Consider the following 121,896-nt stretch of genomic DNA (forward strand, 5'->3'; position numbering starts at 1 on the left):
GAATATCTCTCTGTGCCTCAGCACCCCATCTGCAAAATAATGGTGTAGTCTTTTCCATGCTTAATAGGATTGAATGGGTCGATGCACATATAGATAGAATGTTCTGCATGATAGTCAGCCTAAGTAAGGAGTAGTCTCCCAAGAACAGTGGTGAAAATCCAATCATCTCAAACTGGACTGGACACAGTAGTGGAGAACACACTACAGGGAACAATCCTTCAGTGCCAAGAGGATGGACTAGGTAATTGATCTCTAATTTCCATGGGGCAAATCCTGAGAGGTGCTTGAATACCCACTGACTTCTCAAAATGTGGCCCAGGAAATCCTTACTACAAGCTGCTAGTAGGCTGTCCATAAGATGAAAAAAGGAACATAAACCAGAGTTACCTAATCCAAGAGACATGCACATAATTCCAGAACACCATATGATCCCCTTAAATCATACTGTATTTTAGGAATCCTACCACTCCAGGGATCCAGTATTGCTTAGTTGCCTCACATGCCATAGACAAAACCCCTAGAGGATAACAACTTAATAATTGTTCTGACCAGGTACCATGGGCTGTAGCCTTTTACCACAGTAGCCTGTGTACATGTGGCATAAGGGGGGATTTGCACTCACTTGAGAAGGAAATAGCTTGTCACTCCATCAATTAGAAGGTCATAAGAAAGACCAATTTTGCCATCATCCTCGCCTGGAAGGTGTAGGAGGGAGAAGGAAATTACTGCAGCTCTTGAAAGGGCACAGTTCATTTCTCTGCTCAGACCTGGCCAGGTAGGAAGCACCTGATAGATTGGGATGTGTCTGTGTCAGATTATGAACTCCATTTTGTTTTGTGAATCCCGTTTTGTTTCAGGGGGCTCTACCTTGTACTGTAAACTTCATTTGAGAGTGTGATTTCCACAGTGTATTGCAACCTCATTTGTGGATTAGAGTATCCATTTTGTAGCAGGGGCTTGATACCTAGGCTATGTCTACAGTGGCACAGCTGTACTGCTGCAGCTGCATCGCTGTAAGGTTTCCCGTGTAGCCGCTTTATGACAACGGGAGAGAGCACTCCCGCCGGCATAATTAAACCACCCCTAACGAGCAGCAGTAGCCATGTCAGTATGAGAAACTTTCCTGCCAACATAGTGCTGTCCACACTGGTGCTTAGGTCGGTATAATTTACATCACTCAGGGCAGTGGCTTATTCACAACCCTGAACGACCTAAGTTATACTGCAGTAAGTGGTAGTGTGTACATAGCTTATGGCTGAGAAACTATGACAGAGTCATCATGGACCATCAAAGCTGAATGACTCTTTCCTTCTGTAACAATGACTTTTCTATGGGTAGGGTCATTGATTTAAAATGACTCTGCACAGAAGCTAATGGGGGCAGTGGTCTGACTATGGAGCCCAGAACTCCCCCAACCATAGCACATGGGCAAAAAGATGAGACAGACTGTTTTAAAAGGTGGCTGTGTCTCTTAGCAAGAGGCCAGACCACTGGCACATGCAAGAAGACCAGGCTAAGGAAGGCAGAAAGGGTTGCCTTACCTAAGGACGCTAACTAAAACCAAGACTTAATTGGGGACTGGGAGGTTGATATCAGACTTGGGGAGATGTTCAGGACTGTTCATTATTTTTCAAAGAGCTGTCACTGTAGTGTGCTTTGTTAAGAATAAAGTGTCTGTGGTTAAGAAATTCCTAGCAAGGTCTTGTTCTTTGCTTTATGTCACTTTGTCCCTAAAGGCTATACCTAGAAACCAGAGCTTTCATAATCAGGTGGATTCTGGGGAAACATGTCTAAGGAACTGGAGGCTTGGTAGGGCTGGGGCACTGGTTCCAGGATCTAAGTCAGCTGGACTATGGCATCCCACTGCCCAAGAAGGGTGTCAGATATGGGGTCTGCACCTGGGAGTGGGCCCAAGAGACCCAAAGATAGAAACAGTGACCAGCCTCGGCCCAGACCTAGAGGGCTTAGAAGCCCATGGGTCCACTCACAACAGACTGATGTCCATCCAGAGAGTGGGACTGGGCCAGGTGTGACAAGGGTGCAGAGCTAATGTTCTGCCCACTGCCTGTACCTCTTTGCCCCCTTACTCATAGCTCTTTTGGCACAGATGAGAATATCTGGGGAGCAAGGGCTATACCCCCCATCAGAGCCAAGAACCACTTAGGTCCCACTCACCCATGCAATAGGAAAAGATCCTTACTCCCTGGTTAAACAAATAAGACAAGGGCACAATCTAGTCCCATGGGACTATTTGCTGAGTAAGTCACTACTCATAACAAGTTGCCATTCTTAGGTGCATTTGCATGAATCCTTTAGATTAGAACAACCTATTCAACCCCTGCCTTAGGGATTTCTTTCTGCCAATTGTTCCTCCCAAACTAGATTCTCCTCCTGAGGTCTACAGGCAAAGTTTAAAAAAAATAAATAAAGAAGCAACCTGAAATAAGGTCTTGTATTAATCTTCAAATAAAGAGAAACAACCTCCTCCCAAAGGGTTTCCTGGTCCCCAGTGTTCCTGCTAGGAGCCCAGGTTGTTAGGGAGTTAGAGTTCCAATTAGGGAGATAGCATTTCCCTGTCTCGGGCAGATTCAGAGTCCAGCTCCCTCCACAGTCTCTCCCTATTATGAGGAAAGGAGACACTCCTGCCACTCCCAGTTGACTCACTGGGGAGACCTACAAATACCTAACAGCCCTAGGACTATGTATCCCAGGTTGGCTGAAAGAGAGGGGAGCCTTGCCCCACCCACATGTCAATGCTCTGGTTCTGGGCTCTAAACAGTTAGCAGCTTGGGTTCTCCTCTCTCTCAGTGGTTATTTCCTTTGTTTAATGGGTCTGCATATGGAGAAAAAGACCTAGACCAGGATAGCGTGACCATGGAGGCCTTTCTCCTTAATCTTAAAGGGCCAGCACATCAACATGGGGATGATAGAATCCAGCCCTATATTAACTCTCTCTCTTTGAACATGCATTTCCTGGATAACTCATTTGTGAAATTACGGAGAGGAATTCACCGGGCCACAGCCTGAGTTCTGTGTTTCTGTCCTTTTATCAAATACATATCCACAACAAACGAGGAAATGCCTTTCTTTACCAACCCAACCCAAGGAGGAGACAGAATAAGACAGAGACAAATAGGGAAAGAAAAAGATGCATACAATTTTGGATACATATTTTTTAGGTTTCCTAGATTGGTGGTATCAAAAGTGCATGGAATCCCAGCAATAAACACGGGATAGATAGAACTGTTATGTAATCCACAATCATACGTCACAGCTAATATTCTCTTCTTTCAGATAGAACAAACTATTAACTTCATATGTATTTCAGTAAAACAACTTTTTATTCTATTTTAGCTGACAGTTCCCGTTATATTGTTTAGTCTTGTATAGCTTTGAATTTAAGACTCTGTAATTTTAAGTTGTGCCTTCTCTTACGCCAGGGGAGAAGAATTGGGCCCTATTTTTCTAAAATAAGAGAAATCTATTCAAGTCTAAGTAATTTGAGGACTCCATTGGTTATGCTCCCATTCCAAGGCATATTATACCTGAACTTACCCTGAAGAGGGCAGAAAAGAGTAAGAAAGGCATGGTCCACCACTTCTTGTAGTCAGGACAGTTATTTAAACTATAAGGAGAGGAAGGGCAGGGTCAGCTAGGATTAAATTTAAGGGAATACAGAGAAAGTCCCTTGGAGCAAACCAGGTATTGTGAGCAAAAAGACCACAAGCACAGTGTGTGTAAATACAGTGATGAGTTTGCAGCCATTCACACAAAGCAACTTTTTCCCAGTTTTGATTCCCAGATTTGATTATAAAGTTTTTATTCCCCAGGTTCTGCTTTGCTTCATGTCACACATGAACAAAACCAAAAGTCTCACACCGGAAATTATCTGAAGTCACCAAGTTTCTCCTAGTTTCAGGTCAAAATTACATGAAACCACTAACTGTGCCATGGTTTTCAAAGAAGAACAAAATAGATGTAGCCTGCATGCATTCAATATTAGTGGCCTACGTTTGACATTAACATATGAGATTCATTCATATAGGAACTAACATGAAAGGTTCAGATGACAGTCCATACACATATGTAACACATATAAAAATGACTAAATGCTCTCTGTGTCTATGAAATAAAGGCTCTTTCCAAATAGGTTACCTCAAAACTTATCTAGGAGCTAGTCTAGGCTCCAAAAAGATTGTGAACCCAAGGAAACAGTTTATAACAAAATCACCAACCAGATAAATGTCTCCTGGATTGAGGTTTCACAACAAAAATTTTGCCCAGCTCTAGTAACAGTGGCTGTATAAAATACACTAGCCTGTAACAGTCCAAACTAGTACACTTGTTAACTCAAACTATTACAATCTAGTAAGGATATAACATACCCATCGGTGCTAGAACTAGGGGCGTGAGGGGGGAGGTGCTGCACCCCTTGGCTTTAAGTGGTTTCCATAACATACAGGGTTTACAAGTTGGTTCAAGGGCTCTTAGCCCCCTCACTATAAAAACTGTTCCAGCACCACTGAACATACCTGCTAAAATAGTTACTTAATAATAAGGCATATTATGGATACTATAAGGCCAGATTATGACTGCCCCTGTGAGTATGTGCTAGAGACGAAGGACAGAAGTCCTTTCTTTTCTTAGGACTTTCACTCAAGGCAGTGAGCATGCAGGGCTGGAGCCAACACCCACTGAATTCAGTTAAAAGGCTCCCATTGGCTTCAATGGGTATAGGATCAGGTAATCTGAGCGCAAAGAGAGACATCTAGCACAGGCAGCAGAACTACATACCCCAAATTGGGCATGGTTAGACAGGTAGGGGATGAGAACCCAACCACCCAGGGTTCTTTTACAGCCTGGAGGCCACCCCTGAGAGTGGGAGGATATATTGCTCCTTTTTTAAAATGTGTATTAAATGCTGCTCCTGATCCTGGTCCTCCAGTGCCCCTGGAGCCATTATGCAAGCTGAAAGACTTGTGATGGCGCCACTAGAATGCTACACCTCCACTCCACCCCATCTGCCCAGCTGACACTGGTTATGATCATCATAATGTAGCCTATGGTAAAGTACACATTTGACCATGCATTTGTTTATTTAAAAAACTACATTACAAAAGTAAGTTAAAAATATGGAGCTATGTTTAAATAATTCCAAAGAACAAAAAGCCAGGAAATTAATTTAAACTCTACTTCTTTTTCTCCTGCTATTTGTAGTAAGGATGAACTTTAAATTTCCTGTCTTTTCTTGTTTTTAAAAACCCAAATGCTTGGTGTTACTTAAAATAGGTCTGTTTTGGGGGGAGTTTTTTTTTTCATTCAGTTACTTTACAAAGAAAAAAAGTTATGAATATATGTTCATACAGGATGCGTTTTAAAGACAGCAAGTACCAGATCTTCAACTGGTGTAAATCAGCATCGTCCCATTGACATCAGTGGAGCTATGCTGATCAATGCCAGCAGAGGAACAGGTCCTAAATGCATTAGAAAATATATCTCAACTAAATGGGCTCTCAATGAACAGGTAAACATTACAGTTTATTTAGATGATCGTTTTAAAATACATCTTTATCACATGGTACAAAATTAGCTTTGTAACTCAGCACCACATGCCATACTTATGGAACGGTTATGAATACCACGTTTGCTTTATATTTCCCCAGCCATCATTGAAATGTAAAAGAGCAATTGACATAACAACATATCAGATGTGGATTATTGGTTTAGAACCTAATCCAGATCCCAGGAAACCTGTCAAGCAGATAGTGAGAACGCCTGACAAGGAAGCCTGACATCTGCAGCAAGGGGTGATGTGCCAATTAAGAGTGCTTGTTTATAGCAACTTCACATGGCAATGTGAACACTGAATGTAAATGATCAAAAGAGACTGGGATGCTCTCCCATCATTCACAAAAGGTGCTTAGGCGCTCGTTCCTTTGAATGCTGTTTTAGTAGTGGTCTACTACAATACATCTTAAGGAACATTTATACTGTGTTCACTGTGCATTCAACTGTGGCCACTTCAAAGGTTTAGCCAAGTATTTTATGGCCATGGTAAAGGATTCTTATTGATTTAAATTACAAGCCTGGCTCCCGTCAGCTTCACTTGAGGGCAAAAATGCAATAAAATATCCCATAGCACAGAGACAGACATATTGCATTGACAATCTTAAGAGATTCTTTTCATTATAATCACCTCTGTGATATTTATTTTTTTAAGGACAAGTTAAGCATAGAGATACGTCCATTCTCTTTAGGGTTTAGGGGTCTGCCCCTGATATCTAGCAGCAGGCCCATCCAAACGAAGGTGCACATCAAATCCTGTGGGTTTTCGTTTTTCCCTATTTGTCAAAGACATACAGAATGTTTCCAGAATGACATTGATATATTGGCGAAAGTTACCATGGAGTTACAGGGTTTGGTCATAAAATCATTTGCATACACAGCAAGCAAAATACAAATGTAACTGAAAGGAGTGACTGACTAGTCTTTCACAGTGTCTGGAATCCATTCCGTTCCATTGGGGGATTAGTTGTCATCCAGAAAAACTTCACTCGGGATTGGGGGGAAATGTTTTATATTGGTGTTCCTACAACTGGAAAGTTGAGAGAGAGAGAAGCTGTCAATATGAAACATTGTTTACTGTTTTCTTGGCACAGTTGTATTATAATGTAGTCACAAAGGAGGTTCCTTTACCAAAGCAGTATACAAAAATAAAACTAAACCAGGCAATATTTGTGTATACTTTATATGCAGGTTCTTTATAATAATTTACCTGAAATGCACCTTAGGTGGAGATAACCTCTGGACATACATGGAAAATAGCAAATGACTATTATGTATCTGACATTTGAAATAACATGTTTCTGGAGGGTTGGCATTACAAGAGTCATTTCACTTCAAAATGTTATTCCTAATGTAATTTTTTTAAATTCATAAGAGGCACTTGCTTGAATTCAGCGTAGCACTAAAGTCACTCACAAGACAGAGGTCAAATTCATTTCATTTCTTTTATGTTTTCTTCTCTCTGCTGGATGAAATAAATGATTAAGCCTAGAACACTTGGCAGCTCAGTGAATGTGCTCGGTAGTACCATTACAAGATCGATTTTCTCAATACAGGAGTCTTTCTAGGGTGCACATTGCTTAGCTGACATCTGTCGCGGTTGTCATGGCAGCACCCTCTCCAGCATAGTGAGAGGTCAGGCCTGACAGGGAAGGCCTCGCCAGTTTTACCCTAGTCACTTCAAGGTTAACAGCCAATGGACCAAAGAAATAGGCAATTATAGTACAGTCAATTCTGGTTAAGGAAATATCTGAGAAGTAAATATATCTCATAAGTGAATGAAAATGAAACAGCCAGTGTTATTTAGTCAGGTCTGCATTATCATCACTATCCTTTGGTTTGGGCTTAATTGTTTTCAGATGTAATTTCACTATTAAAACTTTAGCAAAGAAAAAGATACGTTAAACATACTCTGCCATCAAACCCTCAGACCTATCTTGTGTACCTGGAATTCCGGCTGGATGGCTAAGCCTCCTGCAGTTGAAAGTGTAAAGGAAACTTGATTTATGCACATAAATGGGGCAACAACACCACAACCAAATGGGCACGCAGTTACCCAATCCATGCACACAAATGCAGGTTGACCTGATACAGTTATATTTTAAAATGTGGCCCAGACTATCCTAACAACCATTCTGAATTGTAGCAAAGCCATTTTTTTAAATCAAAAGGACTAGATTTGTTTTGGGGCTCAAATGTAATTGTCATATATAGAGACTATTATTTTAATTGATACTCTAAGAATGGGACTAGAAAAATGACAGGTGGAACTAAAATGTAAAGATTTCCAATTACAACCAGCATATATCAGGAATTCAGCTCCTGACAATGTCTACTCACAATGTCTTGAAGTTCATTATGGTAGATATATTTCTATTACCCACTCTTGATTAAATTCACTTTCAGGGCACAAGACAATCACTAACTGCCAGGGCTTAGGAAGGTACTCTCCTCATGGCAGTTTATTTCATAATTGTCCATTATGGGAGAGTTTCAAGCTTAATGTGAAGCATTTCCAACAGGCTTCTGATGCAGCCAGGAGACAGAACTAGAGCGACCATTGTTCTGATAGATTCCTGGTATGGCAATCCAAATGTTTAGCAGTAGTAGGTAGGTCATGGAATAAGGAAATCTTTAGATGTTACTGCAATTCATAGGAATGATAATACTTTTGCTTTATTTGGCCTGTTACTTAGGGATACCGACAATGGCTAAAGTAAAATGCTATTTGAGTAAAAAGGCTGTTTCCATTAAAGTTTCACTACATTAGTGCTCAGGGTTCATCATGCTTTTAGCCTTCATGGGAAGTTACTGTCAGGTTTTCACTGACCTAGTAATTTCCCACCAGGGGTGTAATAATAAAAATGGGCAGAGTGAGTTGGGGTCCCTCGTAGCCTTTCACTGAAGGAGCAAGCTCTGGCCCTGCTGTGACAGTTGAGTGGGAGGCCCTGATGGTGTCCTCATGGTGGAAACAATGGGTGGGTGTAGAAGCGGTGCAGAAAAGGAAGCCACTCCATCGCCCCCAGAAACTGGCCAGGGGTAGGAGGGACAAGATTATGCAACCCTACCCCCAAAATCCTTCATCCCCACCTCATTTAGGGGATTCTTTCCCCACTCCCCTGAAAGGAGATGGCAGTTGGGCAGACAATTCAAAAAGCTTCTCTGTCTGCAGAGGAAGGGAGCAGGAGACGAGAGCTGGATAAGCCCCCACTTCTCCCATGCTTCCTCTGAGCCTCCAAGGCAGCTGTAGCATTCAGGGGACAGACGTTTCTTCTCAGTGCCCTCCAAACAGACAGAAATGCTTCAGCGGCTCCCTACCCCATGCACCTGTGTCTAGGGATGCCTGATCCTTTCCCATTATTGCCCTGGGATGAGGTGTCACTGTAGCATGTCTCACCCCTCTCCACCTAAGTATGATTCTGAGGGTGAGGTAGGGTTGCCACCCAGCCGGGTTTTACCTGGACAGTCCGGTTTTTGGCTTCTGTGTCCAGGTGCCATTGAGGGTTGCCAGGTGTCTGGTTTTTGAGTGAAAAGTCTGGTAAAAAAGGGGACCTGGCAGTGTCTGGTCAGATGTATTGACTGGACACCAAAAGTCCAGTTACTGTGGGGCAGGAGGAGGCATCACATCATTAACCTGCACCAGCCCCTGCTCAGCTGGATCCACCTCCTACCTGCAGGCAGTCTCCTTGTCAGGCTGCAACAGCTCCCGTTCCAGCCCCAGATCAGAGAGAGCCCAGTTGGGGTGAGGGAGGGAGGTGGAGGTGATTCAATGAGTGACGGGAAAAGGGGAGAGGAGCATGCGATGAGGGTAGGTCTTTAGGGGAACAGGAAGGGCATGGGCAGGGCCTCAAGGGAGGAGGTGGAGCAGAGGTGTGGCCTTGAGGGAAGAGGTGGAGGAACAGGGCTTTGGGGGAAGAGGCGGGGCAGGTGGTGAGGCTTTGGGGGTCCAGTAATCAGCTATTAGAAAGGAGGCAACCCTAAGGTGAGGACGCTTTACCCTGTCCACACACGTATGCTAACTGATCCTGGAGTGGTTCACTCTTCCTGACAGTTTCAGCAAACATGCTACCTATGCCCACCTGCCTTTTGCTGCTGCCATGGGAGAGCCCTACGGGCAACTGGGACTGCTCAAGCATCATAGCAGATGGGCGGCACTTATTCCATATCTGAAGAAGAGGGCTCCTGGGGGAAACTGTCTGAGAAATATACAGTAATTGCCCTTACATCCCTGCTGCTGTCGTTGCTGTTGCAGCGGGTTGCACCAATCCAGATTGGAATATGCCAGAGCCTGTGCTTCCTGTCAATCACCCGCCTTCCCCCAGATCAGCAGAACAGAGACTTGTTCATGCTGGTAGCTGCAGCTACTCCAGAAACAGGCTATTTAAAACAGTACAAACGTTCAACTAAAATAAGCAAAGCAAACAAAGAAAAAAGATATGGACAGAAGGGAATGGAAATTGAAGGGATGAGGGAGAAGAAAAGAGCATAAGGAAACCTTGGGGAGTGGGAAGAAGAATTAAAGCGGGGGTAGGAACACAAGGGGAAAAGGAAAGAGCATATGAGGAAAGATGGGGCACAAAGGGGAAAGCGTGATGTTGGCTGGAAATAGAGGAAAGAAAGAGGATAAGAGGTGAGAATGCAAATGGAGAAATAGGGAGATGTGGCTAGCAAGGAATACAGAGGAATGGAAACAAAGAAAAAGAGAAGGGGGAAAATAGGGAGAGGGAAGGGGAAAGATGAGAGGAAATGAGCTACGAAGAGCATGGTTTTGTCTACGCTCAGTTTACCATCAAATAATGGGTCAGAAGTTATGTAGCCAGTTTACCGATGCTGGAAACTTCACAACACTGAGGCATGGTTATGGAGAAAAAAAGACAATTTTCCTCCCTAAGTCCCTGATTTGAATCCAGCATCTAAATCAGAAGATGATACTTTCTACTTCTCAAAAAAATCCTATGCAGTCAAATTTTCAGAATTAGGCACTGATTTTGGATGCCTTCGGCTTTGGAGTGCGCAGTCCTCAATACTTTGGGCCTGACAATACTTCAGGTTGACTCCAACTGGAATTGGAAGTCCTCAGCATTTTCGTATTCACTCTCTGCCCCTCGCCATCCACATGTACATAGCTATGAAGCCCCTGTTGTCCTCCCTGTGCTCATGAAGGGTCTGACATGTCAAGCAGGGAAATAGGATGGGAGTCTGATTTCCCCTTGATCTCCAGCACAGCCCACAGACACCCAGCCACAACATAGCTTTTGAGAAGTAATGGCTCTACTCGTGACAGCAACCACTGTTCTGAGTAGTGTGCACAAGTTCAGGCCTCTAAATTGCATTTCTCTTCAAATGTATCTCAATGCAGAATAGACACTTTTGCTCCTAGATGTCGTGGCTCTCTCAGGACACTGAGATCAGAAGGTCCTAGGCCAAATTCTGCTCTTTAGCAGAATTTACTTCATATTTACACTAGTGTAACCAAGAGCAGATTTTGGCCAAAGAAAGCCTAAACAGAAAGAAACTTAGGCCACCACATTTGTTATTGAAGACAATAGAACTGCAAGTGCTCATCATCACTGAAAATTGGGCCAAGATGTTAAATTTTACACCAAGTTTTCAACACCACCTTGGCCGGATGATTTTTAAAACTTATTTAGAATTGCAACAGGTGTATTGATTTGAATAAATGACATGGCATATTGTGATGCTCTCCTGTGCCTGGCTCATCTTCCGATCCATCCTGTCCAGGAACTGAGTGGTTTGACAGTGCCCTTCTGATGTCCTATAGACTCATGATGTGCCTATTGAGGTCTGAGTGTTACCCTCTCCGACTGCTAAGAAATTACTTTAAAGTACACCGTGTGCATACTCTCCATTTATTCACTTGTTGCACATATAGTGAAAATCCTTGGTTGCGAGCTCTCTGGGGCAGGCCCTGTCTTTGTGAAACATATTTGTACATACAACGCATATTAAAAAGGGAATGTGATCCCTGATGATCCCTTATGTGCTATGGCAATAGAAATAACAAACGTTGCAGCATTTTAACCTTTTAGTATCCTGTATTTCCGCTGGCTTAAATTTAGGTGCTCAAACTTAAATCAAACAGACTGAAATCAGTCAGGTTCCAGGCTGTGTAGTCAAGGAGGATTAAACGAGGTAATGGTTTAAATGTATGCTATTCATGAGTTAGACCTCAATCATATAACATGGTCATCAGGGGCTTGATTGAGGCATTTAACCACATGCCTGAGTAGATGGCACAATCCTTCCTGGAGCTCCGAGGGAGGTTGGGTCTGTGTGGAGTGTGGGTAGGGTGTACCATTATGCAGACCCTGGGGTTCTCCAAGTGCAGGAGCAGTGATTGTCCCTGGTCCTTGTACTCTATGGGGTGGTTGAAGGTTCCGTCTGCTGTCCTCCTGCACAGAGACTTTAGACTAGGAACAAGCTGCTGCTAGACCTGAAACAATAGCACATGCAGGACAAAACATTCTCAGGGGTGGTTATTATTATAGCTATTTTACACAACAAATGCGAATAGCATTTAACAGACAAGTCACAGAGAGCTTAGAAGCTAAGATATAGCCAAATGTTGATTAGCAGAGGGAGGGAGAGTTACAACAATAAAATGTGGTTTCTTCAGCCATTAATGAGCACATCATAAGGGTTATATGTAAGTAGGATGCTGCTAAGTCGTGACAGTATATCACAAGGCAATGCAGAACCATAAAGAGTAGAATAATTTCAGAGACAAAACTATCTCCAAATGTATCCATTAGAAATAAAAAATAAATGGGAGACTAGATGTTCAAACCTTTAAGTTGACAGTTCCCAGATATACTAATAACCAGTAGAGCTGCAGAAAAATCAGAAATATGTCACTAAAATTTTACAAAAAAAAAAAAAAAATTCTGCTTTGTCTAAATTCCATTTTCATCACAACTTCCCACCAAGCTCTAACTGACCCAGATCCTGCATTGTGCAGTTCTCAGACAGACTTCTGGACACGTGCAGAGCCATGGCATGTAATAAACAGTAAACCACACATACCATATATTTCTCATTAATCCCAATTAACTTACTTCATAAGTTAAAAGTTCTCCACAAAACCTGGAGTGAAACTTTCCCAGTTAGTCAGACGGTCGATAAAAGATGTTGTGCTCAACTTCTACAAAATGTCAGCTTTCACAGAAAATTCCACATGAGGCTCTGTGAACTCTAAAGGACAAATTTCAAATGCTTTCATTTTTGCAGAAAATATTTGGCACACCTACTGCATAAAACCAACTTGTACTGACATCTTGCTAGGTCACCAATGGAAGTGAACTTCTGGTCTCCTCCTAGGGCCTAGTGGACATTTCATTACAATCAAAAAACCTACTACACTGGCACCTTTGTTGGCATGCTCAGCAGAGACACAAGGAATATGAGTGGACACAGAGACTGAACTAATGCACTTTAGTTTGCAGGGCAGCTGATGTGATGAATCTAGCAAGCACCAAATTCAATTTAAAAAACCAGAGATGTAGAACTCGAAAAACCAGAGAGTGCTGCAGGTCAGAACCAGAAAGCATTAGAAAAGGAAAGTGTGGAAGTCTACACAATGCCTTCATTATGCCTAGATCTAGCCAGTATTAATCATCCCCCATTTTCATAAGCATCATATTTAGCCACTTAAAAGAAAAACCCCAACTCCAAATAGCAAAATGAACTGAATGAACATAGTAATATAAATTAAATTACTATGTTCATTCAATTCATTCTTTATAACCCAAGGCAGCAGAAAGTAAAGTACCCACAGGTACCTACATATGCTGAAACATCCAATTTGATCAGCTGAAAACACCATAAAAAAGACACCGTGACTGAAATTCTGACTCCACTGAAGTCAATGGGAACTTTGAGCCAGGATTTTCACTCCTCCTCGTGTCCTGTTTCATTTCCTCCTGTTTTCCCCTTCTATCTTTCTTGACATTTCTCCTATGGTTCCTCCTATCTCCTTCCTCTGAGCTCTTTTTTAACCTTCCCTGTTGCTCTGCTCATCCTCTTTCCCATTCATTCTTTCTCTTCCCTGTGTCTTACAATCTACTTTCCTTTCTTAGCTTGTCTACATTACACTATTTCGCCACATTCAAACGTAACTGTCAAGTTAGCTGACACGATGCTGGTTGTGACTTAGTCATCAGCACCTTGTCAGCTAGCCAGAATTTAACCCTGCTGGGATAAAAATTCCACCTGCAGGGAATCCCCTGTGCAAGAACTAGATATGCAAACATCATCAGTGTCTTAGTATGGCACCAGTCTGTGTAGCATTGCCCTCAGTTCTGAGCTCAAACCAATTATCACATGTTGTGCCAAGCTCTGCAATCCAAACATTTCATTGACTTCAGTGGGAGTTTTGGGTGCAAAGGGCCCTGTGGGGAGGAGAAAAAATGTGGAGCAAACTTCTATGCTAATCAAGATAAATCAAGCCACGACGGTTCCATTCAATTCAACTAGGGAGCTCAACTTGTTCAGCGGTGTAGGTTATTTTCCATTTATAATTAGAGCAACAAAGAAACAGCCTTTTCCTGTTCTGCCCAGCTCCAGCAAACATCCTCATTTTCAATAACTCTTCCCCTTTATCTCACTCTGCCGGATGCCTAATAAGCTGATTGCTATTTACTTTGGACCAACAGCTAATCTGTTAATGATTGATTTTAAATTTTTACAGCCATTTGTCTCTGGCAGAACTTGAGACTGTGAGCAGCAGTCTTTTCCTACCTGATGAATGGCCTTTTCTTTAAAAAAAAAAAAAAAAAAAAAAAAAGATTTAAGTCAAAAGTCTTCACTGTTATGTTTTGCTGACAAACAGCTGATACATAGTGAGCAAGGCTTAGAAATAAATGGTAAATTTTCATATAAAATTCACCAATCTTTGAAACCATCAGCAAATAATATAAGTGGATATTTTGTTAATAGTGGTAGAGGGCTAAATACCTTCTACGTGTGAAGTAAAACATAATTGTACTATAAATGTACAGAGTTTAAATTCTTAATTAACAAAATTGATGCTCATCACCAGGACTTGATAGGGGAAATATAAACTAATACAGTTACTGTCCTCGAAAATTATCTAAATTGTATACCATATGATATATGTATTGGCATGATACATGCCTAAATGGGAATTTCATTTCCCACTTAAGTACTGCCAAACAGACAGTAGTTATTTTAATTGGTAAAACACAGCAGTGCTGTGCAATTTAATCATTGATTTTAAAAATGGAAAAGGGAATAACAGCTGGTCCTGTATATTTGGAAAAGAATAGGCAAAATAGGGCTATGCATATTATAAATACTGATTCTTCAATAATCATTTAGGGATAGGCCCTTTCAGGAAAATACTCCTATAGTGTTATTCATCTGTAGATCTCAAAGCATGTTACAAAGGTGAGTAAGCACCATTGTTGGGGAAACTGAGGCAAAAAAGGTCTGAGTTCAGATTCCAAATCCCCTAAAATCCAGAAGTGTTCAAATCCAGAATTTTGATTCAAGCCCACCCCTAGATAATCATCTAGATCCTTAGATGAAATGCAGCCACTTTGTGCTGAACCATCAATATACTTTAGCTTTAAATTCTGTCTTAACCAGCCCATTTGTACATAGTGCTGGGACTGTGGTACATAGTGCAAGACTGATCCTGCAGTATCAACGAAGCAATGTAAAAGGATTTTATGCCACACTCCCTTCCTGAGGAGGGTAGGGGGAAAGGGTGTGATCAGGACATTTCTATGCCACGTCAATCCTGCACTTCATTCTGGCACCCTGTGGCAACTACAGGCAGGGTGTAAATTAGAGCAGCCTAATGGTCAGTGAACTGGGGAGCTTTAAGCCATCTTTGCACTCACACTGTGTGTTTTGACCAGACCTGAAGATCTGGACCAAAACACTTATTTAAATTGCATCCATAACCACTCAACTTCAGATAGAATTACACTAAGCTTAGTATCTTCAACATAAATTTAACTCTTTCTAAGGATGACTTAAAATGTGGAGCATTATTTTAATTAGGTAAACAGGAAATATATTAAAGGGTACAGTATAGCATTTTGGTATTACCAGTCAGAGATACCAAATATTGTTAGAGCCCTTGCTTTACATTGACAGGCTATTTTAGATGCTGCAAAACACGGAGGCTTCATCTGCTTTCAGCAATATCATGGAAAGAATCAAGCCATCTTGGGAGCAGAAATCATGGGCCTCCACAATGGTCTATTGACCTTCTTGTGAAGCAGATATCATGTGACAGAGATTGCCTATCTCAGCAGACACAATGGAAACAGGAGAAAATGTTAAATATAACCAGGTAGACAGTGATGAATTGACACGCTGAAAAATCGAACGCTTCAGTAATCAGCCTAAGGATCTGATACCAACAACATTTTTCAGTTTTGTCCAAATTCATTGAAAGGTGTAGTTTAGCAAGTTCACTTCTCATTGGGAAGACCTTTAATCTTTATGCCAGTTTTCTGATTGGATTCTGTGCCATCAACACTGGATTCTGTGTCATTGTTGTTCTTTGCATAGAAAACAGACAAAACATTTGCATATGAACAAAATGTCCAGTGGATCAACACAAGCCAAAGTTGTTTGACTTGTAACATTCATTAAAAATATTTATAGCTATGGCCATGGGAGCTCAGGGTCAGATTGTGTCCCCCACATTTGCATGGTTGCACCAGACCTCAACAACAGTGAAACTATGGTTCAACTACTATGTGCTGCACAGGAAGACAGAACACAGAACAGAACATGGAGAAGTAATTCATGGAGGGTCTATGCCCCTTTAAATGCTATGAAGTAGTGTTCCACTGTGGCATGCTCTGAAGTGTGGACAAGTCAGGTGTGGCCTGGGAGAATGGCTGGGGTATGACACTAGGTAAGTAGCTACACTGGTTATAACCCACCCTAGGGTGTACACTGGTGCTCTGTGCCCTATCACCAGTTTGGGAGGGCAATTACATTTCCTCAGCTCCTGTGTAGGTTTCTTGCACTAAGCCTATTTACTCAAAACTTGAAGCAATGAAATATTACCAGTGTATTTAGCACTCTGAAGCTTTTGTAACCATAATTCTAATTACAGAAGTCTTACTAATGTCTTTATGGCTTCATTAAATCTTTAGGATATTTATATTAGCCAACGAAATAATCTCTATCCATTAAGAGTACATAAATCCTTAAGCACAACTTTAAAAAATGCTATAGATACGCTTATTTCATTGCAAAATACATAGGAAATTTAAAGAAATCCATTAACAGGATTATTATACCTTTCCTCCAAAATATATTTTGACCATAATATTTTACTACAAAGATCTGACTGCTTGTGAAGAAATGCAGGGGAGGACGTAATTAAAGTAATTAGCTGAATGGCCAAATGGACAAAAATTATTCAACCAATGTTTCAAAGATCCTTCACCTGGGAAAAGTTTAGCATACCTTTCCTCTGTGTAAAAAGCCAGGTTCTTTTTAGGGATGCAAATGTCAAAAACTGGAAGTTTGAAAAAGACAAAAAGGGAATTTTACTGCGTATATTCATCTCAGTTATGCATGTTGAAATAAAAGGGGCTCTTCATCACAGTTATAACCTACATGTTATAAAGCCCTGAAGTAACAAAGTGATGTACACAAGCAAATGCCTGTGCCCACACAGACTCCTATTGCCCAGATTCTATGCAGGAGTGCGGAGGGGCGGCTATATGCATCGCATTATAAGATTGGAGCCTCACACATTAATAGTCTGACTCAATGCCCATTCGAGTCAATGAAAAGACTTCTGGACTTTAGTGGGCTCTGGATCAGGCTCTGTGCGAGTATTAGTTCTGTTGAATAGTTTCTCCAGAATTTTGGAGAAAATGCATCACTATAAAGGAAAGCAAACACCACTTAGCTTCCCTGGAAAATGTTTTGAACATAAAACTGTGCTCAAACACACAGACCGTTTGGGTTGCTAAGATCACATGCACATGCACTTGCACACACGCTGTTTCGTTTGTTAAGATTTAAAACCATGTTTTCATAAACGATAAACTGTTAGTCTTTTTTAAAAGTATTAAATGGCATCTTTCAATAGAGTTATCCCCAACCCTTGGTTTCTGGGATGACCTGCATTGTTGTTGGGCCATTCCCACATAGGATCACAAGTCAATAAGCTAATTTCAGGATCTGAAAAGCATCACGCTGGAAAAATATAATTCTGAAGATATTTCAATTCAGCCTTATCATGGTGTGTTGTGACACGCTACAGTAATGTCAAGATGTTATACTTGTAAAAGAAAAGATTAGCAGGATCTTATTCAAGCGGACAAGGCAATACGCTGTGTTTATTGTAAGTGTAAGAATATTAAAAAGCAGTCACATTCATACACACATTCAACCCAAGAAGTTCTGCAAGCTGGTGTGATATAATTACCAGTCTTTTTATGCGTTGCTCGAGCCACCCTAGTGGCCAACTAGACTGGGCATGAGGAGGGAGCCAGGCCTCTGTCTGTCACGAATCTAATGCTCCAGATGACAATTGCAGAACGAGACCAAAAGTTTCCATGTTTTTACCCCATCTTTTATACTTGCTGGCTCTCATGGAAATCTATGCGTCTTGTTGTATCATGCTGCCTCTAGGTTCAGTATAGTTGTTAATCACTAGCTAATTGCAAGCATGACTATTCTCTTATTTCTGTACTGTGTTTGTTCCCAGGGTGGATCCTTCTGTACTTTATGGTTGTTTATAGGTATTCTTTGGCCTTCAGGGTTAGGATGGCAGTTGGTGTCTTTACTCCCCTTTCTGTTGTTAGAGCAGTTTAGGTTGGTGTCTTTTTATGCCCTGCACATACATTCCTCACTCACACACACAAAGAGAATTTATCAAGATATTTTTAGGTTCAATAGTACAAGTTTCAGGAAAAAGCTTACTTTAAGAAACTAACAAGATAGAGTCCATATATGCCACACTAAACAGTACTATACCATTACCATAACAGTAAAGGAGAAGTCTCTCTCTACCTCTATCTCACTTATACAGATAAAACAAGGAGTCTACATTTGAGTTGTTTGCACAGCTCCTGGGGATGGCTCACAAAGACTTTGTAATGAATGAGTTTGTCCTAGATAGTATATGGACAAAATTGTCAGCCATATCCACCAGAGATTTCACATGGGATTTATCTTCGTTTAAGATCACTTTTGGAGATCAAAAATGTGATGATGATTATTATTATTATTTATTTGCATTACCATATCACTTAGTCATAGTCCAGAACCTCATTTGTACGAGGCACTGTACAAACAGAGAACGAAAAAACAGTGCCTGTCCCAAAGAGCTTACATGTTATCCCTGTTATAGACATTCTATTTGTAACAGTCAAATACTATGAGCAGCATGTTTTTCTTAATCCTTAACCTTTTTAAACAAATTCACAGTTGTTAGTAATAGCTGGAAGAACCTTGAAAATGCAATATATTTCCTTCACTATACTGTCTTCTGTTGTATGAACTCACTGATTTGTTATTGTAGGCTTTAGTCAGGCACACTAGACTGCTGGTATTTGCTTATTTTAGAAATATAAAAACTAAAGCATTTTTTTAAATGTCTACATGGATTTTGCGAGCAGGTATAATAAAGAAGAATAGGGCAAAGTTTGGGGCCTACTAAAATTGGCTGAAGTGTCCTTTCGACCTACAAGGACTATTAGCATGACAACATTGACCCATTGCTAACAATGGTTGTCATCAAGGTGTCATCTAGAACCAAAGATATTAATAGTTTTGGCCCTTCCACATTTTCAGCACCATTACAAAATACCTATCAAACACACTTCAAGGAGGACTCACTGCAGAAAGCCTTTGTCTTCAACAGGTAATTTCTTAGCTTAGATGGTAGTTCACTGTAAAAAAATATGGGAGTAAATTCAATGGGTATAAATGGGGTTGAGGGAACTGGTTACATCAAAGAGTAAAGAGATCTCCCTCCACAAAGTCATATTGATGCACCATACATCTTCACTTGAAATACCAGTGCTCAGCTCATCCTGGAATTCTTTTGAGCCAAGACTGAGAACTGGGCTAAGAGATGCACAAATATTTTTGTACTGCTATGAAAATATATGTATATAAAACCATCTGCAGGCTGAACATTTGTCTCGGTGATTTCTCCCAAAATACCATAAAAAATTTGTAGTTCTCTCCAGAGCCTCCCAACGTTTGTAGTCCATATAGTCCACAGTCTCCTCAATCTAACTCTCATTAGTTGACTGACTTCTTGCAGGCATCAAGATAAAGGTGGGTCTTGAACAATTTTTAAGGAGGAGAGGATAGTGGTCCTACAGATTATTACAAAAACGGTTTTCCATTCACAAAGATCAGCACGAAAAAAGGTCTACAGAAGTGGACAAGTTAGCACGCAGGAATGGCTGCAGTGGTAGCAGAAGTGATATTGCAATGAGCGAGATAGAAGCAGTTATACAGGGCTCTGAAGCAATGACAAAGCAGTTTGAACTTAATAGAAAATGGGAAGTCAAAGTAAGGATTTAAAGTGGTAAGGGGGGATGATGAAGCTAGACCAAAAGTCTATTTTTTCCATGCTCCCTATACCAGGTTCCCTTACCCTTCTGAAATCAGGTCACCTGTTCATGACTTGGTTTCTCCATTCATGGAGTAGTTTGGCCTTTTCCAGGTGAAGCAGGTTCTTTTTGTCCCTTCCCAGGCCTCAGCTTCCCCTAGTTGGTATAAGACAAGTGGAACTTCCTCACATCCTCTCCAGAAGCCTCAGCTGTGGGCCCAAAACTGGAAGCCAATGTTCAGTTGCTATCCTGACCCATCTACACTCCTTTGCCCACAGACCTTTCTTTTATTCATTTCATTCCTCCCAAGAGTCCTATATCTGCCTGTCTCTAGGCATCTTCTCACAGTTCCCTTCCCAGGCTGCTTTCTCAGCTCTAAAAAACTTTCTTCACCCCTGATCGTTTAATCATGGCTGTCAAACATGTGGCTCGTGGGCTGCATGTGGCCCACTTGGTTAATTTTCGTGGCCCGCGCACTCTTTTCTAATATTGTATTTATGTCTCATACGGTCTTGGAATTCTCTTTTAAAACAAGCGGTCTTTTTAACAAATAACATACATTCATCGTATTCGTGCAATTTGCTATGAATGAATGCCATCAAAGCCAATTATAGCCCACAGCTCACTGTATCGTATCCAGTCAAATGGCACGTAGGATGGCGTTTGTAGAATGGCGTGACAAAAAGGCACACAATTTTATTTTAGTGTGGTAAATCTCATCTATAAAAATGCAGGCTTACGGCATTTATTTTACTTTCTGTAAAATTTAATATCTTTGCTGAAAATACGTTGAGCTGCCCCTGAAACGCAAGGTGCAGGAAGAGCTTAGAAAATTCCAAAATCCCAGGACAGATGAGTATTTTTTTACTGAATATGACGGTAAGGCGATACGTCTTATTTGCAGAACTTTGTTGCTGTAATGAAATAATATAACATACAATGACACTATGAGACACTGCGCAAAGCAAAATATTCTGAATTTACTGGTAAAGTTCATGCTGACAAAGTTGCAAAGATGAAAGGAGCTATGGAGACTCAATGAAATGTTTTTCTTAAGTTGAGGGGAAAAAATGAAAGCACTGTGGAGGCCAGCTATATTATTTGCAAAGAGATTGTGTGTTCTGCCAAGCCATTTTCAGCTGGTGAATTTGTTAAAAAATGCATGCGTAAAGCAGCAAACGTAGTATGCCCTGAAAAAAAAAAAGAGAGTTTTTTTCTAACATCAGTTTGTCTCGAAACACGGTTGCTGAGCAAATAACAGAAATGGCAGATGATATTAAACTGCAGTTTAGGCAAAAAGCCAAGGAGTTTTGTGCATTTTCTGTTGCTTTAGATGAGAGCACAGATATTGTGGACACGGTGCATCTTGCAATTTAATGACTTAAATATTGTTGAAGAGCTTTTAAGTTTGTCAAGCATGGACAACACAACCACAGGACAGGACTTCTTTTTAAACTTGAGGAAGTCTTAAAAAGTGCAGAATTACCTTGGGAGAAACTAGCAGGCATTACAACAGATGGGGCACCATCTATGACTGGGAAAATCAATGGATTGACTGGCAGAGTGATGGCAAAAATTAAATAAATAAATGCAGAATCACTGATTTTCTTACATTGCATTCTGCATCAGCAGTCATTGTGTGGAAAAGTTGCAGAGTTAGAACAGGTAATGAGCATTGTTGTTAAGTGTGTGAATTTCATCCGTAGTCGGTCTTTGCAACACCAACAGTTTTGTGCCTTATTGAATTAGTTGGAATCACAGTATGATGATTTGCAGTATTTTACCCATGTATGATGGCTAAGTCACGGGACAGTGCTGAAGCAATTTTTTTATTTACATCAAATAATGCAGGACTTTATGGCAGAAAGGGGGAAACATCTTGCAGAGCTCAGTAATCCGCAATGGCTACTGGATCTTGCATTTCTTGTTGACCTCACGGAGCAAATGGATATTTTAAACAAGAAGCTCCAAGAGCCCAAGCAGATCGTGATGCGAATGGATGAAGAGGGGAGAGCTTTCAAAGCCAAGCTCAATTTGTGGCAGCAACAGGTTTTAAATGGAAATTTCGTTCACTTCAGTGCATGCAGAGAGATTCAAGACTGACACAAAGATACTTTTGGGGATGAAGATTACTAGCGATACAGCGAAAAATTATTGAACCGGATGAAAGAATTTGTTTGCCGATTTCAAGACTTTCATTCTCATCCAGACAGGTTTCAGTTGTTTGCAAACCCCTTTGCCTTTGATGTAACAACAGCTCTGCCAGATCTTCAAATGGAGATCATTGAGTTTCAGTGCAAACAACATCTCAAGAATAAATTCAGTGAAGTACCACAGCAAGATTTCTACCAATATGTTTCATTCTAAGACTTCCCCAAATTGGCATATCTTTTTGGAAAAATCATGAGTTTATGTGGAGGTACTTATATATGTGAACAGCTCTTTTCTACAATGAACCTAAGCAAATCAAAACACAGATCAACGATTACAGATGAACATCTGGCTGCTGTGTTGCGAGTGGCCACCCCTAGAGACTTGGAACCAGATACAAAAACATTGGTGTGAGAGAAGAAGTGTCAGGTTTACGGGTAGAAGTCATAAAAGGTAAATTTAATTTGCATTTTCACGCAGTAAAACTTAATTTTATTGAAATGTGGTAATGCATTATGTACTCCGAAATCTGTTTTATATTAGTAGATATTTCAATTGAAAGTAAAATACTTAATTTTTTTCATTTTATTATCAATAATAAAATACAGTATTAAGCAGGTATGGAAAGTGAGTAAGTGAGTGAGCAATTGTGATGTACTTCTTTGTTCTAAAACAGCTTCTAGATATGCATATTCATCGAGTAATATTTCCACTGAAATTATTGATTGAAACAGTTTTTGTATACGTTTTAAGTTTATTTGAATAATGTAGTGCAGAGTAATATATTATTTGAACTAGTATATTGACCTAATTTTTATTATCCACTCATTCTCCATACCCGCTTATTCCTTATTCAGGGTTACGGGGCACTGGCGCCTATCTTGTCTGTTAATGGGCGAAAGCCGTGGTACACCCTAGACAGGTAACCCCACACACACTCTGAGAGGCACACATATAATCACACAAGGGACAATTTACAGGAACCAATTAACCAATTAACCATGAAGGTGGGAAGAAAACCAGAGTGCTCAGAAAAACTCACGTAAACATGGGGAGAACATCATGCAAACGCCACACAGAGAGCTGGGATCAGGGTTTAAATCCCAGACGCTGGAGCGGTGAGGTGAGAGTGCTACCCACTGCGCCATTGTGCTGCCCCTTTTATATTATATATATATATTTTTACAGTGCGGCCCGCCAGGTGAACAATTTTGTTTTAAATGGCCCTTGTGGCCAGGTAACTTTGACACCGCTGCTCTAAATTAAGATAGAAGCTTGACATATACAGTCCCAGCCCACTGTCGCATGATTCCTGGACTACACTTCCCATCCAGACTACATTCCCCAGAATGCCTTTTTTCAGAGCTGAACTGGGAACCGGCCATATTTGAGCTACAGTTTCCCTTAAAAGGCTAATGAATACCCATTACACCCCCATTTTTCTCTTTTTACCCCCTTTTTACTTCCCTGCATTCCCTCCTTTCTTTTTCCTTGCATCTCTAAAATCCACTGCCTCTCCCTGCTCCCCCACACCATTTCTGTTTCTCTTCTCTCCCCAATCTCATCTCTTTCCCTCCATAGTCAGACTCTTGTTCTCTCCTTCTGTGCTTCTTCCTCTTCTCATCTCTATGGGGTTTTTACTCTATCCGACTCCCAAATACGCCTCCCTTGATAAAGGGGTGTTTTACTACTGTTGAGATTCAGGGAAAAAGGCCCCTTCATTCTCACCATGTTACTTCTCTGTGTCGGAAGAGCTGTTGCTGCTAGCAAGGGTGTTTGTGGGGAGATTCCCCTGTTCTTCTGTTCTCCCCAATTTGTGTTGGCTGCCTGCAGCTGAGCCAGGTCCTTCACTATATATATATTTCCTCCCCTTGTGGCTGGTGGCCTCACTGGCAGGTCAGCAACTGTTGGGATCAACTGAAGTTTGGATAAGAGCCGAATGCCAGCCAGTATCTGAGTAACTGGAATAGCTGGAAGTAGAGCTGGTTGGAAAAAACTGCTAACACTTTGAGATTTTTTTTCCCCAAAAAAACTTTTACCGGTGTTCCTCAACTGTTAAATTTCAAACTTTTGTCAAAATGTTTTATCAAAATTCCAACGTTTTTCATCCAAAAATATGAGGGTTTTTTGTTTCCCACCCAAAATTAAATGATGAACTCTTAAGAATGAACACTGTGTAATAAACTGTTATTTGTTGCATTAAGAAATATCGTAACTGACAAGCCAGTCTGAACCCTTGATGGGAGTAGGATCATGCCTGCTACAAATACAGTGACATTTTCCAACAAAGTTGCATGTATCATAGCTTTGCCATGTCAAGATTATAAATTGAAACATTGATTAGTATTTAGGCATATGAACATTATTAATGAAATCTGGACCTTATTTAGTTTTCTTTAGGTCTCACTAGTGTGCATTTTCCCCTCCAAAGAGAGCTAGGTAGGGTTTAGGTTTCCATTACTGTAAAATTAAAAATAAAATTGAAAATAAGCCTAAAAACACATTTAATATGCACACGGCACCTTTTTTCTTGAACTGTTGGGAGTCAAGGAATTTAAGCATTACAAAGAAGAGTGTATTATAATGGGAACATTTATGATGAACTTCACTGCACCTGAAAAGCCAATATATTGCGGCTAAGCAGCCTTTCACCAAAGTGTCTGGTAGTCAATGTATAATGTATTCGTTTAAATCATAATCACAGTCAAAGAGGTCCTCTCCTTTTCAATTAAATGTATTCAAATTATAATGAGCTCTGCGGAGGTTGGTAAGCCTTGGATTTTATTTCTATATTTAAAATGTTATATTTCCTTTCCTGTTGACCTTCTGAAACCTTCAACAGAGTTTTTTATTCAAAATAACAGAGCACTTTAGCACATTTTTGGACTCAGAAGAAAACCTCTGGCACTTGAGTGACTACAAAATTCAAAACATCCTGTGGTTCACTAAATGTGTCTTAGTATGACAGAGTTGTGCACATGCTCACGCCACTTATTCTTAATGTGTCTGACTCCTCCTCCTCGTTTTGCTGTCACCAGTATGCACAAACTTTCCAAAGCCCCTCCTACTCTCACAAAAACAGAGTAGTCTGGCACAGTGAGCCTATACATAGTGTCTGAACGTTTGGAGTCCAAAATAAAATGGGTGACTCACGCTTTTGACCTACCTGCTTTGACAGCAGTCATTTAGGGCCCAATTTTAGAGGTGCGTAGCACTAGCAGCTCCCACTGACTTCAGATGGAGTTGTGGCCAGGACTTCTGACATGTGAATGGCTTAATCTAAAAACTGCATTCAGAAATAGATGGGAATCCAATGAGTGTTTGTTTGAAGATCTTCCTGAGTTTTCACTACTCAGGAGAAACAAGATCTATTTGTCATAACAGTTGTTTTACACTCATTATTCTATAAAGCACCTAGATATCCCCATTCTTTCTCAACAAATCATCACCCAGCCCAATCACTCATCTGATTCTATTCCTTCAAACATTGATACCTACAATTCTACCCTGTGCCAACTTAATCCCATGCAATTTTGTACTGTAGCTCCTCCCACATTACTCTGTTGTATAAATCAGCTCAGGTTTCACCTGCTGGAGCCTAGAGTGAGACAGACAGATGATGGTATAAACCAGGGCACTAGAGCTACAGAAACTGCTTTCATAGTGTGAAAACCCAGGTCCTCTCACCAATGAAGATAAAGGTGACTACAGTGCCTGTTCCAGCTACTGATTTCCAACCTTTGCATCCTGCCCATTCCTACTCATTCCCCAATCACATACACTTTTTCTTCTATCCCTTATTTCAGTGAACAATGTGAGCCATTTGCTATCTTCCTTTTGAAGAAGAAAAATGCATACAACTGAAAGTCTGCTTGCAACCCAGGAATCTCATTTACCTTCAAACCTTCTAATTCAGCAGCATCAAAAGAGAAACTTCAAACACAGAGGCTGGTTTAAAAATTGGGTCTTTTTCATCAAAATCTTCAGGAGTCCTGGCACTTGGATGAGACCTTATGGTGCTGGACACCAGCCCCATTAGGCTAACAGATAATCTGACCCTAAACTTCCTTATTTCTACCTTCTCAACATTGTTAGAAATCATCCTCACTTTGACTCTGCCTCTGCTGAAATCCTATTTATACCTTTATCTGTTCTGATCCTGACTGTAAAATTTCTCTTTTTTGTGGGCTTTTAAATCCTGATTGACTAAACTTGGAGGGGGGAGGGAGAGGAGTCTAGAATCTTGACATCAGTAGACTACTTCCTTCCTGGAGGAAGAACACCGTTGACCACTGACGTCTCTTCTGTCTCCAAATACATTTTCGTGTTGTCCTCCTAGTTTTCAAAACTCTTTATGCATGTGTCAACCTGGTCCTATATAATCTACTTCCCAGCCTGCTCAAGTTTGGCCTAGAGGTGGAGAAGAGGATTAAGGGCCAGTAATTTCTGCATTCTAGCTCCAGCTGTGCCACTGGCCTTGGCTACCCATTTAACCTCTTTACATTTTAGTTTCCCCATCAGTAAAATGGGGATAAGAATGTTTACTTAGCAACTTCTTAGGGTGTCAGAAAGATTTATTAGTTATTGTTGAGGAAGCAGTTTGAAGATGAAAAGCAATGTATAACTACAAAGTATTATTGTTCTCTCTTCTTGTTGCCTTTCCTCATTATACTCTGCATTGGGGTTAGAGGGGAGGTTTGCTCTTTCTCTTGTGCTATCCATCTGTCCAAGATCCATCTTCTTCAATTTGAATTGTTTCCTCACTAAATCTTCCCTTAAAACCCTGCTCTCCTCTTTAGATTATGACAGACACTCTGTTTAAAAACATTGATACCCTGTGGTACTTTAGATGAAGAAAGCTATATGCGTCTCAGTAGCATTACTCTAAACATATATACAAACTCAGAACACAGACAGTGCAGTTACAGCATTGTATACACACCTTGGATGGGTTGTGAAGCATGAGAGTGTAGGCCAACCTCCTAGGGCACCCAACAAGGACAATATGACTTATGTGGAACAATTTTGTTTCTTCCATAACAGCTCCAGTCTCAATGGACATGTGCAAGACACTGTCAATATCCGTGAATAATTGACACAATAGACCGGAGCGGTTTTGGTCTAGCATGTCAGTGTGTACTTAGGGAGTCCTTAATCCATGGATCATTGGCTTGCTCTTTAGTAAAATTTCTGTAGGAGCTGCTACGGTCAGTGTATTGAGTCAATGCATACCGAGGGACTGCTCCATTTGTGGATCATTTACGGTGCATCATGTCAACGTATACTTGGGGAGCCTTAAATCTGCTGGTCCTTGTATGCAGAGTAACTCTGTATACCAAAAATACATATGAAACCATTATTTTAATGTATATACAGTATTCACATTTCTAAATGAAATTCAAGTTATTAAAAAAAGAAAATCCTAAAGGCATTAAAAAACCCCTAGTTACACTACTACGTATCATGCACTGTAAATCCATGGACCTCCCAAATTTCTAGGGATCTGAAAAATCTCATTTTAAAACGAAAGTGAGAACAAAACAGCAACTGATTTTTTTTAGCCTTCTGCACCTCTTAAAATGCTTGAACCAATGTTTTTAAAATACTGCTTACAAAATAAATTACTCCTTACTCCCATGAGTCTGCTGGGCTAAAGGATCATTGATAATTTTCATAAGAGCTCAGAAAGTATTCTTTTCCTGAAAAAAAATGAATAAATTGGTGATCCAAAAATGAGAATATCGTGGCAAATATGTATCAGTGGGATCAATTTTTATTAGCCCCTAATTTTGCACCCTCTGTCAATTACAGGTCCACATGAAAGAATGTATTGTAGACTAACTACCTGACTAAAATTGCAAATCAGATAATAATCTAAACATATCATTTGCACCTGCAACTTTGTAATCACAACACACTCCAAGTACAAAAATGGAAGAGAAAGTGAGCTCTCTTTAAAATGTGTCCCTCCCTCGGTGGTCCCAACCTCAAGCACCAGATCCTCATCTGGTGTAAATCAATGTCATTCTAGGGACTTGGGGAGCTACTCTGCCACTGACCCCAGTTGAAGATTTGGTTCCAGGTTTGGAATAACTAGTTTCCAACACTAGTAGGGCTAAGTCACCCCCTTCACGCCGGCCTGAATATACAGAATTCCAAGCCAATCTTATCAGGAGGGAGTTTTTCAGATACGATCTTGAAAAATAAAATCAGTGCCCAAGCTGCCTTTATGGTATTTATGATCCCAGGGCACTTTTTTTGAGTGTAGAGAGCGGCTCTGACACCGTCAAGGAAAAAAAAAAAAACCAAAAAACCAGCACGGTGCAGCTCGCCGGGCACCACTCGGTTGCGGCCTTCCCACAGCAGCTGGTTTGTGTGGCTGCTTGGGGATCCTTCAGAAGCACGTGTGCAATCGGAATGCAAAAGACCCCCACACGAGTGCCACAGGCTCAACACCTCAAGCAGCCTGCATTGCTCCCCCTCTCCCAGGGCTCTTAATAAAAATGCCCCGGCACCTCAGCAGGTGCTGCCAGTCTGGGAACTAATCTGTTGCCCATTGAGGCCAACAACCCCCGCCTCGCTCCCACCAGGCCCCCGGCCCATTCAATGCAACGAAAAGAAGGCGCGCGACAGCAGCGGGGCGGCCTCTAGCGTTGCAGTAACTCCCCCGTCACGCGTGGTCGGCTCGGCAGCGGGCGGACCTGCTCCGCTGCGTCTCAGCGCAGGTGCTCGTAGACAAGCAGAGCGCCCGGGCCTCGCGCAAGCCTCCGGGCCCCCTCCGCGCCGAGACAAAGCCTGGGCGGGGAGGGACAGGCGCGAGAGTGCGCGCGCGCAGCAGGAGCTAGCGCAGCAGCGCTGCGGGGAGGAGAGCGGCAGCTCTATTTGAATAGCAGGGCTCCGCTGACAACTTCACTACCTGCGCACATGGTGCAATGACTGGCGTTTGCGTCGCGCCCTCTCCTGCCTGGGGGTGCGCGCGGGCGGGAGGGACCCCGAGCCAGCCGAGCGTTTGTGTCCAGTGTAAGGACATCGCTCTTTTGCAAGGTATCTCCTCCCTGCTGGATGGGAGTCCGGGGACCGGGCTCTTCAGGCTGGGGGACTGGCTCTGGCCTGACCCCGTTTGTCAATCAAAGCCGAAAGAAAGGGGAAGCCTGGAGGGGAGGTTGCCGGCCTGTAAGAAATTCCCAATGAACGTTAAGCAAATTGCCTCCAGCCTGACAAGGTGGATCTAATTAATATCATAGAAATGTCAGCTGACTATTATTCTGCAGAGAGGATGTATCACCACCTTGAACTGCTGCATAAGGGATGGTGAAGGAATGGGCACCCCCATCAATATGTTACTTATTGCACACAGAAATTTCAGGCTATGAGTCACTGCTTAATCAGAGACCTTGCTCTCAGGCTCCCACTGCTGCCTGCCTGTCTGTCTGATATAACCCAGTGAAGGGTTTGAGTACAGGACAGTCACTATGTGGGTAAAAAAATCCAGCCCAAAAGAGCAGACAGGGAGCCCAAAATGACCTTGGGAAGGCTTAGCTGGTCCTACAACTCTTGCTGAAAGCTTAAAACAACCAAGGAGAACTTAAATAGCTTTGCCAATCAATTATGCAAGGGATTAGGGTAACTGTCATTACATTTTGGAATGGTGAAACTACCAAGGAAGAAGAGGAATGTAGGGTTGTCCAAGAAAGTGTAACTAGGAGTGATGGGATGAAAGAGCACAGGAAAATGTGGGCAGAATAACAGGAAAGATTTCCTACTGGTGAGAGTTTAGGACTGTGTAATAATTCCCCAAGGGAAGTGATAGAAGTCCTTGCACTTGAATAATTTAAAACTAGAGTGGGTAAAGCACTTGGGAATAGTCTGTTGGGAGCAATCCTACATCAATAGTGGAGTAGACAGGTTAACCTAATTGGTCTTTTCAGGCAGAACAGGGAGTCTGATATGAGTGATCTGCCCCTCAGGTGTTAGATCTTAGCATGACTATTTTGTATCACTAAATGTCTGTTCCTGATTTTATGGGTGGACAACTCAATGAACTTCTAAGTTTGGTTAGCAGAGATTAATATTGTAGTATCTGATCTGGGGCAAAGAAATGTTAGTCCTAGAACCCTGATTGTAGATAACAGGATTTGTGATTCTGACGCATAATGTGATTCTGATGCATAAAACTAACTTTTTGCTGCAGAGTTGAACGGGTGGCTACCTGTTTTCCTTTGGTGGCCTTAATATTTTGATGCCTTGAAGAAAAAGCATATGCACTTAGCTAGGGTCATCTGGATAGGCTGAAATAGTTCTAATTATGTTATGGCCATCCCGAGGTGCTTTTCATTCTGGATCCCAAAATATGACTTGGGTCAACAAAGAGGTTCATATAATATATTGTGTATTTAAAATACAACTGAATGCCGTTGATAGGTTAGCATCTCTTTTGTAGATAACTGTCTTATTATTTGGATGTGCTAATTATATACTTCAAACATCATACTGAAAGACTTTTAAAATGTAAATGTAGTAATTAAATCCATTCATGTTCCCAAAAATATCATTTTGGGATTGACAAATGTTCATTCTTTGTCCCACAATGACAGGTGTTTGTCTCAAAGGGGTATTTCTTCTCTCTTCTTTTTGCTTGTACCCCAAAAGACATGTACTCATAGCTTTTTTGTTTTTATTAAATAGAACCATTTTTTATCTTCCTCCACCAAAGGTAGAGCAGCTAGACATCACATTGAAGACATGCTAATAAGCTGATATATTATGTTCTTTGATTATGTAGACACAACTCTACCCAATGGCCTAATATCTACATTCAGATGCTACAGTCTTGATTCAACTAAACATATCTTATGGAGTCAGGTTATAACTGGCTACAGACTCATACTGTCAGCTAAAGGAGCATTTTCATTAGCTCCACAAATAAGAGGTGTTTTACATGAACTACACACATATCACAGACACACACTCCCATGTATGACGTATTCTGTCCAGTGCACAGAACACAACACAAGCAAATACATAACATGGCAAGGATCACAGCATATCACCTGAGTCTGTGTGCAGTATTGTTCTTGTTTTTGAAATGTGAGCATTTATGCCACATTTCTGATCCTAAAATTCTAACAGCCAAATATGGTGAACTTTTTAATTTTAATGTTATTTGGAACTCCAGCTTCATAATAGTAAAACATGCAGTAATCTATTGACTTTTAAGTGCTGGGTGGATGCAAAAAATCTCTACCTATACATTGCTGTAGTCAGTTAGCTGTACATTTATTTACAAGGTGAAGGTAAAATATGCATTCTCAACACCCCCTTAGAGGATGCTCCTGTTTCATGTTCAAAGCAAGGAAGAGCAAAACGGCAGTAGTTTACCCACATTTTTAAATGATGAACTGCAGCTAAGAGGCCGAATGGTCACTTTCTTTTTCAGCAACTTCTCTAACCTATGCTAATGAGTAGACTTAGGGATTTTCTTCATTTAGCATTTCTCATTATTAATAAATTTTGCACTGACAACTACAAAGTGAACACTTTGGATTTATGCACCTAACCTAATTACATATGCTGCATGTATGCATTTCATTATTTACTTGACAGATTCATTCCTTGACATCATAAATAATTAAAGAAGGATCAAATATTAACAATCAGACGCATGTTAATTCTCCTCAGATCTGTGGAAACAAACATTTTATTTTCTGTTCAGCAAGGGCTGAATAAAATGTTTTCATCAGAAGGGTTGATGTTTTTTGTTAATAAGTAAAGTTCTTGATCTTCATTTTTATTTTACTTACAATGAAAATTAAAATGTACAACTGCTCTATGGTTCCTTTACTGGAAAACATGTAGCTATTTATAATAAGCATAAAAGGTTAGCAATTCCTTCTTGACAGTTAATAAATGGAACATTTTGGTTTGGTATTTGTCACACAATTTCAAAGTTAGGGAATTTCAAACGTAAGGTCTGACCCGACTCCCATTAAAGTCAATTGCAAACTCCTCAGCTGGCACAGGCTTGGTCTCATAGTTTTTATTATCCAATAGTAATAATTTGTGCGTTCCTTTCAAAAATGAATAAATAAATGGGTAGGCAAACTAATTGGTGTTTGTTTCATCAGAACAAAGATCTGATTCAGTGTAGTGCTGAATGTCCACAGCTCCCAGTGAAGTCAAAAGGAGTCGCAGGTACTGAGCACCTCTCAGTTTCAGACCCCAGTATTAATCAAGGGCCAGATTCTACCCCATCCTTTTATTCACTTTGACTGGTACTTTACTCTGCAAGGAGTTCCACTGAAATCAGTGGGGCTTTCCATTGAGTAAGGTACTACATACGCAACAGGAGTCAAAGTAGCACAGTCTGTCCCAATAGCCTGTAAGGTACAGCATGCCTTCCATGAATCACCAGTGCCCTTAACTCCCAGCCACAGAAGGCACTCAGCATCGTACAGGATTTGATTTGTTACCTTTTGCTGCTTAAGCTTTAAGTTTTAGTTAAATCATCAAGTGAATTATTTGTGACCAGAACCTCTTCACAAGTAACAAACCTGTATGAACTCTCTTGTTTGCTCTGTGAACTAAATTGATATTTAAATATTTTTATATACATTATTCAATCTCTCCATTTGATCAGAAGTATTTCCAGATTTGATCAAATTTACTTTTGGATATCACCTCCCACAATTTCATCATTTTAAAGGTGTTAAAAATTCATAAATTGCCACATTATTCATCATGCAAGATTAATGCCAGCCTGACAGGTTTTGAAAAGATACAATTTTTTTCTAAGTGCACATACCATATCTGTGTAAGATGTACCTCGGTTGTTGAATATTGATTATTCCTATCTCCTTTCTTATTTCTGATGCTAAAGAGAGAAAATTAGGGTGTGATTGTCAGGGTTAGTGTCTCTCTGACCTACACTTGTATGATTAATAATTTATGAGTTGATTTGAAATAGATCTCTGTGAAATGAGCTGGCAATAAGCAGAGCTGTCTGAGATGACAAAGATTCAGAACAGGCCAACTCATGTACATCAGCTTCTCAGGTTCAATTTAAAAGCAAAATGAAACAAAAACTCAATATGCCTGATGTAGTAGTTAGTGATTTGTTATTTGAATGCACAAAGAATATCACTGTTCCCTATTAAAAGTTAAATCTGGAAGGCATTTGATTTATCTGCTTTTGGTCTAACTTTCTAAAGCATTCTGTTTGTTTATAGATAGATATACACACACATTTAACTAGAGAATGAATGAACATGGCAGTGAGAGAGAAGCGAATTTGTTGGTTAACCCTACAGCTGCTCATTATGAGTGAGGTGTGAAGGAATATCAGTTCAGGAACACAAACCACCCTGCAAACCCTTTATTCATGAGAGCAGTCTCCTTGACTTCAAAAGATAACTCTGATGCAAATAAAGATCAGGCCCCAAAATGAGACCCTTCTCTGTTGTGCACCTTTGGTCCAAGTCTAAGGTGCTGACGCACACCTGCTGAATATCTACACTACCACTTATGTCGCTCGGGGGTGTGAATAAGCCACCTGCCTAAGCAACAAGTTACACTGACCGAAGCGCTGATGTGGACAGTGCTATGGCAGCGGGAGAGCTACCACTCATCAGCTTAGAGCAGCTACACTAGAGAGCTTACAGCAGCACCACTGCACCCCTGTAAGCATTTTAGTGTAGCCATAGTCTCAGCTGCTGTTGAAGTTACAGGGAGTTAAGGGTACTTTGTGTCTCAAGGAAGCCACTCGTTGCAGCATTTGGCCCATTAATTTTAAAAGCCCACTGTATTTGTTTTGCAGACTTGGTTCATCACTTAGTGTAGGATCCTGCATACATGTACTCACATCAACAGTGTCACTGAACTAAACAGAGCCAAATCCTGATGCATTTATTCACGTTCAACACTTTACTTCACAAGTAGTCCCACTGAAGTCAATAGGAATATTTGTGAAGTCATGTTCTATTGAGCAAGTAAAGGTATCAGAGTACGGCCATAAAAACCACCCACATTAATATTTATAGGAGAGGCCTTAATGGGACTGCTCCTCTGAGTAAGGGTTGCAGGTCCAGGTTATTGATTACCAGCTTTCAGAATGATCCACTTTTCCTGTAACAGTGTTATCTCAAAAAAAAAAAAAAAAAAACATTTAGAATGATACAAACATGATGTAGTCACCACATACACAAGGAAAAATAAGAGTAACAATTGGTTCAGCTGCCCCATTGCTTTTCAAAGGATAGTCTCTGTAATCTTGCACTAAGAAATGATCTAGCTGGTGATTTACCAATGACAGAGAATCATCTTACTGTAGTAAACTGATGGCCTAAATGTATAGTATCTGGAATCACTGCATGGACAATGTTCTTTTCTCAGTTATTTGTAACTCATCGAAACAGTGTTATCTAGTTTTCTTGTCAAACTCATGTATGTGATCCTAAAATGCTTAACCTGGATGGAGACATGTCACAGATATTTTTCTTCTGTGATGGGCTACAAAAAATGTGGATCAAGTAAACGTGTGGTTTACCTTTATGTGAAGGAGAAAGTAGAATGTTATTCAAAGCAACATATAGCCAACATGTGGAAGCCTAGAAACTAGTTAATGCTTTGTAACAAGTCTGAAATAAAGATGTTCAACCAAGAAAATGACATTAAGCAGCACTAGCTAAGGCAGAAAAGAACAGCTTGTCAGAATCATGAGAGGGTTGTAGTGACAGATAGACAATAAAATGGGACGACACAGGCTCTTCTCAGTGGGAGTGTTTTCTCCTGCTGTCTCTTGGGATCTTCAGTGCACTTTCTTTGTGGAAACCTTTCCACTAAAAATGGCAGCAAGCCCCTCAGAGGTCTTATTAAAATTCTTCCTCAGTGCTGTAAAATATGTTGTATATGGCAGATGACAGTATCCCAACAGTTAATGCTGCATAGTGTAAAAGAAAGTAGCAGAGGCAGTTATACCAGCTACTGACATATTCCAGGAAAACTGCACAGTTGGCATCTTGGAACAGGAAATTAATCAGGAGGGAGAATCAGTTCATAATCCCATGTCCAGCAGGTGTCTAAAGTTATTATTTATTATTTACCATACATAGCATCGAATGTGTGCTCCACAGACAAATACGAGGGCAAGGTCCTTGCCCTGAAGAACTTACAATTTATGCATCTGATCCTGAAAGATGCTGAGGGCCTCCTGGGAGGAACTGCGTAAGGTAATTTTGGCACATCTCAGGAGGTCCTGCTTGCCTTTCTCACATGAACAGTCATACTGACCCGAAGAGGTCTTTTTAAGCCTTGTAAGAAGGGGAGGATTTGTCTCCTGCCATGCCCCCTTAGGTAAGTTAAATCCTTGAACTCTATGTACTTCAAGTTTCTACATCCATATACTAATAGTACCTTCCTACATGACAGGAGACCCCGGAGGACTGGCTGAAACAATAACATCCTCCACAACTGAGGGTGTCTCTCCTCCAGTCATTAAGAGTGTGACCAGAAACCAGAACCATCTTCCTCCTGCTAGCCAGGAGGGTAAACCTCATCTAAACAGACATGGACTAAGCCACAATGATCCGCACATTTGTGACCCCTGCCTGTTACTGCAATGCACTGTAGCTGGGAATGAATGCAATGTCTTTGAAGAAACTACAGCTGGTGCACAATGACAGCTACCCTATTAAGTAACACAGGTCAATGCAAACAAATCCCCTCAATACTCTCTGCATACTGCACTGACTTCCCAAAGAATTTTGGACTGAATTCCAAATTCTAGTCTTGATCTTTAGGGTTTCAATCTGGCAAATGCTGAGCACTCTGACCCTGATTCAGCAAAGCACTTAAGCACATGAATCTTGCCATCTTCAGAAGGAGATGTAAGACCCAGATCTTTCCCACAAGAACCAACACCACCCAGGGAGATGGGAAACAAGGAGGGGGACGACTAATATGAAAATCATACTAAGCAAACGGATGTTACTCATGGGAAAGAAGAGAAAGAGTCTTTTACTAAATACAGGCTCATGGAAAAGAGAGAGAGAACACGAGTTCAGTTATTTACAGATACTGGTCTTTATTACATTTACTGTAATGCATTCAGATGCCACTGTGATTAAATAAGGAGACAGACAGGCATATGGTAAAGTATCTGAGGTCCTCAGAGTCAGCCCCTGACACCACTGACAGCAGCGGGTGGGCGGAAGTTAAGGAATCAGTTGTGGTTCCTTTAGTCTCAGGCTGTCTTTATGACAGTCCTGGCATAGTTTTGTGTTAATGTAAAACAATACAGTTTTTTTTTTCATGAAGAATACAAAATCAGGGCTATCCTGTAAAAATCCTACTCAAGTATGCCTTAGTCGTAGGTGTAAGGACTCTTCCTGTCAGCCAAGGTTGCAGAAATGACTCTTAAATATTGAACAAGAAAATATGTGTTTTGCTGTAATTGCTTGATGGGCACTGCGTTAGTAATGGAAGACAAAAATCTTATTAAGTGCATGTGATTTCTGATAACATGCAAACGTACATGTGAAGTACAAAACTTGTTTTGTTTTTAAACAAGCTGTTTGCATAATTCTTACTAGTCAGAAATCTTTACAAAAGGCAGTAAGGGGAAAAGACCTGTTTAGAAAATAAAATCTAGATCTCAACAAATTTGCAACGTATTTGGTTAAATTGATTGTCATGCACTACCATTTTTTATCTCTCTAAAATGATAAGTTGTAAAATAAGGTCAATTTTCAAGAACTAGTTTTATTATAATATGGGGAAATAATAATGGAGGGCCATATCATAGCATAATTTGAATAACAGAACTCCCACTTTTGGGGAGTTCTGCTTGAAATTAACAGCCGAATATGACCCAGATTTATTATAAGGTATATTTAAGGGCTGATTCTGCAACACTTACTCAATGAATAGTCCTTACTTATGCTAGTAGTCCCAATAATTTAAATAGGGGCTACTAGCGACTACAGGGTCAGGCCAAAATCAATATCTTTCCTATATTTTCTAATCCACACCAATCCTGCTTTCTCAGGCACCAATTCCAGTGATAACACCTATTGATATTAACAAGACTACAGCATTGCTATTAGCTTCCTTAAAAGGAAATTCTGTCAGTGCTTCCCCTTTTAACCAATGTGTACAAGCATACTCTAATTACCTCCCTCTTCTCTCAGCTGACTCTGTAATCAACAAAATGAGTGTGTTGCTGCTCCCTTCCCCCAAAATAAACACAGATCTCTATTAAGGGTGCTGTAGCCTGAAAATTACTTTGGCCAATGTTTTCAAATGTGACTAATGATTTTGGATGTCCTGGTGTTTGAGTGCCCAACTTGAGATGCACCAAAAGGGACCTGATTTTGAGAGGGTGGGTGTTCATTGTTCTCTGAAAATTAGGCATCTTTGAAATGTTTCGAATTGGGCACCAAAATTGAGGCCCCAGAAATCATATTTTAAAAAGTACTCTGCAGCCACAATTGGGGCCAGATTTTCAAAAGAGCTCATCACCTAGCCTCTCCCATCAGGCAGTTCTTTAGAACACAAGAACAGAAAACAGACAATTGCTCTTCCTTTCCAGGATCTGCAACAGCTTCTGTGCAACCACGGACAAGTCACTTAACCGCTCTATGGCTCAGTTTTCCCATCTGTAAAACAATAGTACGTACCTCCTGGTATTAGAAGAAATATAAAGTATTATTATTAATTCCCCTGTATCTATCCTTCTGCATCACATGCCAGTGGGGTTGCGGAAATTCTCAACCCATAGGGTGTTTTAGTTCTGCCTTCAAAACTCAATCACCAAGATCAACTAATAATGGCCAAGGTTTCTTTAACACCAGTTCCATATTTTATGGACCAAGGATGATTTTCCTGATCTGGATAGATGAAGAGCCATATTCTGCTTCTTTCCCCATTTCTTTAGCCTTTAGGAAGCAGCAATAGCAAAAAGACACTTCTTTTATATCACCAAGAAATAGCCATAATCGGGAAAAATAACATGAACAGTGTGTATAATGCATTTTCCTGTACTATTCTATGAAACTAGGCAACCAATTGCTATACATAAGGTACAGTTCTGATGGAGCTGTTTCTTGATGCTTGGTGAAATCGATGTGGCAAAATTCCCATTGTCTTCAGTGGAGTCAGGATTTCACTCTGAGAGTGCTGGGGAAAGTACTAAATGCTGTCCTATTTTACAACCCATCTAGACTTATACTAAATCACCCAGGGACAAGAAATGGGCCCTAAATATTGCAAAATACAACAACAATCAAAATATAGTCCAGTGTCTACAGCAAACACTGAAGGCTTTTCTACATGGGGAATTCACGGGGCAGTTAGTGTGAAACAGCTGGCGTATGCATTAAAACGGCAATAGCTATTCCATACTTGCTCCCTGTGGGGACAGGACTCTCGGATTCCACACTAAGGCTCCATCTACGGCATGGGTGTCACATTCTGGGGTGCAATGCAGACCAGTGAGGGGTCACGTCATCAATTGCCCTGTAACACTTGATGCATGAAATGTCTTGCTACCGTGGCTCACAACCTGGACCCCAGCAGCCAGCAGACAAACTTGCAGGTCACACCCTAAGTGTCTGTGTGCTATACGTCTCTGGATCAGCAATGCTGGCTCCAGGAGCCTACTTACAGTACAACAGTCCCACCCTGGCTTCCACCAGCCTTGGTAGTTACTTACAGAGTGACCCCAACACACACTCAGTCTTAAATTTTCCATGTGCTCTGCAAGTGTCCAGCGCTCTCCTGGACAGTTCAGAGAAAGAATAAAGGTCATTGGTTTCTTTAAGGAGATCAACGCACATTATAGCTATTTAACTTAACTGAGGTAAATACACCATTCCCTTCAAACAGCACTGTTTGGTTTATAGTAAAAATAAAACAAATTTGTTAACAATCGGTCATAGGATAAGTGATGCCAAGTGAAAAATATAAAAGTAGAAAGAGTTACAAGCAAATAAAAGTGAAAATGCATTTAAAAGTCTAAAACTTAATCTAGCAAGATACAGGCTTTGTTCAAGATGGTTTCTCTCACCAGTCATTCTTCTTCCCAGCCCTGTCTGACTTTACTTCAATCAGGACCTTCCACAGAAGTACAAGGTACTGGGTTCCCTTGTCTTCCGAGGTGAAAGATCTTTTGCCCCATGCAGGTTTCTCATCTATATTCAGTTCCTAGAGACTACAATCCCTCTTTGTTGAAGGACCCATCTTTCTCAGCTTGCATGAGCTCTGGTTCCTTGTATCTGTCCAGTGATGGGTACCAAAACGACTTTCTGTCTCTGCTTAAATCTCTCAAAGTTCAATGATCTTGTTTCAAGAGGCAGGGTGACCTCATGCTGTTCTTCCTTTTCTGTGGGCTTCCCATTCCTTTGCTCATTTGGATGTAAATCAGGTTTCCATTGTTTTTGTCACACCTTACTTAATTTCATTGGAGACAGGTATATAGCTGTGACGTTCCCTCCTGTCTGAGAAAGACGTGTCTCTCCCTTTTATTTGGTCACAGATTGTAAAGCATAATATTAAAGAATATCCATAATTCTTTATGTAATGTTAATACATACAATTCACAATGATATTGATAACTAGTGGATCATAGACTTTCATAAAACACATCACTTGTTATACTTTTATCATACAGTAATTTTCAATATAGTCAGCTAAGTCAGCTGCTTATCTATCACTTGAGGTGCAGAACTCCTGTTCTTACAGCCCAGATAAAGTTTCTTTCTCCTGCTAGTGTGTAGACACCTCATCAAGCTGTCTCCTTTCCCGCTTATTAGCTTTGTTTACCTTATATGTAAATGGAACTTCATTGTATCTGCCTGAAAACCAGGCTGGTCAAAGAAGCAAACACATTCCTTTGTCTAGGGCAAACCTGTTTAACAATTCCCCCGGACATGCCTGGTTTAAATACACTTTAGTCATAATTCTAGCATATATCCATAACAGTTAATATACACCACTACCTACATCACACAAGAATATTAATGACTAGTGAGTTATCAGATTTCCAATGACATGTTACATGATACCTTTTAGACACAAATTATAACCATAGTGAGTTGGGGTACACTGAATTGATCAGGCTAGCTGAAACTGATACCAGTGAGTTCCTTGTCCTCTGGCACTGGGATAATCTTAGGATAACAATGGGTAGTTACACACCCCAGTGAAGATATATATATATATATATATATACACACACATAACTTGAGAGAAGAAATAGGAGAAACAGAAATGAGAATTGTATTTACAGCCTGACTCATCATCATTACTATTTATTATCTGGCATTCAAGAACCAGGACCTAGAGAAAAAATAGACATCTTAAAATGTTCTACTGCATGAAATCAATTGCATTATAATACAAATTAGAAAACAGATTAATCAAAAGTTCATCTGCCATGTTTTGCATAAATAAAGATACATTCTGACAGTATTTGAAAATGTTCCTAAACTCAAATCAGATTTTCATCTGTTTACAAGCAAAAATTAGCTACATTCAAAAAGCCCACCTATTGGTTTAAAGGGGACATAATTTTTAACTTAAGTTGCATTTAAGAAAGGGTGCTTTTTCAACTTGAGTGTAAGCAGCAAACAAGATGATACTAAAGTAATGATAACAATCCACCATTTGAATGAAATCCTAGCCCAATAGAAATCAATGGAAGTTTGGCCATTGACTTCCATGAAGTCACCATTTCATCCTATACTCCTTAATAGGCTCTATGCAGAAATTTGTATTTACCCCCTATAAATAAACTAAACTATTAATGAGCCATATATGTCTGTGTTCTCCAGGTACAAAATATCTGGAGCAAAAAATGAATTAGTATGGAATGTTTAACTATATGGAATTATAATATACATATTTTTGCCTTGTATTGTATGTTAACCATCTCAAAACAAAATAAGAATCTGATCTTAAAGTTTCTATGACACTTAGTTTGCTTTTTTTACCCTACATATATCTTGCAAAAAAATTCACTATTATAATAATAACCACTAACTTTCATTTTGCAACTATCCAAAATAACAGATAATATTTTTTTAAAATGTAAATTATTCATATTTTGAATTTGTTCACCTGAAAGAATCAGAGGATGAAAATACTTAAAAATACAGGACCTACAAATAAACAAAACCTTTAAAATGCTTTGTTTTGTTGTTTTTAAATAATGTTAAGCTTCACCATATGTCAGCACATTTTTTCACTAGGAAATTAGTTATGCTTGATCAACATTTAATGAAAGTAAAAATTTGGTTAAATGTATAGTTACAGTGCAAACCTGAGCAGTTTGCTGCTCTAAATCACTAAGAAAAGCAAGTACAGAATCAGTGAAGCAACTGCTAGGACAGATTCATATAAATCTGTAAAAGATAAATATAGTTTTACCAGTGGATAAATAAGATCTCCATGGCATATGTTAAGATTAATTCATCAGGAAATAAGAAGAAGATGTATTTTAAAGGACTATGATCAACTTGAAGTCTGGCCTTTTTTTTTAATTAAATGAGTTAAAACTATTATCAGTGTTATTATGACATTTATATGGGCAGTCTAAAGGCCACCATTGTGCTAGCCACTATCCAAATACATAATAAATTATTAGTCTGCTTAAACAGCATACAGTCTAAATGTGTTTTTGGTACCCTATCTGCTCCCTGCCAAATGTTTTGGCTTTGCAGTCATATCTGCCCATTTTTAATGCTGTTCTCTCTCTTTTGCTATTGTGCAGAAGACCCACACAAATAAAAAGGAAACCTAGATGACTGACTATACAGGGGAAACACTGAAAGTGACTAGATACAACTTGATGTCAAATGCACAAAGTAGAGAAACCAGAAAAAAAGGGAGAAATATTTTTTTCTCTAATTTCTTTCATTAGATTGTATTAGTAGCAATAGTAGATAAAAACCTGATAGATAGAAATGTGATTTTTAAGTTGATGGAGTCTAGTTAAATACATTTAGGTCTACACTGACACCGGCTGTCGACAGGAGACACGCAAGCTACATAGTGTAGCTTGCATGTCTCCCGTCGACTTACTTACATTGCCGTACCACAGCATCTCCACTGCACTGCATCAACAAGGGACGCCCTTTGGTCGATGCAGCCTTGCTCCTTTCAGGAGGGTGGATTTCCAGCGTCTACCGAAGAACACTTCTGGGATCGATTGAGCAGGTCTCCACAGCCTGCTCAATCGATCCTGCTGCATCAATCCGTGCAACCCCAGCAGTGTAGACGTACCCTGAGCGTTACTTATAAGAACTTTATCCATTTTATGCTCAGTAATTTATGACTTGCCAAGAAAAGATAAAACGCCTCAGACTATTTCCTTCCAGTTATAAACTGGACACATTATTATTACATTATTGCCAAGAGACCACAGTGGAGATTTGGGCTCCCTTATGCTAGACACTGTACAAACACATAGTAAGAGACAGTCCTTAAATACAGAAGGCAACGAAAGGGTGGAAAAGGCAGTATTATTATCTTCCATTTTACAAATGGGAAACTGAGGCACAAAAGAATTAGGAGCTTTGCTAAGGTCACACCAGCAATCTGTGGACAAGCCAGAAATTTAACCTAGATCTCTTGATCCAGTGCCTTAACCATAAACCCACCTTTCCTTCCTGCTGCAGAGTTGACTCAAAAGTCTTATACAGTGTGACCAGGGCACATATTAAAGTACAAGCACCTCGACAGATTCATTATTTTTGCACAAGACTGTGTGTAGCCCACTATCTAAGAGACAGTAAGTGTGCTCCAGAGAAGGCCAGCCTCCATTATGAGTTGCCCTGGTGTGCTCACTTACAATTAAAGAATTGTACCAACTCCTTTTTGGCCTAAAACTAGAATCTCCTTCTGCAGCCTTTGGCTCTCAGGCTCTGTGGTACAGACAGAGAATGTTCTGCAGACACTCTCTCCCCCCTCACATTTTAAACCTTAAACTTCCCTCAGAACATCTTTGGCCTGTGGCCTGTCCTCTCCCTTTAGCTCCAGGTAGCTGCACTTCCCTTATGATTGCTCTTAAGGTTTTCATTCACCTGCAAATGCTTGAGCCCCATATAAATAATAGTAGAGTGAGCAAAAAGGCCCCACTTCCCTACATCACCAGGGTAATATCTTCTACCTCTCCCCTCCACCCCCCCACACTTTTTTTTGTCTCCCCTCTTGCCCATTATCCCTTTAATACAGAGCAGGGCTGCTGATTACAAAAGAGGCAGTTTGACTCCAGCAATAGGTCTTCTTCACTAATCCTCACTGTCATGGAAATTCCAGCTGCTGCAAGAATAAGAGGTTCAATCCATATTTGCCAGCTCTAATATGAAATCTGTCAGGGCCCAAATTAATGAGTTCCAAATTCCTTACATCACGATAACAGGTTAAGACTGGTCAATTAATTACATAAATCCTTCCCGATTCATTGTGCATTTGCAGGCGAGATTGTGTCTTACATTACTCCATGACACAGGGCCTTTTGGCTCTTGTTGTTCCGCAGAAAGGCCCCCATTTAAACACAGTCTGCCTGCCACAGAGAAGTGGTAAATGTCATGCATTGGATTTGCACTTTTCTGTAATTGCTTTTGTTTAAAAAAAATAATTAATTCAGTGGCTTAGAGCTGCTGTATAAGGTGGGTGGGGAAGAGAGAATTAAGGAGTGGGCCCCTCAGAAAGCCATCGCCTCTCCTCATACACAATCTAACACTCAACAATAACTGCCACTGCACATGGGGTAGGCGGATCTATATGTATTTTGTAGCAATCAATCATTTTCCCTGGCTAAAGAGATGCCCAGGTTTGGGAGCTGGTTAGGCTTTGCAACGAACCCATTAAGCTCTCTGCATCTGAAACATATTTTGTCATCTCTGCTTCTTGGGAGAGTCGCATACAAACCAGAAGGGCCCTGTCACCCACCACAGAGATTTAGTGTATTGTTAAGAGGGGCTGGGGAACAGATTGCTGGAGTCCAATGTCCCAGGGAGGGGCAGGTGGTGGGGGCTCAGCTCTCACCTCCTTCAATCCACTCTTGCATGCTCTCTGCCCAGCTGCACCTCCTTCTGGCTGCTAGGGGCATTACATGGAGATGCCAAGAGTCCCTAGGCCCAATAGGATCAGGGAAACAGAGTTAGGGCATAGTGAATGCCCTTGCCAAGGCAGGATATAGTCTCCCCATCTTGCACAGAAGTGATGGTCTCTTCCCAGCAGAGTCTCAGACTCTGCACTCCCATTGCAGGCACTAGGTTTTCTAAGCTAATGTAAAGGAAGGACTGACAATATTGCATTGCCTTGTAATATTTTGAGCAATACACATCGGTTTACTTTAAAAAAAAAAAAAAAAACCACCTCACAAAGCATCAGTTCCTTCCAGTCCTGAGGAAAAGAATTCATGGGGGCACAAGTGTCGCTGCAACAAGATAAAGCCATAAAGATTTGATGGAAGGTAGGGATATTGAGGGCAGTAAACAGGAAAGTGTTGGCCATGCTCTGGTAATTGCATTGATTGGGATTTGAAATGTAACTGCAGAGAGGAGCAGGCTATGGCAAATTGAAGGGACAGGAACACTCCCCTACAATCACACACTCCTCGCTGACACTCCTGGGCTCCCCCCTTTTACTGTGTGCCCCCCCCAAAAAAAAGACATGTTTCCTCTGGCTCTGAGCCTCCTCGAGCCTGCCCAGATGAGCCCAGCAGCCAGGATTTTGCATAACAAAGAATTGCATCAGCCCAGTGACTGGTAATAGATTGCAGCCTCCCTCCTGCTCCGCAGCATCCCATTATCACAGCCGCTCTCACAGGCACATACACCCCTCCGAGCCTTTTGTTTTACATATACGTGAAGGGGTGGGGGTGCATTTAAAAATAAACCAGCAGTGCCCTGCAAATGTCTGATCCCTGCAGAGCTCCAGGCAGCCCCCCCCAAACTCCCTCCTCCCTGGGTGTTGAGGGGGATGCTGCTGCATTTCCCCCAGCATTTCCTGGTACTTTTGAATGTTTAAGGGTTGGGGGGGGGGGGGGGGTTGTCTAGACTCAGATCTCATGCATGAGCACAGGTGCTGAAACTAGGGCTGTTCCCGCACCCCCTGGCTTGAAGTGATTTCCATCATATACAGGGTTTACAGTTTGGTTCAATGGCTCACACTCACACACTCACATACACACACACACTCTGTACAACCTGTTCCAGCGCCCCTGTGCCATGAGAGTTAAGGGGTTCTGGCTTTTAGGGCTGAGAAGCTGCAAATTGCTGGGCCTCCTCCTCCCCCCCTTTTCCACCCCCTCCCCCGCCGTTGCCATGGGTTGCGGTTGCTACGAGTTACCAGATCAAGGCCGGCTAGCTTCTTTACCTGACAAACAGCCCCCGGCAGAGCCTGGGCGCATGGAGGCGCCTGGAACGAACACACACACACACACACACACAGGCGGGGTGGGAGGGAGCGAGCTGCCGCGAGAGCCCCCTGCACACACAGTCAGTCTGTGCTTGCAGCTGCAGGAAAAACTACTGCAAGTGGGGTGGGGGGGAAGAGAGGATGAAGGCCCTGAGGTAAGAAACTAGCAAAACTCAAGTGGAAGTGGTGCCAATGCTGCCTCCAGGAGTAAAGGCAGGAGGGGGCGGGGGGGCTGCTGATGACTAGGCACTTGTTGGAGTAACTGTTTGCCTCTTCGCATGGAGCCAGATGGCTAGTGAGGGAGGATGTATAAAGTTAGAAATTCAGGGCAGGAAAAGGTAGTTTGAGAAAGCTTCGCTGGGGCCTTTGGAGAGAGCACAGGCACTGGGAAGAAAGAAACAGGCACTGGAAGAGTTTGTGCTGCTAGAGTAATTGATGGCAAATGTCAAAAAAAAAAACAAAAAAAACTGGGGGAACTGTGTTCCTAACAATCAGGAAAAGTTTTACAATTACAGTAGCAGTTAGTGAGAGATTTGCAATGTAGCAGTCTACAGGCAAGGGGAACTTGGTACTAATGAGATACAGCTACAAAGAGATGGAAAGGTTTTGGAAAGTATACTTGGGGTTGGTAAAGTTTCTTATTTGCAGCTTTTTAAATACGATCACCAGTAAATGCGCTCAAGCTTTGCCTTAGTACTTGCAGTGGTTTCCTCATAGAACTGGAACCGTTTTGTATTTGATGCCAAACTGCAGATGATGATTTTAAGTAGTTTATATTGTAATTGCAAACTTAGATTATAGAGGTATCATATCAACAAGGTACTGTTATTTAACTTTCCATGAGCAATTATAGAATAAAATAGCACAACTGCAAACCATTATAATATATATGGTTTACAATTTTTCTTATTTTATTGTGTTAATTGTTCATGGAAAGTTAATAGGATAGGAATTACATATGTATGCTTAGAAATAGATATATGTATGTTATGGGTATCTCACAATTCAATAACTCTAAATGTTCCAAACCAAAAGTAGTAGTTTTGGTTCCTGTTATAAAAGATAATTGAATTATCTTCTAAATATGGTTTATTCAAGTAAGCAAAGAAGCAATTTAACCTGCAAGGGAATATTTTTAATTTTAAGAGGGAAAATCTATTTTACTTCAAGTATTTAAGGCCTTTCATGAGAAGAATCAGTCTTGACACTGGAAGTACTGAACTACATTTTTGTGCTTAAAAGAAAGAGCAGTATTGTAAAAGTAGTAAAACAAACCCCAAACCCAGACCTTTTGGGGGTAAACTCTGATCATCATCACTGATTCTACTACTATTGTTATAACTACTGAGACATATAATGGTTTTATTTTACCCATTCCTTGAAAGGGCTGCTAACTTTACATGCTTCTTGTATTTTACAACAGATTATGTCACAAATATAACTGGATACTTTTTAATATAGTTCTGAAAAAAATATTTTCAAGAAATCACAAAAAACTGCAAAAAACAAATGCAGAATTTGGAAATGTTGGGCACAGAATTTAGAAATGTTGTGTGATGGGTGTCAAGTTTCTTACTCTGAATGTTTATAAAAACTGAGCTGTCTGTTATTAAATTAATCATTTTCTTTTAAAAGGATTTTTGTTACTTTGTTTATAGGAATGTTTCAGTTGCATTACAAGTAACAAGTTGTTGGAATACTGATTTAGATTATCCTGAAGTTAAATATGCATTAGAATTCAAAAGTATAAATAACTGGGGTTATTTATGTTTGTTTACAACATATAGCACACACAAAATATTTGAGAAACAGTAAACCGTGTAGAGTACTAAAAGTCATGAAAAAATTAGGAAAAGGATTTTAAAAATAAGATAAATCTCATTTACAAGTTAAAACCTAAGACAAAAATAACTTGCTGTATTTAGTTACTTAAGAATATTCTGTTTCTAGTAACCTTTCTTATAAAATAAAGAGAGGTAAGAATATAAGCGTAGATCTGAGCAAAACAGGAACAATTCAAGTGATGTAGGTTTTTTATGCAGGAGTGGGGAATTAGAAATCCTGACTGTTTGAAAAACTAGACAGAAATATCACTTGTAGTCAAACACAAAAAAAAACAAAAAAAAAAAAAAAAAAAACCCAAGAACCAAAATACCAATGAGATGAGTTTCTTGTAGAAATCAAAAAAATATTTCACGTAGTGCTAAAATCAGAACAAAGACTAATAAAAATTTTAAGAAGTTTTATATTTAAATTTCACAAAATAAGAAACATTTCCTAAAACATTTACAATTGTTTTCTTGGTACACAACAAACAAACACTAGAACAGAATATTCTTCATTAATCACTTAACATGAACGTTTCCACGAATACTAAGAAAACAGATCTTGCAAGAGTAACATTTTAAATAAATTTCTATGCATAATAGGAAGAATAACGTAGCAGATTTTATAGCACAGATATAACTTGTGAAAAGTGTGATAGAGCTAAAAACAATACAATTATTATGAATCTCCAATATTTATCACTGAAAGAGTTTGCTTCGCAGAGCTTCTTTAATACACAAAAGACAAAGATCCCTGAATTACAAAAAGTGGTCACAAAGGTACTCCAACTCTTACCTTTGTTTTAATTTTTGACAGACAATCAGGATGTGTGTTAGCAGGCCACAAAGTGTAAAGTGCATTAAATGATCTATCTCAACATTAAAAAAAACAAATAAAACCATCAAAAACCTAATAGTACAGTAAACAAAATGATAATTAATTTCCTACTCTAAAAAGTTATTCCAGTTCTCCATTTTTGTTTGTTTCAAGATTTTTCACTGATGTTATGTGCAGCTTTGCTAAATAATTAGTCTTTGGAGGCAACATCCTCCAAAGAAAAAGTTAAGTAAAATGAAAATCTGCACTTTGCAATAGCAGCTCTCTTCAAGTTAGTTTGTCATCGTAACTTGTTGCTTTAATTAAGGTTATTGCTGTTATATGAAAATATATTATTGTCCATTCTGCACACCACAGACATGATGACAAAATATATTTGTGCAATTCAACAAACTTGAGCAAAAGAAACAGAAATTGCTATCTACCTTCAAGAGAAAACTGTGGTTCAGAGTAGTTACCTAAGGGGTATTATCCTCAAGCTGTTAAGACACACCTTTCTAAAACCACTCAGATTCCCAGCTGGATGCTAACTTTTATTAGCTGGCCTATATATTGTTTCTGTAATTCAACGGTTAAAAGATACTAGCCTCAGTATCTTTGTGAGACAAAATCCATACTGGGACTGAATTTACAGCACTGAAATCTATAGTTTTTGCCATTATTTCAATGGAAACAGGATCAGACCCATTGCCTTGTCTTTAATAGCAGTTAAACATCAAATATAAATAAACATTGAAACATTTTCTGTTGACAGGCTCTAGGACAAGACAACCCTTAGTTGCTGCCAACAAAGAGCAAAGCAGATTATAACAAATGTTGGGTTAAAAAGTTGTGTTCAATCCTGTCATATGTGAAAAAGTCAATATTTCAATGTATTTACTACAGTAAAGGTGAAATTAAAAAAAAAAACAATTATTCCAGTTTGTATCCAAAGGCTTAGAGTTCTGTGACTATCATCCTATTAGAAAGACAGCTTCACTTCATTTAAAATGTTTTAGTTTAACACTTGGCTGATATTTTCAAACATAGGTCCCTAAAGATAGATACCTAAAGTGAAATGTTGACTCTGTCTAAATCTGTGCAAAACTCCCATTAACTTCAGTGGGGCCAGATTTTACGCATGATTTTCACAGCATCCATAACTTCCACTAGCTTCCATGGGATCTGAAGGTTTTCAGCATCCCTGGATATCATGTCACATTTATCTATTTGAAAGTGTTGAGCTCTGGCTCTTGTACATGATAACAGCAAGGTTTCCATAAAATTGGAGAAAGGGGAAGATATAGACTATCTCCAATTGTCAGCAACAAATGGTACAGATTCTGTTTTCCTTAAGTTGCTATGCTATTTTAAAAAGTTAATACCCTGTAGTCTATATAATTTCATCACCAATGTCACACAACTGTTTAGAATGAAACTTCTCTGGTGTAAAGTACATGAAGTTGCTTTGAGTATATTTTAATTTGATACACTTAACTTTTAAATTAATGTAAAATACCTTAATTTTTTAAGTTCTAAAATATACCATCACCCAGGGAAATATTTTATCAGCTATACTTGGCAATAGAGCGCCACTGGCCCAATATTTGTCAAGATTTTAATGGCTGCATAACCTAAATGTAATAGGCAACATGTACAAATAAATCAGTGCATTTAATAAAAGCAACAAACAAACAAACAGTTTCAAAGCTATGGTTTGAAAACAGAGAGGATGTTATTTCGCTGGTCTCAGGATGGCAATATACAAATTATTTTTCAGGATTCTTCAGGAACTGTGCTTGCTTTACATCCATAAGAAAGGCTGTCATCACTACTGTGTCCAAGCCTGGAGGATGAACTACAGAGAAGAGGAGAAAAAAAATAAAAAATAAAGAAAGGAAATTGGTTTTCACAACACACTCAAAGCCTGAGTAACAGAGGAGAACTTTAATTATCTCCAGTCACAAAGAGAGACAGGAAATTTGGACTTTTAATTAGCCATTTGGAGTGCAGTTGGATATTTTTTTAGCAAGATAATTTAAACGCGAATAATTCAAGTCTGACTAAATGAAATTCACATAATCAGAATGCAGATAATTGAATTTCTACTGCATTCATTAATTCAGTGTGGAGGTGTGTGTGAAGACTTCTATGATGAGCTGTCACAGCTCAATAAAATCTCAGTCAATTAATTTTTTCATTATCTTAGTATTACATCAACAAAAAAGTAAAGTCTGTGTATGTATATATGTATGTATATTGGAATGTAAGGAAGAAAGAAAGTAACCTCTCTGAATCAGAATCTGCATCATTTTTCTCTCTTTTTTTCTCTTCTTGTTCGATAGGAAAACGTCGTTTCAAAGAGGCAAATGTATTAATCGCATCTGCAACAGAATATTTTGTCTGTCCAGATACACAAGCCTCCATATCTTCTGTACTTAGCTGAGTCTGTAAGAAGAGGTGAAGTCTACTGTCCGAAAGTAATAATGCATTTTGTAGAATCCTTTAAAAAAAGAAAAATACACAGAATTACTAGAACACTTTCTCAATGGTGTCCTGCTTTTAAATGAATCCCAAATTAGTTTCAGAATGCACTGCACATAATAGAATGATTAGGTATGTGTTACCTTTTTATTACATTATCTGGAATTTTAGGTGAGTAAAAACATGAAGCTAATAGTTAAGAACATCTGTTATAAGAATAACTTCAAGGGCGTTTCTTCCATTTAACCATCTGTTATTACCATGTGGATCAATTAAATGATTGTAAGGGGGGCAAAGGCACATGCACTTATGGAAATTTGGTCTCTATTCAAGAATTGTCTATATATTTTTAAAAATACTAATCTACTCTAAAATTTTAATTGCCTGATTTCTGTTGGGAGTGGGAAAAGATAAAGGAGTTTAAAAGCATAAAAAGTCAGGAGTCTGAAATACCTGTGAAATAGAATGTATGTGCACCAACAAAAACTAGAAGTACATATTTACACTTTTACAAATTTGTATATATTTAAAGGATAGTAAAAATGCCATTGATTTAAATCTGTTTGTAAAATGTTTTCATTAAGTTCAGACAATACTCTTCATTTTAGCTGTTTTTTTAAAAAGTCTATCTTCAATTGCAGTTTGTATTTGTGAAAATTAGCCTTCAAATGCATTTAGCATGCCCTGTTTAATCACATGAACTGTGTAATCCAAGCACAATGCATTCAAAAAAACTGGAAAGTTAGAATTACTCTACAAGGACTGAAATCTGAGCATTCGCATTGCTACTTTGAAAATGCAACGCTCCTGCAATATTTGTATAAAGAACAAATTGCACAATATGCCTATTCTAACATGATTAGCAGCAGACAATAAGGGCCCATTCCTACAAAATGCTAATGTACATGTGTAACTTTACTCATGGGAGTAGTCTTTTTGAGCTCAGTGGGAATATTCAGCATTTGCAAAATAAGGCCTTATGACACTAATACTCATACTACATGCAATTTACTGAAATATATTTAAGCTAGCCAGAACAGTTCAGAATTTCCTACTTAAAAATATTTAGGATAGGTTTTAGTTACCAATATCTTTTCCATTTAATGATCATATTTGGCAACATTATCTGTATACAATCGGATACAAGATTTGACAATAACGTAAGAACTGGTGAAAGCAAAATAAATAAATAAATACAAATCAGTTGTATTATACAAGTACCCTGATTAACATGAAATGTACAACAGACTGGTTCTTTCAAGATTACCACGTGTTGGTAATATTTTTAACATAAATGAACTCTGAAAACTGTTCTCTATTATGACCAACATACTGGTAATAATTAATGCAATATACTTAAGGATTTCTGTCTTTAGGCTAAAGCAAAGCAAAATGAGAAGACACCTATATGTAACTGTAATTTTGAGGGTATTGTGTGTGTCTGCATACACACACATGCACTTGAAATTGATAAGTTTTCAGTGATGAAAAATATTTGCAGTGGGCCATAATGATCTACCACACTACATGTGAAATTATACCAGAGAAAGTGGGGCTGCAACAGGGGCCAGTTTTTGGTACTGTCAAGATAAGCACATTTTTAAACATGGTAACATCCAGCTTTTATTCTGATAAACTTACCCATAATTTTCTTAAAACTAGACATCACAAATATAGTCTCTTGAAATCCATGCTTACAAAATATTAATTCTCAGTACATTTAAAAACAACTTCTCAGTAACCCAAAATAAACCTACCTAATAGTCTACAAAAATGAACCAAGCCACAGAATTTACAAATCCACACCCCTCCCTCCTCGACAGCAATAGCTTCATGAATACAGTTTGAAAAGCCATCATTCATTGGCCACTCCTGGTCAATGTGAAATCCCAAACAAGAAATGACACAAACATCACGAAACAAAAAGAAAAAAAAATCATGCCACACAATAAATATAGATTGATAGTGTAAGAACTGGAAGTGTAAACTCATTCCTTTTGTTTGGGTTTGTTTCCTTAAAATAAATCTTACTAGTGTTTCCTTTCCAAAGTTAAAAACAGATAACATTGAGGAGATTCACATTTTTGCAATATTAACATCTGCATTTCTAATTCAGAGTAATATAGTACAAGCAAGCCCATTTAATTCAACATGCATAAGCTTTAGTTTCCCTGAAGATTTTCATGTATTGTACCTTTAGTAGTTTCCTGCCATCTAGGCTAAAACACAAGTAACTAACTGTTCATGAGATTACACTATACTTGCAGCTTTGTTGCTGTTTGAAATGTATTTTATTTTCTTTATAAAATAATGGGTAATCTTTAAAATTGATTTTAGATGGTTTGAGGCTTTACACCACAGAAGTAATGAGCACTAATGTCAATGATATCGGACACAAATTCATTTTAGCTTTATTTCATGTCCAGTGCAATTCTACTAAGCCTTGAACTGCTGAAGCACTGTTATTAACTTGCTGGTAACCTAACACATGGGAACAGCAAACAAAAGTGATAAGAGTACAGGTTGATCAAGACCTCAAGGCTACTGTCCTTTTTCTGCACCAATTTTACTTTACATTGGACTCATCATTTCAGAGTTATTTTCTTTTCTGCTTAATAGTGCCATCTGGAGGTTAAATTAGTGAAGAAACACAGAAAGGAAGAATTCGAGAAAGATGTTCATTAAACCAATCACACAGTATATAAGGAAAACATTAGAGCTCCTTACTAACCACTATAAGCCAACTTGTGAGCAGTCATATATGCACTCTTCACCTAGATGTGTCCTTGGAATGCCTTATCTACCCTTTGTTTGAGAAAGGACAACTTTTGCTTTTTTCCTTCTGAACTAGCCGCTTACTTTGCTTGAAGGATGTAATTAAAAAGCAATCAAAATGAAAAATCAAGTGTCTGCACTATCCATTTCTAGTTCTGTTTTTATGTTCAAAATATTCATACCTCCAAAACAAGAACATTCATGCTTTGTCACCAGTTGTTATTAGTATTATTGAATATTATTGTTACAGTAGCACTCAGGGGCCTCAACTAGGTCAGGACCCCATTGTGCTATGCCGTACAAGCACACAGAAAGTGACAGTCCCTGCCCCAAAGAGCTCGCAGTCTAAAAGACACGATATAACGTGTAGATGACACAGCAGGGGTTGGGTTCAGGTCAGGATGGGGATGAAAATGAGTCAACATGCTTAGGTTGAGTTCGGGTCAGGCTTTAAAATTAGGCCTGAGAGACTGGGGGCAGGCACAGGGTCACAGGAAGCCCTGGGGATGGCACGACAGGGTGGTGGTAAACAGTCCTTTCTTGTTTACATGGGCCACTGACTGGTGGAGGTGCTGCCACCAGGAGAGGGGGCACTGTATTCTCACGAGCTGTTTCCCTCCTTAAGACACACACACAAATGGTGCGGCTCAGGTGTGAGCAGAGAGGCACAACATGGCCAACTGGGTCCTGCCCTACACCTCACCCCTCCTGCCCACCATGGAGGCTTTCATGGGGCTCTGCAGATGGGTACCCACCTTACACCGCCCCCTTGGCCCGTGCCTGCACCCAGTAGGGCCGGGTGGGAGGTGGTAGCAGAGGAGAGAAGGAGGCTGCCCCATGCCTGCATGCTATGGGGCTGTCCTGCTGCATGGCTGCCCCAGCTGGGGGTTTGGAGGATTGAGGCCCCTCTGGGATATAGACAGCCCTGGGCTTCTTGGGGCAGCTGCATGGTAGGGAAGAGGCGTGGGCCAGGTTTGTGAATGGCAGAAGCACATGAGTCTGTTTGCAGCACTCTGGCCATGCTAGCTCCTACTCCTGCTGCTCCATGCCTGACCTTGCAACCCGACAAGGACTGACTATAAGGGTCAGCTCAGCTGTGAAAATGACTTGCCATTCTCAGGTTCAGGTTAGATTCAGGTCAGCTGTGGTGTGGTTGGGTTTGGGTCGACCTTTAAAATTAGGCCCGAGCAGACCTCTTAATAAAATTCCAACTGAGATGCAAAAGAAAGGATGTAGATTTTGAGGTAGTGATGTATATACTGCATGAGGAATGTTCCCTCTTCCCAGCTAAAGCGAGAACATTTACAAAAGGCAAAACATGTGTTGTGTCTTATTTGGACAAAGGCCAAAATCTGGCTTTCTTCAGTGTGATTTTATTAGGTATATTATACACTGTTCTGCTGGAGGAGAACAGCATATGGCTGAACAGTACAGCTTAATCCTAACTAAAGATTTCCTGTATCTACTGTAACCTAATATAATGACAGATGCACACTTGAATGTGTGTGGAAGGTTAACACTCTGATTTCGTTTTCAGCAAATTTACTCTGCCCATTTACATCAGATCATGAAGGGGAGGGGGGAATAAAACCTACCAAAAACTCCTGATCACAGCCTGTGTTCTGGTGCCCTCTATTGAACACACACACACAGATTCAGACAGAGAAAATGGGGAAATACACAGGCCACAGTCAATAAAGCTCTATCTTCCTCTGTTGCAAAATGTCCTAGATTTCCTCATATGTTTCATAAAAGAGGAAATGGTATTGATAACAGGCCAGTGTGAAAGGCAGCAGGTACTAGCTGGGAATATGAAGAAGAGAATTTAACTAACCAGAGAAGCTAGGAGTAGCTGCCAGATCCCAAACTAAATGTTACTCACTTCAGCACAACACACCAAATTTGAAATAGTTGAAGCATTCTACTCAGAATAATGCTAATAGAAAGATGGGGCCCGATTCTGCATCCCTTACTAGTATGAGTAAACCTTACATGAAGTCAACAGCCCTGGTTCACTATTGTCCTATACCCTGTGTAGTCATTTATACCAGTGCAAAGTGAGAGTAAACAACAAGCAGATCAGAATGGTAATGTTTAATACCCACTTTTCACTGATGCAAATGACTACACAAGGTACAAGGCAAAAGTGAACCAAGCACAATGGGACTCCACACATTATATTTATGCATGCGAGGTAGGGAGGCAAGATTAGGAACTGGTTTGGTGAATCATCAGAGGACTTTTCAAAACATTATTTATATCTGTTTCCATATTATGACAAGAGATTAAGCTGTAATATTAAGCACGTTTCCCAGTTGTAATTACCAGGAATAGCTACTCTCAAGAGATTACTAATTGATATTTCCCTTTTTTTCTATACCACGTATTGGTGTGAGAAAATAACTCCAGTTTCAATCAATAAAAGCAAAATAATGGAATGCAACTTAAATAAAATAAATTACTTTTGGTAAATACATACTGGAGTTATAATAAACAGGAATGTAAATTATCATTCAGGTAATTTTAGGCCCCAAAATTAAGTTTTGTGCAGAACAAACGGGTGAAAAGAAACACGGTCTTACAAAACTTAGTATTAATAAAAATAATTTCTTGATTTTTTTGGCCCCCTCTAATTCAGTAATAAGGTTTTTTTGTTTCAGTTTAAAGGAGCATAACAATACAGCGTCTTCAGTAATATTTCCAAGGGGAAATGTGTAGTTTTCCTCATTCCTAAAAAGTAATTTATGACTGAAAAAGCAGCAAACTGACATCTGGCTAATGCAGGCAGAGTTCTCAAACATTGAACTTGACAGTAACAAGGGCTGAGTTCTACAGTTCTTTTGTCAGTCAGAATGATAATCACCTATCAGACAAGCAGGATCAATGCTGGAATATATGATAAAACCAGATTCATCCAACTCCAGTTTCCAGCATGAATTATAATGCTTTATTTTTTGTTTCAAACTATGGGCCAAATCCTTGCCCTGATTTATGCTGCAGGAAGAGCTACAGAAACCCCATGTGTCTAAATAAGAGCTAACTGATCCAGGAGATGATGTGTGGAGGTGGGGACAACAGAGCTCCACATTCACTCTCCAGCTGGGTGGTACAGAGTGCTTCAAGGGTGGGGAGAAGAAACCTCATGCAAATGAGTCTCCTCTTCCCAGCAGCCCTTCACAAATCCTCACCCCTCTGTCTGTGGGTGTCCTGGGAATTGTCCCAGTAACCTTCCCACACAGAGGTGGACGAAGGAGAGGAAAAACAGAAAAAAGCTAGGGATGGAGGGCTACATTTTCAAAAGTGACTAAGTGATTTAGGAACCTAAGTCCCATTTTCAAAAGCAATTTAGGAGCCTAAGACTCAGTGAGGTGTTCTTGAAAATTTTACCCATGGCCCCATCTTCCTGAAGCTGATTGGCACATAGGGCTTGGGATCCCTATTCTGCTCATTCCCATAAGCAAATGGCAGTGGGTGGTTGTGTGTTGTTCTGCCGGACAGGCACCTGTCTCCTGGCCCTGGATAAACAGCTGACTTTTCCTGTTTTGGCGTGGAGGGTCCCATTCAGTTTCTCTGTGACAGATTTCCCTTACTGCTCCCCCTGGAATAATGGAGGCACCAAACTGCTGCGTGGGAGGTGGATAAGGGCTGGGGGTCTGCATAAGTACTACTTGCTGCCTCAAAGGATATTCTGTCTGCCTCAGGAAGCGGTTGTTTACAGATGCACAGCCTGGTGGTTCTGAGGAGATGCTGAGGGCTCTGTGCTATAGACACTGTGAGGCCCATAATTTAGACTTAAAGCATTAAGCAGAGTCAAAAAAAGGTCCATAAATGTACATAAAATCAACGCAGAGGGAACTGTCAGGCCCCAGACTAACCATACACCAGTGCCACTAGTTTAAATTGTTGGAGCATGTGTCATATAAAAAAAATCTGCAGTAATCCAGTGCTGAAATTATGCAGATCTCACACTTGTCAATGAATCACATAAATGCAGCTTCAGGAAAAGAACTCACGACATTTGGTTCCAAAAAAAGAATAAACCAACACTCTCAAAAATAGAGGCCTAAGAAGCTGCATGCTAGTTCAGCCAGTGGAGAGAATCTTTCTACAAACAGGGACATGTCTGACATTCCATGCAGCAGAGGGCAGCACTACAGGATGTAGATGCCAAGCCAATTCAGCCTAACAACTATATTTTCTAAAACTCCTTTCAAGTCTAGCTTTCCCCTGTGGCTGAGAGTGTCTGGGAGAATGGTGCCACCTTTCACGCAGCATTGAAGCACAAACATTTAAATCATTACTATAAGAGGAAAAACCCAGTTTAAAAACTGTAATGCCCCAAACACTAATAATTTTGATGTTCTTGGAGTAACGGACTTGAGTTGAAATACTCAACATTCTCCTCTCACAATACTCAGTTAAACTATAGATGTCCAAAAAGCTGAAAGAAAGTAAATCTCTGTTTTAATGTCACTTCTGGAAACACAGCCATTGGATGGAAACACATTGGGTCCCGTAATAGAAGTCACTGTTAAGCAGTCTGGGGTGATCACTATTCCTACAAGTTTTATTTTAAAATTAGAGTATCTTTAAAAATAACAATTATCCACACAGTGGCACAAAGACGGCTGAGAGCTCAGACATGGATATGTGAACTACCGCAGGCTTTGTCCAGCCCATCAATAGTCGCAACTCTTGAATTGTTTTTTAATCAATGAGGTGGAGGGGAAATCCCTAGATCCGCCACCACTCTCTGCATTAGTATCATGTACCCTCAAGCAGTGTCATGACAAAAGTCCTGGACGACAGAGATTGGATATGACTCTATGCAAGAACAGACAAGACTGTTTCTGAAATGGCTAATGGGGTCACTATAGACAGGCATCCTCTTCCCAGTTATTGAGCACATTGCTAACACAGATTTCCTCTTGCTCTTCCCAAACTGGGAGCAAAGGATTCAGCTTAAAGCTACATGACAATGGCCAGGAAGAGCATGTGCCAAAAAGCATAGTAACTTGCTTAAAAATTCCTGCCTTTGCTATTATTGGTACAGCTCCACACTGGTAAGTGCTAGTGTTGACAGGAGACTGGCGATCTAACCCTCATGTCATCTAACCATGCTCAAAGTAGCTGGTGGCTAGTAGCAGCCTGATTTCACTAGTCGTCCCACCACTGCACTCACAAATGGAGCGGCACCAGTGATAGCAATGGTAGGACATTTTACAGATGGTAGAAAAAGCCACAAGATGGTACAAACACGGTTGCTAGCAAAACAGGTTTTAACATGGTTGGTCTCATGGCTAGAATGCTAGACTGGGATTCAGGTACCTTGGGTTCAAGTCCCAGTTTTGCAGTTAGCTGCTGGACAACTTTGGGCAAGAATCTGTGCCTCATTTTCCGCATCTGTAAAATAGAGATAATGATACTGACTTCTTTTGTAAAGTGCTTTGAGATCTACAGATGAAAAGCACTATATAACAATAGCTGTTAAACAGCCAGAGTGGTTGAGCTAAAACCATGTTAAAGTAGTTTTGAAAACCTTTTGCTAGCTCAGGTTGGAGCCTAGCCTAGGAGACTTTTTAAATTTTTTTTGGTCTATCCACAGTAGCCCTTTAAACAATGTTTTCACACGACATGTCCCTTGCAAGAACAGACAGGACTGGTTCTACTGTCCAAGTCTATACTATTGAAAATTACCCAAAAAATTTCTACCAGTGTTATGAGCAGTTCAGGTGAAGCAATCTTGGTGCTGGTGGGAGATCTAGTATAGACAACGATGCAGCAGCCTGTCCTGTTTTTGACCACTCTTTTAGTTATGCCTGCTGAAATCAAGCTTATTTGGCTTAGTGGTAAAAATGGCGCCAGCTGTAAGATCGCCTTATCTACACTAGGGGACACAAACATAGGTGTTAACCGCAGCTCAGCAGCATCAGTCATAGTACTAGAGGGATTTTTTTTTTCATCTAACCCACTGCAGAGAGTTTCCCCCAGACCACTGTGTTTAAGAAGAGTTTGCTAGAAAGGTGTTAACACTGGTTTCCTCACCACCATAAAGCTGTTTTTTTGCTTAAACATGTCTAGCTCATTCTTGAAAGCTAACAGATTTCACCAGAAGAGCATTTTCAACCAAAATAAGGCCATGAAATAATTTAAACATTGTGATGTTTTAAAAAATGCCCATTTATAATCAATACACTGAAATGTGCAGAACTTCAGCTGAAATTCCGTTGCAACAATTCAGCTAAAGGGGTTTATGTGTGAAAATGTGTCAATGAGAGACAGAGGAAATCTAAAAGTGCAATATATAATGCTGACCACAAGATGGCTCTCATGTACAGGAGATGAGCTGTGCAATACAGCAAATCAGTAACTTCATTAAACAATAAAAAACACACGAAGCCTAAAATGCAGTACTTACTTCTCAAGAAATTCTTGTAGGCCCTGTCGACGATGGTCCACATGATGGGGATTATTCATATTAAAAAAGGGAGTTTTAGGTGGAAGTTCAGGCAATTGGCTTTAAAAAATAAAATACATAGTTAAAACCAAAAATGAAGTGGCTGAGAAAAAAAGTTTATGTTAACAGTATTGCCAACCCTAAGGATCCAAAAAGCATGAGTCAGGCCCCAAAAAATCATGAGCTTGACTTAAAATCATGAAATTTTGAAAATAATGAATTTTGGGTTCTTTTTATTTGCTTTCTGGTTTTTTTTACCCTTTAGGGGTCACATTTTCAGCTTTTTCCAGAAGAGACAAGAGCTAGAAACTTACTATTTATTAAAATAAAAACGGAAGTAATCACATTACTCCAGGAGCTGGGATTTTGAGAGGATGGGGGAAAACCCAAATATAGCTAGATTTTCAATAAAATCATGTGAGCTGGCAACACCTAATTTTAGGAGGATAAATTATATCAGCAGGCAAAAGCAAAAAAAAAAAATCTTGGACAAATAGAAAGCAAAGCCAATATCTGCTAAATGGAAGGAAGAGAGAGAGAGAGAGAGAGAGATAAATGTATCTTTCTGTACACATTTTATCATTTTGGGAGGTGGTCAGCTACCACAGTGATAAGGACCATATGAAAACCTAGTATATAGACACCTAGACTCCGCAGTTGGATCAGGAAAATCTAGAGCGGTGTAATTTACATTTTTTTATCTTTAGTGATTTATTAAAAGCACTAGCTATTCAAACTTGTATGCAATAAAATATAAGATTAAATGTGTTAGACATGACTAGTTCTGGGGAATAGCTACCAAAAGGCAATGGTGGAGGCATAGGTGCAGGAACTAGGGGTGCTGTCTTGAAGTGGTTTCAATCATATACAAGGTTTACAGTTTGGTTCAATGGCTCTCAGCACCCCCACTATATAAATTGTTCCAGCACCTCTTGGTGGAAGCCCCATTGCTTGAAAGATTTAATTCCAGGCCAGGCAGAGTACGTCTACACAGTGATAAAAAACTTGTGGGGCTCAGGTTCTGGGCTGAAAAATTGCTGTGCAGACATTCAGGTTCAGGCTGGAACTCAAGCTCTCGGAGGCCAGGCCACTATGTAGATATACCCGCAAAGCACTAGCAAATATATTGTGGAGAACAACCTTACACTGGTAGAGTATGGAGTATATGGGCTAATATCTCTCTCAACTCTAATTTATATGATTCTCTAGTAACAGTTCAAAACAGACAAAAACCCTACCGCTATGTGTGCCATCTGCAGAGTATTAAACTTGTATTTAATGGAAGAAGGTAGTTTTAAAAATCACTCACATTAGCACAGCATTCTTCTGAAGTCTCTGCCGTAGCCATACAAATTCTCGAAAGCGTCGCCTAACGCAAGATGTTTTCCTTGTAAAACACATGCTATTTGTCTGTTGGAAAAATCAGACTGATTACTTGTAAATCCTTTAGATTTCAGAAAACAGCATAGCTATTTGATACCAAAAACGTATTGAGAATTCTGTTTCTGAAAACTGAAGGATTGACTTCAATTCAGTTCACTATAAGAGCTATGTAAACAGTTGTATCTTGAACCGGACCAGGATCAGTTTCTAACTTCCTAGGGAATATATTTTTCTTCATTTTGTTTTGAAAGCAAAGAATGACCAGGATGAAGATGTCAATTACAGCAGGTCAAAAAGTTTGTCAGAAAATTATTTCCAACAGAAAACTCCAATTTTTCATTAAAAAAAAAAAATAGAGCTTTTTTTGTTTTGTTTTTTTAAAATAGCTCTGGTCATGATCCTGCAACCTCTTACTCATGCACATATGCTTCTTCCAATGCATAGTCCCAGTTAAATCAATAGGACTAGCATGAATGCTCGCTACACAGGGGAAAGCAATTGTAAGGACTGGATCCTTAGTCACCAGTCATTTGACTGTTTGCCCTTACTAAGATTAATGCTTTCCTCCCATACACATGTAAAAAGCACTGACAGGCTTGTGTCCTTATTTAGCAATCACATGACTTCATTCTCTCAAACTCTCACTTCAATATTTGATTAAATATGCAAGATTTTAGATGGGAACGGAGCAGGGAAGGGAAGGGAAGGGAAGGGAAAGGAAAGCATTATCTCAGTTTCCATCCACTGGGAGTTAATCAAAGATTTCTAAAAAGTCAGACCAAATCTGTTCAAGGTCCCTCTTCTCAGAAATGTTACCAGCTCTTTAGCTGCCAGTTCAGCCTAGTTGTTGAGTCAACCTTCTATCCCTGGTCCGCTCTTTCCCCTAAGCCATATGAGTCATTTGGCTACAAGCACTGCTCTAGAGAACCAACTTTTCTGTGAGTTGGAGAGTTTCCAAGATGATGGGATATATCCCAAAACACAGTTCGAGGAAGTAATTTTTAAGGAAGTATCCATTATCAGATTAATCCTCCTGGCTACTTGTAGCCAAAAGAATTGTATCCTGGGACAGTCCCAAAACATCTGAGCTCTGGGAGACCCCCCCCCCCCCACCCCAATCTCCAACAGCAGTTTGTTTTGGCAAGGTTCGTGCACTAACCTGTGTGAATGAAATATAATTTTCTGTTGAATCAGCCTTAATTGTAGATAAATAATAAAGCTTTTAATGTTTTGCAAGGCATTTCTCCATTGGCTAGGGTTCAAGAATACATACACATTTTTGTTCAATGCTTGTCGCAAGCAATCTAAATTAAGGAGGGGTTTTGGGCCAGGAAGTCATAACAAGCTACAGCTGGTCTGGTGAACCTAGGGAGCATTCTCCATACCTATAATAATTCTGGAATCCCTGGTGCTTCCAGCATAACAGGATCAAATATGTCCTTCAAGAGATGCATAAGCTGCAGGTAACTGCACGCAGCTCAACGAGGCCTGGTGTACTGCTGTTGGAGTGCTTGGAATGGCAGAAACTGAACCTCTGAGATCAACTGAGAGACCCTAATTATCCTCTTATGCATCCACTCGGTCCACATTACCAGTTTCTTGTCAGTTTTCCAAAGTGGGTTGCCCCAAAGTACAGCATCAATGTGTGACAAAGGATGGAATTTAACTTTTCTACCAAAGTGATCTGTGTGTGTCTGGTAGCCAATATTTTAGGAGATATTTTACGATCAAAACAGCAATAGGATGAACCCAGTAATCCTGCCATCATGAGGGGATGGAAGATATTTTTCATACCGCGAGTAGCAATCTCAGGATCTAGATTGAGGAAATTATTATAATCCCTTCAACATTTCATCCAACAAACTATGGTAATGGAAGAACTATCAACAAAATTTAATTAAATAAAATGTATGGCAGATTTAGGATATGATAGAATCACAATTTCAAATGTATCCATATTAGAATGTGGTAGAGTAAAATTATAAGCATTAAGAAAAACACTTAAAGTACTCAAGTACCACAAAGCAGGGCACAATGTAAATGTCTAGACACATTGAACATTTACATAATTATGACAATCAAGTAGCTTGGTAGATAAAACAGCTTCAGGAATTTTGCTTTTGAAGCAAGTAACTGGATTATTAATTGAAAAGAGATTTGTATAAACATGGATGCTTGAAGTCCAACGTTTTTTCTTACTATAATAAGACCAGTGACCATGCAAAGTCTGCCACATCAGTTTTTTTTGTTAAGAATTAGAACCATGAACAGTATCTGTCAGAGGATAGAGCATCCTAGAGCACACAAATGTGAGCCAGGGTGTATCATGATTGAATTCCCAGCTCTGCCACTGATTTGCTGCATGACTTTGGCAAAACTCTCCAACTTTGTTTCTTTAGCTGTAAAAGGAGCATCCCCCCCTGCCAGTGTTCCAGTGGCGCTCTAAAGCTTAACTCATTAATATTTCCAAAATGATCACAGCTTTGAATAGAATGCACTACATAAGTGCAAAATATTTTTATCCCGTTGTTTTTATACTTACATGAATGAATATCTCATAGTCTATATATGAATGCCAAGAGTCTTCCTTCTGTATCTTAGGGTCTCGTACCAAGACAGTTACAAATTCCTGTAAGTGCATAATAAATCAAGGAATTAGTTTGAGAATAAGAACGGAGCTTGATAGATTCTTTGATTGTTTCGCTTTTCCACAAATGACCGTGTTCAGACTAAAAGCTGAACTGCTGCTTTATAAAACGTTGCAATCCTTTAAAAGGAGAAGCAAAAAGCAATGAGTCATCTGAAATACAGAACATATCCAGGAAATTCTTTGCCAAACAGCTAGCTAAAAAGGGATTTTTTCAAATTAAATAACATTGTAGATTTTTGAACTGTCAAACACACTATATTCCTGGGGAACTCAGTAATCTGAGTGGCAACAAACTGATTATATAACTTGTAAATCACCGATTAAAAATAGTTGTGCAGCTATTTTTTCCAATGCCAATCACTCCATTAAATAAAAAGAGACTTTACAAAAACACTGTGTAGAATACATGACTATTACATATTATTAGCGTGCTGCTGAATTTACTTTTCCTCACCACTCTTTGTACAATTTTTATTTTAAAAAATGAATATTTTAATAATCAAGATCTCTGAAATTAAGATATATAAATGCTTAACTACCAGCCCAAAGAGGCAGGGATTGAAACAAATCATTCCCCCAGAGAACTGCCTTAGTAGAAAATAAAAACTGGACAGGATGCTCAAAGACATATGAATAGATTAATCTATTATTAACCTGCAGCTGGGGAGGAGGGAGGGGAAGAGACATAGATGGGGTAGAGGAGGGGGGTCTGATGTAAAACATTGGGGGACCACTGGATTAAGGACTAAAATATTGTAGATTACGTCAAGCCCCCCTCCTTTACCCCATCCATGTCCCCCCCTCCCAGCTGCGGCTGGGAGCAGGGCTGCAGTCGGGGCTGGGCCAAGAACCAAGGCCACAGCCATGTGCCAGGGGCCAAGGCCATAGCTGGAGGGATGGGAGGGTCAGAACAGAGTTTGGGGCTGGATGGCGCTCCCTCCCTGCCCCCCATGGGGTCTTGCCCAGGCCCTGCCACGTCCCCCCAAATGTTCCTCCGTGCCCCCGTATGGAGGCACACCCCACAGTTTGGGGACCTCTGCCCTAGTCTCTAGTGTGAACAGTTATACTGGTATAAAGGTGTTTATATATTAATGTTTGTACAAAACAAGCTATACTGATATAAATACCTCTGTAAATACCACTATAAATTTCTTCCACACTAGAGGGTTGCACTGATTTAACTATATCATTTTTCTATCAGTTTAGTAAAATCTGAGAAAAACTGTGTGAGACAAGCCTCAAAGAGCAAGACAGAGAATGGACTATGTCTCATGCTTGCGTGAGTGGCGATAACACTTTAGAAATGCTCTAAATTACATATAGAAACAAAGAAAAGAAAATCCCTTTAAGCTGTATTTTGGCAGGGGGAGGGGAAGAAGAAGAAGAGGAGAACTGCATCAGTTCTGTAGGTAAGTGAAACAATTCTGAGAAGAGGGGCAGAGTTACTGACAAACGAACTTATTTTAGAAGGAGGCTGTGGTTTTAAAAATGCAATGATCTGTTTTGAAAAAATGCATTTTTCAAAGAGAAGGCCAATTCTTCACGTGATATAATTTTTACTTCATTAAAGAACCACACTGATTGACATCTGCTGGGGGTCTCAGGGTTACTTATAGAATAATTTACACTTTTCTTTTCATAAATCAAAAAGTACCCGCACAGAGAGCTCCCAAGAATACTTCTACCCCCAACCCACAGATACCGGAAAAGACTGCTTCGTTCAACTGAATTCCTCTCTGCCTCCAACCCACACACACCCATATACCCTCAGCAGCAAACTGCTAAATAGACAAAGTGGATGTGTAAGAATTATGACACCCATTAGAGGAAAGGGTGTATTCAGGCTGAAAAAGCATTTGTGCATCAATCATATGGGAGCATTTGTGGTCTGGATTAAATAATTCATCACATGGAACAATTGTTTTCATGGTGATTCCATTTCCTCTTTCAGCACCAGAGAAATATTCAGGACCTGATTCTCCACTGTCCTGCATTTTGTGCAGCTTTTAACACCAGTGCAAATTGGATGTAAGACACCACTCTTCTGATCTGGTGGCATTTTATACAGGTGTCAATGACATGATGCAGAGCATCACAGACTATCATGTTTAGGGCCTGATAATCAGCAGTGTAAACTGGCATAGCTTCACTGAAGCCAACAAAGTTATCATGATGATTTCAACCAGCTGAAGATGTGGCTCTTAGTTTGCAGACCTATCACCTCTGGGATAACCACAGTTTTAAACTGAAAAAACAACACACAGCTGGAAAATGCAATGGGAGGAGGAAGGGGAGGGGTATTCCCTCTCCAAAACAGAAGAACTCGACATACCCAGTAAAGACCAGGGCAGGAGAAAAGTTCATCTCCCAATCCCAATGTCTAAACTGCATTTTCAATCCCATTCTAATCCTATTTTATGATCTGCATATCTTGCTCCCCATGCCTACATTTTGTTCTTCTCCTGCTAGATTTTCTGTTCCTTAATCTTGTTTTGTCTTCTTGTGTTTCAGTTTTTTCTCTGCTCCTCACCCTTCTATCTTCCTGCTCCATCTTAGGGCTATTCTTCTTCTAAATGCTGTTCTCTTTCTTTCCTCACCCCCCAAATACATCGCTTCAGCTACCTGAAAGAAGGGGATTCCACCAGGAACATCTAACTGGGCCACTGTTCTCTCCTTCCACTAAAGGCTTCTTCCCTGTAGGCAAAGTGGATTGAAGTCGTCTTGCAATCTGACCTTTGACTCCTTTCCTTTACCATTTTTCATATCATCTGCCCATCGGACCTCCTGTACATAGGTTTATTAAATTATATTATTTCCCAATAACCTTTAACTCCCACACCCTTTGCAACAGATCAAAAGAAACGTGTAAGTAAAATGTTGCTTTCAAAATCTGTTATTCCAAAGTTATATACCTTTTACACACACACACACACACACACACACACACACTCCTTTTTTATATACCTTTTAGGATAAATAATAAATATCTATTAACAGGTGCTTTGGTGTGATAGCTACAAGTTTTTTCTTAAATGATTCTATTACACAGTCTCCAAATACCCCCAAATCAACACCCCAATCATTTTATGGCCAAGTTTTGATTCAGCCCGAACCTCTATTTCTAGGGCAGTAATATACCAGTTAGACATCTTTCACATTCTATTTGTATAGCTAACAAAACAAGAAATGGGTTCTGTGGTGATTATGTACCTTAGTAACTGCTGGGTTCATCATAAGCTATACTGTTTTCCTATGAAGCATGTAGCAAAGAGCTAACTCAATGCTCAACTAATTACAGCAGGTTAATGAACCCAGGGTGAACTTCACTTATGAAATCACAATCTCAAGCTGACAAAATATAACAGTTGTTTTTTAAACCCACAAAAAATACCAAGGCTAAGGTGGGAGGGAAGCAGGATAAACATTAACTAGTGGGGGAAGTAAAGAAAATGTACAGCATTTCCTAATATCTGTGAGATTTTCCATATTAGTGACGTGGCTCCAAGAAGTGCTGAGCAACCACAACTATTATTACAGTCAGCACAGAACCAGGAACTGAATGCTTGAAATGCCTCCACCCCTTTCAACTTACACCAGAAAGTTGTTCTGCTTTACGTATACCAGTCTAGCTAAAGGAATACAAATCCTGTAGTGTGGATGCAGTTATATGGAATAAAAGGTGTTTAAATGGGAAGCTATACCAGCATGAGGCAGCTTCATACTTACTAACTGGGTCCAGATCAGGGCTAGTATAACTATTTCAGTTAAAAAGTCACCCTAACCACTACAGCAATACTGGTACAAAATCTGCATGTAGACCAGGCCTTATTCTAATTTAACGTGATCTGGCAGAGTGTTCGTCTGGGGTATTGGTGCTGTAAGGTGAGGCCGCTTTGTGATCAAGTCACAAATGTTACACAGAATATATGCTTAAAGTGCTGTTGTACTCTGAAAAGCATAGTTATTTCTAATGCAGTAGTACCTGGAAGCCATACTCAGGGATGAGAAGTCCCACTGTGCTAGGAACTGTACAAAGAACAAAGTGGAGAAAATGGCATCATGAGGTTTTCATTTATTCTCTCTGAGTAACTTTATAACAAAAAGCTAAGTTAATGAGTAAAACGTTTCCCCCCCAACTGCCAGTCCTTTAACCTTTACCTGGGATCCAACAGTCATGCTTGTTTTCTGGCTCAGACACCAGGGCCAGCTGTACAAATTCTGCAGTTAGAACTTAGGACTCATCTACACAGGGAAATTAAGTGGCAAAACTATACCGGTACAAATAAACTGATATAATTACACTGGCATTAACTCCCTGGGTAGACTCGCTAATTCCAGCATAAGAGTGGCTTTTTCTGGTATTGCTTAAACCACTTCCAAAGTGACATAAGCTGACCCAGAATAAGAGTGCCCAAATAGGGAATTGCCAGTATAACCACAGTGGTATAAATTCACACCTTACTTATAACAGTATAACTTTCCTGTGTAGACAAGGCCTACACGAGGAATTTTGTTGATTATGAGTGAGGCAGAATACAACTTCAGCTTACTTTCCTGTATCTGAAATAGCTATGTAGAGCTAACGTATCTGTCAGAACATCAAGCAGACAGAACCTGGAATACCAAAAGAAGTCCTAGCTATTTAATACGCAGGTACCAGCAATGCCTCTTTTCTGACCATAACTGCACTTTAATGCCTCTCTGCCTTTGTCTATACTAGCCTTTTCATCAAAATATTTCTCTCTGTTGCAAAGACTGGAGCTGCTCCACTGATAAGTGTACACAAGGCACCAGTGACATTATTACTACCATGTTGTCTGGAATCATAGAATCGTAGGATTGGAAGGGACATCAAAAGGTCACCTAGTTCAGTCCCCTGCACTTATGGCAGGATTAAGTATTATCTAATTCTAAACCATCCTGGATAGTTGTTGGGGCATTCCAGTCACATAGTGACACATGTACATGACACAATGGTAAAAACAATGCAGGTGGCTTTTCTACACTACCACATCCCCTGGTGGAGATGCATTGGTGTTGGCAAGTGTGGGAAATTTGTAGAGGAAAACGCTAGTGTAGACACAACCACTGAAAGTTGAAGGTATCAACAATCTTCTTGCTTCAATTAGCCCCAAGAGAAAGAATATGCTGCAAAAGGAACTGAAGCAAATGCAAGAAATGTTCTTCGGTTTGCTTCTGCTGCCAATTTCATTTGTTAATAACAAAGCATATTGCCCTGCAGTAGTTGGTGAGCCAGGTGCTCTGCACAAAGTTTGACAGCAAAAACACTAGGTCTCTGAAAAAGCATAAATAGCATGAAGAATGTTTTGCGGTGGGAGTTACATTTATAATCATAAAGTAGGAAATCTACCATGGAAATAGCTATCTTTAAAATGGTAAAAATTACTATGAAGGGGGAAAAAAAAAATCTCATTACTTAGCTATTTGCTTCATCTACTCGGTTGTGATTTCAGTCAAACCATTATAGTGAGGGAAGTATCAGGTGATAAACTCATGTTCTAGAGTGCCTGAAACCACAGTGGCACTCATCTGATTATTCACTAACACCAGGCCAGTCATTTTCCATGAAGCTCCCTAAAAAAAAAAAAAATTCTTCCAAAAAGTTTCCCTATTACTAGCAAAACAATGACATAAACTTCAAGGATGAAAATGGCCATGTAGCCATCACATTTCTCCAAAGCCATCCCAGCATTTCTGTTATACTACACTTTGAATTCACTGTCTGGAATCTCTCACCTAACAGATTTAATTCATACATTTAAAATTCAAATGTCCAATGTTGCCCTTCAAACTAGCCACTGGAGCTACTTTGACATACACAGTGGAATCTGCTATTTCGCTACCTCAAACACAACAAAACGGTAAGTGAAAAGGGAGGATTTGCTGTAGACAGGACCTAACCGTGTTTTAACTGTTTTCCAAATTGTGCCAAAATCCTGGACATAGAATCGTAGAAATGTAGGGCTAGAAGAGACCTTGAGAGGCCACCTCATCAACACCCCCATGCTGAGGTAGACCACTTAGACCATCCAGAACAGATGTCTATCCTCTTCCCCAGTGATGGGGATTCCACAACTTCCCTCAGTAACCTATTCCATCTCTCCTCTGGACTCTCTCCAGTTTGTCCATACCTTTCTTAAAGCATGGCATGCAAAACTTGACACAATACTCCAGCTGAGACTTCACCAGTGCTGAGTAAAGCAGAACAATTACCCCCAGTGTCTTACATACAACACTCCTGTAATAGACCCCAGCAGAATATTTGCCTTTTTTGCAACTGCATCACATTGTAGACCCATATTCCGTTTCTGATCCACTATTAACCCCAGATCCTTTATGCAATACTACTGCCTAGCCACTTATTCCCCATTTTTTGTAGCTGTGCATTTGATTTTTCTTTCCTGACTGTAGTACTTTGCACATCTTGATTTTCATCTTGATTTTCAGACCATTTCTCCAATTTATCAAGATCATTTTGAATTCCAATCCTGTCCTCTAAAGTGCTTGCAACCCCTCCCAGTTTGGTATCATCCACAAATTTTATAAGTATGCTTTCCACTCCATTATCCAAATCATTAATGAAAATATTGAATAGTACCAGACCAAAAAAAGACCTCTGCAGGATCCCTCTACATACATCCTCCCAGTCTAATAGTTAACCATTGATAACTACTCTTTGAGTCTTCCAAACAAGTGTGGACTCACCTTATAGTAATTACACCTAGACCAGGGGTGTCAAACATACAGCCCGCGGGCCGCATTTGGCCCGCGAACTTTTTTTATGTGGCCTGCGACCCATTTTTATCCTGGCTGCCGAAAGTAAGTAGTGGTGCCGCCGAATGTCTGCATTACCACTTTAAGAGATTTGTGGGGCCACAGCCTTAAAGCAGCAATACGTTCCTCCGCAGAACCCTACCGCCGAAAAACTAAAGTCGTCCTCACTTTTTCGGCAGCGGATATTGTCTTAAAGCAGCAATGTCAGTGGAGCCCACAGCGCAACGGCACCACTGAAAATTGCTGATGCCGCGCCGCCGAAAATGGGTAGATTGCATGAAATTTTTGGCGGAGAGCATTGCATGGCCCTTTCGAAGTACAGGTTCTGTGATTTTGGCCCATCACCTTGAGCGAGTTTGACACCCCTGACCTAGACCATATTTCCCTAGTTTGATTATGAGACTTATGTGGGACAGTATCAAAAGCCTTACTAAAATGAAAATATATCATATTTACTGCTCCCCCCCTCTTGTCCACAGCAAGAAGCCTGCACTGGCCTTTTAGCCCTACAGAAACGCGCTCCACCCGGGTCCTTAGGCAGTGGCTCCCTTCTACAGCCAGCAGGAGGGGAGCCACAGGCCACTTTGAAAGCCCCCGTGGGCCATTTTTGGCCCCCAGGCCACAGGTTGGGAACCACTGTGCTAAAGCATATGATGAGAAAACCTGGCTTTGAACTTAACATAGTTTACTACATTAGGCACCAGTTGCATTTTATCTTTATTTTACTTGTAACATTTCTGACTCTTATGCCTCATTTCTTGATTCACTTAAAATCTCTCTCTCTCTGTAGTTAATAAACTTGTTTATTGTTTTATTTAATCCAGTGTGTTTGAATTGAAGTGTCTGGGAAACTTCATTTGGGGTAACAGGACATGTGCATATAATTTCTATTAATTAAATGATGGACTTCTTATAAGTTTGGGCAATTATAGGACATGCATTTCTGGTGAAAAATCTAAGACTGGGAGTGCATTGGGATCACTCTGCAGTATAAACAAAGCTGGTAAGAGCCAATGTGTGGCTGGCTGGCTGCAGCGCGCATACACTCACACAGACATAGCTGGGAGTGACTTACATGTAGGAGGCTGTTTATGAGCAGTCCAGGACCAAAGACTACAGCAGCAAAACTGTGTAAAGGGCACCCCAGGTCAGAGGGCTGGGGGACACAGCTACTCATTAGTCTGGATTGTACCCTGGGTATGTCACAACTATGTTTGTTCTTCTCCAGTCCTTGGAACCTTAACCATCCTCCATGAGTTCTCAAAGATAATCGTTAATGGTTCAAAGATTGCTTCAGCTAGGTCTTTAAGTACCTTAGGGTGAATTTCATAGATTCCAAGGCCAGAAGAGATCATTGTGATCATCTAAACTAAACTATATAACACAGGCCTAGTACATTATATTTTAGAAAAATTTCCAATCTTGATTTTTAAACTTCCAGTAATGGAGAATCCACCACAACCCTTAGTAAATTGTTCCACTGATTATTTACACTCACTGTTAAAAATGTATGCCTTATTCCCAATCTGAATTTGTCTAGCCTCAACTTCCAGCCACTGGATCATGTTATACCATCTCTGATAGATTGATTAGCTCTTTTGGCCCTAAGTTCACACTGGAAGCGCATGTTCAGTTGATTATCCACCATTACCCCCCCAACTCATCAGGTCCTAACTACCTGAATACATCTAAATTATCTAAATAGTCTTTAACCTGTTCTCTCCCTATTCTGGCTCCTGTTCCTTCTCCTTTGTTGTTAATATTAATTGGTCATCATTAGCCTTTTTAGTGAAGACTGAAGCAAAATAGGCATTAAACACCTCAGCCTGCTTGATCTGCTCTTATTAGTTCTACTAAGCAGAAGACCTACACTTTTCTACATCTTTCTCTTACTCTTAATTATAAAACCTTTTCTTATTGCCTTTTATATCCTTTGCTAGGTGCAACTCATTTTGTCTATTAGCCTTTCTGATTTTGTCCCTACGTGTTTGTGCTATTCTTTTGTACTCCTCCTTAGTAATTTATTCATGTTTTCACTTTTTGTAGGATTCCTTTTGATTTTCAGGTCATTAAAGATCTCCTGAGGCAGCCATATTAACCTCTTACTACTCTTCTTATCTTTCTTTTGCATCAGGATAGTTTGTTGTTGTGCCTGTAATATTGTCCCTTTGAAGAAATAAATACCAGCTCTTCTGAACTACTTTTTTCCTTAGTTTTTCTTGCCAGGGGACCTTACTTATCAGTTCTTTGAGTTTGTTAGTCTGCTTTTTTGAAGTCCGTTGTCCTTATGCTCTCATTTCTTCGTGCCTTAGACTCTTGAACTCTCTATAATTACATGATCACTTTCATCCAAGTTGCCTTCCACCTTCAGATTTGCAAACAATTCCTCTCTGTTGGTCAGAGTCAAATCTAAAATGACTGCCTCACTTGTTACTTCCTCCACCTTCTGAAACAAAAAGTTGTCCCTAATTGTGATGGCATGCTCCCTAAACTCACACTGAAGGGATTAACACAGGCCAGAGGGGCCAGTTAACCTAATAGGCTGCAAAGCAGGGGGACATTTAGGCTGAGAGCAGAGCCCTAAATAAGGAAAGCTCATCCGTGCAGGAACAGATGGGCTTCTATAAAACCAGGGAGCTGGTAGCAGAAAGGGGCCTGCAGGGAGAAGGACTGCAGTCATTCTCTCTGGGACAAGGGAGAAAAATGCATTTGGACCCAATAGGAAGGGCTTCTCTAGCAGACCCAGAGACAGGGGTTTAACTAGAAGGGCAGAGAATGCAAGCTTGGGATAGGCAAGGTAGAACTAGTCCAGAGGAGTGGCAGGAAGGTTTATGGTAGTACAAACCTTAGCTGCTGGAGACAGGGCCCCGATGCTGGACTCCAGTGCAGGGCATAGGCTTGAGTTCCCCTACCAGCCACTGAGTGGATGGCACAATGTGGGCAGTGAACCTGAAGACTGTCTAGAACCATTTGTTCTAGTCACTAAGGGAGTGCCTCAGATAGGGCAGTGGATTTAAGGACTGCCTGGGGTGGTGTGGAAGACTTTTTTCCTTAGTACCCTGCATTGAGAGGACTATTGTGACTTGGCCAGAGGGCTAAACCATGAAGATGAGGCACGGCAATTCCTGAGGCGCAAGAAAGAGGCCACAGAATGAGAGCATGAGATGATGGGCTGAACAACTGCAAGAAGAGGGTGTCAGGCTGGCAGAGCTAATCCCCAGACATAGCCAGATGGAGGCGCTCCGGTGGTGAGTAAAGGTCCCCATAACACCAACACATTCCAAAAACTTACTGGACATTTTGTGTTTTGCTGTGTTACTTTTCCAGGGTAGGTAAAGCCCCCCATTACCACCAGCTTTTGTTTGGACCTTTATTTGTTCTAGAAATGCCTCATCCGCCTCAGTGGTCCATAGTAGAGTCCTACCATTACATCACTCCTGTTTTTTCCCTTTTTATATCTTCACCAAGAGACTTTTAATTGGTCTGCCTCTCACCTCCTTCTGAACCTCAGAACAAGTGTATATATTCTTGATGTGCAAAGCAACACGTTCTCCCTTATATCCCAGTAGTCAGATATGGATGGTAGACGCTCCACATCATCGAAGTTGGATCTTGCGTATGTGGCTCAGCCATATTCATATTCATGCAAACTGTGTTTATGAAATCTAAATCAGGGATTACGAACTGACTAGTAATAAGGGAATTAACATGGGTTTCCTGAAAGCAGATGGCATTGACATTGCATTGGGAGGCAATGTTTTCAACAACAGTTTTGTGACTGATATGCCCTGCAGCCACTTGACGGAAGGGCCAACATTTACAGCATTTCCTTTTCCTTGTCTAGGTCTAGGTCCACAGTAACAGATCTTATAGATTCAGTGGGGATTAATAATATCACAAATGACTAGTACAAAGACTTCCATCCTGTGTCTCCCCAATTCCCCAGCCAAAGTTCCCCTACTGTGGGATGATGATAAAGAGGAACATGTGCTTGCCTGGAACCCTGGCTAAAGTATGCTACTGCAGCTACATTCTTGGGCAACTGCTCTTCCTGCTCCAAGAATCCTCTCTAGACCTCGTCACTCTTCATGATCACCAGGATTTCTCCAAGCCCCAAACTGACTAAAGCCAGCATCCTGGCAGCAATTTTTGGAAATGGGGATCTTCAAGCCCAACACTGCAATGAAGTGCTCCGGACTAAGTACGTCTGGCCCTCCTCTCCCAACTCCCATCTGCCTTGCCAGATAGAGTAAGATTCCTGTTGTAGTTGATTCAACCAACCATAAGTCATTCCTTACACACCTACCTCTCTCTGGTGTATGAGGGCCTGATTTGGTCTGCAAAACCTGCATAATTGATGATAATACATAAGAAGAAATAACCCAGCTTGATTCAAATCCCAGGCTGAGATAACCAGCTTGGTAGTTAAGAGAAAAAAATCATTTAGTTGTAAATTGAGCATATTTTATCTGGAAGTCACTGAGGAAAACTTCATGCTGCCACTTTTAGAGAGTCACTTCTGAGTAAAACCACACTGTGTTTAAATGTTTGTTTATATTGCTTAATTTTCTTCCTGTTGTTAGTGAGCCTAGTTGATACAAGCTGAAAGAATTTTTAAAATCTGAATTTACATTTTGCCTCTCATGATGTTGGTTTACTTTTTTGGCATCTATCTAGGCAATGAGTTGGTTTCACTTTAAGATTCTCAGCCACTTGGAGAATTCAATATTTGGGTTGCAAACACTGCAGAGGAATGTTTAAATTATGTTTTTATTGGTTGAATAATCATGGAAATGTCTTTATTTCTTAGTAAAACCTTGTGGGTTTATTAGTTTTGTTTTTCTTTAAACAAAATCTGAACAAGACTGGGCAGTGTCTTTTTAATTATGAATACAAGATGTCTACGTTCATGACATTGTTATCCTGTGCCAAAAATTTCCCCCCACTAAGGAGAGAGGTCAAATCAATGAACTGCAGGATTTTTTTCAGGATGTTTATACTTGTTATCAAAGACTAAACTAGATCAATCAGGCATCTTTCGCATATGATCACTTAAAATTGAAAAAAGCACCCAGTGCTCTCAGATATAATTCATTTCAAGGCAGTTTAGTGCCCATGAACAGAAAATATAATAATAATAATTAAAATACCCATAAGTAGAGGCCTACCAAATAAATGGCTGTGAAAATCACGTCATAGACTGTGAAATCTGGTCTCTTGTGTATTTTTACCCTATAGTATAGGGTAAAAGTACACAGTGTTTCTCAAACTGGAGGTCCTGATCCAAAAGGGGCCTATTACAGGGGACACAATATTGCTCTCCTTATTTCTGCACAGCCTTCAGAGCTGGGCAGCCAGAAAGCAGCGGTTACTGGCCGGGTGCCCAGCTCTGACGGCACTGCTGCCAGGAGCAGCAGAGAAGTAAGAGTGCCAATACCATACCATGCCACTCTTACTACTGTGCTGTTGCTGGCGGTGGTGCTGCCTTCAGAGCTGGGTGGCTGGAGAGCGGTGGTTGCTGGCTGGGTGCTGGGGTGTGTGGGGAAAACAGTGCCTTATAACAGTTTCTCTGCTATAGGAGGGATCCAGAGCTGCTAAACAGCCTCCAACCCAGAGACTGTCCCACAAGATCTGGATGCCCTTCGGTTCAAACCCCTTCCATTTCAAAAGGGTTTGCATGGTTTTTTTTTTTCCTTCCATTACTACACATATTCAAAGTGGGGAAAACTCCATCCTATCTTAGGCTAAGTCTACACTACAGCCTATGTCAGCAAAACTGATGTCACTAAGGGGTGTGAATATTTCACTCCCCCAAATGGCATAAGTGCTCATGTGCACAGCGCTATGCTGGCAGGAGAGCTGCTCCTGTTGTCATAGCTTCTGCCGCTCGTGGAGGTGGGGATTTTTTTATGCTGACAAGAGAGCTCTCTCCCGTCGGTATAGAGTGTCTTCAGCAGACGTGCCGCAGCGGCGCTGCTGCATCAGTACAGCAGCGCCGCTGCAGCACCGTGTGTATAGACGTTTTTGAAGATGTGGGTTTTCTTTTCAGTTTTAAGCTGTTCCCATTTGCTTTGATGGTTCCTCATTATTGTATCCTGGGCTGGACACTGGCTATGTGCTTGAAGTCAGTCTTGTCTGGTTGGGGAAGCTGTCCCTCCCTGCCTGATTACTTCACTGCCCTGTTGGGAGGTGATGCTGAAGATGCACCACAGTTACATTCATCACTATATTATAAAGAAAATTAGAACTGTATGTGTGTATATAACCTGTATAGACATCTCATCATGACTATTAAGTACAGTGCATTACAAGCTTTCATAGATCTTACTCCACATACTCTGACAGTTACATATATCAGTACCCAAACAGTTGGCCTAACTGCTTATTTTGGGAGGTTTTAAACTGTTTTTTCCCCGTGAGATGCCTGGACTTTGTCACAAATGTATCCCCCTCTTCCTCCAGTACCATATACTCCTTTTCTGTGTCAGTTTTCCATAGCTCACCCAGCTCTAATACAGTGGTCCCCAAAATGTGAGGCACCCCCCCAATGGGGTGTAGAGGCACATTTGGGGGGACACACAGTGGGGCCTGGGCCAGCCCTCATAGGCGGCAGGGAGGGAGCACCACGCTTCCAGCCTCACTCTCCCCCCAACCCTATTCAGTCCCCAGTCCTGCTCTGCCTCCAGGCCCAGACCAACCCCCATGGGGAATGGGGAGGGAGTGCCACTCCCACCCCAGCCCACGCTGTGCCCCCAGGCCCAAGCTCCACTGCTGAGGAAGCCTTGGCTGTGCAATAATGTCGGGGCCGGGGGGTGTAAGATGGATTCTGTTAATGGTGAGGGGTGGCATGACTGGAAAAGTTTGTGCACCCGTGCTTAATGGTTACCAACAAGTTAGCTTGCCCTATGATCTTCCAAGCTCCCTGTCTCCAGGGCTTTGTACAGTAAAGTTCTATCAATACTCCCCATCAAACTTGGCAGTTGTTTATTACAGTTAAAGTCACGTACCTGTTTTTCGTGTTTTGGTGTCATTCTCAAAATAGCAGATAAAAACCAACCTGTAAAACAAAATGGGCAAACCAGTTAGCCTTGTCTTAATTTACTGTAAGAGATACGTAATCCTTCTGCCACCAGACAAAGGACCAGGCCAGGTTCAATATAACATGGTGCCTAGGGTTATAGCTAGGCAGTCTATGGGTGAATAAGTGGCTTGAACCCCCACCTAAAACCTTACACTTCAGATGGAAAAAAGTCAGTTCATTTGTAATTTAATCATATCCTATAGATTCATATGGGGGAACATCCTCTGCCTTGCTCAGCTCCCTTTGCACCACACAGGAGGCACAAAGAGACAAGAGGCACAATGCAAGTCCCCTCTTGGGGTTTTTCCTGGTGTGCAGGCATCCTTTGTGGGCATACAGCTGGCCTATGCCTTCCTCCCTACAGATTCTAAACAGGCCTGTGTGACTGTGTTGGGGAATTGCAGGACATGATGCACCCCAGCTATCTCCAGTTACAAATGGTTCTTTGGGGACTATATAAAAAACTGGACCCTTAGAGCTTGGACCAAGCAGAGACTCAAGCTTCAAATGGCTTCCTGACAGACTCTCCTCTGCTGTGCCCAGCAGAGTACCTGGCCCATTAAACTTTCTTTGCACAATAAATAATCAGTATTCATCTGCTCTGAAACAGGAACTGAAAGCATTTTGCAAAATGTATTGTGATAGCTTATTTCATAACTACCTGCAGCCTTATTTGGTGAATCACGTAATATGCCCAGTCCTATTATACCAGAAGGTTACCAAGATCCTGTCCACACTACCGTTGGGACCATGCTAGCAAGAACCATGGTCAAAGTAGCTTCCCTGAAAAGTGTGGAAAGGGGTCCTTTCCTCCCCATCTGCCCCCCAGCCACAGTATAAAAATCACTGGAATAACTCATCTTGGGACTGATACAAATATTAATACATTCTGTGCAAAACACATAGTATGAATTGTAATGTGGGATTTCCCCTGCTTCTCACGAGGCTAAAACTATGCTAAAGTTACGTAGTCCACAGGCATGCCTCATGATTCATAAGGTCATACCTATAGGCATAATATGGATCATAAAGAAGCACACCTATATGAACTGGAATGCAAGACTTTTTTTAAATCATATTTTACGTTAGGCAATCTATAATACTTCCTTAACACATCAATATAAGACAAAGACCATCTGCATTATGAGAAAAGAAATCCCTATATGGATCCTAAACAAGTCTTAAAATGTACTATAGATAACCTACCCTAGAACACAGTTAGAAAGAAAAATCTTCAATGTTATGACTGATCTACCAGCATACATTGGCTTTAGCTCTGGGTAAATTTTAATGAAATCTCTGACTTCATTAATTACCATGGAGGGCTGCAAAATTAGTTCAAATTCAAATATTCTTCCCTGGTGATATAAAGATTTAAACCCATTATTTCACCTAAGATTATTTCAAGGATTTGGGATTGGGTTGTGTTTGTTGTTGTTTGGGTTGGGTTTTTTTAAAGTTCTTTTCTTTTCTAAAATCAGTGAAGATGTTCAGGATATATGGATACCCTTGAAAAACTAGACAGGCTTATATACAGTTATTTATATACACAACCTATGTGGAAATGATACCCATGTGAAAAATTAAGTTCTCATGCATGTGGCTTTCCAACGTAGCTTGCACCTTGGATCACTTCACCTACACTCTACCCACTAACCTAGTCTCTTCCAGGAATGTATTCCAAATCCCTGAGCAGCTTCAAAACAACAAACAGCTTTTTGTTTCCGAATAAGCCTGACAGACAGAATGCTATTTCTCCCTCGGAATTACACTGGCCCAAGGCCCAGAATATTTATCTGTGCACCAGTAAAGGTTTAAGGTTCAATCTCAGACCCTTAAAGAGTAAAAACAGGTACACTTCTAGCTACCCAATGATTTGGAGAGCACTTGCATCTCACCCTGGAATCTCTTGAGCTATCTGACTGTAAAGTCATTGCACATTAGAGATGTGTAGAGAATATGCTATTGGTAATTTTGAGAGTCTTACATGTAACTTTTTATCCATATGGAAACTGGAACCAAAATAACTAAATTGTACCTAAGGCTTTGTCTACACTAGAAAGCATTGTCAACACAAGTTTCAGTGATGATCAAAAAGTGCTATCATTACAAAGCTTTGCCTGTCCACACAGCACTCATTATGGACAGGCACTAGCCTCATTGTGTCACCAAAGCACGTCCACAGTTGGTGCTCTAGCATCAACAGAGAGAACAGTGCACTGTGGAAAGCCATCCCACTGTGCAACTCCCCACCTTGTAACACTAGGCATTGTGGGAAGGCGGAGAGGCTCACAGGGTATCATGGATGCAGGCTCCAGGTCCCATGATGCAGTAATTTCCCTCTCATCCTTCCATGGGTTTCCAACTGCTTTGTGGCATCTTTCAACGGCCCCAGGTTCCTGTGTACCCACCATCTCTATCTTAAAGGATGGATCCCACACTGCTCTCCATTGTTATTAGTGTTCGAACACATCACGGCTGGTCATGCAGTATATCATGAGCTTCCAATTGGAATAGGAGCCTGAGGCACCTGACCTGCTGTGTGCCATGCAAACAAACAACGCCGGATTACTGTTTGCATTCATGGAGCATCTGCACACGGTGCACTGCCGCTTTGGGGTGTGTGAAACAAGCACTGAGTGATGGAATCTCATTGTTATGCAGGTCTGGGATGACAAGCAGTGGCTGCAGAACTTTTGAATGTGGAAAGCCAACTTAATGGAGCTGTATGTGGAGCTCACCCCCTCCCTGCGTAAGGACATGAGAATGGGAGCTGCCCTCTCGGTGGAGAAGTGTGTGCTGCTCGCCCTGTGGAAGGTGGCAACTCCAGACTGCTAATCAGTTTGGAGACAGGAAGTCCACCATTGGAGCTGTGTTATTGCAAGGGTGCAGGGCTATTAATTGTATTCTGTTGTGAAGGACAGAGTCTGGGGAATGTGTATGAAACTGGAGGGCTTCACAGCAATGGGATTCCCTAACTGTGGCAGGGCAATATCTGGTATGCATATCCCAATTTTGGCCCCAGACTATCTTGTGACAGGGTACATCAATAAAAAGGGGTACTTCTCTATGGTACTGCAGGTACTTGTGGATCACCGTGGGCGTTTCACTAAAAATCACCACAGGTTGGTCAGCGAAGGTGCATGATGCATGCATCTACAGGAACACAGGCCTGTACAGAAAGTTGTAAGCAGGGACCAAAAGATTCCAGTTAGGAATGTTGAAATGCCCACAGTGATCCTGGGAGACCCAGCATACCCCTTTCTGTCATGGCTCATGAAGCCTTATAGGAGCAGCCTAGATAGCAGCAAGGAGTGCTTCAGTAACAAGTTAAGCAGAGGCCAACTGACCCCTGGATGTGCAATTGGCAAATTAAAAGCTCTCTAACCGTGCCTTTATGGCAGGTTAGATCTAAATGAGGAAAATATTCCCATGGTTGTAGGTGCTTGCTGGGCGCTCCTTAATATTTGTGAAGCTAAGGATGAAAAGTTTTCCCCTGTGGTGGAGTGCAGAGGCAGATCACCTTGTGACTGACTCTGAACAATCAGATATCAGGGCTCTTGGGGCACAACAGGGGACAGTTCAAATCAGGGAAGCCTTGAGAAGCCATTTTGACAATGAGTAACAATAAGGTGTCTTCATAAACAGCACTGTGCTATGCTATGACTGCTAGCCAGCTTGCACCATGTATCAACGTGAGCTGCAACCAGTGGGTCCCAGAGACAAAGATTGCTTATTCTTCAGAGTATATCTTTATTAAATAATATTTATTCTCTCACACCCACCCCTGTGCTGGATTGAAGAAAGTAGTGAGGGGCAGTGTGAGCTCTGACACCTGGGTGTAGGTCCAGCTACTGTTCTTGAAGGTGCTGGAAGGAGTGGACAGCACAGAGTATTGAGAGGCTGGGGCCAGGAGTTTGGTAGGAAATGGGGGGAGGGGGAATGGAGTTTGGGGAGGACCTGGAAAGCAGTTCTGTCTTGGCTGCAATGGGCAGGAGGGGGGTGAGCACACATGAATTCAGTCTGCAGCATTATTAGTGATTTTAGCAGCTCCATTTGCTCCTCCATGACTTTCGTCAGGTGTTGGTGACCTGCTATCACTCACTTCTGGCTTTCCCTCCTCTCCTGCCTATCAATTTTTTGATTTTCGGATATAGTGCGTCTCCATACCTTCTTTTTTTCCCACCACCCCAGGACTGGGAGAGTTCTTGGAACATCTCCTTTTTGCTTCTTTGTGGTAGCTTTCTGAGCAGCTGCAGGCACACAGCAGGCGTGGAGGGGTTTCCCCTCAAGGGCACATCTGAAGAAGCACAACACAAACAGGAGCATGATTGTCAGTGTAATGAAAGCATTGATTCATTACTGTAAAATACACCTCTCACTGTCCCCTGACAAGCAGACAGTTCGACGATAAGCCAGGGCACAGTGAGTGGGCCCAGGTGGGGGAAGGTACTCAAGCTGGGGAAAAGGTTCTGGATGATTGTTTAGGGAGGTATGGATTCAGATTGAAATTTTGTCCCCCATTTAATTGTGCTAGCATTGTCCACAGGCAGAGAAGCAGATATCTCACTTCTGCGAGTAAGCAGGGATGCTAGAGTGCATCTCCTCCGTGCAGGCAGCTTCAAACCAGGTCCCTACGCTGCTCACCTGTGTGTTGCTTCAGTCCCTACACAAGTGGTTGCTGATTGTAGGAAATTGTCCCACACAAATGGGGGAACAAACAAAGCAGCTCTACTGCGGAATGTCTAGCAGAGGATTGGGGAGTACCTCCAGGGAAGTTTCCTAGATATCTCCAGGAGGATTCCTGTGAAATCTCGGTGTGCACTAACACACTTTTCCACCCCGCTGCCTAGCTGAACAGGGGAATGGGAAGCACATTCAAGTACAGCTACTGTTGTGCATTTCCTATCCCTTTGACCAGCTCTATAATTCCACAAAACAGAAGGACAGCTGTCTCTCATGTAACTGAAAAGCATCAGCTTTTTTAAAAAAAAAAAAAAACAAACAAAAAAAAAAAACCCACTTACTGAAGCTTCCCTCTCCTGCATGCCAGAGTTGGAGGGCATGGACTGGCTCAAACCCACCAGGATCAAGAAAAGGTCCTGGCTCCCCACATCACCAAATGACATAGTCCCCTGTTCCGCATCATCCTCCAACTCAACCTCATCCACGACTTCGTTGGTATTGAGTCCGGTGTCTGCTGCCTCTCAGCCTGTGAAGATATTCACAGGTCTCTTGGGGTGGAGCTGGGGTCATGAGGATGGCTTCCAGCTCTTTATAGAAGTAGCAGGTCTTTGGCTCTGCACCAGGGCGACAGTTTGACGCCCTAGCCGCAGCTCCTCAACTTTCACTTGGCACTGCAGCATGTCCCGTTTATAGCCCTTCACCATTAAAATGAGAAATTTGACCATAGGTATCGAAGTTCCTTCAACTGGAGTGGAGATGGGACTGCACAGCTGCCTCTCCTCAAATGCTGATCAGATCCAGAAGCTCCAGTGTGCTCAAAGCAGGAGAGCATTTGGTGTGTGGTGCCACCATGGACAGCTGGGAAGGTGAGATGTGAGCTCTCCATGCCAACCATGCAGGAAGTGGAATTTCAAAAATTTCTGGGACTTTGAAGAGGGAGGGGCAGATGGCTCCAGGCCCAAACTGATGGCCAGAGTGGTCAGGATGGGGCCTGGAAGCCATTTACTGTGACATAACCAAGCATGGTGTCCACACTGCCTCCTTGTCGCTAAAAGTTTGGCACAAAAAGCTCTACGCCTCTCTTTGAGGCGGTTTTATTTTGTCACAAAAAAATCAGGGGAATTGAATCGGCAGGGGGAGGATTTTAGTGTGTACACTACCACTGTTTTGGTGCAAAAAGCAGACTTTGGTTGACAAGTCTGTAGTATAGACTAAATCTTATTCATGCCTTTAATTATTTAGGTACAAGTTGTGTGTGGACACTCTTAGGTTCTGATCCTTCTTATACACATACTTCACTTTATTATCAGGAGTAGTTCCAGTGATTTCAGTGCAACAACTCCTGGTAGCAAGTTTAAGCATATGCACCAGTTATTTTGAGATCAGGGCCTTATTTTGGAATAAGAGTGTCCACATACAGGCGTTCACCAAAATAACTCAAGTGAATTACAACAAATATTATTTCAGTTCTAATTTCCATGTAAATAAGACCTTAGTTTTATTTTCCCTGCCCCCTCTGAGTGCCGTACAGTTGAATTCACAGCAGATGAATACAAATATGTTCCCCATACATTTTAAAAACCTCTACAGTTCAAAGATAAGTTTGGCAATATGCGGCATATACATAGTATATAACTGTGTGGTTTGGCATAAAAGGTTTTAACAACATTCCTGTGGGAAGACCTGATATTCTTCTGTGTTTTGCCACTCTGAAGGAGAAAGCTGTCCTTAAAGCAGACATAACAGGTTTCACCAAGTACTGACATGTTCAAACCAGTTTGTAGGAAAATGTGTATTATATCATAGATGAGGTGACCCAGTTATTCATAAAGAACTAGGGCTGGGAGAAAATGTTCCAAAAATAAGCGTGGCAAGGGGGAATTTTGTGAAAATTCTATATTTTCCCCTGGCTTTCAAGCTGCTCTATTTGTGAAGTCAGTAAGTTCTATTCTATATGGCCTTATACCACCCTCATCACCACCGCATCTGAGCAACTTCCAATAGTGCATAAAGCAACATGACCAATATCTGGTTCATTTTCTCTCTCATCCTCTCCTAGTGAGGGTAGTTGTGAGCACAATGTAGTGTTTTGGTAACTTGGGTTAGGTTTTTATATGTACAGGCTGTTGTGTTAGTGAAGGCAAGGATGAGGAATGAAGCAGAAGGCAGTGAGACTTACATTAGTCCTTATGCTCGGAGAGAGTCAGTCTGTTCCACAGTCTGAGACAGACCCTCATGCAAGTTGGGTCACATGCAATTCCTACAAACCTGAATCTTTAAAGAACTCCTCTCTTCAGCCTCTCTTTTTAAACTCAGGTTTCAATAAACAGAGTGAGGAGTGGAAAAATATTTGTTTCTAAGATCAGGAAGCTGCAATGCCATCTCCATCCCCATATTTTAACAGTGACTCTGACTAGTACCTTTCAAATCAGATGGCTCTGCACATGCTCATTAGTAACTTGCACCAGCCCTATTACAGCAGTAGAAGGGGGAGAAAAGCTGCAGCCTTTCTGCCTCCCAAGGACTTGTACCCACACAATTCTATCTTTTCATTATCTTCTTCAGGAGGCCATAAACTCTTCACTCTGAGTGTGCCAGATGGCTATCCCCAGCTAAATAGCTCAGACCAAACTTCAGTTTTCACAACTGCCATTAAAACATTTTGTTGAAGAGACTGATACAATTTTACAATGTTGCCATTTGAAGTATCAATTTGCAGTTAGCACCCATTGAGATGAATGGATCAGTGTTTCAGGCATTCTTCAAACTCAGGCAGACATGGCTGCATCAGTTATGCTAGTCACATTTGAAAAGTTCTCTCCTTAACCACGTCAGCTACAACTTTTTTTTTTTTTTTTTTTTTTTTTTTTTTTTAAAAGGAAAGCTGAGCCTCTGGAGAACAATTCAGATGTCTGTCTGCACTCTCCATAGCCATGGCCCTCCACTTTGGGAAATGCTAACTGATCAGTTGACAATGCTGAACGCTTTTGTTCTGGTCTTGCTGAGCAATAAGTTGGAATTTACTTTTATTGTTGACAACCATGTTTCAACTGTAAAATCCCATAATGGAGACCAGCCTCTAGATCAGAACACTTGCATTCAGCACAGCACAGAGAACAGGGGATCAAAGATGGTTGTTCACTATCTTTATGGTCCCCTGGATTCTGTGGTGGTGAAAGAATCTCATTTATGCCTAGCTGCCCAGAGACCTAAGGGGTCACACTGATATTTGGCAACTGGAACACAAGGGAATGCTGGGCACACACCCAATGCCTACAGGGGAATAGAAAAGCAAGTGTAGCACCTCTATACACCACCCAGAAAAATCCCTCTATTCAAGGGGTAGTCCCAGGTACACTCTTAAGATGGCTTTCCAACTGCTTTGTGCAGCAGTAGTGGCACAGAGCAGCCAGAGAACAGGTCAAGAACATGGCTCATTCATTATATTTTTTTTTTAAACACAGTTTTGTTGCCCTTTCGTTTCTTCATGAGTGTTTCTTATGTTGGTGTAAGCATGTTCAAGTGTAAAGTTCTAGACTGTCAATTATGCCTGTCTGATCTAAAAGACACCTCCACACTTTCAGGTGTGACAAATTAATAATGTTTCTCTGTGCAATAGTAACCTAGAGCAGCAGTTCCTAAGGCACGCAGGCCATCTCCCAGTGGTACGCGTCCACCTGCTGCTGGGGGGAGGGGGAGCGCAGGGGGGCTGGCCGTCCATGGAGCCCTCCAGTGGCGTTTTTTGTTGGTGGTACACAACATGGTACAGTTTGGGAACCACAACCTAGAGGGAAAAAAATGCTATCCACTGCTAAATCAGCTGTTCTTTTTGCAATGCTTTTGAAACAGTAATTTCATTAGCTGGATTTAATTAGATTCTACTTTTTCAATTCTATATTTCTTCTCTTTATTTGGCACTTCATACCTTTCCTCCTTTTGCTTCTTAATGCTAACTCAAATTTCCTGCTCTTGATAGTATTTATTAGCATCTAATTTGTCAGGGTTTGGGAAACATTTTATTTAGTTCTCAATTTTCCTTTGACCAAAGGAGTTTTGCGCCGATGCCTTTTAGAGAAGATTTTAAATTCCAAACAGCAACTGCACAAAACTATTTCAATGTATGCTAAAAGTGCCATCATTTAATATTCTTGCATCTACAAACAATCCTTCTAAAATGTTGAGCAATTTTTTTATATTTTTTTTAAGATCATGTAATTCTAGTGTTAACTGAAGTGCAAGTATGTTTTATGCTTGGTACTTCACTATATCTACTGAGCATAGACCAAAAAGGTAATCCTAAACAAGGAAAAGATCAGAGTTGTCAAGTCAGCCAAAGCTCTTGGCATTGCAAGAGAAGCCTTCCAAGCTTTTGTAATACTATTATTACTGGTCAACTTAACAGTAAGGCAGAGGTCCCCCAATTGTGGAGTGTACCCCACAAAGGGGTGTGGAGGAATGTTCAGGAGGGGTGTGGCAGGGCCCAGGTCAGCGCTGCTGGGGGGAGGGTGGGCAGGGGAGGGCTCAGCCCCAGCCCTGCCCCCAACCACTACCCCCAGGCCCAGTTCTACCCCCAGCCAAGTCTGATCTTCCAGTCCTGGCCAGACCCACACCCAGCTACGGCCCTGGCCTTGACCCCTAGCTCCCCGTCTAGCTGCAACGCGAGAGCCAAGAGCAGGGTTGGGGCTGAACTCTGGCTGGGGTGGTGGAGGGAAGACAGAAAGGGGGAGGCTTGAGGTAAAAAGTTTGGGGACCCCTGCAGTAGGGGATCTTTTGCATTAGAAACTTCAAACATTAAAACTTGTATCAATTTTTTAAAATTCTTCCATTCAAATAGTAAATTGCATTTCCCATTTCACAAAATTCTATAGTCAGGCTAGCAAGACTGAATTGTCTTCAACAAGGCCAAGATTTCATCCATAAAAATTTTAAACATTTTTGGAAAAGACTGTCATTGTTTCTTCTTCTTTATAATTAGATATAGGGATCTGATATCTGCAAACTGCAGTTTTCTATCAGGAGTCACTGAAGCAGATCAACTGTTTGCTTAAGCAAAGACCCTCTTTCTAAAAAAGAAGGGAGTGAGAGAAATGGCCTGCAGAAGCAAAGCAGAAAGCTGCTAATTCTCTTGCCCTTTATAGAGTTTCTATTGACACAGTAGGGGAAGGAAGATGGGTGCACATGATGGGGAAGAAGAATCAAGAGAGATAGTGGCAGATTTATAGCCTTGATAAAATGTTTTTTGCCCTGCAGGGGAAAAACCCACTGATATAAACAGAAGGAACAAACATTTCTATTTAACAGACTGAATACCTTTTATTATTTACTTAAATTTATATATCTATTATATAGAAGCACTTATCTCTTGTTCTAGGTGCTCCTTGACCATTCTTAAATACATACCATAAAACAGACCACTCCTGTAAACCTTTTGAACCATTAATCAACAGTTTCACAATAGACCAAAACAATCAATGACCCAGCAACAGAAACTATTTAAGATCACCTACCAGAGCCTTACCATTCCCTTTACAGTGGGCCATGTAGTATGCCCTGAATATCAAACTAGGGGTATTACAGCTCAAGAGTGGGGCAGAGTGAAATTTCTAGAGCTCAGGGGCCTTCTCAGAGAATGCTTAGTCCAGACACTTATTCCAGATTTATACTGATTCAATAGGACACCAGTATAAATCTGGAATATCACCATATCTTGAAAACTAAGAGTTTTGATGGCTAGCTGACACTGGCAAACCAAGTGCCAGCTTATGCCAATGTCCCCATGCCTCATCTGAATACTGACAAACACAGCTGGAATCAGTCTGGTTCACCTGTGTGTTAGTATTGTTAAAATAATATAAGAATTATAAAAACATGTTTAGTGTCCGGCCTTTATTGAATGCTAGTAAATTGCTGCATGCACTAATCACACTTATAAACACCTGTATCCCATGTTGTAAGATAATATTTGAGCATTTTAATTGTAAGCCTCTGAAATTCTAAGTCAGACAGAAAAGACACACTAATTACTGCAAAATGCTGACTTCCAACAGAAGGTGTTAGGTCCTACGCCCAGCAGAAATGGCCCATCAGCGCCAAATGAACTATTGTGGAACAGGGGACAAAGTTTGTTGATTGCTCTCCCCTTTCTGTCCCCACCCTCATGAAGGAGGTATGCAAGTGAATTCCTCCCATAAGCCATGGTTGCAACTCAAAGAAGAAAGATGGGGGAGGGGATAAAAAGCCCTAACAAAGAGGAACTGCGTATGCCAGGGGTATGCCAGGGATGTGGCCCGCGCGAGCCGTGCTGCCGCCAAAAGTTTGTGTTAAAGTGGCAATTTATGTTAAAGCAGCAATTCCATCGTTTGCAGAAATCCCTTAAAGCGGCAACAGGGCCCCCTGCAAAATGCCACCAAAAATGGAAGATAGCTCAAATTTTTCTGCGGCGGATATTGCTGCTTGTACTCTCCAGGGCAAGGCTTTCTAGACAAACAAGAGATCCCAAGTGTTTAGCCTGGGTTAGCCCTAAGCGACATACAGAGCTTGCTTATAGATGCTTCTATTACATTTTTAAACTAACTTATTTGTGCATATGTAAGTTTACCTGCTTTAATCTTGTAAATAACTCATTTCCTTCTCCTAGTTAACATATCTTTAAATAGTTTACTATCGGATTGGCTACAAGGTTGTCTTTGGTATGAAACCCCAGGTCAGTTGCACCTTAGGTAAGTGATAGGTCCTTTGGGACTGGAAGTAACCTAAACATTGTGATTTTTGGTGTAGGGAACCACCAATCAAAGGCAAGCTTGCCTAGATGTCGAGAAAGATCAGAATGCCCAAGGGGACAGTCTGAGACTCCATGTTTAGGCTGTTACAGTGCTTGAGGAGTTTACAATTGATAATTGGTTGGTGAAATCTAGTATAGAACTCACAATCAATTTGGGGTTTGTGCCCTACTTCTTAACAGTCTCCCCTGAGGCTGATACTCGTGCTCTTGAGCCACTGCAGGACAATTCTAACAATTTTCCCCTACACTCCCAATCCTAACTAATAGCCAAATTTAAAGCAATTCTACATAGGCACAAAAAACTGCCAGTATGTTAGCTCAGGGATGACCTTAGCAATAAGCAAATAAACATGATAAAAAAACAACTGAATACAATGCTGGGGCAGAATGTAAGTTCTGCAACTCACTCAAGGACTGGCTGTATATAAATCTGACAGCAGAATAGGGAATAAAAGTAAGAGAAAGGCTCTCACCTCTCCCAGCAGCTAAGGTTGTATTTGTATTAGATTATATTGCAATTATATGATCAGCCTTCTGTTAGCTTGTGGCATCTGCTATTGCTTTTATGTGTTCTGACATTATTCACAAACCTCCATTCCACAATCCTCTTGTAATGCTTCCCTCAAACAAGAAACACTGATCCTCTGCAGAGTATTTATCCATCCATCCATCGTTGGATATCTCCAAGACCCAACTTCAATTGTTACTAGGGAAGAATAATTTTGTTTTCAGACCTTCATAACAGTTGACCATTCACTACCAAAAATCTACCACACACAACCAAAGTCCTCAAGTGTTTTCTGGTAGTTATTTCAAGGAATTTCCTTCAAGGGTTCTATGTGACAGATTATAATTAAATCTCTAAAAATACTTAGGAAAATAGTGTTTTTCTCCCCGACTTTGAAAAATGTTGAGGATAAAGAAGTTATGTTAAGCATATAAACATAAAATGATCCTTTCCATTTTACTGTAATCATGATCAGGGGACCACTAGTTTAAAATGCATCACCACATGAATTCCAAAACAAACAAACACACACACACTGCATTTGCTAAATTCCAGAAAGAACTTTCTACAGGGATTTATAAAGAAAATGCAGGTATTGAGAAAGTGAGCCAGGAGGAGGGGCTGAAAATAAAGGGATAATGGATCTGAATATGTCCCAGTAACGCACTCATTCGTGACATTTGTTGTGAGGAGGCAGAAGTCCCACAACTCAGGACACCCTAGGGTTTGTCTCTGGGAGTGACTGACTATTGCTTTGCTTAAGGCCCAGGCTCAGGGCTATATGTACGGGCATGTCTACACTACAGTTAAACACCCATGGCTGGCCTATGCCAGCTGACTCTGGCTAAGAGGCTGTTTAATTGCAATGTAGCCATTTGGGCCTGAGTTCTGGGACCCTCCCACCTCGCAGAGCCCTAGAACCTGGGCTCCAGCCTAAGCCCAAATATCTACACCACAATTACACAGCCATTAGCCCAAGTCACGGGAGCCTGAGTCAGCTGGCCTGGGCCAGCTACAGGTTTTTAATTGCAGTGAAGACAGACTCTAGAAGACCACAAGTCAGGCAAAGATATGGATCAGATGTACTGGCCAGCTTGGGGTTTATATCAGAAGAAATGTGAAGCAGTATCTTAACCAGTTTATTGATCATAGCTGTTCAATGGCCAAGAAAAAGTATTTTCAAGATACAAGATGAATGAGGTAGTATCTTTTATTGGACTAACTTCTGTTGTTGAAAGAGTCAAAGTTTCAAACTCCTATAAAAGGTAAACAGATCATACCACCATTAAATCTTTAATGGAACTGGGCTGTATGGCTATCGCAGAACTATTGCCAATATTCAGAGGGAATATCTGTTTTGTTTGGATAAGTTCAGGACCATACTGGGGGCATAACAGGAGGCCAACGTGTTCCTCTTTTTACAGAGGATTCCTTACCAAGTACAGGAGAAAGCTGCAGACAACCTGAGGTGGGGTTTTTGTTTTTGTTTTTGTTTGTTTTTTTTTTTTGGGGGGGGGGGGGGAGTGTGGGAAAGCTAATTGTCCGATGTGAAGTGAGCTGATCACTGACCTGAACAGAGACTGAGCCACCACCACTAGTTTCAGCAGAGGGAAAGGGTGTGGAGCTGAGACTGCCCTCTCACACCTAGAGCTGTCCTTCCAGTAGAACAGGCCTTGCAGCACAATGCAGAGAAGAGGCGGGAAAGACGGCACTGCCCAATGCAGGACTATTTTGTTTAATAAAGAGCTTTGGTTTCCAACATTACCAGTCTGACACCTCTTATGTGTACCATATATTGAGGCATGGCAGGATTCGATACAAATCAATAGATGTCAGTAAAGGTGGATTTTATCTGACAATGAAATCAACAAAAAATGTCCATGGGTAATGGTGCAAGTGCAGCCTCCCCCACTCGCCCACCAGGCGCCTGCAGGGATCAGCTGTCACCTCCCCTGTGGCTGGGCAAAGACTGCCCTCTGCAACCCTGCTGTCAAGAGTGAGTGGGTGGGTGGGTCTGTGGGGAGCTGCAGAGGGCTCCCAGTGCTGACACTAGATACCAGCAGGCAGAAGGAAGGCTGTGGTACTGGAGGTGCAGAATGGATACCCGACACTCCCAGCTGGTGAAAGAGTGGGGCTATGACAGCAGGGCTACAGAGGGCTCCCGGAGGTGCTGCAGGGCCAGTGACACTGGATCCTTGCAGGCACAAGGTGCAGGGCAGGCTGAGGATGATCCTGGCAGGGCAGAGCAGAGATCTCTGGCCAGGAGTGCAAGGAGGAGCCCCCAGACACAAGGGAGACCACCCTACTGCTGAAGACAGCTCTGTCTCTGGGCAGGAGCCATTCACCAGCTATGTGGCCTCCCCCACAACTGGGAGCTTGTCCTCCACCTCAGGGTCTGGCTAGGGGGTCTCTGCTCTGCCAGGACCGCAGCCTTCCCCACACCTTACCCCTGCAAGGATCTGAGGTCACTGGAGCTCCGGGCAGCCCTCTGAAGCTCTGCTGTCGCAGCCCCACTCACTCTCACCAGCCAGGAGCCATCTATTCAGCAGCACCCCATGGCCGGGGAACTGTGCTCCTCCTTGCAGCCCGGGTCAGAGGTCTCTGCTCTGCCAGGCCAGAACTGCAGCCCACCTCACTCCTGGTGCCTACGTGTCTTGGGCCCCCCCGCCGTTCAGGGAGCCCCTGAAGCCAGCACTGCCCTAACCATTACCCTACCCACCCCCTAATTTCCCCTAGTTGTAAAAATTAAAAATTGAAAGATAACCTATATTAATTGTCAAAACTGCAAAAATATAAGACTGAATTCTGCCAGACCATTATATATTTAACATAAAACTCACATGCACAGAAACTACTCTACATTAAGCAGCAACTCTTCATATCACAATAAGCTTTCCTGTTCCAATTTCACTTCCTCTTGTGTTTCATTCATGTATGCTTCCATTACTTCACAAGACCTCTCTAGGCAGTTTTGAATAAATTCAGCCCTGGTGTAACACCAGCGATTAATCTGACTCTCAGACTGTACCAATAAGTAGAGTTGCTAGCTCCCCTTTGGCTATAGCCCATGATATTCAAGTGGAATTGTGAAGATATTCACTTTGACCTCTCAGCTGAAGTCAAGCTGTTCCTTTCATAGATTATAAAGTCAGAAGGGACCACTGTGATCATCTAGTCTGACCTCCTGCATAACACATGCCACAGGACTTCCCTGAATAAGTTCCTGTTTGAACTTGAGTATAATTTTAGAAAAGCATCCAATCTTGATTTTAAAATGTCAAGTGATGGAGAATCCATCTCAACCCTCTAAGTTGTTCCAATATTTAATTATCCCTCACTTAAAATTCTGTGCCTTATTTCTACACTGAACTTGCTAGCTTCAACTCTCAGCCACTGGATCTTGTTATAGCTAGGTCTGCTAGACTGAAGAGCCCTTTATTATCAAATTTCTGTTCCACATGTAGGTAACTTCTTGATTATGATAAATTCACCTCTTAACCTTAAGGTAAAGAAATTGAAGTCCTTGAGATTTTTATTATAAGGCATGTTTTCCTATCTTTTGATCACTCCCATGGCCTTTAGAGGATCAGCTGTGGTAGATGCAGACCAACCACATCACTCATACCTTAAACATAAGGCTACTTACAAGACATAAAACAAACCATAAGTTGTTTCCTTGTTGCAGGAATTAACTTAGAATCAAAAACTGAGACAGCCATATAGGGACATTTGTGCATAGGTCTAAATCTTCCTTCTCACAGAAGAAAGGATTTTGCCCAGTGCTCTAAGCCATGGACACGCCCATTTCTGTTTGCACAAAGAATCTCTGCTTTTCTCTCACACGCTGGCTTGGCATTCACAGCACCAGGTTGTCAACGTGTCCTTCTCTTGCTGTCAAGCTGCAGTAGAAGTGCTGTCACTGGAGCATGGCCTCATTTAAAATATGAGGAAATAATGAAAGGAAAATAGAAGTATCTTCATCTGAATTCTATGCAGCATTCAGATGCTAATTTAACAAAATAAAAGCTCCATGAGGACCAGCTGTCCTGTGCCTCAGGCTGCCAATGCACATTCCAGTCATGGCCTTCTACACCAGCAGCAGCAGCACTGTGTTGACATGGTTATTAAAAGGAAACGAGGACAGTTTCAAATAAAACTGGGCACTTTCCCGTAACAGACTCCATCAAATTATCAGCAGGATTTCAGCAGCCACAACCTAGCCATGAAGGACACTTTCAAAAACTGCCTGCTGGTAAAGTGAGCTAAAGCAAGTTAGAGTTCCTCCTGAAATTTTGACTTCGAGCTGCCACCATCAATGGCTGATGAAATGCTCATCTTATCAAAAGACTTCAATGTCGTCATGCCTATTTCCAGTCAAGCATGCTCACCACTCTACCACACTGCAAGCACCCTAGCTATCGAGGACTGTTTTATTGGGAAAATGAATTGAAATCACCTAAAAAACATCTAGAAGTGTCTCATGCATTTCACAGGAACCTATTAATTAAATGGCTCTTTGCTTTATCAAACATGATCATCAGCAGCCCTTCCCCAAAAATAATTATATACACACCAGACATGTGGTGATGACAGTCAGGTGATATTACATGACTCCGCAAATTAAATTAGAATTCATTGAACAAGTCTGTGTCACCTGCACTCTGCCTAATAATCCATCTCTGGCTGCAGAATGGCTCACATTCCAAACCTCTGTGAAGCTTCGAGGGCCATAATTTAAAAATAACTAACTAAATAAAAATCCATATACAGCCTACAATATAAGTATTTTCTTGTTCTCCCCCCTTCCCAGTGTAGCATCCTCAGACAGCAGACAGAAGCTCAATCAAGGGAGCTCATATGCTTTCTGCTATTTCATTTGGTTGCTTACTTCAAACTAAGTATTCCTCAGTCTAATAGTGGTTAGAGAACACTCAAAAGGCCAGAGTAATATGGGGTGGATGAATGCCAATTAGGCGGCAACTATTGGAGATGGTAGGCATGGGTGATGGGACTGATTTTGAGATATGCGCCAGTTTTCATCATGACAACTGGTTATTAATTGGGGAAGGATGTGACTTCATTGCAGTCATTCTGGAAGCATTCAAAATTCTTCTTCTATAGGAACAGCTCCCCAACAGTGCTCCATGCTCTATGGTCCACAGAGAGCTGGTTTGTCACGTGATGTGGGCTCTGCTATTTGTTTGCAACAGTCAACTTGCATTAAAAAAAATCTACATTAAATTTCCTAATGTTACTTTTCTGTGTAAGCAATTGCTGTAGTTGTCAACATCTCATCTCATTAAAAATCTAATTGTTAATGAGAGGAGAGATGATCTGCACAATTATGAATAGAAGGGCTGGTGGACCACAAGACAATTTCTCTGTTAATATGTATTCTTGCCTTAGGAAACTGTTTGACTCCCTTTTCTAAACCCGATGAAAACAGAATTTTTTCATCTTCTTATGGCTTTAGCCTGGCACCTATCATTTTAGTATCTAAGCACCTTCCATGTGAAATCAAAAGTTTAGCATAGGGAGTCAAAAGCATGTTGATTATTTACATTCAGTCACAAAATAGAATACTACACATCAAAAACAGTCTCTCACACACACACACACACACACACACACCCACCCACCAGATGTTATGGTGATGGGCAGCAGCATAAAACCTTAAGACGGAAATTTCTGTCTGATGCAGTTACAAACAACTAAACTGGAGCTTTGTCACTTGTACAAGCTACAGTTGGAAAGAGAGGCAGCAGCAAGGATCCCATGCAGACAAACATACTGCAACTGGAGGTGTGATTGCAGCTTGGATAGGGGATTCTGTGCTAGCTTTAATCTAGCTAGCACAGCTAAAAAGAGCAGTGAAGTTGTGGTGGTACAGAGCCCGGCGTGGGCTAGCAACACAAGTACATACCCATGGTTCTGGGTGCCTTTATATGGGGAACATGCTGCTGCACCTTCACTGCTCTTTTTAGCTGTATTAGCTAGATTAAAGCTAAAATGGGTATGCCTACCTGAGCGGCAGACACATCGCTAATCCCAGTGTAGACCTCTCTCGTAGGAGGTCACTGGATATTAGTTAAATAATAAGGGGTAGGACAAGGGCCAGCTAGGAATAGCATACAATTTTAAAAGAAAAAGATGTGAAGCCTGGCCAATCACCACCTCGGCAACTTTGCAGGTATGTTCCAACTCTTTCCGACACCTTTCATCAGTTTGTCATTTTAGACTCAAAGCTCACTGTGCTGGACTGTGTCTTCCTATATTTGTTACCACTGCACCTACCACACTTTTAAGCACTTCTGAATATAAATAAAATACAGCATCCAAGATGCGAATCAAGTGGCTTCCCTGCCAAGTAGGGGCACATCTCAAACCCGCAGTATTCCAGGGTTCCTGAGTTTACTCCTGTCTGTTCAGGGGAGGTAGCAAATTGGGCCTTGTCTACACAAGAAACTTGCGCCAATTTAAGCTAGTTTTTAAAATGATTTAAACAGGTGCAAACCCCTTTGTGAAAAATATTTCAGTTTAAGAGTGGCTTATTTTAATTTATCTTACACATCAACTTTAAGCTAAACCCAAATTAGTAACTCGACCACCACCTGTTCCAGCCAGTGAGACCTCCTCAGTGGGTGCCACTGGTCAGCCTTGGCCAGCACCCAGTGCCACTGCAGGGAAGGGAGGCAAGGCCCAGCCCTGTCTGAATGAGGCAAGGAAGTGCAGGGAGCCGCTGCTGCCTGGGTGAGAGCACTTCACATTGCCCTGGGTGGGAAAACGGGGAGGTTTGAGACTGGTTACCTGCCTGAGAGGCTACTGGGTGCTGTGACGTCAGACTTTTGGTTACTGCCCATCCACCCTAAGTTGGGACCCACCCAAATTTCCATTCCTAGTTATACCACTAGGGTGGACAAGGCTAGAGTATTTAGCCTTGATCAAAGCAAGTTCAAATCACAATGGCAGCTGTAAACACTTGTGCACTACTGCAACCTCATGTGTCTGGATGTCACAGGCACGTTAGACATGTTGGCATTGCCAAATGCTCTATTATGGACAAGGCTTATGACTACATATACTACTTAGCTATTTCCTTTACCCCTATAAAGTACTCTCTTCTGTTCAACTTTTGAATTTACACCTTAATGCTGGATTTTTAGAGCCTCTCCCCCCTGGCCTGAGTAAAACACCTTGAGTGAGATGAAAATTCCCATTCCTAGTACATGACTAAGATCTCACTACAACAGATACCAAAATTATGACAAATCCAAAACCTACATTCCTACTAAACAAGTGATTAAAAATGACAAGCTTATTAATAGACATCCAATTATATTGTTATTGTGTGTATAGAAAGAATTGGCTAGGAATTAGGACCCTGAGGGAAAGAAGGCAGGAAAGGAGCAGCAGGAAGCTGGAGTTAGACTCCAATAATTTGTTGGCTGCACGTACACAGAAAGGTCATGGTGTTTCTCCTGCAAAATGAATCACTGTTTATATTCCAGTAAAACAGATCCTTTGTTATAAAAATATAGTGTTTCTCTTCCCGTCTGTCCACTCTAATGGGGGGGGGGGGGGAGTGGGGGGGGGGGGGGAAGGAGGGGCACCCACCAAACTCTTTCCTTAAGCCAAAAAACCCCAAAAATACTACTGAACAGATACTTCAAGACACATAGCACAAGAAGACAAGGAAAAATACCATCACCATGCTCACACAACAACATGTTCATATTTCACATTCAGAATTCAAGAGTTCTTATGGAAGATCTCCATAACAAAATCTTTACATTTCAGTCTATTTGTTCTTAGACAATGAAAGTACACCAGTACGCATCCTGCTAGATCTTTGTGGCATTGTACACCACTCAACACAAATAAATCCTGCCTTTAAGAAGATGCAGGAGCAACCACAAACTCCTTTAAAATGACTTAAGTCCTTTCTTTCAGACCAAGCTTATAGGTTTGTTATGAGCCTTCACCTGCAAAGTTCAATCCTCTTGTGCTTATTATTCAATATCTAGATGCTGAAGCTATTGGGACAGCTAGTCTGAAGTGCCAGCAAGATGTAGACAGTACCTTCACAATACACTGCCTTTACAGCAAATGTAAACAGCGCTGTAACAGGGTGATCTGTCCACATGAAGGGCTGTGGAGCTCAGGGACCAACCTGTTTTTTTCCTTAAAGAGGCCCGGTCATCAAAAAGTGTTCAAAGGATCAGCAGACAACCTGGGAATGGGGCCAGATGTTGATCAGGTGGCTGCCTTCTGACATGGTAAAACCCAGTTCTGAGCTGGGGAGGGTAAGAAGCAGCATAGTATTAGGAGAAAGACTTACTGGGACTGGAACCAGAACCTGTATGACGGCGTCTGAAGATATCTGCCATGAATTACAGCACAGCCCCAGAACCAAGGAGAAATAGATTGTGAGGCCAGGGACCAAGCGAAGCGCCTTGGAGCAGGACCAGAACTCCGATACTGTGGGGTGAGGAATCCTGACTGAATCACAGCCCTACCCCAGGAAAGAGGGCTGTGGGGCCCTCGAGCCATGGGGAAGCAGTTTGTGAGTCTAGAGACCAAGGAAGGAGGAAACCAGTGGGAAAGACTCCAGAGGGGCCAGGAGCTGGACCATGATAGTCAGTTACCCAAAACCCTGAAACAAGAGTGAACTGGAAGCCCCAAAAAGGAAGGATATGGGTCAGAAGGGCCAAAGGGGACTGTAATATGCAAGACATTAACAAATTAGGTCCCAAGAAGGAAAATGTGTTAGTATTCTAGACTTTGGAGTGAATTATTGGGAGAACCTGGAGGGAATTGAAGGCAGGATGTGAGTAGAATTCAAACTGATGACCAGAGTGGTCCAGAAAGGCATTGTGGGACACTTCCTGGAAGCCATTTACCTTGACATAACCAAATGTGGTGTCTACACTGGATGCATTGTCAATACAAGTTGTGGGGGGGAGAAGGGGGGAACCCACCACTCTACTCCTCTCATCGAGGTGGTTTTATTTTGTTGAAAAATCAGGGCAGTTGCATCGGCCTGGGGAGGGGGGTAAGAGCTGTCTGACCACCACCACTACTGTAATAATTGTCAACAAAAACTGACTTTGGTCAACAAAAAACTCTATAGTGTAGAACAGACCTTAGTGTGGGATACCACAAACTCTTACATGTTTATCATACCTCTTTGTAATTTCTCCACAGTTGGGAGAAAGGAAACATTTTTGTAGCTGGCTGAAGAAAAAAAGAAAGTTAGTAGAAGTTGCTCAGCGGTATGGAATATTTTAAGTAGCCCTGGCCCAAATGAAAATGTTGGCAGAGGGTGGGTGACAAATTCAACATGTATATCACTTCCATGGATAACAAATGTGATCAGATAGCAATTGTGAAAAACGGGAATGGGCAGGGGTTGTTTAAATAAGCGCCTATATTTAAAAAAAAAAAAAAAAAAAAAAAAAGTCCCAACTATTGGCACTGTCCCTATAAAATTGGGACATCTGATCACCCTAGGTCTGTAGCATGCACAGGCTCTTGGTTTTGGAATAAACGATGAAGGTGCTGCATCTGGATAATTCAGTGGTCCCCAAAGCATGGGGCATGCCCCCCCCCGCTGGGGGCACATCTGGGAGGGGGGCATGGCAGAGTCTGGGCCAGCCCCAACAGGGGTAGGAAGGAAATGCCACTCAGCTCCGCTCTTTCCCTGGCTCCACTCCCAGGCCCCGACCTCGGCCCCAACCGTGGCTCTGCTCTCAGGCCCTAGTCCCAGCTCCCGGCTGCAACTCCCAGCTGCAGCTCTGGCCCCCAGCCTCAGCCCTGACTGCAGCCCCTCTCCTGGCCCTGGCTCCCAACTGCAGCTCTGGGTGTGTGTGTGTGTGTGTGTGTGTGTGAGAGATGATTTAAAAAGTTTGGGGACCACTGGAATAATTTAAGAGCAGGTGATCTTTTTCCCTTGTTAATCAGTTTTAGCAGAATGTTTAATTGCAGAAGAATAACTCTGCAGCTTATTTTTTCTGATACTAAAAGCATAAGGGCCCAGTTCCTCAAAAGGTATTTAGACTCCTAACGTCCATTGAAGTCCGTGGAAGTTAGGAGCCTGAACTCCATTGAGGTTCTGAGCCTAGAAGAAAACTGTAGCTGTATCCTCCAGAAATTCCCGGTGCCAGACAACATAAATCTTAATATGGAGGGTTAAATCCTCCCATTTTACTCACTCACCAGAAAAGCCCTAATGAAGTCAAAGGGGCTATGCGTAAGGATTTAGCCCGAAATCTGTCTTTGTAGGTATTTATATTGTCCCTGTCAAATATAGTATGTAAGTTCTGCCCACTATTTAAAAATAGAAACACTGATCTCTCTCCTTTTCCAGACTGTAAAAAATAGTCTCATTAATTTATAATGTTTTGAAACATGTATTTATGTTTGTGTAGGTGAAGAACTTATTGAAGCAGAGCTTTAAAAAACAAAAACACACCAATGAAATGAGTTTGGCATTTGGTTTTGGAAGTGAGTAGGCCTGTAATCACATTGAGTTAGTTCTAAAACTAGGTGCACCTCTTATGAGGCCTTCCTCTGTTGGTAGATTTTCAATGGAACATTGAAACAGTGTGGAGAGAGAAAGAGGAGGTCTCTTGGCCGGTTATGACCAGTTCTAATGGGAGGCTCTGAATATCAAGACTGGATCTTGAACCAAATTCTGTATTCAAGGGGAAGCCAGTGTAGAGAGTGGAGCATTGTAGTGACTTGTAACAAGTTGTGATGCTAAGGAAACTAGCTGCTGATTTTTACAGGAGCTGGAGCTTTTTCAGAATGTGTGGCTTCATTCTCAGATACGAGATGAAGTAATCAAACCTATGAATTAATGGATTTCTATGGGCAGCCTACGACCAATGGAATGGGATTCAATTTTCTGTCCCTTTGCAAATGAATGCAGACTTTTACCCCCAGGGCTACTTGGGCACCCAGTGGCACGGAGAATTGCAAAAAGACCCCCAACCACCGTAAACCAATTTGACAATCCAAGGACAGATCAAACTCTCATTAGTGGGGGATGTTACAAAAGCTCTGAAGCCCTCTCTGCTTCTTACCAGCAACACCTGAATCTTACCTGAATTCAGCTGTAGCCAGCTGCTCTTCATCCCAGTCCTGATTTCTTCCCAAACATCAAAGTAACTGGAAATAGTGCTTGTAGCAGGGTGCAATCCCAGAGTGCATCCCCCTCAGAGCATGGCAAGATCAAGTTGCCAAGTCCGCTTATAATTCGCAGATTTGGACTTGTCAGACAAAGCCAGTTGCTTCTCACCCGCGCAAGCCACGTGTTGCAATTTTTTTAGCTTGTTTGGCCTTTGCCACACCACTTGTTTTGGGCTTATCACTTCCCTTTTATTTCCAGAATCTTCCCAGCTGATCATGGCAGCTCCACGCACCAAATGCTCTCCCACTTGGAGCACACCAGAGCTTCTAGATCTTCTTGGCATTTGGGGAGAGTCAGCCGTGCAAATCTAGCTCCGCTCCAGCCAAAGGAAATACAATACCTACGGTCAGATTTCTCATGCCATGGCAGAGAAGGGCTATGAACAGGACACGCTGCAGTGCAGAGTGAAAATCAAAGCGCTAAGGCAGGGCTACCAGAAGGCCAGGGAAGCAAACCATTGCCCTGGTGAAAAACCAAAGACCTGCCACTTCTATAAGGAGCTGGAAACCAGTGTCAGTGGTGACCCCACCTCCACCCCAAGATACCCATGCATATCTCCACGGGCCCGGAGGCAGCGGACACCAGACTCAACCCCAACAAAGATGTCATAGACAAGGAGGTTGAGTTGGAAGATGATGCAGTGCTGGGGACCAGGTCATTTGGTGGCATGTGGAGTCAGAATCTCTCCCTGAGCCAGAAGAGTCCCAGCCCTACAGCTCTGGCATAGAGGATGTAGGAGGGGGGACCTCTGGTAAGTGTTTGGTTTTTTGTTTTTGGAGCAAATGCTGCTTGTTTACGGGTGGTATGGCTGTCCTTTGCTTTGCTAATTATAAAGGTGGTTGAATAGATAGAGAAGCACAAGATTAACTGTGTTTGCATGTGCTTCCCATTCCACTGTTCAGCTACCCAGTGTAGCAGCGAAGTGTGTTAATGCATGCAGAGATTTCACAGGAATCCTCTAAAAAGATCTCTAGGAAACTTTCCTGGATGTACTCTCCAATCCTCTGCTAGAGATTCCTTAGAAGAGTGGCTTTGTTTCTTCCCCCATTGTAGGAAACTTTCCCGTGCCAATCAGCAATAACTTGTGCAGGGACCAAAGCGGCACACAGGTAACTAGAATAGGGACCCGGTTTGAAGCTGCTCGCATGGAGGAGATGAGCCCTAGCATTCCTGCTTATTCTCAGGAGTAAGATATCAGCTTCTATTTGAAAATGTTGGAAAGGGACAAATTTTCAAGTTGCACCACTTGCATCGATGCCCAGAACAACCAACCATTCACCTTTTCCCCAGCTTCAGGACCCCACCCCACCCAAGCACAACTCACCATGCCCTGGTTGATCACCATGCTCTGAGCTTGCCAAGGGACAGTGAGAAAAAAGGTATTGTAAAAAGAGGTTACTTACTGTAACTGATGGTTCTTCAAATGCTGGTCCCTATCTGGATTCCATACATGGGTGTGCATGCGTGCCATGCTCCGAAACGGTTTGTAGTAGTCTGTCGACCTGCCCACCATGTGTGGTCCACATGGTTGCATCCAAAGTTTTAGGAGGCCGCACAGGTCAACGCCCCCTCAGTTCCCTCTTACTGCCTGTAGCAGAGGGGACGGGGTGGGATTGGAATCCAAGTAGGGAATCACACCTCTCAAAGAACCATTAGTTACAGTAAGTAACCTCCTCTTCTTCAAGTGCTGGTCCCTATGTGGGATGATGGGATGGAAATCAATGCATCATGAGACATTGAGTCCACTCCTATGATGCACTGAGATCCTCTCCACCTTCCTACAACAAACCTGTGAGACACACAGCTGGATAGCTTCTCTCACTGGTCGATGCCAGCGCACCAAGTGCTGTGTGGACAGACATACATGCTATAATTACACCACGTTTTGATCATCGCTGTAACTTGCATCAACAAAACGTTTTAGTGCAGAAAAGGCATACAATAACCAGGGATAGGATTAAGAGGCATTTCATTAAAGCAAGTTAATAAAAAGGAGCCAGCACTTCTTGATAGCAGCACATACCTCCATGACAACAGCCCTGACAGTTGACCTACCAATTCCGAACTGGTTAACTAATGATCGCTAGTAATTGTGCTGGCAAGCTTCCAGATAACAACAGCCACATACTTCTCCATACTGAAGGGAGCACTCACTTAAATGTTCCACCACGACAGCTCTAATGTGAGCTCTTCACAAATTTCTAATAAAGTGGGCTCTGTCATCCTTAAGTTTTGCCATCACTGCTGGTCTTCCCAGATCTGCAGCACTAACCCCGTAAGTGCTAGTTGCCAGAGTCCAGAATTGGCAGCTCACAGAGTGAAGCCACTCCTGGAAAATGTCATACAGAAGTGACTAGTCAATTTCATCCTCCTCCTGTGCTCATATTGCCACAGCATCACCATGGCTCTCTCAAGTTACCAAAAGCATGACTGACAATACATGTGCATCTGCCAGTTTGTATTAACGATCCCCAGCACTCAGCACGTTCTCCCCCATGCTACCTGACAGCAGTTTGAAGATGCCACTGGCTTGCAAAAGCCAGATGAATGATGGGATGAAAGGAGAGGAGTCATGGGAATTTTTTTCATTTGACCTCAAGTCCCAGAATTCCAGTGACTTCTAGTAGGTATCCTACAATGTGCCACAAGAAAAAAATCCCAGAATTCATAGTGCCTAGCAGCAGAACATTGCACCATGGGATTTCTGACCTGAATGCTATGCACTTATTTCAATAAAACACAGCACCCTGTGGACACAATGATTCAAAAGGGAAGCAACTTCAACGGGCATACCAAAGCAGTGAGGACAAGCTGCTTTTGGAATAATTGTTTCTGATTAGTTAATAAACAAAAGTAATTGGAAACAACTTTCAAGCATAGACAAGCCCCAAGAGATGGATGGTGAAGGGTAAAGATAATATTTACCCAGCCATGTCAAAATCAGGGAGTAAGGAGAAGCCAAAAAACTGAAGGTAGGGATCAGATTTAAGTATTATATTTCATATACCACAAGGACAAGAAAGTAGTGATTTTTTTCCATTGGGATGGTCTTAACCGAATGTGGGCAAAATGCACTTAAAGAAAAAAGAATCACAATTCTAAATTACCATCCTTTTCAAACACACACTTCAAAGACGATACTGTTTCAGCCATCACAATCTCAAAATAGCTAGATTCAGGAAGTAATATTTTATCATGTGAAAGCTGGAAATTTCTGCTTTCAGATGGTATACAAGCATTAATCTCTAATTCTAGCGGTTCATGAGACACCAACCATCTAAAAAAATTACATTGCAGCCACAGTGGAAGAAAATGGTGTTTTCAGAATACACAAGCAATCTTTAATGGTGGATATCTATTAACTGCCATATCTGAAACATCAGACCTCTCTCTGTGAGCTCACCTAGTATTTGTTTAAATAAATGCAAGCAATAGCTTTATTATCTATTTAAATATATACATTCAAAATGTCTTAAAATGTTGGCAGACTATCTGAATGAATGTTCAGTCTTATGACTAGTTGTGGATATATTATGACATTAAAACAAAACTAATATGAGTGTCCAGTACTGGGTTTACAAGAAAGTGATAGAAAAGTGAATATTTTATGAATTTGTAAAAACTTAATGGACTATTTAAAAAAAAAATCAAAATGGGGAAGAAGAAAGCAGAAATGTGTGGGTGGAGACAAAATTCAATATGGAGGAAAAAAGTTAGTTGATGGATACAGACAGACAAATATATTCATTACTTATCATAACATAACTCTGTCATATTAGACTCTATATTGGTCTTTGGGCCAGTAACGGTCTTTTTATTCTGTGGTTGTACAGCACCTAGCACAATGGGGTCCTGGTCCATAAGTGGGACTCCCAGATGCTATGTTAAGAGACCGGATTCTGATCTCACTTATGCTGTAATTACATCAGTGAAACTCCATTAGTTTGGAGTTTACTATTTACTGCCTTTCACTGATGCAAACAAGAGCAGAATCAGGCTCAAGTTTTTTAATTCCATCTGGTGTCCTGATGACACGAACATACCATTTACAATGTTTCTAGAAAAAGCGCTGTGGAATTAAAAGCATTACTAGATAGAGCTGGGCATTGTAGATGACTTATTTATATCTAGCAGCAGCAGCTTATTAAAGAAAAAACCATCTGTCATTGTGACATCATAGTGCCCTGAGTAATCTATTTTTGCTTAACAGTCTAGCGCAGGGAGAATTTTTTTTTCTCCTGTTGTTCCAATTAGTACTTTATACCATGCTGGAGAAGCAAGTCCTGTGATAGCTAACAATTTTGCAAGACTGATTCAGAATTAAGTTTCTCACCCTGATAGCAGGAGTTAAAGCTACATCTGATAAAGATTGTAGTGCATTTAGAAAGAGGGATTGGCTTTTCACTGAGAATTCGTACATTTTGTTTTTTGGGGTTTTTTTTTTTTTTTTTTTTTAAAAGGCATATTCTGAATGGGGATCAATAAATTTTATACCAAATGTGAGATCTCAAATGTAAAGAGTCCCCAGTATACATATAACAATCACATCAGTAACCACATACTGCTAAAGCCAGTGTCCCCAAAAGTGGCAATAGCTTAAATCTAATTCATTTAGATATTTTTCATTAAAAAATAAACCTACATCCCCTCACTCCAATTAGTGGTCCATTCTGTATGAAGTGGGACTGGCAGTAACCACTATGGACTTATCTGTACAGCCAAATTGTGATCATAATACACTGTAGTGCCTTGGTTGTGTTACACTATGGAATGGTTTTCCATGCATGAACAAGACCAAATCTTGTTATAACTATGTTACATGTAGCACAATGATTGTATCATTTAGTCCAGTACATATAGGCTGGATCTGCACTAAGATTTTTCTTAAAATCTCCCCCTCCCCCCTCCATTGCACTAGCACGAATATGGCTAGACCTGTGGCTAACTGGGCTCAGGGATTCCCCTCTCATGTGACTTAGTGGTGAGAATACAAACAGTCAACTTACACTCTTCCCCTCACTCTCACTACTGCAGCAGTGGTGTGTTACCTAAAACTGCCAGGGTGGGCAGGGGCTTGAAGAGAGAACACCATCCTCCATAGCATCTCACATGACAGTCCCTATTAAGTGGGAGTGTTGTGGTGCCACAACCTCCATACCAACAGGTACCAAGAAACTCACCAACCCTTTTGGCCTTTTAAAGAAAGTTAACTCAGGATAGGAATTGCTCGTGGAGGGTGGACGTGCTAACTCGGACCACACCCCTAACCCCCATGCCACCCCTGGACTTCTCAGCTGTGTTTTGCAGCTTTAACAGGCGAGTCGAAAATCCTATCCTACAACTAAAGCAAGGCCGAGCAAAGGCTGCTCCCTGGGTTGTGAAGGAGGCGAGCAGTTCCCGGCCTGTCTCCAACACCCAACATCAGCGCCAGACTCCGACTCCCCGGTTTCAGCTGCCGCCTCCTCCGCACGGGAGGATGAGGTGGGCGAGCGCCTCACGGGGGACACAGCCCGGAGCGCTGTCCCCCGGCCGGGGAGAGAAGGAAATGAAGGGGACTCTCCCGCCCGGGTCCCTCCCCAGAGGGGCCGTGGAGAGCGCATCTCCCGGCCGGACAGCGGAGCTGGGGCCCCCGCGCGTCCACACGGCGGGCGGCTGCTGCTGCTGCGGCTCGCCTCCACTCGGGAACGACACCCAAGGAGGAGCCGCGCTCCCCAGCTCGGCCCGCTCCCGGGCCAGCCGCCGCGCCTGCCGTACTCACGCCAACAGCTCCCGCGCTCCGCCCGGCTCAGCGCCCAGCCCCACCTCGCTTCCAGACCGCCTGAGCCGCCGGCTGCTCATCCTCTTAACCCTCTCCTAACCCGGCCGTGGGCGGGGACTCGGCGCTCACGTGGCCCGCGGCCGGCGGAGCAGCTCCGCCCGCAGCGGTGCGGCCTGCCTGCCGGAGCCCACCTGCAGCGAGGGCGGCCATGCGTGGCACGGCCCGCCCAGCTGCCGCGCCCCTTCGAGGCACAGTCCCCGCTGCAGCCAATGAGGGAGGGAGGCACGCGCAGGCAGGCGGCCCCTGGCGCAATTGCTTCCCCCAGACTGAGTGTGGCAGCCGGGCTGCTGCGGGGGGAGGTGGGAGGGAGTCCGCTGCTCTGAGCTGGAGGCCTGATGGGGGTCCCCGGAGATGGGTGCTGGTGTCTGCGCAGGTACCGGCTCCCCTGCCCAATCAGCCCCACCCAGCCATCTGCTGCTGGAGCTGCGCTGGCACAGCTGTGCCTCAGGGGGGTTAATAGGCACCTATATAAGACAAAGTCCCAAATAAGACTATGTCCCTATAAAATTGGGACATCTGGTCACCCTATAATGTGGGAAGGGATGTAAAACAGGTGCCTCTAGCTCCCTTTCCTGTGTGAGACTCTGGTTTAGGGCAACTAGAGGTCCTGAGATTAGGGGCATTGTCTTATATATGCAAACAGGCTCCCATCCATCTCAGAGGAAAAAAAAGGTCCTGATTTTTCACACCTGCCGTCTGGTCATCTTCATCTGATGTAGCATACAGCAAAGTTCAGCACTGGTGGAGTGTTAAAATATGCTGATGACCTGAAGGAACCAAAAGCTGTCCTCTCTCACCAACAAATGGGCCAATAAAATATATTACCTCACCCACCTCGTCTTTAAAACATCCCACTGCACTCCAACATATTCTGCACTCAGCTCTGGTTGCCTAGCCAACCATTTCAAGATCCTGTGTCTTATTTTCAAAGCCTTAAATAGGCTAGAGCCTAGCTACCTGATGGTATTTCTACACAGCAATTTAGACACCTGCAACTGGCCCATGCCAGCTGACTCAGGCTAAGGGCTTGGTCTAAGGTGCTATTTAATTACAGTGTAGACAAGCAGGGACCCTCTCACCTTGCAGGGTCCTAGAGTACAGGCTCCAGCCCAAGCCTGTCTACACCACAGTTAAACAGCCTCTTAGTCTGAGCCTCAAGAGCCCAAGTCAGCTGCCATGGGCCAGCAGTGAGTGTCTAATTGCAGTGTAAACATACCCTGAGAGCCCACTTCTTTCTTTCTGAACGCTGCTGCAGCAGACATTTTCAAAAGGGCAATGAGGCTGATGGACCCCAGGCTAGGGGCCTGTACTCTCAGCTGTGGAATTTATTGCCTTGGTGAAATTTACAGCCTCTAGAGCCTGAGTTATGTCACCTTAAGGGCATCACGCAAGGCTTATGTCCTTCAGCAAGCTTTTTGCTAAGCACTTAGTTGTCAAATGTTACATGCCCTAAGATAGACATCACCTATATTTTATTTCTGGTGAGTTAAACCCAGTTCCTCAAGGCATTTAACTCCCATTGGGAGGATCTGGACCTTAGGCTGGGATGTAAATTCCTCTTCCTAGAGGGACAAGACATACTTATAAATGTATAATAAATGTATAATAATTCCCAGACACTATAGGACAGGCAGCTTCAAAAATGTATAATAGGTCCTCATCCTGCAACCCTTTATGCGTGAGCTTAATTTTACACCCATGAGCACTCCCATTGAAGTTGATAAGACTAGCAGTAGGCATAAATCTTTACACATGTAAATCTTTTCAGGATCAGGGCCTTAGTTATAGACATACATTTATTCAGGAGTGTCTCTTAATGAGGAAAAACAGAGATTGACCAAGTATCACTCAAATATTTCTCTCCCTGAATTCTTTTCCATGTAAACAGGAGAGATTATAGTATGAAATTGTGAATATGAATTTCATACATTTTGATATACTATATGAGATTTATGTAAAACAAACAACAAGACTAACATATAGGAGGGAAACCTAGCTGTTTTTAAAAGTGATATAAAATACTTAAAACACAGTCATTTTGAGATATAACTTTTAAAAACTGTATATGTGTATTTTAATTTTTTTCTGACTCATAAGTAGGTTTCAGATTGACATGACACATATTTCAAGTAACAAATTTGGATTCTGGTTTAGGCATTCAGAAATTTGGGGGAAATAACTTAGTTAGCTGTATAGCTTTTATTAGTGTGATCATTAAAAACAGAGCCAATTTCTGATCTCACTTAACTTAGCCTGACTCAGTCTTCCTTGGTATTACTCCTCATTTGTGAGCGAGAGGAGAATGCAGTTTAGCAGTATCTGAAATGCAGCTATATCCAAGCTTCTAGCAGGTAAAATTTAGAGAAGTGAAAAGGGGGTAAAACAAACACTACAGTTTCTAAAATGTGATCTGAAATTAAATAACACCCTCTGACTCATTCCTAGTATTGAATGGTCTTACTATAAGTGTGTCATCTAAAAGGCACACAGATCAGTTTCATTAGGGGATTGATCCAATACCCAGAGAAGTCATGAAAGAAGCCCATTAATTACAATGATTTTTGTATTGGGCCCTAAAAATCAGAGGCACATTGCCACAGTTGTACATTGAGCCTCACTTGTGCGGATGTTCATTGAACAATGGGGTTCTGCTTGTGCTGGCTGCAGGGAATTCCCCCTCATGTAGATCTGATTTCAGGACTGGGGCCAATGTCAGATGAACATTTTTATTTAAAATAAAATATTTCCTGTGATTCTAGTAACATATTGGTTTATTAAGACTGAAACAAGTCCATTCGTGCTGTTTCTTACTTTGGGCATTTTCTCTCCTAGGCCAGTAAAAACAAGGCTAATCGGTTACATTTTTTTTTGTAATCATTTCCTTGTCACTCATGCTCTCTTGCCATCCACTTTGATTGCTGGTTCAACCCCATGGAACAATGCATTTTCTACAGAGAGGCACCAGCATGGCTGATGGATCTGCAGTTTCTTGACCTGGGCAAATGGCAAAATGGGAGAGACTGTATTTAAGAGGTGTGTGCTTCTCTGTGCAGGGGGGAACAAAGACAGACCATTGCCACATGTAAGCCAGATGTGCAGGAAAGAGAGAGGACAGGAGGGACTCTTCCCAGCCTGAAGGCTGATAAACCTTTGATTCACAGATGGGATGAGATCAGACTAGGGGAGAGTACATCTTGGGACCTTTTGTTGTTTTCAAAGATCTGTAACTTTTGGGTGCTTTAAGAGTAAAGTGACTGTACTTAAGAAATTCCTTTGCTAAGACCTGGTCTACACTAAAAAATTAGGATGATTTAATTACATCAGTCAGTGGTGAGAAAAATCCACACCCCTGAGCAGCATTGTTAAACTGACCTAAATCACCATGTAGACAGTGCTACCACCGCTCAGGGAAGTGGATTACCTATGCCAATGGGAGAACCCTCCTGTGGGTGTAAGTAGTGTATACATTGAAGCATTAGTTGTGCAGCTGCAGCAGCACAGCTGTGCTGCTCTAGCATTTTAAAACAAGTCCTAAGTCTGTGTTCTTGGCCTCCTGCCACCCTATCTCTGAAGGAGTTAAACTAGCAACCAGAGTGCCCACAACTAGGTGAAACTCTCATGGAGTGTGTTTAAGTACTCGGGGTCACCGGAGGTCTGAGGCATAGATTTTGGAGTCTAGGATGGCTGGACTGTGGAATCCCATGTCCCAAGGTCTAAGCCTGGGTACGTGCTCTAGAGACCCAGAGCTAGAAACTATGACTAGACTCTACCCATACCCAGTAGGCTTAGAAGTACAGTAAAAGCTCAGAATTACGAACACCAGAGTTATGAATTGACACAACCACACACCTCATTTGGAACTGGAAATGTGCAATCAGGCAGCAACAGAGATAAAAAAAAATAAAGCAAATACAGTACAGGATTGTGTTAAACATAAACTACTAAAAATAAAGGGAAAGTTTAAGAAAAAAGATTTGGCAAGGTAAGGAAACTGTTTCTGTGCTCATTCAATTTAAATTAAGATAGTAAAAAGCAGCATTTTTCTTCTGCATAGTAAAGTTTCAAAGCTGTATTAAGTCAATGTTCAAATGTAAACTTTTGAAAGAACAACCATAACATTTGAGGTGCCTAAGTGCCGTGTTTTGATAAGGTCACCAGGGACAAACGGCCCCCCAAATTACAGGAGCGGTTTGAAGGGTGCCTCAAGACACTAAGGCGGTTCGTATATATTCCCTTTTAAGACAGAGTGTGAGGCTTGGAAACGCTAACTGTGAAAAAACTTGGCAAGATTCCTGGAAAAACTTGGCAAACTCACTCAGATTCTTAACCATTTAATAGTCTTTATTTATCAACTCACTAATACTACAACTAGCAACTTAAATGATTTACTTTACCACAAATCATTCTCCCTTATTCTTTTACAGATTTTTAAAACACAAATAAAGCTAAAAACACACACAAAAAAAGACAAATTATCTTCTCTAATTCATTTACAAATTCTTAACACACAAATAAAACTTAAAAAACAACTAACAAAAAACAATTACAGCTACAATCACAATCACTCCTGGGATACAAGTAGAATTATTGCTAGTTTTACATTTACATTCACTACTCACCACATATAGGAGTAAACTCAGCTGCAGCAAAACAACAAATATTTCATGACCTGGTCTTTTTATTTAGAATTCTATTTTTCATCCAGGTGGAACCTATATCGTATTCATACCCAGGTTATCATCCGTGGGACAAGTCCCAATGGGTTATCAGCTAAGTTACCTGACTATTGTAAGGCAATGTAATGGCAATGGGCTGGAGAGAGGCACAACGGCTGATCAGACCCTCTTGCAGGCACGATTCTGGTGTACCCCTTGGGGAGGCTCAGTGGTCCTAATGACAAGGCTCTCTACTTTTTTCTTTGTCTGATAACCCTTTTATTTCCACTCCAGCCTATACGTCCGCCAAACCAATTACGGGCATTTTCTACATCACTTTGTCGGTCCCTCCTTGGGGAGTCCCCATGCCAGAAGTTCATCCTTGACAGGTGTAATTTACCAAATAAAAGTTGCAGCGACTGCAAACTTCCAAATTTGGGCCTAGGAACTGCTGTGCTTGCAAGTTCCCCTTATTTTGAATTCAACCGGTTACTGTTCGGTCAGGGTTTTTGCTACCTTTGAGTTCCTCTCCCCATGGGGCTTACAACTCCTATCTCCTTATCTATTACACAAGATTAACAACTTCCCCTTGTCTATTACAAGAATAACTAGGACCAATTACAAGGACAGATGGCTATAAAACCTTGAAACACAACTAACAATCCTCAATGGATTTTTCTATATCTCTTTCTCAACATGGACTCGGGGCAAACACACATACAATAATTTTAACCCATTACGACAGTTTTGTTCAGAGTTACAAATATTTCAGAGTTATGAACAACCTCCATTCCCAACATGTTCATAACTCTGAGGTTCTACTGTACAAGAGACCCAATGGTTGGGTCAACTCACAGCAGACTGGTGACCATACAGTGTATCAGACCGTACCAGGCCAGGTTTTGAAAAATAGAATTAATGAACAAAAGATTTTGTATCTTAGATATAAAATGAATGATCCAAGACTGCAGATGCCTTCATACATAGAGATTTCACTCAGGCATACTAGCACTCTGAATCTTTCAAATGTACTAATGGAGAATATCTTTTCTTCTAGGTGCCTAGCAAATCAAACTTCTCTTTATTCCTCTACAAGACAGGTTGGGTTTTTTAAGTCTTTTATTTAAGAAAATAATAAAAGTGAATTTAAGAGTGACATGTCCTGTTCATTTTTTATTTAAAAATAGATTCTGGGGAGGAACTTAGTCTCAGGAATCCATTCTGAACCCAGGATGGCAATAGTAGTATCTGTCAGTGAGGAAAGGCAGAGCCAAGCTGCAGAAACCACATTTCAGGAATCTTTCCCAAATGTGACTATCAATGTTGTAGTCTAGCAACCTCTGCAAATGAAGGAAGAGCAGTGAGGAAGGAATTCAGATGGGCCCATAAGCCAGTGATCAGCCCAGGGGTGGGAAGTATAGTGTAAAGTCCAGGGACTTGGTAAATCATGTCTAGCTGTTCTCATGGCCTGTTTGAATGTTTTTCTTGTAAAAATGTTAAAATAGTAACTATTTTAATCTTTAGTGTTGTTTACCTAAACCATCTATTAACGTTTACAGTAGTTTATTGAAACATACTTGTAATACTGTGTGCAAATGCTAGGGGGAGGAAGGGGTTCTCCATACAGTGCAACAGCTTTACACCACATCTCCAGTATAGTATAATCTCTCCCTAAAAGCATCTTAACCAACCCACAGAGATCACCCCAGTGTAAGGGTGATCTTCCAGTGCTAAAAAAAACCAATGTAGGGACTTTTACTCCACTCTCTTTCCTTATTACCATAGAAAAGAATACAGAACATGGCCTGAGAACACCCTTGTGCCATGCTGATCCTCAACCCCTTGTGGCTGTTCAGTCAGCATAAATTAGGGAAGTCCTAAGGCTGCTCTAACATGTCCCCGGGGGATGGAAAGTCAGCCCTCCAGAGAGACTGCATCAGGATAAGGGGAGTGCAAAGATGACCGTTAAGTCATCATTGCACACTGCCTGACCTGTGCTCTATGAGTTAGCTACACCCCATTACATTAATTGTGAGGTGCTTTCGTCTGGGAATATTTGTGTTAGTGATATGGTTTTAATACTATGATATGCAGTGTTGTTGTAGCCATGTTGGTTCCAGGATATTGGCAAAACAAGGTGGGTGAGATAATATCTTTTATTGGACCAACTTCTGTTGGTGAGAGAGACAGGCTTTTGAGCTTACACTGGGGTCTTCTTCAGATCTGAAAAATGTATTCAGAGTGCCACAGCTAAATATTAGATGGAATAGATTGGTTAGCATAAGTAGTTAACATGTATTTCATGGGACCATTCAAGGTGAAATGGCCTGTTAACACCTCTCCAATCATAAAGGGGAGAGGGAAAAAAAGTTGGGGGGAAAGGTTGTTACTGGGTTATAAAATTGTTGTAATAATAAGCCATAAATCCAGTGTCTCTATGCAGTCCATGATTTTTAGTGTCTAGCAAAGTTATGAATTTAAGCTCCCAAGCTCATCTTTTGAAGGAGTTGTTCAGGTTGAGGATGAGGACTGAGAAGCCACCTATAGAGTGATCACTCTGTAAAAAGTTTTTACAAACAGGTGATATGGGATTCTGCTTCAGTCTGCACTGGAATTAGCAAGCAAGTTTCGGCACTGCTGAACAGCCCAGGCACTGGGATGCGGGCACCTCGGCCTTCAATGGGTTCTGTATGAGATTTTCACCAGCGACACGCAAAGTGCTGCATCTTTATTTGTCAGCCCACTCGTTGCAACCTTTTGCACCGGTGGACAAAATGGCCAATAAGGATGAGAGAGTGTGACTAGTTGTGCACAGCCTAATACCACTTCAAACAACTCTTTGTGCAGGTCTACTGTAGCTCATCCATCAAACTGAATGGAGACTCCATCACTGAAGGAAGGAGATGAGTTGTGAATTTAGTTCTGAATATAGGGAGGCCTTGGATCCTTTGTTTTCTTACTTAGTGCTTATATAAAATATTATCTAATCTTATCTCTAATCTTTCCTGTAAGAGACTGAATTGGAACAAGTTCTAGGGGGAAAACTATGTTATATGGCCTCAGACAATAGAAAGAAGATGGTTATTATTAATTTAGATGACAGTACTATCCAGAGATTTCAATCAGATCAAGGCCCCATTATATCAGGCACTATGCAAACTCTTAGGGACAAGTGAGAACAAAGGTAACTTCATTATGATTACTTAAGGAGCAAGATGCTATCCAGAATGAGTAAAGGTATGAGAATCTGGTCGAGAGCAAGAGACATTCCCTGCCACAAAGACCTTGCAGTGGATGTAAACAGATTGTATTTACATCAGCCTTTTTTTCTAAAAAATTTGCCCTAATTACTAAAGCTGATTCAGTGTTAGCAATGATGGGAACACAAGGCAGGGTTCTGGGTGGCTGCTGGCATTTTAATTCACAGCAATATCTAACCCGGCTCAGTGCAGATTTATATGATATGATGGTAAAAGCACCGATGTTCACCAGCACTTTGTCTATACGAGGGCTCCCGACATTGCCAGGTACTAGGGAGCTTTTAGTGCAGGCCAGCCGCAGGGTCCACATGGGTCAGTTAGTGCACAACACCCCTCTGGTGTGGACTAAAGCACTGTGTAGACAAGCCCTAACACTGACAGGAACACATAGTTACGTAGACTAGCTATGTGAAAGATTTTCAGGTTTTGTCATTTTTTTAATATGGTTTAAATAAACCAGAAATCTCCCTGAGATTGGTAATCCCCTACTGGTCATCGATGAGTCACTGGGTCTGATTTTCTGCCCCTGTGGTGGATTATTCTGGCAATGGTAGTTGCAGTTTGGTGATTCAGGCCTGATCTACACTTAAAAAGTTCTGTTAGCATAGCTATGTCAGCTAGAAGTATGAAAAAAACCCATCTAACCAGCATAGCTGTTCCACCAAAAGCCCCAGATAGATGCAGTTATATCTGCAAAAAAGTCCTTTTGCCAGTTTAGCTTATTTTGTTTGGGGAGCTGGTATAAACTATACTGGTAAACAAAGCTGGTATTAGTTGCATCTCCACTAGGAGATTTGGCTGGTATAGTCTAAGGCATGGTCTACACTTAAAAGTTTTACCAGTATAACTATGTTGGTTAGCAGTATGATTTTTTTTTTAAACTGATACAGTTATACTGGTAAACACCCTAATGTAGATGCAGATATACTGGTATAAAGGTGACTTATATCAATATAGTTATTCCCCTTGTCATACAGGAATAGCTACATTGGTATAAAGCACCTTTATACTGCTATATCTGGATCCAAACTAGGGGGTTTGTACCCTTTTAACCATACCAGTATAGTTAGTGAAGTACAACTTTCCAGTGTAGACGTCCTAAATTAAAGCATAAAAATCACCTCACTTCTCCTGAAATGGTTCAAATCTGAGGAAGAAGAACTTATGACACTTAAAGAAAAGTATTTTTCACTTGCAGCAATTGTTCTTCAAGTACCACTTTCAGTATTTGCATGTTTTTAATTAAATTAATTTTATTCCTCTATGCACGAAATCTTGCTGTAAGGACATGGATTGCAGACATTTTCCAGAATGGAACAGAGATTGGGAAACATCAGGACTAACTCAGATGACTGTATGAAGTCAGCTACAGGATGTACTTGTGAACCATACAAAAACTTTCCTATAGGACTATTTTGCTTTTTCATACTCATATGCTATGAAAGAACCTGGGCCTGAATTATTCCCTCATTACAAAATACAGGGTTCATGGAGGTACAGAGTTCATGAAGTGGAAGACCTCACTAGGATCTCCTTGAGTTTCCTCAACAAGGTGAGGGAGGATGGGGTTTGGACAGCATTCTGCTCCTCATGGATTCAGAGGGATCTGCAGCTAAACACATGTGACCTCTCTACACTAAAATTCTGCCATTACTACTACCCTGCACTGGTGGTGAAGTATGCATCCAGTTTTTGCCCGTGTGTTGACCACACATGCCTATCTCCAGCTTTTGACTGGTGGCTCCAGCTTTATATTCTGTTCTTCAGCCACCATCATCTCAGGCTTTTGGCTAGCTGTGAATGAGTGGGGACTATTGGCTCAACCTACATTCCTTCCTTCTCCTGCCAACTAATCAGGCTGCCTTCCTGCCCTGAGCTCTTTCATGATCTCTAGTGAGAGACTCAGAGGAGGTTGGGAAAAGAGCTTAGAGTAGGAACCAGTGACCTATGCCAGGAAAGGGAGCCATCAACTGAACAGCAAAAGCAGGGGGAACTACTGCAGCTGCTAAGTAAGAATCCCAGGCTAGCTGGTATGAAAAGTATGGGGTCATATAAGGGAAAATGGTGGGAAGGACTTGAGGAGGCTGGAGAAAAAGAAACTGAAGGTCTGGGGGAAGGACTAAGGCCCAGATGCTCAATGGTATTTAGTCACCTTACTCCCATCAATGTACGGTAGGGGCATAAATATCTTTGAGGATCTAGGCCTAATAGGGTGGAAGAAGAGGGGGAATTAATGGACTGTGGGGAGGGATAGAAGTGCTGGAGGAGGGGAAGTTAATGCAGTTGAGGGTAAGCAGAAAAAGACTGTATTTGTGGGGACGTTTTGCAGTGATATTTAAAGTTTGCATAAAGGAAGCAACTGTTCTTCAGTTATCTGTAGATGCTGTAACTTTGTAACTACTGTAACTGTAGCTTTGATGATATTTTTGTCAGACTTTTTATACCTGTGACAGATTTTGCATAGACACAGCTGCCTAATGTGTCTACACTAAGATTTTTGTGACATTCTCTCACTAGTGCAGCTCCAGCAGTCATAGGAGTGATGCAGACCAGCTGTTGGCATTTTTACCACCCCTTATCCAACCCACTAAGTAAAGGGCTTGTCTACACAGGGAAATTAACCAGCAAAGCTACAGCAGAATAATTATAATTATTCCACTCAGAGTGACCTGAAGAAGAGCTCTGTGTAAGCTCAAAAGCATGTCTCTCTCACTAGCTGAAGTTGGTCCAATAAAAGATATTATCTTACCTACCCAGTCTCTCTGTTACCCTGGGACCAACACAGCTACAATAACACTGCATCCGCTCAGAGTAGTTATTCTGTAATAAGATCACTTTTATTCAGGAATAAAGTTATACTGGCAAAGCTATAACTATGCTGGTCATTTTCTCCATATAGAAAAGCTCTAAGTAACACAGTGGTTAAAATGCCACTGTTGTCAGGTGTGGTGTGTGGGTGCTGGGTGGTGTGGGTGGAGGTCAGACTCAATGATCTGGTGGTCCCTTCCAGCCTTAAACTCTATGACTCATTAGCACCTTGCCTGTACTGTCGATTGTCCCTTCAATTGTGTTCTACCAGTGTGGATCCCATGCACTCAAAAAATGCCACATGGGTGCCTGGTTGATCATTTTATAGGATCTGGCTCACGTGCCAGTGCATGTATGGGCAAGCTGTACTTCTTTGACCTAGCCTTCAATAACAAACACACAGATCATAATAGATATTAAATAAAAACAAAATGAAAAAACACTCCTGTAAAATGTTGCCATTGAAGAGAGAAAGGGAGAATCATTAATATTTATCATGTATCTTCTGTTCTGTGTTTGTACAGTGCCTAGCACAATAGAATCCTGGTCCAAAACTGGGGCTCCTATGTGCTACTGTAATACAAATAAATAATAATAATTGCTTAATGCATTTCTGGAAGGCCCATACATATAGAAATGGATGGTATAAGAATCTGAACAGAAAAAAATTTAGCAGTTTGTTTAATTCAAAGGGAACCTTGTAAAATGCTTTGTATTATTTATTCCTGTTCAATAACTGAAAACAACACTTTCCCTCAACACTTTTGTCCTTTTGCATTTGGCAAATAGTGATTTATGTTGTTTGTTTTCAGTTAAACAAGCACGAAACAAGCAGGATATATTTGGATTATTCCGTGTGTCCTACTAATACATATTTTTATCCTGTTTGCAGAAATATACAAAAATAGAAAGAAGGAACTGAAAGCAGTTGGATTGTATTGCTAACCACAAAGTAACACATTCCATCAAACTGTTTTGACTGATAATCTTGTATCTAAAATTGCCAGAGGCATAAAGCTGTTGGCCTTGGTTTGTCCTTGTGTATATGGGTGGCTGGGGGAGGGGTTTCGAATAGGACAGAGAACAAACACGTTTTTTAAGGCACACAGTCCCTGGAAAACCTAATGACACAAAAGCACCAGGCTCCAAATTACTTTTTCAAGTGAAACACTATGTATGTTTAAACTATAACTCATAATCTTGTGGTCTTAAAGGTGACCTGTGTTAGAAATAAAAGAGTTTGTGTGTTTGTGGCCCGTTTTGCTTGTTTTATTTTTTTTTTAAGAGCATGAAAGGGAGTTGTTTTTGTTTTCTTTAAATCGGCTTGGTTTTATTACATTAGGAATTCTGATCTTATGTACCCTATTATTCTTGGATTGCTCTATGGAAGACTTGATAACTAGTAGAATTATGACACCACTAGTCTGAAGAGAAAAAACTGAGCAATGGAGGAGAAATATTGTTTAATGAAAACATAATTTTGTGATCATCCATTTAACTCAAACAGTTAACAAACACTTTGTGAAAAATTCAGTACCTCCTCCACTGAGAGCTACGGAAGCTCCAACTCCAGTTCTCTGGTACTCAATGGAGTCCTCCAGCAAAGAGGGAAGATGAGTGAAGATATTTTCTCCGTTTGTTTTTGCAGATCACTTTTAACAAAACCACACACATAAATATTGAGTTGAATTGTAAAGATTTCTTGATTCAAAAGTCAGGGCCATAGTTTGTTAAAGTATGGTTTTGGTGTGGTGAGGTCAAGTTCCATAAAAGGTGGTGTGAGGGTGCAGGCATGTGGGGCTGGTTTGTGGGGATGCAGGGACCTAAACTCATTTTGTAACTGACTAGCTATCTAGTTGGCAGCAAGGTCCTTAATACTTCAACGGGGACTGGATGCCCCCCTATTCCTCTAGTCCCAGGGTGGGGGGAGGAGGAGGAGCAAGACCCTAAGTCCTAGAGCCAGCCACCCACCCCACCACCAGGGCTACCCTATCCCAGTCATGCATCCAGCGGAAAGCACAAGCCCCAGCCTCTGCCCAGCCCCACTCTCTGGGGCCTTCCCATTATTGGGGAGTGGGGCTTAGGAAAATGGCAAGTAGTGGTTGGGGACAGTTTGGGGGTGGGAATGTGGAACTTTGGGGACTGGAGGAAAGTGATGTTTTATTGGCAGCATTTATTGGGGGGATTGTGCAAGAGGGTGCTTTTATTTGGGGAGATGGAGGTTGGTGTGGTGGAGAAGTCAGATGGGTGGGGTCTGTGGCAGAAGGAGGTTTTGTGGGGTTTGGGTTTATTTGGGGGCTGGGAGGAGGTTGGGATGTGTAGGATAAACATGAAATTAAAGAATTAGAGTTAGCTTGAGTTTGGTTAAGGAAATATATATGTGTTGTAAAGAAAGGCCCAGAATAACAAGCAGAAGAAAGGCCTTGAAAATAATAGGTGATAAGGCCAGAAGGAATAAAGTGGGTTGGACATCTGGTTCAAAGAATAACTAATGAGATAAGGGGACGTTTCTAAAAAGAAAGCCACTGACCAACAGGGGTAACTACAGATGGTTTTAAATAAAACAAAGAGAATCTGTCTTAAAATGAGGCAACATGGTCCTTCCCACTGCACACACCAGTGTTAAAGCTTATGTGAATCCCTTTGCCATGGGAAAACTGTCGGGCAGCAAGAAGGAGGGGAGGAAAGGTTGTAAATCTTAACTGGATTAAGACTGGAAATAAGGGTGAACAGCCTCAAACTGGTTTTTAGCTGATGTCAGTACTTGGCAACAACATCACTTATTTGCTGAAGGGTATAAAAAAGTAAACTCTGAAAGGGTTCATTGCTAATACCGGCCTGAGAATGTTGGAGCCGACCAATATGGGTCTTCTAAGCACGCCTGGCACTTTATCCTGTTGTAAGTATCTTGCCAAAATGCTTATAAATGTTTTGTTACTTTTCAGATGTAGTAAAATGCTTATTATTTAGGCTTTTTAGAACAATTGTATAAATACCATTTGGGCTTTGGATTTCATAAAGGAATTTTTGGTTAAATTAATGTTTGGTGGTTTCCCATATTAATATTAATAATTTGAAATATTAAGTCCAACACAGTGTGTTTATTTGGGGATTGGGTAGCAGGGAGCTGGATCAGTTTAAGCAGGGGTTAGAGGGTTGTGTGGGGCTGTAGGAAAGGTGGGATGGTGGGTTATAGAGGGGAGGTTGGGTGGGAAGCTGTGGGAGAGGGTAGGAGCTGCAGGGAGCTGTGTGATGGCAACAGCTGTTGCTGTGCCTGACTCCATCCTCCGCAGACCTTTCCCCCCTCTCCTCTCCTCCCTCTGTCTCATTTACTCGCTTGCTGGCTCCAACCCCACCTCCACTTGAAAGCACCTGAGAAGGATGGATTGCTGGCCACTGCACCAGGGACATGGCAGGCTTGCTGGGAGCTGTCTGCATTCAGGACAGGCACTGCAGACTCATCTCGCTGTCCACTGCCAGGCTCTGGGGACTCTCCCCGCAGCCAGGTGTCTCAGAGCCTAGCTGGCCCTGTTGCTGCGAGCAGTGGGGCTTTGCCTCCTGAGCTGGCGTGAGTGTGTGGGTGGTGGATTAGCTCACATTGAAATGTGTGTGAATCCCCTCTAGCCCTAGGTATTTGCCACATATGAGCCCCCTGGTACATTAGGCCTCACCCCACGTAGGGCCCTAGCCCTGTCCTCCGCCTCATCCACCATTGTCTCCGTTCCATGTACAGATCACATCATTTGCTGAAATTTGCTGCCTCTCCATGATGATGATGGGGCAGCTAGGCCAAATTTGAGTGAGTGGTGTTGCAAAAAAGTTGTGGTGTGTGTTGAAAGTTGTGGCTTCCGCAACAAAACCATGGCCTGTGATTTTCTAACAACAGCCTTACTTATCTATCAGTCACAAACCTCAGTAAAACAAACAGCAAGTGAAAATGATAAAATATATACACTTCAATTCAATTTTTCACCTTTGTGACAATAACAAACCAGATTATTACCATGTAAAATAGGGGCTGTTAATCTGACTTGTGGAGTTTAGATGCTGTTTAATTTGTCCAGAAGTTTCTTACTATATCTCAAAATAAATAACTTCTAAAGTTCTGCAAAATACCAATGTAGGTAGATCAATGCTTCAGCTGTTTTTGTTAAAGACAAAGGACAAAAGGTTGTGGCAGGGGCTTCTCTTCTACC

The 121,896-nt window shown here is 41.4% G+C and overlaps 1 protein-coding gene and 1 long non-coding RNA gene across 4 annotated transcripts; both read right to left on the reverse strand.

Annotated features, from left to right (window-relative positions):
* Positions 1-11,232: 11,232 nt before the first annotated feature.
* Positions 11,233-28,439, reverse strand: LOC137162084 (uncharacterized). The gene is made up of 5 exons (XR_010922268.1): positions 28,367-28,439; positions 27,921-28,006; positions 27,250-27,635; positions 25,474-25,593; positions 11,233-12,019 (listed from the first exon to the last, which is right to left on the reverse strand). It is a non-coding gene; the product is annotated as an uncharacterized lncRNA (long non-coding RNA).
* Positions 28,440-47,952: 19,513 nt separating this feature from the next.
* SNX10 (sorting nexin 10) lies at positions 47,953-111,698 on the reverse strand. Of its 3 annotated transcripts, none has more exons than XM_067562027.1 (7): positions 111,597-111,698; positions 77,920-77,969; positions 64,010-64,096; positions 61,394-61,494; positions 60,046-60,144; positions 50,656-50,871; positions 47,953-50,226 (listed from the first exon to the last, which is right to left on the reverse strand). In XM_067562027.1, exons 2-7 carry the CDS (start codon positions 77,941-77,943, stop codon positions 50,145-50,147), a joined length of 609 nt encoding a protein of 202 aa, XP_067418128.1. In that variant the 5' UTR covers positions 77,944-77,969; positions 111,597-111,698; the 3' UTR covers positions 47,953-50,144. The 3 variants fall into 3 exon arrangements, with proteins under 3 accessions (XP_067418128.1, XP_067418127.1, XP_067418126.1); XM_067562026.1 differs by lacking the exon at positions 111,597-111,698 and adding an exon at positions 106,962-107,506; XM_067562025.1 differs by lacking the exon at positions 111,597-111,698 and adding an exon at positions 106,918-107,506.
* Positions 111,699-121,896: the final 10,198 nt, after the last annotated feature.

The sequence above is a fragment of the Emydura macquarii genome, unplaced genomic scaffold (genome assembly GCF_026122565.2).
Source record: "Emydura macquarii macquarii isolate MOO-44397 ecotype Brisbane River unplaced genomic scaffold, CSIRO-AGI_Emac_v2 contig_2422, whole genome shotgun sequence".
NCBI classification, from domain to species: Eukaryota; Metazoa; Chordata; order Testudines; family Chelidae; genus Emydura; species Emydura macquarii.

Bases quoted from the DNA above. Each gene is read 5' to 3' on its own strand.
- SNX10 (XM_067562027.1), bottom strand. From the start codon at position 77,943: ATGACACCAAAACACGAAAAACAG. The intron at 61,495-64,009 runs GTAAGTATAAAA...TTTTTCCAACAG, and splicing joins ACTATGAGATATTCATTCAT to ACAAATAGCATGTGTTTTAC. The intron at 50,227-50,655 runs GTTACTTTCTTT...TCTTCTCTGTAG, and splicing joins GCAGATTCTGATTCAGAGAG to TTCATCCTCCAGGCTTGGAC.